Genomic DNA, 144,179 nt, shown 5'->3' with positions numbered 1-144,179 from the left:
CTGTTATTCACTAGAGACTTTTGCTTAAATTAAGAAATTATGATATTAGCATAAAAATTATGATATCAGCATTTACCTTGACTCTGCCAAAACATTTGATACTGTTGCTCCCAAAAGACTTTTGCTTAAATTAAGAAATTATCAGTAATTGTCTTATAATAATTATTAAAATTATTAATTATTAAAATAATTAATTGTAAAACTGTAATCGTCTTGTCGCAAATCATTCCTAGAAAATAGTAATTAACCAAATAGAGTCCTATTGGAAAGATGTTTTTTGTGGTACTCAACAAGGTTCTGTATTAGATCCACTTTTTTTTGTCATCTATATTAATGACTTACCAAAAAACCTAACTAACACATCTAAATTATTTGTTGATGAGACTGAAAATATCAATTAAATATACAACAACAACTCTATACCAGCTCTTCAAAATGATCTAATTAAGACATTTAAGTGGTTAAAAAAATGGCTTTTTTAGTTTAACTGTAAAAAGTGACATGCTATGCATATTGGGAAAAATAATCCAAAACACAATTACGTCATACCCAATTCTAATAATGACAGTTTAATAACTTGAAAGTTTATATGTGAAAAAGATCTAGGTAATAATATCTAGGTATTAATATCTTGGTATTAATATCTCGGTATTAATATCTCGCCAATCTTAAGTGGAAACAAAACGCAATTAGCTCAGCGTCTAAAGCAAATCGAGCACTTGATATGATAAACCTTTAGTTATATAGATAAACAGATGTGTAAAGATCTTTATACTACCTTGCCTTAAAGAAGATACATCTATATTTGAACGAGAACAGAGATGAGCAACTAAGCTGATCCCTCCTCTTAAAAACGTGACTTATGAGGAAAGATTCGTAAGTTTAAATTTAATATATCTTTCAATTCGGCATTTAAAAGGTGACTTAATAAAATTTCTTAATCATCGGGTAGTGTAAATGTTACAAGGATACGGTTTCTTAGAGCGTAAATATATACAAAAAAATCAGATTCAGACACGTGTACACAACTTTAGATACCAAGCTGAATTTACTATAAGTGCTTCTAGACAAAATTATCTCTTTAATCGAGTTGCAACCGCATGGAATAAATTACCGGTGAAAATAGTAAACTCTCACAGCTTAAATCAGTTTAAAAACAAACTTGACAAACACCTACAAAAGATTAACTATAAATAAGGCAACTTATTTTTTCGGATCGCTGTTTTAATGTATAGATTGCACTAGCTGTTTTAATACAGTCACAGCTTTACTACAAAACAAATATATTCTTAATTTATCATTATAGTGTTTACATTTGACATAAAGAAATGTTGCATGCAATAACACATAAAAGTTGTTAACAAGACTGTATAAAATACTAAATGTAACTTTACAAGTAACATTACTTTTATGATTTTTTTTTAAAACAACATTTACTGTTACGTAAAAAATTTAATTAAACAGTAAATAATGTGCTGCAACGCTTCATTCAAAATTGCAACATGACACATATAGCCTTAGTAACTCTGCACTACAACAAGGGCTGTCGTAAAGAGATTTTAAAGAAGTTAGTGGGGCTGTAAAAAAAGGGGTTTTGCCAACTATAGGAATTTTTTTTTTTTGCAGAGTAAATCTTAAAACACGCCCTGACTAGAACATTGTTTTCTTCTATGAATATAGTTTGATAGTCTTTTTTTTTTCCAGTTATTTTTAGTTTTGTTGTGTAACCTTGTAAAAACTTTATCCAAATTTGTTTAGTTTTGACATTTTGACACTGAAATTCTTGTGACAATTTTGCATCTTTGCTATATTTTTCTAAATTACCTAAACTTGCCCTGACATAATCTAACTGATACACAATCTCGTTTACAATTACAAATTATAAATATCTTAAAGTGGTCACTTGTTTTCCTTCAATGCAGCGAACACTTTTAGTTATACATCTTTTTAGCTCTTTCTATGCAATGTATTTTGTGAACTTTTAAAACGTACACTATCAGAAGTTATATCATACTGTATATATCGTACTTGTTTAATCTTTAAAGATGCAATCCCTGTTGTTAGTGGAGTTCTCAAACTTTGCCGAGTTTGGGCTACTTTTGATGCCTTTTTAGTTTTCTGGAACTCTAACAATTATCAATATATTAATCTTGTTACTACATTTTGTGTTAACATAATTTTTTTTTTCTTTTACTTCAATTTCAGCATTGTTGGTACACTCAACCTTTGGTAAACTCAATTCTTGCATAACACTTTTTTTTTACCTTGCACAACACTTGATTCTAGAACCACTTCTTCAGATACTTTTAGTTTAGACTTTTTTATTGTTTTATTACATATTCTCTATACCTATTTTTTTTTTCTGCCTTACTTGCCTAAACGCACACACTAAAACTAAATAAAACGTTTTCATAACTTTAATAAAGCGAAATCAGTCAGATTTGGCCTTCAAGTTGACATTTTTATTTTTAGAAGATTTTCTGGAGTTGTTCAATTTTCTGGAAACAATGCAGAAAGATGGCATCATATTGTTGGAATAGCTTATTCTAGCCTTTATGTTTCTGCATTTTTAGATGGACAGTTTATGGGAAACCAAACAAGTATTTTGTTATCCTTTTAATTGCATTGTTTTTTAATCAAATTTTCAAATTCTAAATGCAATTATTATATATATATATATATATATATATATATATATATATATATATATATATATATATATATATATATATATATATATATATATATATATATATACAATTAAACACAACAAAGAAGAAAAACTTTTCTAAATTTAGTATCAAGTTTTTCTGGCGTTATACGAAGATATGGAAATTACAACCTTTTTACTAACTTTCTTCGGAAGATCTGTTTTGATTGAAAGGATAAGGCAGTTGTTAAGACGATCCTGTCCCATGGTAGTTCTTAGAGTGTTCTTGACGAGAGCTAACTTGCTAAAAGGTCTCTATTCTTCAGCCATAGATACTGGCAAAGTAAGAAAGATATGAAGACAGATGCATGTCTCGGGGAAATTTCCTTCAAATCCCTTTGCATAAATGCTATTCAGAAGATCTAAGGGCCAATCATTTGTCAGTAGATGGCCTCAAACAGACAAAAAGTGTCGGAACTTATCAATAAATTCGTCTTCACTAAGATCATTTGGATACAGAAGTATGAGTTCTTTAACTTCTAAACTCTAACTTTTGAAGATCTTTAGATTGTTTAGACCCATTTTATATATATATATATATAAATTTATATATATATATATATAAATTTATATATATATATATATATAAATTTATATATATATATATATAAATTTATATATATATATATATATATATATATATATATATATATATATATATATATATATATATATATATATATATATATATATATATATATATATATATATATATAGGCGTGCGATTTCAAGTCTTTATATGACAACGCAAATAATATTTTATTTTGACGACTTAACCACGGTTTTAACAAATGCTCTGAAAAAATTGGTTTTTAATTATGATGAAAATAAATAACACGTTTATCTTTATTAACGTTTTTATATTAGCAAAACAAAGTAGCCAATGATTTTGATTAAAGTATCATTGAAAGTTGTATAAATTTTTATTTTTATTATTTAATTATATAAGATTTTTTATAAGTAAATTAAAAAAAGTAAAAATTATATAAAAAAACTAAATTTTATAAGCGACGACTTTAAACAGCGATCTCTTCAAAAAAACTTTATATAACAATCATTAAAGTTAATTAACTCAAAAAGTTAAGTATTTTGTTGAGAAGAAAAAAAGACAAACTATTTGAAAGTCGTTTAAATTAAATAATCTTGATCTTTACTTATCGATGGCTCCGCGCAAATTCAGACTATCTGCAATCTCTGCTGAAATTAAAATTGCTTTATCTGCTATCTCCGTATAAAACAAAATTGGTTTATCTGCGATCTCCGCGTAAAACAAAATTGGACTATCTGCATTTTTGCCAGATACATTTTTGGACTATCTGCGTTTTTTGGGTGCATAAATTGTAGATTGTGTTTTTTTAAATATTTGAAGTTTTTTGTAAAATTGTTCAAATGTTTAAATAATAGCGATTATTTAAACATTTATTAATAGCGATTATTCATACACAAACCGTTGATCATAACTTGATTTAGTTTGTGAGTAATCAAGTAATTTTAATTAAGATAAATAGACTGAGAATAACTTATGTTGTTAATAATGACATAGCATATGCAACAAAACATTGTTGCATACTAAATAAAATCATAATATATACTTTATTAATTTTATTTATGTTTTTGTCATTTACCAAGATGGTATTTGTTTGAATTTTTTTATGTTAGCTTGTAGTTGTTACTAATAACTTTAGATCAAATAAAATTCTTGTATATTTATAACAATATATCATTTATAGAAAGTTAAGTGGACTCATCCTGCGTATGAAGTCCACTTAACTTTCTATAAATGTTATATTCTTATAAATGTATTTTCTAAAATTGAATTAAATTGCAGGTGCTTTTAGGAATTTAATGTAGTAATAAACATCATCAGGAGGTTCACTACTACTGGAAATTCCAGAAAATTTAATCCTGGAAAATTCTTCATGATTATACAAATATCTAAAGAAGTTTCTTGAAAAGTCTTCAAAAATGCTATAGATTCTTATAGAGTTGTTAACAAGGCCAAAAGTTACAAGGCCAAAGACAAGGCCACATGTTACAAGGCCAGGGCCAAGAGTAAGAGTTTCAAGCCCAAGGCCTATGCAAACATTTTTAAGACCAAAGACTTGAATTTTTGCCTTACATTAAAGCCAATTATTAACAAAACTGTAGGTTGCATGTGCTGTGACAATAAAACCACATGTTGTGAAATTATATCAAGGTTATGTGCAGAATTCAAATAAGTCAATAAAAAAAAATATACTTGTAGATATACATGAAAGCCGAAAACAAAAATGCATAAAAAAATTGAAAAAACAAAAAACAAAATATTGACCATTTGCAAAAGTATTAGAAGGAATTTCAAGTCCGCCTCCGCCTATTTAGACTATTCAGGTAACTTCCATATTTATAATAATAATTGGTAGTGTCATCATAAATTTTTATTTCGCTTTTTTGCACATAGCCAGCTATGTAATTTATAGCCACTAATGTTGATTTAATTAATGAGCTTTCAAGATCATGTATATTATCCAGCAGTTCTTTTTGACCATCGATACCATCGATGACCATAAATACGATCAACAGGAATGTCAAGTTGTAAATCAATTTATTATGTTGAATATTAATTTTTTCACTTACAGATTTAGCGTTTATAAAGTAAGTACCTCCAGATCCCTGTCGAAGCTTAGAAAAAGCTTTTTCAAGTGTATCTGTTAAAAACCAACCTGATAAGACATATTTTGATCCAATACTCAACAAAGTTTCTGCGATATCAATGAAGCCATAACATGCATGCGCTGTTGCATTGCTAGTATCTAGCGTAAGCTGTTTTACAAGCTTATCTATAGGTTTCATAAAATTTGACAGTTCAGCAATATCTCCTTGCAGTTGTAACTGTTGATTACCAACTGAGTGGATTTCTCCACATAATTGTGCTTTGACATTAACAATATTCCAAAAAAATTAATTTTTTCAATAAATGCAGCAATACCTTCAAATGCTTTATTTTCAATCTCTGGATGCGTTCTTCATGCAGCTACTGTTTTTTCGCAAAAAAACAGACAAATAAAACTTTATAGATTGTCTCTCTATTGGTTTTGGATAAACTGATTTAACTGTAAGTTTAGATTAGTTTACTATTGCACTATTGCACTCAGATTTATATAAAGTTTCTAAACCACTCCATTTAGCCAAAGTCAGTTCTTTATTGTTCAAAAATTGAAGCTCTCCAGTTTTTTCTGTCAACCAATTGTTTCGTATAGATTTTAAGATGTTAACAACATCTTAAAGTCTATACGAAACATTTATTGTATGATTATGTACATTAAATATATACATGGTTAACAACATCAGGTATATATTTAATGTACATAATCATACAATAAATATATACATGATATTGTTAACCATGTTTTACTATCAACTGTTTTGAACATTTCAAAAAACCTTTGATTTACACGGTTACTATCAGTAATTATTGCCTGTGTCTAAATTCTGGACCTCCAAAAAGACATTTAATCATAAATAATAAAATTTTTTTAGCTAACTTTTCAGGGTAGTTTACTGCTTGACCAAACAAAGCAAATTTTTGGTGAAGTAATAAAGCTTTGACATAAACCTCATAATTAGAAGTTCTTTTCAATAAATCTAAATTCATAAAATACTTTTTACGAAATTTAGTTCCTCCAATAAGCTTATTTTTGAAATCACTCATGTTAAAGTGCATATACTTGGCAACTTGTAGTCAAAATACAAACGATCATATAAACTTCATCGCATTGCAAAATACTTATATGCTCTACATAAAATATCTGGAGTATATAATACTTCACCAGCATTAACTTTTCTCATAGCATTAAGGTGCTCGAATAGAATATTTGACTGATCCGAACTTTCTTTATTTTTTAAAAATCTCACTCCTTGAAATAAAGCTGATTTTGTTTTTATTAACTTTAATTTGTTTACAGTTAAAGATGAAATATTACAAGTTGTGCCATTATGGTAAGCTACAAATGAATAATCGAAAATTTCTAAAATAATTAATTGGAACACCAAGTTTGTATATTTTTGATTGTATGTATAAACTTTTATTAAGCTGGAAAACAATAACATCGTTATCACTTGACAAAGATTGAATATTGTCAAATATAAGTTCATCCTCTTTTAGAAAATCATTTAACTCATCTTGTAAAATGTTTCGAAAATCGCTTGAAGTAACAGTTTTTCTAACTTTACTTGCTGGTGTAGGTAAACAACTAGGCAGAATATTTTTAAAAACAGATGGTTGGTTTAAAGGACGTTGCTTCTCATATTTGCATTCAAAAGGTACATCATCTGGCCAATGCATTCGACATAACTGCTGTATAGTCAGAAACAATAAAACCAGTTCTTGGGATAGCATCACTCCATCTTTTAATTTATAAATTCATATTTTTGTTGTAGTTGAGTGATAGACTTGCAAAGAGGTACACAGCATTTTAAAGGTATTTTAATTATTAAAATATCTTATCGTTAGTTTGACAATATTATTACCTTACAATCTTAATGTCTTTAACCTAACAAAGTTAACGTCCTGAAAGATGAAAATGTAATACAGCATTAGAAATCGGCCTTAAGTTAAACAACTTTGTTGCGTGATATCAAGGCCTGTTATTATAAAAGGCAGTGTATATATATATATATATATATATATATATATATATATATATATATATATATATATATATATATATATATATATATATCTATACTTATTAAAAGTTATCTATACTTATTAAACTTATCTATACTTATTAAAAGTTGCTGATATTTTCTAAAGAAATGACCGTAATTCAAAAGTGATATACTGTGCTGTGCAAAAGTCATTATAACAGCGTCGAAAACAAGCTTACAGTGCATTTAAAACGCCATAGGGTCCTGCCATCTGGCGAATACTTCATAACTATTTATTTAAATGGTTGCTTCAGCAGCTGACTTTGTTTTCAAACACATTTTGTGTTATTTTATTAATATTTATCCATTTTTATCGGGTTTTCTCGTGGCGATCGGTGAATTTTCAATTTTTGGCGATTTAGCAGGTATGTTAAAATTTATTTCTAAACTATTGTTTAGTTTAGTAATTGTAATTTAATGACATTTTATGCAGTTTTATAGTATTTTACTTATGGATTTATGTGGAAAGCATGAGATTTTGGGTTTTTTTAGCCCATAAAATTGTTTTTTAATTTCATGTAACAAAATTGGAATTTTTGGTCAATAAAATTTAAAAATTGTCATATTCTGTAAAAATAACAATTGTAATAACATGATTTATTATGTATTTTATATTTATACTATTGCACTTTTAATACTTATTACTTCTTTTTATTATTTTATATTATTTAAAAATTTTGTTTACATTTTTCAAACATGACTCCGTATAGAAAGTTGACGATGGAACAGAGATGTGAGGTGTTGGCGAAGGCTAAGGAGGGATATTCGTATCGGAAGGTGGCACAAATAATGAAAATCCACTACCTGACTGTATTTGGAATTGTGAGAAGCATGCCGCAACCAACTCCGTACGCGATCTTACCAGGGACGGCCGGCCAAAGAAGACCACGGTCAGAGAGGATCGGATGTTAGTTCGTATGAGTATGAAAAATCGTCGAATGACATCATCGGACATCAGGAAACAGTCGGCAGTGGACATATCTACAAGCACAGTCAGAAGGAGACTCCTGAAGGCCGGTCTACAAGGTTGTGTAGCGGCCAAGAAACCTCTTTTGACTGTTGCCCACAAGAAAGCTCGATTGGATTTTGCGCAACGACATAAGGACTGGGGTGTTGAGGAGTGGAAAAGGGTGTTGTGGAGCGATGAAAGCTCATTCCAGATGTTTTGTGGTGCTAAAAGGGCTTATGTAAGAAGGAAAGCCGGGGAAAAGTTCATCCCACAGTGCATTGTTCCAACAGTTAAGCACGGGGGAGGTTCCATAATGGTTTGGGGTTGCATGTCCTGGGCAGGGGTTGGCCAGTTGTACAGGTGTGAGGATACCATGAATCAACACCAGTATGTCAGGGTCCTCGAGAACTGTATGCTGCCATCAGCCAATTTGCTTTTTGACAATGGAGAAGAGTTCCTGTTCCAACAGGACAATGCTCCTTGCCATAAAGCAAGGCTTGTGACGGCATATCTGGAGGATCATGATATACGGGTACTGAACTGGCCAGCCCAGAGTCCAGACCTCAACCCCATAGAGCACCTGTGGAAAATAATGTTTAAACACTTGCAAGGAGCAAACCCTAGCAATAAGGATGCACTTTGGGCCCATTTACAGAACATATGGAATGATATTTCACCAGCTACTGTTCAGAACTTGATTAGCTCTATGCCCCGTAGGATCAAGTTTGTCATCAAATCAAGGGGTGGGCAGACAAAGTATTAATAAACTGTGTAATTTTAAATTGTATGAACAGTTGCAATAAAAAAATAATCCAAATCAATTGTTTTCAGTCGTTTTTATTTGTAACGCTACAAGAAAATAGAAAAAAACCTTAAAAATATTACTGTTACAATGACTTTTGCACAGAATTGTATTTCGTGTTACAGCAAATTTAACATATCAAATGCAAAAGTTATGCTTGCAATACTTACTGACATACAACAAAACTCCTAATTATTTTAGAATAATTTAGTAAAAACTTTACTAAATAACTAATTTTGTGACAAATAGAAACAGAAATACTTTGCGAAAAGTATATAATAGATTGTATAATTAGGATTTTCAGTTTTGGAAAAACAGGGTAGGATAGGAAAATGTAACTGTTCAACTTGTGGATTTACATAGAAATACAAATTAAGAGTAAAAGTTACTTTGCAAGTAATGCTCATGTTTAACTATCAGAAAACTTTCGATATATGTAGAAAACTTTCAATATATATATATATATATATATATATATATATATATATATATATATATATATATATATATATATATATATATATATAATAATAATATCGGGTAAACTAATTCATTAAAGGCAACGTTTTTTTTATCAAAATCTATTTTGAGATTGCATTTTTTGTTTTTTTTTAAACATCTTTGCTTCCAACAAGGCTGCAAGCAACCACTAATTAAAGTTGGAAGTTACTGGATGAGAAAAGATGAAGATTGTAGAGTAAGATAATGATTGACGGACGACTTAAAGGATTGCAAATTATATGAATCAGGAAAGCAAGATGAAGGAAGCGAATTCCAAAGAGCTGATGTTCGAGGAAAAAAACTAGATGAATAAGCCTTTATGGAGCACTTAGGAACAGTCACAGAAAAAAGATGAGACTTAATTGAACGACGAGTAATACGAGAATGAATTTAAGTAGATGGCACAAGAGACGCTAGCTCTTTAGAGCAGTACCCATTATAGTATTTGTGGAAAAGAGAAAGAGAAGCAACATTACAACGATGTGATAAAGGTTGGAGGTTGGCTGCAAGAGCAGGTCCAACTATGTTTACAATGCGTTTTTGCACCTTGTCTAAAAGAGAAAGGGCATCGTTAGAAGATCCGCCCCAGTTATGGCAACAGTATTCCATACAAGGCCGGATTTGAGATTTATAGAGTTAGAGAATAGAATCTGAAGTAAGAAAGTGTCTAGCTAGATAAAGAGATGCAACCTTAGCAGATGCTAATTTTTCAACTGATTTTATATATGGTTTCCAAGAAAGATTGGAAGTAAGAGTTAATCCTAGAGGATGAAGAGTAGATGACTCATCAAGTACATCACCGTTTATAAATAAAGGAAGATCTAAATTATTGCGATAACGATTGGTTGAAAAAAATTGAGTTTTATCTGTATTGAAGTTCACCAACCACTGTGAGCCCCATGCTGTAGCAGAAGTGAGATCCTTTTCAAGCTCAAATACCCCCTTCCAAGCAATCAGAGAGTGTTGGTTTCTTATCACAACAAGAGTAAATGGTAGTATCATCAGCAAACAATGCTACCTTAGTTGCGAGAATATCTGGAAGATTGTTAATGTAAATTAAAAAGAGTATAGGGCCAAGGATAGAACCTTGAGGAACCCCTGAAGTTACAGAATAAGAAGAAGAGTGCTGTCCATCCAGGACAACTTTTATACTACGATCGGAAAGGAAGGATTCAATAATCGTAAAGATGTTGCCAGATACACCATAAGAAGAAGGCTTATGGAGAAGACCAGCATGCCAAACTTTATCAAAAGCTTCTGAAATGTCAAGAGCGATGGCCTTGACCTCTCCACCTTTATCTAATGCACGATAAAACCTATCGGTTATTACTGTTAGCAAATCAGCTGTAGAAAGAGGATCGAAATCCATATTGATGGTCAGAAAGTAAGTTATTAGATTCAAGATGAGAAACTAAGTGTTTGTTAATTAAAGATTCGAAAACATTGCTTATGATAGGAAGAATACTAATGGGACAGTAGTTAGACAAATCAGATCATTCTTTAGAATTTTTGAAGATAGAGATAACAGATGCCGCTTTCCAGCAGGCTGGAAAACAAATCTCTGATGATGTGAGAAAACAAAGTCTGAACCATGCAAGAGAGGTGGAATTAAAGATTTGCACTTATTATTAATACTATTAAAGATTCTTCAGAAGTCACGAGAGCCTAACTTTTGAGATGAGATACGAGGTTTCATGACCTGAGAATTGACGTTAGACAAGACCATTTTACAATGGTTTCTAGCAGTAATTAACAGACATCTGTTTTCTGGAGAATTGTTTTGCTGATAGATATGGAAGTAACGGTTTCGATTGGCAATCGCAGCAGCACAGTGTGAGGAAAACCATGGAGGAGAGTGTGGTTTAACCTGGGATTGTTGAGAGGGAATAAAAGATTCCATGCCAGCCTGAATCCATGAAGTTATGTAAAAAGCACATTCGTCGACAGGAAGAGGAAAGATTTCTACCCAAGGGCCATCACTAAGAAAATCATGGAAAGAATCCCAGTCAGCTTTAAGGTAGTTGTAAGAGGTATGATAATAGGGGGATTCAGGTAATGAAGAAGAATGAGATATTAGTTTTAGAGAGATCAAACTGTGATCAGAAGCACCTAAAGGTGAATGTGGAGAAACTGAGCACTGACTAGGATCAGAAACAAGACAGAAGTTGAGTAGAGAAGGTAAATGATTCAGGTTGTCTGGAAAGCGAGTTGAAAAGTTGACTATTTTAAGTTAAGTTAGGGATTAAGAAAGGCAAAAGTTGTGGGCTTTGATGCCTGCAGAATCACTGACACTAGAGCCAAGCCATTCAGAGTGGTGAGCATTTAAGTCACCAACAATAACAATATTAGCTGATGGATAAAAAGAGAGGGTTTGGTCAATATGATCAGAAATAACATCAAAAAGAATGCAGTCTTGAGATGAAGGAGAGCGATATATAGGGCAAAGAGAAAGGCGATAGAGTGAAGTGGTGCTAAACAAAAGCACACAAAAGAATAGTCTGTGGCTTCAAACCTAGTTTCATAACAAATGGGTGAATTCTTACGAATGTAAATGCCCAGGCCAAGCATGTGACTATTGTACTCAATGTACTGTTGTAATAATGATTTTTATAGTTACAACAGTATATTGAGAATTTAAAAAACGTGGTGCAACATTTTGAGCCCCAATCTCAAATTTCAAGTAACTTAAGTATGAATTCTTTCTAAGCAAACGTCGAAATATTTTGTCAATAGCATTATTAAAAATGCATTGTATTGAAGTAAATGTAGGAAGTACTGTATCAAAAGTTATAAATATTCTTGCATCTCTACTATAACACACACACACACACAAACACACTCACTTCGTACATACGCATTACCAATAATCAAACCCTTTTCCTCCGCACATAAATTTTTTAAAACATTGAAAACAAAAACAGCATTTAGGAAAAAGAAAAAATTTTTTTAGAATTTTTTTTTTGAGATAAAGAATAAAAGTCAAATCGCGTTCGTACTTTAAAGAAGTTTGAGAACGACTGAAATATATAAATTTAACAACTGGAATAAAATTTATTTATTACCAGAATTATTATTAGAGCAGAAAGTTCAAATAAGACGCTAAACTTAATTAAACTTTGTATAAAAGAATATATTGACCCCACAGCTATATAACCTTAATCTAGGTGTATTGTACCTGAATGTTTCAGCCTTAGATGTCCAGTCATCAACTAGGTAGAATCTTTTGGTGTCTTTTCGACAGTAATGAGACTCCAATTTTTCTAAAGAATCAACAAAACTCATACAATTAAAAACTTATCAAGTAGACAGAACTCGGTTAAAATATGTTGTCTTGTCTCGTCATTAATGCCACAACACTGCTGATTTTTTTTGAAATCACATAGTACTTTCACATCTTTAAGTAAGTTCTTTGGCATTTTTTTGAGTTTTCTTTGGCATTTTTTTGAGTTTTTTTGGAACCCCATTAACTAGTTTAGTACCAGTATATTCTTTACCTTGCTCGCGCAGTCTTTTGTTTACATTCACAAAAGTGCTTTTTTTTTAACTTTTTTTTAATGCGTTGTTAAGATCATGCCTAATATTTAACGCATTACTTGATTTGTCAAAAATATTGGGTAGTTCAAAGTTATTTTGGAGTTCAACTGTTAAAAATGCTCTTTTTCTTTCCGTTAAACCATCATCATTAACTATTTGAGCCATACTGCAATCAAAGTAAGTTATTTAAATAATGTTATATGACATTAAATTTATGAAACCCAGATGCATTTAATACCTTGGTGGACTGTTTCTCCTTACTCTCCTTATTTTCTGTCAAATTTAATTGAACACAAGTTTTTCTCCATAAGCAGTGCTGTGTATAGTGGTTAAGAGCCTGCCCCCTTTTCTCTAAAAGGCCTAAATTTTTTATGTTTTTTAAATGTTTAAAAAAAAAGTCTTTAACATTATAAAACAACCCATAAATTTTCAAGTGGGTCCCTAAATTCGTTAGGACCCCCTGATTTGGGTGAGGGACAGTCTAGCCCCTCACCCACGTATGCTTAACTTGCACATTAACTGAATATCAGGCTTTTTATTACTTATACAGTATATCCAATATAATAAATCATCACATTTTTAATAAACAATATTAAATACTTGAATTTAAATTATAGTAACATTTAGGTAATTATTAACTTTAGAAATTATAATTTAACATACAGATGCAACTTATCTAAATCATCTATAACTTTGTTGACCTAACATATTTTCAAGATCTAACATGTTTTATTTGATGATAGCAATAATACACTTGAATTAATTAAATTTTGAAGCAAAACAAACCAACTTCTTATTTTCACATTTAACCAAAACAACATATTTTGTATTTGTTATGACTGACTGCTATATACTATATAGTGTAAAAAGATAAAAATATTTTGAAGCCGAAACAGTCTTTTTAAGGATGATTTTAAGAATCATTTAAAGTTTTAATTGTCAAAAAATAGACGTGCTAAAGACGTCTTACAAAAACTCAAAGTGGTTTACAGTTTTTCTGAAGATGTCTTTAAGACATATATATGACGGCTTTGACTAGCGCCAAAAAAAGTGATGTAAAAAAATACTTGGACCTGTGCTAACAAATGCATGGTTAAACTAATAAGCAATTATTGCGTCGTTAATAATTTCAAAATCATTTATAATTAGTTTTTTTGTTAAACGACAAATACTCATATCTTTTTTACCTATAACCTCTTTTATTATGTTCCAAGTTTTTAGTATATCATTTTTGTATTTTAGCAATTGGCTACTATAGTAAAACTTAATAACTTTAAAAAAGGATGAAATTTTAGGAAACCTAACTAAACCAATTTACTATTTATGTATCAATATCAAAATTGCAACAGAGATTTAGAAACTACTGGAATATCAGCAAGCTAAAGAGCTTTTTCCTAGTAAGAAGTTTGATTACTACCAATTAAAACCAATTCTTCAGAACCTGTTGTTTAGAAAAAAATGCAACGTTGATTGTTATTGTTTTCTTATTTGAAATATACTAGTAACAACTTTTATCATTAGATCTACCATTTGTAGTGAAATCGCATTTTTTCAAGTCGCAAAATTTCATGCAGTGAAAGCTTGATTACTACCAATTAAAACCAATTCTTCAGAACATGTTGTTTAGAAAAAAATGCGACATTGCAGGAAAACTTATCTATATACTTCAATAACTATATTTAACTATATAGTTATATATGTCTATATAATATAGATAACACAGTAACGGTACTTGTTATTTTTTCTGTTTAAAATAGGCAAATTTGAAAAACACCAAACAATGTTTCACGTATTCGAATAAGCCTCGTAAAACTGAAACGCTTTCTTAATCCAGTAGCATTCTTATTTGAACATATACAGTTGGTTTTGTTATCAGCTACACATTGATCAATTCATGATGTGTATACACTTACTAATTAAGTTCATAATTTAGATTAAAGTGTAGATTCAGTCTGTTCTTTTTTTAGCAGCTAAAATGATGTTCTAAAAGTATTGTAAATTTTTCATTTGCATCAAATGTGGCACGTTAAACTTTGTGTTAAAACTTAAACAGATTTATATAACAGGAATGATGAAAAATAATGAAATTATTGTTTTCTTATTTGAAATATACTAGTAACAACTTTTATCATTAGATCTCCCATTTGTAGTGAAATCGCATTTTTCAAGTCACAAAATTTCACGCAATGAAAATTTTGAACATCTGGAAAATGCAGATAGTTCAAAAATAAAGCTGGCAGAAAATGCAGATAGTCTAATTTTGTTTTATGTGGAGATTGCAGATAACTCAATTTTATTATAGGCCGAGATAGCAGATAGACCGGTCTATCAGCTATTTCTGCTTTATGTTTTTATGATCTTATGTTTTTATATTATTAAAACACATTTAAAGTAAAAAATCATTGCTAACAATTTTTTACAAAAATATTAATGAATAATAGTATTTTTTTATATTTATATAAGTATGTATTTTTTATTATAAATGTCTTTGAATAAAATAAAAAATTATATCAAATTTTTAAATAAACAAATTAATTATTTTTTCTTTTGTTTACGTTACTGCAAAGCGTTGCTATGAATCTTTTTTTTCAACTTTATTATATGCGCATTTGTTAAACATATTACCACTCGTGGTCAAGTTTTCAAAATCATATATATATATATATATATATATATATATATATATATATATATATATATATGTATATGCAGTATTGGACAAAACATTTGCAACCAACATCGAACAATGCTAAAAGGTGTTCCTAATTTTACATGTCTTAAAAACGAAACGAATTATACTAGCACACCAAACAGTTCAGGAGTCTGGAGTCATAGCATGCCATGACATGAGCAATCAGCTGATAGGTGACAGCACACAGGCAGAATTTCGTTGACAAGTGCCATTTTGCAGCGGACAAAACAAGTGCAACTTTTTTGGTTTGTTTCATTTTCTTAAGTTTGGTCCGTGTCAACGTCACGGAAGTTTTTTAATAATCAAAGGAAGTATCCAGAAGTTTCCAGAAGTTTCCAAAAGGGTTTCACAGGTTCATTTTACTATATAAGAGACATGTAAATCGACATGTAATTCAGTCAATATATGGAAGTCAATCAGTCAGTATTATCAAGACAGTTTATCAAAGTGAGTTTTATCAAAGTGTTTTATCAAAGAACATCAATACAAGAAGTGAAATACAACAAGTGTTTCATTACATTAATACAGTCTACATCCAACCAAGACGTTGTGTTCCACCGGCCTTATTGTATCATCACAAGGTAAATGTAACACGGTAAGCCTTGAGAAGCGTGATTATTTATTTTTATTATTTTTATGACTTCAAGTGCAAAAATGGCTCCCGACAGTCTTGAATTGGAATTAAGAAAGAAAATTATTGGCGATTACGTAAGTGGAATTTCACAAAAAAGTATTTGTGATAAATATCGCGTGAAAAAATGGACCGTATTAAGACTATGTTCCAAATATCGTTCTATGGAGAAGTTGGCAGCAGATAACAAAGGTGGAAGACCGCGCTCCACCACTTCTAGAGAGGATTCTATGATCGTCAGATCCGTCAAGAAGGATCCTTGGATATCATCAGTCGAGATACAAAAGGAATTAGAGCTGTCTGTATCGGACCGAACAATCAGACGACGTGCTGTTGAAGCCGGTTGTTTTCTCGGCGCCCTGCAAAGAAACCGCTGATTTCACTAAAAAACCAGAAGAAAAGACTCCTGTTTGTTACATCTCATATTGACTGGAATGTGCAGAAATGGCGAACTGTCCTGTTCAGTGATGAATGGAAGTTCAATATCATTGGGAGCGATGACATTTGCCGTGTACGTCGACCGGCCGAAAAACGTCTCGATTTACGTTACTGCCATAAGACCGTGAAGCATCGTGGAGGCAATGTAATGGTCTGGGGGTGTTTTTCTGCCAACGGTCTTGGTCCAATACATCGAAACGATGGAATAATGGACCGTTTCATGTATAAAAATATCCTGAAAGATGTTATGTTACCTCATGCTGAATGGAATATGCCAATAAAATGGGTTTTTCAGCAAGACAACGATCCAAAACACACTGCAAAAGTAGTCAATCAGTGGTTTCAAGACAACTACCTATCAGTGATGGATTGGCCGCCTCAATCTCTGGATCTCAACCCTATCGAGAACCTGTTGGAGATCGTCAACCGCAGAATTAATCGTGAAGGTGTTCGTAATAAGGATCAACTGTTTGAACAAGGCCTGGGCAGCGATTCCACAAAGTTTCATTGATCACCTGATCGAATCTATGCCTCGAAAATGCAAGGCTGTGATCGACATACATACATATATATAGATATATATATATATATATATATATATATATATATATATATATATATATATATATATGTATGTATGTATATATATATATATATATATATATATATATATATATATATATGTATGTATATATATATATATATATATATATATATATATGTATGTATATATATATATATATATATATATATATATATATATATATATATATATATATATATATATATATATATATATATGTATGTATGTATATATATATATATATATATATATATATATATATATATATATATATATATATATATATATTTATATATATATATGCATATATACAGTGTCCTCATGTCTAAAACACATCTCTTTCCAGATGGAAACTTTATATTTCTGCAAGACCATAATCCAAAGCATACAGCGAAAAAAAAAAGATATGTACAACAGGTTGGAATACCTACCTTTGAGTGGCCTGATATTAATCCAATTAAGAATCTTTGGTCTATATTAGAATCTAGATATTATACTATATTAGGCATATGAGATGAATTATTTTTGACACTTTTAAATGGTTGGAATTCGCTGGAAGTTAGCTTGTTGACAAAATTAGTTGAAATCATGTCCCACAGATGCTAAGTTATCAATGCAAAACGTTATGTGACCAGGTATTTAAAATAATTATACAGTAGAATCCCGTTAATTCGAAGCCTGGATAAATCTGACTTTTACTAAGTCAAACAAACTTTAAATTCCCCTTGAATTCTTTCTGCATACCAAAAGCTTCACTTAACTCGATATTCGCCAAGTCGGACAAAATATATATACCCATTCAAAGTCCGAGTTAACAGGATTCTAGTGTAATATTTAAAGACTGATTTAATCGGCTGTGGATGCTGCTTTTTCAACTTGTGCTCTGACTTTCAGGTTGTTTGAGATGAGAATTCCAAGGTCACTTTCAATAGCTGTAGTTGCAATTGTGTGGCGCATGCCATCGGCGGTTTTCATGGAGTACTCATGTGATAAACGTTTCTTTTGGACAACCAGCATGCATCACCTTACATATATCTATGTTAAAGTGCATGAGCCAAGTATTTGACCATGTAACCGCGTTATCAATGTCTGCCTGAAGCGTTGTGATGTCTGATGCTGACTTTATGATCCCAATAGTTTCGCTGTCATCACCGTATAGTAATATCTTCAGAACGGTACTTTCAGGAAGATTGTTTATAAACAAAATGAAAAGTAGAGGCCCTAAGACAGAATCTGAAGGAAATCCACTTGTGACGTTCTTCCACTCAGAAATTGTTCTCCAAGGACAACATGTTGCTTACGATCTTTTAGTCACATTTCGATCCAAAGTAGCAGTTTGTTGTGAATGCTGTATGCTTTCAGTTTATGTAGAAGACATTTGCGCAAGACTTTATCGAATGCCTTAGCAAAATCAGTGTAAATAATACTGTAACCTTGGTGTATAGCTTCGGTAAGTATATCATGAGCTTCGAGGAGTTAGTCAGACATCCCTTTTTACGAAGAAAACGGTGTTGATGCTTGGAGATTAGATTGTTTTCCACACAATGCGCCATAATATGTTTGTGAACTATTCTTTCCATTACTTTGCACGGTATTAAAGTGAGGAAGAATGGTCAATAATTGTGAGTTTTAAGTTTGCTCCCTTTCTTAAAGATGGGAGTAATGTTAGATTTTTTCCAAAGGTCGTGGATGGATTTCGTCTGCACCAATTGATTTAGTCTCTTCAAGGTTGCTGAGATGATTTTGAACGTCTGCAATTGTGAATCAATTTTCATTAATTTTACATGTTGCTTGAGTACGATCGTGAATTGTTGGCATACTGCCATCAGGTTCAGTTTCAAAGACAGACTGAAAATAGTTATTGAGGGTGGAGCAAATTATGTTTATATCTGTTGTAATAGTGCCATTGTCATCTTCGATTGAACGAAGAGAACCTTTGACTTCATGTTTACTTCTGACATAAGCATGCAAATTTTTTGAGAAAGATTTTGAATCTTTGATGAGCTTCTCCTCGTGGTCCGTTGCTGTCTTATTTATGGCCTTCTTTACTAACTTGCAAGCAAGTTTATGTTTTGCTCGAAGTTACTCATGTGTTTTGCGACCAGCTGCAATATATTACCCCAGAGTTTCTCTTTTCTTCGGATAGTTTCAATTACTTCTGGCGTAATCCACAACGGTTGATTTTTATAGAACGGTAAAGTTGTTGTTGGAATGAATTTAATGACTGCTTCGTTGTAGTTTTTAACTAGAATCTGGTAAATTTCACGCACAGAATTGAATCTGGTAGTGTCTGAGATTATTAGGTCAAGAGATTTGTCTGATTATTTGTCTGAGATTATTAGGTCAAGTGTGCTACTAAAAGGGACATTCCTATGCTGGCGATATGTTGGAAATGTAACCAGCTGAGTAAGATGGCGCTCATTGAGACATTCTTGAAATTTTAGATCGGTTGGATGCTTGTGGGCTACATAGGCAATGGTTGCTACAGCACTTCCTTTTTCAATGGATTTGTGAAATGTTTCTTTAAGATTAAAATCTCCATAAAGAAGCATTGATGAGCAACCTAGTTTTTGAAGAACAGTTTTTGTTGTTTTCTTGTACCAAATTATGATACAAAGTCTCTTGTTCGTTTGAGAGTGATCAATATTGAGTAAATTGTTTACAAAATAGATCAGTATTAATATATAAAGAGTTTGATTATTTGAAAAAATACAACTTTGTGATGGAACTTAAAGTTTCATGCCCTTCAGCAATCATCAGCCATATTTTATTCTTTAAATTAAGAAAAAACCGTTAAAAAATACAAAATACAGAAATTGACAGAAAAAACATAACAAAGCAATGGAATGAGTTCTGACGTCAAAACAAACAAACAATATTTAACTAATTAGAAAATTGTTCAATCACCTGTAAAATAGGGCGAGAAGAAATTTGTTTCAATGCCTGCACTTGGATAGAATTTCCCTTTTTTTTGTTTAGCAGATTTTTATTTTTCGAAAATAGAATTTCATATTTTTCGTTTGTGCATAGTTTGCAGGACTTCGTGGTTGGGTTGTAAGCATTGCATTGCCTAATTATTTTCTATTTAACAACTGGGTTTAAGTTGGCATCTTTTAATTTCCAATATTCTTTTGATAATTCGGTGTCGTTTCTTTATTTTAGAATGTTAAATGATTTTATATGGTTGACATATCTAATTTTGAATAATGTTTCACTTATACCGATGTAGGATTTGTTGACAGGAGTGTTAGTAGGATTATTGGAACTAATATTGGCTTGGTATATAATGTTTTTTGTTAGGCATTGGTTTGATAAAGGGCAGGTATTTTTATTAAGGCAATTGCTGTTGGTTTTAGGTGGAATTTTTTTGTTGTTCATAATTTGTTGATTGTGTGCCTTTAAAAAAGACTTCATAATCGGCATACAGCTATAGCTTATTTTTATCGTGTTTCTGTTAAAAGTCTGTGATTTATTGGGAAGTGTTTGTTGATCAAGGTAAAAAAGCTTTTTCCTTTATCAGTGCTAACATTTTTGCTGAATAGAGGGTTGAACCATATGATTTTGCGTTTACGGTTTTTGGTATGAGGTAAATTTAAATTAGGGTGGTATGAAAGTTTGTGATTAAAACCGGATCTTAGTAGCGCGTCATTGTACATAGGAGTAGATCTTTGGAAAATTTCTTCACTTGACGAATTTGCAGACAATCTTAACTCAATTGAATGCAGCTGCTTTAAAATATTAGGCGGGTGATTTGAATCAGCATGAATATAATTTAAAGAATTTCCGGGCTTAAAATATGGTTGGAAAATATGGTCATTGAGATTTAATGTGACGTCAAGGTAATTTATAATTTTCATATTGCACTGTATTGATATAGTGAGTTCGTTTTTTATATATATTTTAACAAAAAGTTTTTTGATTTTTTCCATTTTGGGGCCACTCATTTTTTAAAAAATTGCTAAACCATCATCGCGATATAATCCGAAATCATTTTAAAATTATATTTTAAAATGATTTCGGTTTATATTTTGTTTCAAATTGCACATTATAAAAATGTGCAATTTGAAACAAAAGATAAATTCCCACATGTTTGCAAACTTCAGCACCGTCAAATGCTCCCATTGAAACATCGAATAAACCACTTGATTTTTTAATCCAAACTTGATCATCATTAAATAATAATGCTTTTCTTGCGTGATAGATCAATGCTTTATTTTTAGGGTCAATGTTTAGATGCTGCTCGGCAAAATGAATGGCGTTATTAAGTAGTTTTTCTGTTAAGGGTAAAAATCAACAATATCAAAAATATGGAATTTATAAAGGCGTTTATCACTGATGCAATTAAACCAGTTTGTGGTATCTTGGGTTTTTTTCCACTGATTGAGATGAAGTTTCTTTGCAAGTTCAGAGTTTATATTGGAAAGTATAACTTTACTAATTCTTCCGATTTCATTTTTGCCAGGGTTTAATAAACGGACAGTTAGATTATTTGTAAAGTTTTCTTTATGATCTTTTAATTTTATAAAACAATTTGAAGAAGTATTAATGTCGATTTTATTATAAAGTCGTGATTTTTTAATATCCGTTTTCCCTTTATTTATTTGATTTTTTATTTTTGTATTTGATTTTCTGTATGTTGAGGTGATAGCATTTGTAAGCAAATGGGTATAATTTTCTTTAGATATATTATATAAGTTGGATGTTTTATCGGAAAAAGTATATGTAAGTTTACTATTGCGTATGGTAGATATGTCATCTTTTAACTTGTTTTGAAAATTATTGTATACTTTACGAAGTTTAATGTTTTTTATAAGATCTATCAGGTCGTTTTCAAATGCAGACATGTTATAAAAATTATTTTCCTTACTTTTTTGATCTTTATTAAGAAAGAAGAAAGCTTTCCATCTCATTCTTTTAATTAATGCTTCGGTTTTATCAAGTAATTGTATTTTGTAGTTCTTTATTGATGGAATCGGAATGTTCTTGATTGAATAATTCAAGTTAGTTTTTTTCATTGTGTAGACGACTTGAGAAGAGTGCTCGATGTATGGAGCTAATTGATTAGTTAATAAGCTAATAGAACAAGAGACTTAGTACAAGTACATAACTTGGTACAAGAAAACAACATCAATTAGCTCATATATATATATATATATATATATATACATATATATATATATATATATATATATATATATATATATATATATATATATATATATATATATATATGTATATATATATATATATGTGTGTGTATATATATATGTATGTATATATATATATATATATATATATATATATATATATATATATATATATATATATCATATATGATAATATATATACATATAGATTATATATATATTTATTATATATATATATATATATATATATATATATATATATATATATATAAATGTATATATATATATATATATATATATATGTATATATATATACATGTATATATAAATATATATATATATATATATATATATATATATATATATATATATATATATATATATAGATTATATATGTTATTATTAATATATTTATAATATATATATATATATATATATATATATATATATATATATATATATATATATATATATATGTATATATATATATTTATAAATATAATATATGCTTGTCTTTATATATAACATATAAATATATATTTTTTTATAATATAAGTTGGTAAATGGGTAGCATATTGTAAATTTGGGTCTTATTATTTGACTGACCTTATTTACTAATATGATTCAATTTCTAATTTGTATTATTTCATAGTGGACACTGTTTCACTAACTACTTGGTCTAAATCAACTGGTTCATACTTTCAAGGTGGAGAAAATCCTGCCTATGGGCGTTTCTGGGTTGATAACTTTAAAATGTGGGCTACACCATTAACTGCTAGTCAAATTCAACAAAACTATATTGATGGTATCTTTTTTTTTCTTTATTCTTTCAAGTCCTTAAGTACGTTTGCTTGTAGTTCATACAAAAGCTTTGAAAGTTGAAACTCCAGTGATTTCATGTGAAACAGGTTCTTCATAGAAGAAGGTCTTTGTAGCGTACGAAAGCGTGGGGGGTGGGGAGTGTTCAATAAAAAATTTTTTAGCCACTAATTAAAAAAATTCCTTAGTAATGTTTGTTTTTCTAATTTATCGCAATTAATAAGTATTTCTTAATAACTAAATGTTTTTGAAAAAAACAACTTTTTTTTTTAAACCATCTCATCGTTGTTCATAACTTTTTATGTATTTTATGTTTTTTTATGTAGTTACTGAGGTGCTTCCAGAAGTCCGTACGGTCAAAGGTCAAATGTCGCTAATTGGTCAAACCTCGGACCTCTGGGTTTTCAATTAAGTAATAGAGGGGAGGGGGTATGATCAATTTTGTAAGTAGGTATGCCCTAAATTGAAAATATTTCTTAATTTATACAATTTTTTCTAAATTAAAATTTTTTTGAACTCATAAAATAAGAGGGTGGGGGAGGGGGTGGGTAATAAAAGTACGTATGGCAACAGTGATTTTTAGGGGGATGGGGGCTCAAAAGTACACGTGGCAACAGGGAAGGAGGGAGTTTCAACTTTCCAATTTTTTTTTTATTAACTGCTCTATTATAGTATTTGCAATCAAAACAGTTTTTACATTTTTATCTTTGAAATATCCTAGCAATTTTTTGTAAGTTTTTTAAGTAAACCAAAATATCTCAGATTTCAATTTGAGTGTCTTTGAATCTCTAAAGTTGTTGAGGCAAAATAAATATACAACAAGAAATTAATCTTAAGTTTGATTGTAAAATATGAAAGATAGAGGAAAAGAGGGTTATTCAAGTACATTTATGTTTTATGTTTCATAAAACTATTCAATGAAAAGTTTTATAAATAAAAATATATATTATCATTATGTAAACATATAAAATACATAAAATTTTATAGTAAAACAACGCCAAAAATTGTAGTTAAAGATACTTTTATCATCCAAATGTTTTCTTGAGTTTCACCACCCATGGTTTGAGCAAAAATTTATCATCTTATATTAGTAAGGAGAGTTTTTATTATCATGTGAAAAGGGAGATGGTGATGGAAGATGCAAAGTTTAATCTGGCTATTAACAGAATTTTTTTATCAATAAACACTCATCCTATATTAATAAGAAAGTTCTATATTATTAAGAAAAATAATATGGAACTAACACTTAATATTTGAGCATTTCTGTTAGTGACCCGTGATGTTAGTGACGTCCTTAACTTATACTAAGGAGGTATAATTGACTGGACGGAGAACGAAGTTAAAGTACGTCATTTACCAAGGAACAGTCTTAGTAGTAACATAATTTTCTATTAAACACTACGTAATTATCATAATTTAAAGTTATCCTATCACATTCCACTTTTATCAAAAATTATCTAATAGTATTGTTTCAAAACGTCATAAACAGTTGAAGCATTGCAAGTAAAAGATGGAAGTTTAAAAAATGCCATCTTTTACTTGCAACGAAAAAATTCTATCTTTTACAAATAAACAATATTTAAAGTTAGTGTATTGTTGTTTTTTTATGTTGTGCTTTTTGAACGACTGATATTACATTTTTAGATTAGTATTGAATTAATTAATGTCTAGATAATAATTGGAAGTATTTTTGCCAGATTTATAAAAAGATAATTTATATTTTTATATTTAGAATATAACAATTTGCTTTTAAATCTACCAAAAATACTACAACACAAAATAAAATCCTGGTGAGATAATTAGTTCCTTACCAAAAAAACCTTCTTTATGAACGTTAAAAGTCTATAGCTAAACGGGGACGCAAAAGATTTCAACCAAGTAGTGGAGATTGTCAAAACTTTTATATTTATACCTAATATCGAGATATTCAAAAAGCAATTACTTTACGTAGATCATGATTTTTGTTATGATTACTACTTAATAGTTCGAACAGCTGTTGAAAACTTATCCAATTTTTAATAGAGCAATCCATTTTGGTTGCAGCTTACAAAGGTTCAAATAATTATACAACAAAGACTGTATTACATTTTTAAACAACGGCTTCGTTCTCCCTCCATTCTATTATACCTCCTTACTCATATCAAATCAATTAATAATTTTGTAAGTACATGATATATTTAACCAACTCGTAAGAACTTCGCAAATAACTTGTAATTAAAAAATTGGTTATTAAAAAGAAAATATATTTACATAGATATTTTTTTGTTGTTTAGAAAGTACTGATTAAGCCAATTTATTGAAAAATGTGAGATGTTTAAATTTTGTTCTTTGACGAGGAAAATCAAAAAGAATAGAATTGTGGGACTTCTAATTTTTATAATTTTTTCATCTTATTGATTTTACTGTTCACTGATAAAAGTTTTCTAATTAATGAATAAAATATTTAGGGCCGGCGCTAGTAGGTGTCTAATGCCTTAGAACTTTCGCCGACTTAAAAAAAGGTTCTCAAACTCCCTAATTTTTAGATTAGAGATAAATAGTCCCCTTTTACTGAATGAATTCATCTATAAAAAAGTTCTAATTTACCGACTTATTCCACCAACCGCCCCCACCCCCACCTTTTTAGCGCCGGCATTAAAAGTATTTAATTTAAATGTTTCTTAGTATTTTTTGAATGTCAGAATTGAAAAATGTTATATATGTAAGATTTTTGTAAGATGTATTTTATTGCATTTCATATACCAAGTTTTAAAAATATTTAGCGCACAAATATTTATATTGTTATAATAAATACTTCGTGATAATAAGAGTTTATGTTTTCTGTATTAAATAGTAACGCAATTTTGACTGACGGATTTTAAGCAGCAGTAGATAATTATGCAACCGAGAAAGTTTGTTATATACTTTTGTTTAATGATAATAATTATATTATTAAATTATATTGTGATCTTACGTAGTTATAAACAATGAGTTTGTTGTGATATTGTAAATAAATATCTATAAATAAAAAATATATATATATAATTATTACATATAATTGTAATAAATTGCTATCATTTTAATAGATAATTATATATTGAAATGGGGTGTTCATGTTTCTTATTTAATATGTACCTTTATTGTTGCTTATATAATTTTAATAGATATTTTTTAATAAAAAAGTGTCAAAAATGTTTCCGTTTATTATTACCCTTATTCGGTGCTTTGTGCAATGCTGCGATGCTGAAACTTGGTACTAAAAGAGTTTAAAACCTGCTAAATCCAAAAACTTTTGTTTTGTATCTCTCGAAAAAAATGTTTTGTATCGCTCAAAACGTTTTAGTTTTGTATCTCTCGATTCATAAAATGTACTTAATAAAGACAATAAAAAAAGACTCCTATCCACCACTTTTTCTCATAGGAAACAGGCATAATCACCTGGTACTAAGTTTACAATTGTTACATGGATGTCATGAATGAAAGCCTTTTCAAAGTCATGAATGAAAGACTTAAGTGACATTAAAGACAGCCTAAATTTCAAGAAAATAACATCTCGGAAAAATATCACAAATAAAGAAATACTATGACAAAGAAGTCAATTCAAAAAATCCATAGATCTAGAAAATCGATCGAAAAGAAACAACTTAAGATCAGATGAACTACAAGAAACACTAGGCGAAAGTTGGGAAGACTGCGAAAAAGCTGTTGAATAAATTTTCAAAACAAAACTGAAAATACAATGCGAAGTGGTGGTTGAACGAGCTCATTGTATTGGACAATTCGAAGACAACAAACCAAGAACATTAGTCTTAAAACTTTTATATTTCCAAGACAAAAACGAAATTCTCAATGCTGTAAAGTATCTTAAAGGAACTGGCCTATACATAAATGAAGACTTCGCTCAAGAAACAATATATCATCGAAGAATGCTATGGGAAGAAGTTAAAAAACTAAGAAGCGAAGGAAATACGCCATTTTAAAATACGATAAAATATTTACACGAGATTTTAAAAATTTTTTCAAATGGATAACTTTAATTCTCGATATTTTGAAACAGAAACTTTTTAAAACTGAACTTGAAGCTTATAAAAATAATTTTACGGTAATTCACATAAATATAAGAAGCATAAATCAAAATTTTGCCAAACTTAGACATTTCCTAATTGATTGCAATTATTTGTTCAGTATGATTTGCCTAACAGAAACTTGGTGTTCTGATGAATCAATCCAAAATAACTCTAACTTTCAAATTCCCAATTATAAGTTATCTTCTTAAAGGAAAGCATACAAAAAAGGAGGAGGGATCGCAACTCAGTAAGCACAGATTGTTTTTAAAACACTTAAAAAACGTTAATATCCGTTTTAATAAGTTTTTTAAATGTTTTAAAAACTGATGTTCGGAATGATCAAGTGATAAAAGTGATAAAATATCACTCCATTTCTAATCCCGATAGTAAGGTCTTTACAATAGAGATCATCAGCTCCAAGTTTTAAAATATTATAGTCTCTACCTGTTATAGACCACCTGAAGATGATATTAAAAAATGTTTTGATTATCTGGAAGAAATTTTTCTCAAAATCAATAAAGAGCAAAAAAAGTTGTTCTGTATCGGGGACTTGAACATAGATTGTTTAAAATACAAAGAGTATCATTACTAAATTATTTTTTGATAACATGTTTCAACATTGTATTTTACCAATTATTAATAAATTCACATGGGTAACCTCAAATTCTATTTCTGCTATAGATAACATACTAACAAACTCATTTCTAGATACCTCCTTAAAAGCAGAAATAATAAAAATTGATATAACAGATCATTTTCCAATTTACTTTACAATAAAACATGATTCAAAAACAAATAATAACTTGAAAAAAAAAATTATAAATGAAAAATAAATAAAAACTCAATGTTTTAATTATTATTATTAAAAATAAATAAAAACTCAATGTTTTATTCAATGTTTTAAAAACACACTACCGGCAATAGATTGGGTTAAAGTGTATTAAGAATGTAACTTTGGGAACACAAACTCTGCATATAATACTTTCACAGATACTTTTCTAAAACACTATAATAATCATTTTCCAATCAAAGAAAAAGAAATCAAAGTAAAACATTTGATTAATGGAGAAAATTTTGGTCCAGATTAGAGCTTTAAAAAAACCGAAAAATTTCAAAAAACCGGTTTTCGGTTTTTTCAAATTGTAAAATCGGATAACCGGTTTTACACTGGTTTTTTATTATGAATGATGAGGTGCACGATTTTGAAATTGTTATTTAACAATCTCAAATTAAAATAATTAAACAACAATAATAAAAAGTTTAGCAACAAACGAAATAAAACAACGAACGAAAATATCTAAAAGTTAATGTTAGATAAAGTTAGTGGTACTTGTCTTTTCTGGATTGTTTTGATTATTATAAGTATTTCAAAATTTAAAAATTGTTGAAAGATTCTGTCAGTATGTAATCTAAAAATAACTGGTAAAAAAAAATGAAATAAATAAAATACCAAGGAGGTATAATAGATTAGAGGAAGAACGGCAATTTTTAAAGCCTGTTTACACTGAAAGTTTTTGTTTTTATCTTGAAGATTTTTCTAATGCTAATTTACGTGCAGTTCGAGCTACATAGTTTGCTACGTGCAATATATCAGAAACTTTTTTTACTGACCAGTCAGTCAGGAGCAAGCGTTGTTAATTGTATTTTTTTTAGATGTTGCTATAGACTGTGCAATTTAATTAATTAACAATATGTAATATTAATTCTATATTTGTTTTTCTCACACACTTTGTAAATATCTTTACTCAATATATATACATTTGCAAATACCCCCGAGGGTATAATAAACATTATAAACGTTATATACAATGTAATAAATGACACACCCACAACGTTCCTTCTGTCGCAATACAACAATAGTTTATATATAATACAGTTATTTACACTAATTACAACACCCCTTGATCTCTAGATCACAAAGTCCGCATACTTATTCGGAAACCTCCGCACTCGCGTCGATCTTCGGAGATTTAGGTTATCCGCGATGGGTTCTTCCGATTCTCTGATAGACAAGTCAGCTACAATGGGAGCAGGACGGACGTCCGACATGTGTCTCGGCAATCCATTGATTTCTACCGAAACTCCTCGTCCTTCATCTGAGACTCTTCCTCTGTTCCATTCGCTCGTGCATTTTGAGTCAGGTGGTTTTACAAATACTTTTTGTCCTTGTGTATAGTTGTGGAGAACTTCCGCGTTAGTTTTGGCAGAAATTGTGTGTGGTTTCCACTCGTAGGAAAATATAGCTTTGTAGGGGAGCGATGTTTCCTCGCCATTTTTTCTGGGAGCTATGTTATACCAATATACCATTTTAAACGGGTCTTTGCCACTTCTGGCTGCCATGCGCTTGATTGTGCGATGATGACGTTCAACAATTCCATTTCCAGATGGCCTGTAAGCGCAACGAAACAAGATGGACACTCCCCAATCTGCGCATAATTCACCAACGAGTTTTGAGCGAAAAGTCTTGCTGTTGTCAAGTAGAACTTGCCACGGAGGTCCTCTTTCTCGGAATATTTCTTCTAAATGGAAGCACACTGTTGTTTCTTTCTCGTTCTGTAGCCTTCTCCAAATTGCAAACTTGCTCCTTTTTCCACAGTCAATAATAGACAAGTAAATCTCTGATTTGTAGTGGGTTATGTCAATAGCCAAACGATGCCAGCTCTTTCCAACTTCAAGATTTCCTTCTTCCCATCTAATCGGCGCAGGATCCACCGATAAACATCTTTCGCAACTTTTCACGACTGATTCAACGTCTTTTCTGCAAACTTTCTCCTTCGGATATGTTTGTTTCATCAAATAAAGTGTTCGATTGACTCCAAAGTGATGAAGATTATGAAACGACTTCACATCAGGCGGTACAACGTTTGCTGTCATTGCAGAATGGTTTGCATGCAGCCAGTTCTGTGGTACTCTCGTAAGAGCATCGGCTTTGTTTTCTGCTGACTTTACCAGGAAAAGTTTTAATTTTATATTGCACTCCTTCACAAGGTCTTCAATTAATGACAACCGGCGACGGACAAGTGGTTCTCCAAGACCGTGTACTCGAACGGGTTTGTCACCGATAATTAAGGATCTCAACCAACCGACAACAGTAGCCGAATCACACTTTATGTTAATACATTCGAATCCCCATTTTGTTGCTAGATTAATTCCTTTTATCACGGCTTCTAACTCTGCAAGATTAATGTGAGCCGTATCATCTTGTTTCCTCAGCCACGAACAGTCTTCTACTATTTCCCCAGCCACTTCCAAAACTATGCCAACAGCTAAACTGCTTGCATCGCACCACACTGTTGCTTCAGAAATGTTTTTGACGTTCCATGACCCATGAACGGGATCTTCTTTTGTAAGTCTTTCATTCAAACTGCTTACTAATTTAACAACTCGTTCGTTCACCAAAGAGTCCCATCCACAACTACTCGAAACTCTTTTTAGATAGCTGCACGAAGGGCAAAGCCAATTTGCTATTGGAAAATGTCCGGTCAGCTGTCCGCACCAAGAAAAGATTTACCGACGTGTCATTTTTCCTTCCGGAACTTTGGGTATGTTGTCACGTTTCCAACGGACTTGGTTGCATTGTTTGTACACTCGCAATCCAAGCACACGACCACCGACAAGTTTTTCTGGCAACTTAGAATCCAAGCCATATTTTTTCAAGAGTTCTTGAACTCTGCAACTTGACACTATGTTATTATTGACAATGATATCATCAATAAATGAATCCGTCCCAGACTCGACAAATTTATCTAAGGATAATACCTTTTTTAAGATTTTAGTCATAATTATGGGCGCCACATTTAAACCAAAACCCAATCTTGTTAGACAGTAACGCTGCCCTTCATATTCCACAACTTGATATTTCCATAATGCTTCGTCGACACGAATTTGCAGGTACGCTTTCTTTAAGTCGATTATCTCAAGATTTTCTCCCAACTTTCTCCAGTTGCGAAGTTTGGTACTGCAAACATCGCCATCTGCAGTATGACTGGATACAAATTGATTCAACTCCCGGTAGTCCATCACCGGACGTATTTTTAACTTATTTCGTTGAGTTACTGCCATCAATGGAATGATGCCATTACATCTCCCTTCAAATGGTTTCAGCCATCCCTGTGCTATCCATTCACTTATTTCCATTGCGTACTCACTTTTAACGTCCTCAGAGATATGATAGTTTGGAATTTTGTTAGTTAACGTTGGTGGTTCCATCAGCCATTTCCAAGACACGCTCCAACTGCCATTTTTGAATTCTGCTACGAAGTCTTTATCAATCAGCTTTAGAATAGTAGACGAGGATACTTCACTCGTTTTTTCTTGAGAAACAGCAGTAGCACCGATAGTTAGTTGTTCCACATTGAAGTTTATGGTTTCGCCGTCCCTCCCGACTTGGACACCTCCAAGCAGTCGTATTGCGTCCATACCAAGTAGCATTTGATATTCGGGAACAATGTCTGCCACCAGGCATTCTAAATCGATGGTGGTATCATTTATAGAAAGATTAACAACAATCTGGTGTTTTATTTCAATTGAGTTTCCATTCATCATAACAACCTTTTCTTTTGCGAGTTTGACATTTTTTTCGTTTATAATTTCCCGACTTAAAATGGATTTGGAGCATCCAGTATCCAACAATGCTTTTATTTTTCTTCCATTAACATATACGCAGAGAGTTGGCGGTTTTAAATTTTGTGGGAAGCCGCTCGCACAAAAACGGGTGGCTTCCCTTCCACGTTTTTTGAGTTTGTACACTTTTTATAGCAGTACAGGGCCAGGTGATTGTCCATTCCACACACAAAGCACCTCTTCTTGTCAATTTCTTCGCTACAATTTCGACTGATATGTCCATCCTCACCGCAACGGTAGCAAGTTACGGTCTTTCTTCCGCGTCCTTGAGGAACCTGCCTTGGACTGATGGCAACAGGATTCACGCAACTAACAAAACATGATTCTTTACGACGTAAAATTACCAAACTTCTTGATTTTTCAGCGATCTGGTACAGCGACATTGTTGATATTGAGCATGCGGTTTGCAGCTGTTTTCTTGCTTCGTCAGGTAACCCGAGAATGAATGCGCACCTTATCCACTCTTCGCTTACGTGAGTTGATATTAGCTTGCTCAGCCTCGTTAATTCTGCGAGATATACGTCAACAGACTCGTTCTCTTTAAGACGGCGATTTACGAATTCTTCGTATGCTGTTAGCGGAGAAGCAGAGAAGGCAGTAGTCAGTGCATTTTTCACTTCTTTGTAGTCTTCTTTTATTTCATCACTAAGACCTTGATAAACGGCAAACGCTCCGCCAGAGAGAAATAAGGGGAGCACCACATGCAACTCGTCAACTTTTTGAAGTTTTGCAACCAGTTCCAATTTCTGTATCCATTCTGAAAACTCACCCGAACCATCGTATTGCGACACCAAATCTGCAAACTTTATCACTATACTCATTGCCGAAATAGCTTGTAATATTAATTCTATATTTGTTTTTCTCACACACTTTGTAAATATCTTTACTCAATATATATACATTTGCAAATACCCCCGAGGGTATAATAAACATTATAAACGTTATATACAATGTAATAAATGACACACCCACAACGTTCCTTCTGTCGCAATACAACAATAGTTTATATATAATACAGTTATTTACACTAATTACACAATAGCATCATGTTTTCAAACAAGTTTGCTTTTTCCATATACTCATTTCCGAAACTTGGCTGTTCTTCAAAACCTTCTTCTGATATATTAAGGGAAGATCTTGGGATAGTATGCGAACATTTTTTGAAACCAAAATTGCTGTACTCAGAAACCTGAAACCGAGAAAAGTCAACCAACCGCTAACAAAGACCTTCTTATCGGTGCTATTCTGAAGGAAGTATTAAAAACGCTCAATAGAAAGTTATCTAAAATAGAATTCTTTTTCAAAAATCCGTATATCACTTGCTAAAAGTTGAAACTAGCACCTCTCACCAACCTAGGGTGTGAATCAGAACTCATAAAAACTTGAAAACCGAGTCATAATATGTAGTGGCTCCACAACCGTCAATACGTTACCCAGAAAAAGTGTAGTGATGACAAATGGTCAACTGAGAGATTCATCTTTTACCGAGCTCGCATGCGAGGACAAGAGAAAGAAATCGAAAATGGGCGAGAAAGTCTGGTGAAACAGGCCAAAAAACTAGATAAGGACTTTATAACAACCTTCAGGCCGCCCGAAGCCATTCTATTATACAAACTGAGGCTTATTAAAAATTGTAATTATAGCGGCCATTTTGAAAAATGGCCGCGATCAGACATCAAACAATATAGTGCAGCAATATTCTTGGTGGATTCGTGTTCAGCATAGAATTTGAACACAGAAAATGCTCGTTCAGTAAGACTAACTCCGAAAAAGTCCTCATGTACCCTCACCTTATATTATATTTCCAATATAATATGTATAATTATATAACATTTATAATTTAATAAATCAAATACAAAATCAAATATTTATTTTGTGATTAACGAAAACTTATTCTAGTACGGTTAGCTAGAAGGTTAACAAGGTTAGTTACACGACTAACTATATTTAAGTGGGTTTAATTATGTTTAAGTTAAGGTCAGCGTTTTCTGGAGAAATATAATTAACTTATTATTATGTACATAGTTCTCAAAATTGAAAAAACTTTTATAAAGTACTTTTAACACTTTTTATATTTTTCAATTTATTTGCGTCATTTTCTTATCTTCTTCTTCGGACAACTCTTGGGGTCAAAACAATTTCAAATTTGCGTGCTCAAGGAAAAAGGTTGTAACAGCTTTGCAAAACGAAGAAAAAACGATTGCAAAACATCTCAATTTTTAAACTGTTAAGATGTTTTGCATAAATCGATGAAATTTTCTAATATTTGCCATAAAAATAGTTATTGAATAATTGTTATTGTTATAAAATAATGCCTTCTGGATCATGTAATATTTAAAATATCCAATTCATCAGTAGATTAAATTTAAATCATATAAAATCTAAAACATGTACTCAATGTAGCACGTGAAAGACATTTTTGGGAAAGTTAACTATATTCAGGTAAGGGAGAGTGTGAAAGAGCCAGGTTTTAAAAGAGTTGACCGGTGACTCCGGTCAACTCTTCCGGTGACCAAAAACTCGGTTTTGTCAGCATTAATATAACCTTGAGTTAAACATTTTTTACCGAAACTTTTATCTAATATTATTTGTGGAAAAGAAGGGCGTCGTAGTACTCTATGTAGCACGTAAAAGACATTTTTGGAAAAGTTAACCATATTTAAGTAAGGGAGAGTGTGTATGAAAGAGCCATGTTTTGAAAGAGCCGATGCCATTATATCTAACCTACTGGCACCCGACCATAATTGTATTTTAAATATATATATATATATATAAATATATATATATATATATATATATAAATATATATATATATATATATATATATATATATATATATATATATATATATATATATATTATATATATATATATATATATACATATATATATAGATATATATATATATATATATATATATATATATATATATATATATATATATATATATATATATATATTTTGAGAACTATGTACATAATAATAAGTTAATTATATTTCTCCAGAAAACGCTGACCTTAACTTAAACATAATTAAACCCACTTAAATATAGTTAGTCGTGTAACTAACCTTGTTAACCTTCTAGCTAACCGTACTAGAATAAGTTTTCGTTAATCACAAAATAAATATTTGATTTTGTATTTGATTTATTAAATTATAAATGTTATATAATTATACATATTATATTGGAAATATAATATAAGGTGAGGGTACATGAGGACTTTTTCGGAGTTAGTCTTACTGAACGAGCATTTTCTGTGTTCAAATTCTATGCTGAACACGAATCCACCAAGAATATTGCTGCACTATATTGTTTGATGTCTGATCGCGGCCATTTTTCAAAATGGCCGCTATAATTACAATTTTTAATAAGCCTCAGTTTGTATAATAGAATGGCTTCGGGCGGCCTGAAGGTTGTTATAAAGTCCTTATCTAGTTTTTTGGCCTGTTTCACCAGACTTTCTCGCCCATTTTCGATTTCTTTCTCTTGTCCTCGCATGCGAGCTCGGTAAAAGATGAATCTCTCAGTTGACCATTTGTCATCACTACACTTTTTCTGGGTAACGTATTGACGGTTGTGGAGCCACTACATATTATGACTCGGTTTTCAAGTTTTTATGAGTTCTGATTCACACCCTAGGTTGGTGAGAGGTGCTAGTTTCAACTTTTAGCAAGTGATATACGGATTTTTGAAAAAGAATTCTATTTTAGATAACTTTCTATTGAGCGTTTTTAATACTTCCTTCAGAATAGCACCGATAAGAAGGTCTTTGTTAGCGGTTGGTTGACTTTTCTCGGTTTCAGGTTTCTGAGTACAGCAATTTTGGTTTCAAAAAATGTTCGCATACTATCCCAAGATCTTCCCTTAATATATCAGAAGAAGGTTTTGAAGAACAGCCAAGTTTCGGAAATGAGTATATGGAAAAAGCAAACTTGTTTGAAAACATGATGCTATTGTGTAATTAGTGTAAATAACTGTATTATATATAAACTATTGTTGTATTGCGACAGAAGGAACGTTGTGGGTGTGTCATTTATTACATTGTATATAACGTTTATAATGTTTATTATACCCTCGGGGGTATTTGCAAATGTATATATATTGAGTAAAGATATTTACAAAGTGTGTGAGAAAAACAAATATAGAATTAATATTACAAGCTATTTCGGCAATGAGTATAGTGATAAAGTTTGCAGATTTGGTGTCGCAATACGATGGTTCGGGTGAGTTTTCAGAATGGATACAGAAATTGGAACTGGTTGCAAAACTTCAAAAAGTTGACGAGTTGCATGTGGTGCTCCCCTTATTTCTCTCTGGCGGAGCGTTTGCCGTTTATCAAGGTCTTAGTGATGAAATAAAAGAAGACTACAAAGAAGTGAAAAATGCACTGACTACTGCCTTCTCTGCTTCTCCGCTAACAGCATACGAAGAATTCGTAAATCGCCGTCTTAAAGAGAACGAGTCTGTTGACGTATATCTCGCAGAATTAACGAGGCTGAGCAAGCTAATATCAACTCACGTAAGCGAAGAGTGGATAAGGTGCGCATTCATTCTCGGGTTACCTGACGAAGCAAGAAAACAGCTGCAAACCGCATGCTCAATATCAACAATGTCGCTGTACCAGATCGCTGAAAAATCAAGAAGTTTGGTAATTTTACGTCGTAAAGAATCATGTTTTGTTAGTTGCGTGAATCCTGTTGCCATCAGTCCAAGGCAGGTTCCTCAAGGACGCGGAAGAAAGACCGTAACTTGCTACCGTTGCGGTGAGGATGGACATATCAGTCGAAATTGTAGCGAAGAAATTGACAAGAAGAGGTGCTTTGTGTGTGGAATGGACAATCACCTGGCCCTGTACTGCTATAAAAAGTGTACAAACTCAAAAAACGTGGAAGGGAAGCCACCCGTTTTTGTGCGAGCGGCTTCCCACAAAATTTAAAACCGCCAACTCTCTGCGTATATGTTAATGGAAGAAAAATAAAAGCATTGTTGGATACTGGATGCTCCAAATCCATTTTAAGTCGGGAAATTATAAACGAAAAAAATGTCAAACTCGCAAAAGAAAAGGTTGTTATGATGAATGGAAACTCAATTGAAATAAAACACCAGATTGTTGTTAATCTTTCTATAAATGATACCACCATCGATTTAGAATGCCTGGTGGCAGACATTGTTCCCGAATATCAAATGCTACTTGGTATGGACGCAATACGACTGCTTGGAGGTGTCCAAGTCGGGAGGGACGGCGAAACCATAAACTTCAATGTGGAACAACTAACTATCGGTGCTACTGCTGTTTCTCAAGAAAAAACGAGTGAAGTATCCTCGTCTACTATTCTAAAGCTGATTGATAAAGACTTCGTAGCAGAATTCAAAAATGGCAGTTGGAGCGTGTCTTGGAAATGGCTGATGGAACCACCAACGTTAACTAACAAAATTCCAAACTATCATATCTCTGAGGACGTTAAAAGTGAGTACGCAATGGAAATAAGTGAATGGATAGCACAGGGATGGCTGAAACCATTTGAAGGGAGATGTAATGGCATCATTCCATTGATGGCAGTAACTCAACGAAATAAGTTAAAAATACGTCCGGTGATGGACTACCGGGAGTTGAATCAATTTGTATCCAGTCATACTGCAGATGGCGATGTTTGCAGTACCAAACTTCGCAACTGGAGAAAGTTGGGAGAAAATCTTGAGATAATCGACTTAAAGAAAGCGTACCTGCAAATTCGTGTCGACGAAGCATTATGGAAATATCAAGTTGTGGAATATGAAGGGCAGCGTTACTGTCTAACAAGATTGGGTTTTGGTTTAAATGTGGCGCCCATAATTATGACTAAAATCTTAAAAAAGGTATTATCCTTAGATAAATTTGTCGAGTCTGGGACGGATTCATTTATTGATGATATCATTGTCAATAATAACATAGTGTCAAGTTGCAGAGTTCAAGAACTCTTGAAAAAATATGGCTTGGATTCTAAGTTGCCAGAAAAACTTGTCGGTGGTCGTGTGCTTGGATTGCGAGTGTACAAACAATGCAACCAAGTCCGTTGGAAACGTGACAACATACCCAAAGTTCCGGAAGGAAAAATGACACGTCGGTAAATCTTTTCTTGGTGCGGACAGCTGACCGGACATTTTCCAATAGCAAATTGGCTTTGCCCTTCGTGCAGCTATCTAAAAAGAGTTTCGAGTAGTTGTGGATGGGACTCTTTGGTGAACGAACGAGTTGTTAAATTAGTAAGCAGTTTGAATGAAAGACTTACAAAAGAAGATCCCGTTCATGGGTCATGGAACGTCAAAAACATTTCTGAAGCAACAGTGTGGTGCGATGCAAGCAGTTTAGCTGTTGGCATAGTTTTGGAAGTGGCTGGGGAAATAGTAGAAGACTGTTCGTGGCTGAGGAAACAAGATGATACGGCTCACATTAATCTTGCAGAGTTAGAAGCCGTGATAAAAGGAATTAATCTAGCAACAAAATGGGGATTCGAATGTATTAACATAAAGTGTGATTCGGCTACTGTTGTCGGTTGGTTGAGATCCTTAATTATCGGTGACAAACCCGTTCGAGTACACGGTCTTGGAGAACCACTTGTCCGTCGCCGGTTGTCATTAATTGAAGACCTTGTGAAGGAGTGCAATATAAAATTAAAACTTTTCCTGGTAAAGTCAGCAGAAAACAAAGCCGATGCTCTTACGAGAGTACCACAGAACTGGCTGCATGCAAACCATTCTGCAATGACAGCAAACGTTGTACCGCCTGATGTGAAGTCGTTTCATAATCTTCATCACTTTGGAGTCAATCGAACACTTTATTTGATGAAACAAACATATCCGAAGGAGAAAGTTTGCAGAAAAGACGTTGAATCAGTCGTGAAAAGTTGCGAAAGATGTTTATCGGTGGATCCTGCGCCGATTAGATGGGAAGAAGGAAATCTTGAAGTTGGAAAGAGCTGGCATCGTTTGGCTATTGACATAACCCACTACAAATCAGAGATTTACTTGTCTATTATTGACTGTGGAAAAAGGAGCAAGTTTGCAATTTGGAGAAGGCTACAGAACGAGAAAGAAACAACAGTGTGCTTCCATTTAGAAGAAATATTCCGAGAAAGAGGACCTCCGTGGCAAGTTCTACTTGACAACAGCAAGACTTTTCGCTCAAAACTCGTTGGTGAATTATGCGCAGATTGGGGAGTGTCCATCTTGTTTCGTTGCGCTTACAGGCCATCTGGAAATGGAATTGTTGAACGTCATCATCGCACAATCAAGCGCATGGCAGCCAGAAGTGGCAAAGACCCGTTTAAAATGGTATATTGGTATAACATAGCTCCCAGAAAAAATGGCGAGGAAACATCGCTCCCCTACAAAGCTATATTTTCCTACGAGTGGAAACCACACACAATTTCTGCCAAAACTAACGCGGAAGTTCTCCACAACTATACACAAGGACAAAAAGTATTTGTAAAACCACCTGACTCAAAATGCACGAGCGAATGGAACAGAGGAAGAGTCTCAGATGAAGGACGAGGAGTTTCGGTAGAAATCAATGGATTGCCGAGACACATGTCGGACGTCCGTCCTGCTCCCATTGTAGCTGACTTGTCTATCAGAGAATCGGAAGAACCCATCGCGGATAACCTAAATCTCCGAAGATCGACGCGAGTGCGGAGGTTTCCGAATAAGTATGCGGACTTTGTGATCTAGAGATCAAGGGGTGTTGTAATTAGTGTAAATAACTGTATTATATATAAACTATTGTTGTATTGCGACAGAAGGAACGTTGTGGGTGTGTCATTTATTACATTGTATATAACGTTTATAATGTTTATTATACCCTCGGGGGTATTTGCAAATGTATATATATTGAGTAAAGATATTTACAAAGTGTGTGAGAAAAACAAATATAGAATTAATATTACATATTGTTAATTAATTAAATTGCACAGTCTATAGCAACATCTAAAAAAAATACAATTAACAACGCTTGCTCCTGACTGACTGGTCAGTAAAAAAAGTTTCTGATATATTGCACGTAGCAAACTATGTAGCTCGAACTGCACGTAAATTAGCATTAGAAAAATCTTCAAGATAAAAACAAAAACTTTCAGTGTAAACAGGCTTTAAAAATTGCCGTTCTTCCTCTAATCTATTATACCTCCTTGGTATTTTATTTATTTCATTTTTTTTTACCAGTTATTTTTAGATTACATACTGACAGAATCTTTCAACAATTTTTAAATTTTGAAATACTTATAATAATCAAAACAATCCAGAAAAGACAAGTACCACTAACTTTATCTAACATTAACTTTTAGATATTTTCGTTCGTTGTTTTATTTCGTTTGTTGCTAAACTTTTTATTATTGTTGTTTAATTATTTTAATTTGAGATTGTTAAATAACAATTTCAAAATCGTGCACCTCATCATTCATAATAAAAAACCAGTGTAAAACCGGTTATCCGATTTTACAATTTGAAAAAACCGAAAACCGGTTTTTTGAAATTTTTCGGTTTTTTTAAAGCTCTAATCTGGACCAAAATTTTCTCCATTAATCAAATGTTTTACTTTGATTTCTTTTTCTTTGATTGGAAAATGATTATTATAGTGTTTTAGAAAAGTATCTGTGAAAGTATTATATGCAGAGTTTGTGTTCCCAAAGTTACATTCTTAATACACTTTAACCCAATCTATTGCCGGTAGTGTGTTTTTAAAACATTGAATAAAACATTGAGTTTTTATTTATTTTTAATAATAATAATTAAAACATTGAGTTTTTATTTATTTTTCATTTATAATTTTTTTTTTCAAGTTATTATTTGTTTTTGAATCATGTTTTATTGTAAAGTAAATTGGAAAATGATCTGTTATATCAATTTTTATTATTTCTGCTTTTAAGGAGGTATCTAGAAATGAGTTTGTTAGTATGTTATCTATAGCAGAAATAGAATTTGAGGTTACCCATGTGAATTTATTAATAATTGGTAAAATACAATGTTGAAACATGTTATCAAAAAATAATTTAGTAATGATACTCTTTGTATTTTAAACAATCTATGTTCAAGTCCCCGATACAGAACAACTTTTTTTGCTCTTTATTGATTTTGAGAAAAATTTCTTCCAGATAATCAAAACATTTTTTAATATCATCTTCAGGTGGTCTATAACAGGTAGAGACTATAATATTTTAAAACTTGGAGCTGATGATCTCTATTGTAAAGACCTTACTATCGGGATTAGAAATGGAGTGATATTTTATCACTTTTATCACTTGATCATTCCGAACATCAGTTTTTAAAACATTTAAAAAACTTATTAAAACGGATATTAACGTTTTTTAAGTGTTTTAAAAACAATCTGTGCTTACTGAGTTGCGATCCCTCCTCCTTTTTTGTATGCTTTCCTTTAAGAAGATAACTTATAATTGGGAATTTGAAAGTTAGAGTTATTTTGGATTGATTCATCAGAACACCAAGTTTCTGTTAGGCAAATCATACTGAACAAATAATTGCAATCAATTAGGAAATGTCTAAGTTTGGCAAAATTTTGATTTATGCTTCTTATATTTATGTGAATTACCGTAAAATTATTTTTATAAGCTTCAAGTTCAGTTTTAAAAAGTTTCTGTTTCAAAATATCGAGAATTAAAGTTATCCATTTGAAAAAATTTTTAAAATCTCGTGTAAATATTTTATCGTATTTTAAAATGGCGTATTTCCTTCGCTTCTTAGTTTTTTAACTTCTTCCCATAGCATTCTTCGATGATATATTGTTTCTTGAGCGAAGTCTTCATTTATGTATAGGCCAGTTCCTTTAAGATACTTTACAGCATTGAGAATTTCGTTTTTGTCTTGGAAATATAAAAGTTTTAAGACTAATGTTCTTGGTTTGTTGTCTTCGAATTGTCCAATACAATGAGCTCGTTCAACCACCACTTCGCATTGTATTTTCAGTTTTGTTTTGAAAATTTATTCAACAGCTTTTTCGCAGTCTTCCCAACTTTCGCCTAGTGTTTCTTGTAGTTCATCTGATCTTAAGTTGTTTCTTTTCGATCGATTTTCTAGATCTATGGATTTTTTGAATTGACTTCTTTGTCATAGTATTTCTTTATTTGTGATATTTTTCCGAGATGTTATTTTCTTGAAATTTAGGCTGTCTTTAATGTCACTTAAGTCTTTCATTCATGACTTTGAAAAGGCTTTCATTCATGACATCCATGTAACAATTGTAAACTTAGTACCAGGTGATTATGCCTGTTTCCTATGAGAAAAAGTGGTGGATAGGAGTCTTTTTTTATTGTCTTTATTAAGTACATTTTATGAATCGAGAGATACAAAACTAAAACGTTTTGAGCGATACAAAACATTTTTTTCGAGAGATACAAAACAAAAGTTTTTGGATTTAGCAGGTTTTAAACTCTTTTAGTACCAAGTTTCAGCATCGCAGCATTGCACAAAGCACCGAATAAGGGTAATAATAAACGGAAACATTTTTGACACTTTTTTATTAAAAAATATCTATTAAAATTATATAAGCAACAATAAAGGTACATATTAAATAAGAAACATGAACACCCCATTTCAATATATAATTATCTATTAAAATGATAGCAATTTATTACAATTATATGTAATAATTATATATATATATTTTTTATTTATAGATATTTATTTACAATATCACAACAAACTCATTGTTTATAACTACGTAAGATCACAATATAATTTAATAATATAATTATTATCATTAAACAAAAGTATATAACAAACTTTCTCGGTTGCATAATTATCTACTGCTGCTTAAAATCCGTCAGTCAAAATTGCGTTACTATTTAATACAGAAAACATAAACTCTTATTATCACGAAGTATTTATTATAACAATATAAATATTTGTGCGCTAAATATTTTTAAAACTTGGTATATGAAATGCAATAAAATACATCTTACAAAAATCTTACATATATAACATTTTTCAATTCTGACATTCAAAAAATACTAAGAAACATTTAAATTAAATACTTTTAATGCCGGCGCTAAAAAGGTGGGGGTGGGGGCGGTTGGTGGAATAAGTCGGTAAATTAGAACTTTTTTATAGATGAATTCATTCAGTAAAAGGGGACTATTTATCTCTAATCTAAAAATTAGGGAGTTTGAGAACCTTTTTTTAAGTCGGCGAAAGTTCTAAGGCATTAGACACCTACTAGCGCCGGCCCTAAATATTTTATTCATTAATTAGAAAACTTTTATCAGTGAACAGTAAAATCAATAAGATGAAAAAATTATAAAAATTAGAAGTCCCACAATTCTATTCTTTTTGATTTTCCTCGTCAAAGAACAAAATTTAAACATCTCACATTTTTCAATAAATTGGCTTAATCAGTACTTTCTAAACAACAAAAAAATATCTATGTAAATATATTTTCTTTTTAATAACCAATTTTTTAATTACAAGTTATTTGCGAAGTTCTTACGAGTTGGTTAAATATATCATGTACTTACAAAATTATTAATTGATTTGATATGAGTAAGGAGGTATAATAGAATGGAGGGAGAACGAAGCCGTTGTTTAAAAATGTAATACAGTCTTTGTTGTATAATTATTTGAACCTTTGTAAGCTGCAACCAAAATGGATTGCTCTATTAAAAATTGGATAAGTTTTCAACAGCTGTTCGAACTATTAAGTAGTAATCATAACAAAAATCATGATCTACGTAAAGTAATTGCTTTTTGAATATCTCGATATTAGGTATAAATATAAAAGTTTTGACAATCTCCACTACTTGGTTGAAATCTTTTGCGTCCCCGTTTAGCTATAGACTTTTAACGTTCATAAAGAAGGTTTTTTTGGTAAGGAACTAATTATCTCACCAGGATTTTATTTTGTGTTGTAGTATTTTTGGTAGATTTAAAAGCAAATTGTTATATTCTAAATATAAAAATATAAATTATCTTTTTATAAATCTGGCAAAAATACTTCCAATTATTATCTAGACATTAATTAATTCAATACTAATCTAAAAATGTAATATCAGTCGTTCAAAAAGCACAACATAAAAAAACAACAATACACTAACTTTAAATATTGTTTATTTGTAAAAGATAGAATTTTTTCGTTGCAAGTAAAAGATGGCATTTTTTAAACTTCCATCTTTTACTTGCAATGCTTCAACTGTTTATGACGTTTTGAAACAATACTATTAGATAATTTTTGATAAAAGTGGAATGTGATAGGATAACTTTAAATTATGATAATTACGTAGTGTTTAATAGAAAATTATGTTACTACTAAGACTGTTCCTTGGTAAATGACGTACTTTAACTTCGTTCTCCGTCCAGTCAATTATACCTCCTTAGTATAAGTTAAGGACGTCACTAACATCACGGGTCACTAACAGAAATGCTCAAATATTAAGTGTTAGTTCCATATTATTTTTCTTAATAATATAGAACTTTCTTATTAATATAGGATGAGTGTTTATTGATAAAAAAATTCTGTTAATAGCCAGATTAAACTTTGCATCTTCCATCACCATCTCCCTTTTCACATGATAATAAAAACTCTCCTTACTAATATAAGATGATAAATTTTTGCTCAAACCATGGGTGGTGAAACCTTATTGATCCATTTTGACATTATTGATCCATTTTGTTTTAATCATGCAGTTTATCTTGGTGTATGCAACACGTTATAAAAGAAAAATAAAGATACAAACGTATTAGCTCAAAGGAAACAGTGATTTAGAAGAAGATGAACATGAAATTTACGAGGATAATTTTAGTTTTGAATCAGTAAACTATGAGATTAATGTTAATTACCCTGAAATTTTGATGAATGCACGAAAAGTAGCGAAATTCATAAAAATTTTATCAGTTCGTAATTAAATTCTTCAGAAGATAGTTACTGAGGATTTCGGTAAAGAAATCGAACTGCATCTTAATGCTCGTCATTGTTGGGATTTACTTTTTTCAATGACTACACCTTTGTTAAAAACTCAAAAATGTTTATTCCAGATATTTACTAAATTAAATGCTCTTGATGTAATTAACAAGCTAGATTTTGAGTCGCTTACATGATGTTTTAGAGCCAGCAAAACTAGAAGTGGAATTCCTTAGCAGAGAAGATGCAATGTTATTGACAGAAGATACTGTTCTTGAATTCATGCTTGCAAAACTATTTGCTACGAATACAGAAATTGCATTTTTATTGCATTCAAATTTAAAAAATTGCATCGATGAAAGAATTAACGGAAATGTTATGCAATTGTTAAGGTGCTAAAAAGATACCTCAGTTGTCCCATTAAAAAATACTTTAAATTTTGCTGGAAAATTAGCATTTAGGCTTTTTGGATTTACTTTTAATGATGAGGAACCACTACTAGCTGAAGCAACATGTATAACATCAGAAAGTTCACCTGTTTCTTTAAAAGGATGAATTAAACGCACTTCTCAAGAAAGATAGCATCACACACTTGCCTAAATCTACAAATCAATTCAAATGGCTCAAACAAAAGTTTTTGTTGAACCGAAATATGGGTAAAAGACCAAAAAAAAATTTACAATGCAGTACTCTCTATAAAGCCCACCTCAACAGATGTTGAACACATTTTTTAGAGCCGCACTAGTTTCTGCACAAAAGTAAGATCACGATTATCTGATAAATCGTTAAAATCTTTAGTTTTCTTAAAATTTATTTACAATAAAAAAAAGTCATTGTAAGTTTTATTTTGAAATATAAAGATAATATTAGAACACTTTGTTTAAATAACCTTTTTAATAAATAATGCAAGATAAACTTACATAAGTTTTATTATTTAACAAGTAAAACCGAAAACTACGGTTAATCACGATTTTTTTCAAAAGTAAAACCGAAACCACAGTTTTTTATAAATGCGGTTTTTGGAAACCCTATCTGAGCATGTATTAAAAAACAAAGATCCACACAACTTGAAACTACTAACAGTGTTTATCATGAGAGTTTATTCTGTTATGTGATTTAAAAAAAAAAAATTAATGAAAAACAATAAGCTTAAATAACCAAAGTAGTAAACAAACTACCATAGTAATTAAACATACTAAAATACTAAAAAATTATTAAACAAACCATAATAATATGTAATTTAAATCTTTTTAAGAAATAAAAAAAGTTACACATTATCAACAAAAGAAACACAAATTTATTGAATTAAATTTTATTAAATTTCCAACACAAAAAGAAAAAAGAAAATACTTTATATTTAAGTATAATAAAGTTTAAAAAGCATAAAACTAAGAAATACATTCTCTTGATATTATCTATATCATTAAATAATAAAATTTATTAACGCTTTGTTTATATTTAAAACAAAGCAACTGAATTTTTGTGCAAGATAATAATTAAAATGGGAAATTGCCATTTGTCACTTAAAAGTAAAACTCACCTCACCAGATCTTGTCACTTAAAAGTCTCGCCTCACAAGGTCTTGGTTTTTAGGACTACCATATAATGTTTTTGTTACCAATCACATTTAAAAGAGTTTAAAAAAAAAAAAAAATGTTCATATACAAGCTCAACAAAACAACTGCTAAAAAAGCTTAACAAAATATTTCACAATTAAGCATTAAATTTGTTGAGTAATGTGAAAAAATAAATTTACTTTATGAAAGAAGTTTAAAAAAAAAAACTTGAGACACTTATTAAAAGAGTTTTATGTGCTAAGCACAAAAACCTAAAAGGGACCAAATCCAGTATTGTTTATTCGGGAAAAAAAACACAGATTTATTGTTTTATTTATCTGCATGCAAATATAAACTATCTATAGCTTGTGTAATAACAGGTATAGCAAAAATTATTTCTCAAGTTTGAAATTTAAATAAGTTATTGGCCATCTTAACCTTTTTTGAGTAAACTATTTGCATACTTAATTCTTGAATGCAATAATATTCTACTATTTAATGAAAACAATTAATTAGATGTGAAGTTGAAGGCTGCAGAAAAAAACATATTTTGTGCATTTGTGATAAAGAAAAAAGGTATTTAGGAGTTTATTTTTAAGATTATAACAAAGTCTATTTTTAAAGTACATTAATTACGGCAAATACCATAAGTCTTTTTAATCATCAGTTAATGAAAGTATTTAAAAGACCAAAGAGCTAAAAAACGAATTTCCAATTAAATAAAATAATTTTTAAAATAATAAAATAATTTTTAATTAATAATAAACAATTTTTAATTAATATTAAAAAACTTTTAATAAAAAATAATTTTTAATAAAATTAAAGAGAAAACATAAACAAAACACTGAAGCTTATGTTTAAAGAATTATTTAATTTTAGAGGTTTTGTTATATCTGTAATTTGAATGTTGAGGTTTTGTTATATCTGTAATTTGAATGTTGAGGTTTCACCTGTAATTTTATTTTTATACAATTTATTTTTTTGCTTTTTGTTTTTCGCTTATTTATAATAAACTTATTGAAAAAAAGAGTATTGGCAAAAAATTGGTAAAAATGCACTTTTTTAGTTTTAGTTAATAAATGTAATTTTTTTTGCATTAAAATTGAATAAGTTTTTATATGATATAATTGTAATTTTCGAAATTTTCATATAATTTTACTTCTTTAAGACCCAGCATAATACACTTTTGAAAAACTTTATTTTTTGATAATATCAAGGACAAAAAAAATGTTCTAGAGTCTTGGGCACTGTGTCATAAATTAACTCACAAATCATTATTTATACAACTAAAAAAATATGCAATCATTTGAATATTTATTATTTTTAAATTTAAAATTGAACCCTTTTAAAATTCTAGGGTTCACTTTTAGGGTATTTTTTTTTTTAGAAAACCATTACCCTTTTCCTGCTAGAAAATATTATATCTGTTTTTCTAATATTAACTTTAGCAAACCAAAATAAGATGTGCATCCAATGCTATCATTAGGTGTGCATCTAATGCTACGTTACTGGCCTCTTGGTAATTTTTTTACAAAAAGGAATAATGTGGACCTTACATGATGTGGATCTTTAACTCTATTAAGTAATTGTATGAGTCTTTTAATCTAGTAAAAGAATACCATTTTTTTTAAATGTAATTTAATTCACCTTCCCAAGGACAAGAAGGCCATTACAGATGAGGAGGCTAATTGTGGTTACAACTCTTTCTCAACTTTATAACTCTGAAATACGAACCTTGATGAACTAGGTCGCTGCACAGAGAAACAATTTAAGTGTGGTACTACCAGGGAGTGGTGGGAATTGAACTCAGAACTTCTTGCATATGAAGTGAGGGTTCTATCACTAAACCACCTTAACCCTATCAAACTTTCCTCCTTGATAGCCATGTTTGAGAATTTATTTTCAGACAGCCAACGATTAAAGTTTGGCCAAAGAATAAAAACAGTATTTACCTCTCTTTTACAGTCTTTTCAATTTTACAATATAAACATGCATAAATTCCACCATGGCCAGATAAGCACATAATCATGTTAGCCAATTTTAAATCCCACGCAAAATAAAAACTCAATGTATTTAGCTGGAGAATGAAAAATTTGTTTTATATATTCATGTTTCAGAAACATCTTTAGCTTTCCAGCAGCCCTGTTTAGAGTAGAAATCAGTTTTCTAGATCCTCTCTTTAAAAGGTCAAGATTTATTTGAAGTTGCTTAAATGTTTCATAAAAGATTTACTGGATTTCTTCTCTATTTCCTTTGTTTTCAGGTCAACTAAATCTTATCGTCAGAGGTTGCTCACATGTGGCTGAAAATAATGACCCCTAAATATATTTTTTATTCAATAAATTTTTAAATCCAGTGTTATTTTTTTATATAGAACACATTAGAGGAACATTAAGGGAAACTCGCAGATATTTTTCAAAAATTTTATTTTTTTGGACACCCTATTTTGTAGATTGAAAAATATGTATCTAACGTAATTTATATCTTGCTTTTATTGGATAACTGTCATTAGTTCCTTGAAATTAATACTTTAAACATTAAAAATGTTCACAGCTAATTTTAAAGAGCAACATGCTTTATTCAACTATAGTTTAAAGTTTATACATTTGCACAACAATCTCCAATTTTGTCAGTGTTTAAATATTGTCCAAAATCAGATTCTTTTTTTATTCTACTTTTTAACTGCTTTACACATAAAATCCTAAGCACTAATATAAATCTGATGGACCCATGTCATTTTTTGTTTTTAAAAAAATTTCTGGAACTGCTCTAATGCATATTTGCAACATAAAAGTACAAAACTGTGCAACACCTCAAATAACTTAAACTACTAAAAAAAAGTAACAACCTTTACTTGATCTTTCTTAAGGTTCTTAACGATGTTCTCTGGTGGATGATTTCAGGCCTTGTTAAGAAGCGTTACACAGCTCGCATTTTGCCTGCGAAAAGGCGATTTGCCTACGCGCTCAGCAGTTTTGAGCTTCACAAAAACTTTTATCTTTTAGAATTTAAATTATCTTTTGACGCCGTTAACATGACAGTTATTTCAGAAGAAATAGAGTCGTAAGTTTTTAACCGCATTTAAGCATTTAACCGCAATTGTAAACTAATAGATTTTTTGTTAAAGAAACAGTTTGCTTAATATTTTTTTGTTAATGTTCCTAAAAATTAGTTAAAAGAAATAAAGTGTTTTAAGTTTTATCTTTAGGAATTAAATATATAAATTCCTTTTAAATATAAAAATTATTTTTTGTCATAATAGTTTAAAAAATGCACGATTCATTTTGATGTAAATATTTTGTTATTAAGATATTTTGTTTATTGTTAATTCAATAACGTAAAGTTTTAATGACGTTCGTTTAATTAAGGAAAATAAATTATGATCACGAATATGTTATCGGTAACTGATAAATAACAAAAAAAGTCTTTATTGTTTAAAAACATTAAATAACATAACAAAAACATAAAAAGATTTCACAAAATAAATAAGAAAAAATTTATTAACAGTTAATAAAATAACCAAAAACCAACAGTAAAACATAAGAAAAAAAACAAATATTATTTTACGTTTTATAAAAAAAAAATTTTTTCAAAATAAAATTTAGTTCATATTTGAACTAAATTTTTGAACAAAGTTTTCAATGTGAATAGGAACTAAGATTTTATTTGTAGCTTTTGATATAGTGAGAAAAAAAAAACTGTGTGATTTTTAACGCGTTAATAAAATAACTTTTATTACAATGCGGTACTTGAAGAGACGCTAGTGACGCTAATAACTTCTAACAATGCAAAATTTATTTTCTGAGTTGAGTTACTTAGAAATGTGTTATGCGTTTTCGTTATGCAGCAAAATTTCATAACAAGGCCTGTGATTTAAAGCTTCCTTAAAATACATGATTTAAAAAAATTAAAAAATTTTTTAGTATTAAAAATTTTAAAGAGTTTTTAATACCTTTTCTTTTTTCTCTTTAATTTTAAACATTTGTACATCCCCTTTCTGCTGAGCATCATCAAGCTCTGTCAGAGAGCCTAAAAACATACAAATTATATTTATATATATATATATATATATATATATATATATATATATATATATATAGATATATATACACACACATATACACATTCATATATATATATATATATATATATATATATATATATATATATATATATATATATATATATATATATATACACACACATATACACATTCATATATATATATATATATATACATATATATATATATATATATATATATATATATATATATATATATATATATATATATATATATATATATATATATATATATATATATATATATATATATAAAAGTGTTTCAAAAAAAGGTTGTCTGAAAAAAAAAGAGCCCTAGTCTATCAATACCATTATTTAGTAGTAAAGATTTTTTTTTTAATTTTTGAAAATTCAATGGGGTAAAAAGGGCAATTTTTAGGGCATTTCGTACCATTTTCAAAACTGTAGAGTCTAAAAATTAAAATCTTAATATTTTTTTTATATTTATGTTTGTTTAGACTTATTTAATCAAAATAAAAAAGGGTCTATTTTTAAAAACTAATTTCAACTTATAAAATCATTTTAAAAAACCCTAAAAACCATAAATGACACACTGTACAATTTTTTTACATTTTTATAAATTAAGTTTTTCAGTAAATAAAATGTTTTCTTGAAATATAATTTGTATTAAATTTTTTTCTTTGGATTATATATTTAAAAAAATTACTAAAATGCTAATGAAATTTTTTTTTTTAATGTATTAGATAGGATAAAATATTTTTAGTTAAAAAGTTAATTAAAAAAATTCCTGCAAAAAAAATTGCAACTGCTAAAGAGATAATTCAATATTATCTCTACAAATAGTGAAGTAAAAATGAAGGTCTTAGTAGGTTGTCTTAGCATAAGTTCTGCTTTTAAACCTAATTGTCCAGTTGATCAGTCTGACTGCTGCATATTATACAAACTTATGATACCTTAAATGCGTGGTGGATTTAAAGTGTTTATAATACAAAAGATTAGGTAATTTTTTTAATGAGTTCTAAATCATTTCAATTCATAAACTTTTATACTATTTAATAATATTTTTACAGGATAAAAATTGAGAAATTGCAGAAGGAGTGGATGAAATTAAAAGGTCAAAGATACAGAACAAGTTTTACTGAAGTGAAGAAAAAAAAACATTTAAATAGTAAATTAAAAAAGTATTTTGGATTGGAGAACATTTTCATGTTATGCTTGAGGAAATATTAAAAGATAAAATGAGAAAAATGAAAGACAGGGAAGAAGATACTGCTTTCTTAAAAGACCAGCTTGGTGAAAGAAAAAGAAGACTTAAAGATAAAATATACGAGTGTTCTGTATTAAATGAAGCATATCAAAGTTAAATAAAAATCTATCAGCAGAGTTGACTTATATTATCTAAATTCTGCTAGTTACACCAGTGACAAATTAGGTGAGGAAACAGATACTGACTTTAAGCAATTTTGTGCAAATTTTGTGTCCCACCCAAATTTAAAAGTTGAGCACTTTTTTATGTTTTTTGGCAAGTATTGTTTATTTTGAAGAAAAATAATAACTATAAGAAAAACAGAAACGGCAGAAAAAACAGATTACAAAAAAGTTGCTAAAGCAATTAAGGTAGTTTCTTACGTTTTTTTGTAAATAACAATTTTTTAAGAAAGAATAGAGAGAACCATAAATTTACTGGGATCGCATTATTTTAATTTAAAACAATTTTTCCTATCAATTTAAAAACTTTTCTAGTTTTATATATTTTATATATTTTTATATAATTAAGTAAAAACTGTTTTAACTATTAATTACAGAAAATATTGCTTAATAATAATGCTTCATTCCCTGTCCAGGCTCACTCTTTTACATAATTTCCATAAAAAAAAAGCTGATTATAATTGAAAAATTAATATGGTACTTAATTAAAAATAAATCGAAAATTTAATGCACTTTTATGAGTTTTAAGAATATTTAAAAAATATTTTGTACTTATGTGCTTTGCTAAATATTTATGGATTTTAGCGTTTTTTGAAACAATTTTTATAAGTTTAAAATTTTTTATCAGAATAGAGCCCATTTTATTTTGATTAAATAAGTCTTTACAAACATAAATGTTAAAAAAAAATAAAAAATAAAAAATACTAATTTTTATACTTCCTACAAACTGTTTTAAAAATGGTAAAAAATGCCCTGAAAATTGCCACTTTTACCCCCTTAGAATTTTTAAAAATTAAAAAAAATTTTTTAGTACTAAACCATGGTCTGGGCAGATGACAGGACCTTTCTTTAAACACCCTAATATAAATATATATATATATACACACACACACACACACACACTCTGATATCATGCCAAAAAAGGGAACTGCCGAAAACTTCACTACACACATCAACTGATATAATGAGAAAATGCAAAGGAGTTGCAACTACTTCGACTGAAGATTTGGGTAGGAGCAGGGAAAAATTTTTCTTAAAAAAACGTATGGATTTAGGCAGACAAAAGAAGTAAGGAATATCATATATATTTACGCTTTAGTATAAATATACCTGTAACCCTTTTTTCTAGAAAATGGTATGTATTGTGTATATATGTGTGTCCACACTTATATGTATAAACACATATATAAAACTACTTTTTTGATTGCTTTTTGAAATCCTAATTTAATTAATTAACTTTAACTTCAGCCTATTACTAATTTAAGTTAACTTAACTTTTTTTCATGCTATTCTGAGTCAGCATGCCCCTTACATAAGCAAACTTTTAACTTATTGAAAACAATTTTAATGACTTATACTCATAGAACAAACCTTTGTTCTATGAGTATAGGGCAAAAAAGCATATGTGCATTTTTACCAAATGCTTTTTCCAGAAACTAATTTGTTATTAAATTGCCTAAAATAGGGCAAAATGTTGTATGTTCAACTGACCTGCATTGAAAGATATATCAATATATTAAATGTATTTGATTATTTATTATATACAAAAATATATTAACATTTAAATTAAAAATATATTAACATTATTTTTTCACAAATTAGAATCTACATAAATTGGGTATTCTAAAAAAATCACAACAGTGATATTTCAGAATATCTAAACAATTTTGAAATTAAAAACATTAAAAATACATTACTAAAAACTTAAATAAATGACATATGCTATTTTGCCTTAGGGGTCGCCCATAAATTACATTATGTTCCAATGGGGAGGGAGGATGACCTCTTATGCCCATTTTTTCCTAATCTTTTCTGTCATCAACTGTAATGGGCATAATCTAACACCCTGTATATCAACTACCACTCTCATAAAAAATGGCCTAATATAGTTATAACCAGAAGCTGTAATATCGATATATAACAACATAAACATACTAAGTAAAGCTAGAAAAACAACCAACTATATCGTCGCCCAAACTAAATAAATGCTGCAAGTATTTGCTCAGGTTGCTCAAAACTTATTTGTATAGCACGTTGAAAAACTCAACGAATAGAAAAAGGATCAGTAAACAACCTTGAAAAATAAAGAGAAACTTATTACTATGGTTTTCATATAAACTTAATTTGTTTATAGAAACATCATACAAATACAAAAATATATATATTTAAAAATAAATACGGTTTTGTAAATAAAATAAATTTTGTAAATACAAACATATAATGATATTTTTGTTTTGTAAAATATAAATAATTTTTTAGATATTTAAAATGCTTAGAAAAAGTTTTATAAAATAATAATTTGTTCTACATGCTCTAAACAATGTTTTGGGTCATTCCATGTAAATTGACACACTGGACCTTTAATGGATTATCTCCAAATTTCCTGAAACTTTTTGATTTTATACAAATATTAAAAAAAAACATAGATATGTATGTACATGTTTTAAAAACTTTGAGTCAATAAATAATACAGTCCTTAAGAAAACACTGTTTAAATAGTGGATCAAATTCACCTTTTCAAGGAAAAAAAATTTTATCATGGTTTTTAACAACTTTTGATCATGTTAGTTTTATACCTCAACTTTTTTTACATAGGAAATATGTTATTTAGATTTTTACAAAAAACAAAAAACTTAAAATCTAAAATTCAATTTTTTTCCACAATGGCCAGCTAAATATATTTTTTCAAAAAAAAATATAATAAATTATGATCTAGAAAAAGAAAGGATTTTCTACCTTAAAATGCCAACAATACATTGTTAATTTAAAATGCCAACAATACATCAACAATAGTAAACAATGAATTGAATGCAAATTAATCAGCATGTGGAAAAAAGGAATTATTTCATTTACTAAAAGGCGCCTAATTGTCACCTCTGGATGGAATTTTTTATAGAAAGTGATCTTTTCTTGTCTTTTATGAATATGGTTGAATGCAGCTATAAAAATTGAACATTTTTTATCCAAGAAAATGGGTATTATCTAGTTTAATATTTCCTACACTGAATATCATTATAAATTAACAATTTGTTCTTAAAAAGAGTGCAGTAGATCAAAGCATATATCAGGAAGAAACATTCTTGAAATAAATATGCAGTTGCTGCATTTAGAGAGAATAAGATTAGATTGGTCAACGTTTTAGGGCAATAAAAACACCTGAAAACAATGAAAGCAGCTACCAACAAACGAGCATCAAGCAATTGCAATCCTGAAATTCCCTACGAATTTATGTTGTTTGTAAAAAAAGTATTTACATAAATAATTTGTAAATATTCGAGGTACTTAAATTTTTTTAATAGCTTAGTTACTATTGTTATCAATTTTGTTCTGCTCTGTAATTCTGCAAAATAAACTTTTTCAAACTGAAAAATTTTTTTTAACTCTTATAAGGTAGACTCTTAAAATTAAAAATTAAATAAGCTTAAAATTAAAAATTTAATAAGCCTAGAATAAAAAACTAAATAATAGTATAACATTTGTGGATTTATGCATAACATGTAGACAATTATGGTTAAATTTGTTAATAGCTTACAGGGCTCGAATTAAGCATATCGCAATCACAAATCGAGATACGCTTTATGCTTTTCAGACCTTCGCAATTAGTTTTTCTTAAAAATAGATGTTTGTACAATTTTTTTTTTTTTGCTAATTTTTTTTCTTTTATAATTTAGCATTTTTTTTGGCCATTCTTAAAAGTAATATTTCTGTCTAATTTTTTTATTAAGGGTTATAAAGTATGTCAAGCTAAATTTTTCTTTTGAATAGAAAAATCTTTGCTCTCCTGCGCAGAGATTCCTTCAACATAAAGCATTTTTGAATTTAAAATTACTTTAAATCTCTGCGTGGAAGCCAATATTATTTTAAAGTTATATTTAGTTTGATTTCCTGAATGGATAAAGTACATCACAGTAGATTTACCTTTAAACTAAATGTAAAGTTATTGCAGTAACTTACAGTTACTAAACTATTAAATTTACTTAATATACTCAAAGACTTGCAAAAGTTAGCCATATAAATGTTTCTATTTATATCTTATATCTTGTTAACACATAATATAAGCTTTTAACTAAAAGTTATTTTAACGAGAAATCTCAAATAGAATATGAAAACGTTATATCATTTTTTTAATATTTTATTTAAAGCGATATCAAGATCAAACATTTTCTATAAATATGCAAGTTGCTTTTAGAAATTTTATTTAAAAAGAAATCTATTTGAACAAAAGAATTTTACTCTTCTAAAATTCTCTTATTCAAATAATTTTGCAATTGAAATTTAAAATAAATTAAAAAAATTGGAAAAAATTAAAAGAATTTTAACGCTCAATAATAAATTTAATTCAGCAAGAATAGTTGCTTAAAATTAAACGTATATCTAGCTTAATGATGTGCAAAATTCGAAACTTCGATTGCGAATTCGAAACTGACTTTCAGTTTTGTTTCGAATTGGAGTTTTTTTTTAGTTTCGATAATTCGAATTTTCGAAGTATAGTATCTTTGTTTCGAAGCAAACCCAAAGTTAATCGAATTTTATCGTTTAAAAGTGAAAGAAAAAAGTTATACAGTTCCACAATGGCGGATAGTAACGATGGTAATTGTCGAAGTATTGTCTGGGAATTTTTTAGTAGACAAAAAATGAATGGCAATAGAATTATAGGCATTTGCAAGTTACCTGTTCAGTGTCCAACTGGAGCAACAACAGGTCTTTATGCTCACTTATGTGCTGCTCATCCGAAAACGCATAAAGAGTGTGTAGCGAGAAATGAAGAGAATTGTAAAAGAAAACTTGCAGAACAAGAACTGAAAAATGAAAATAAGAAGCAAAGTAAAGTTGATGACCTTTTTAATAAGAAAGCACATTGGTCATCAAGTCATCCAAATGCCATCGCTATGACGAATTCGGTTGGTCGCATGCTTGCTCTAGACATGTTGCCATACGACTTTGTAGAAGGCAGAGGATTCAAAGAACTGATGAAATTAATGGAACCACAATATCTGGTGCCAAGCAGAACTACGTTTTCAAGATCAGTTGTACCTGAGTTATATTGTAGTGTGAAACAGAAAACCGCTAATGAAATATATCGAGATTTTGAAGATATTTCTTCATATTCATTCACGACTGACCTGTGGACTTCGAGGGAGCAAGATCCATTTATTTATTTCTGTCTGTCATATGTAAGCCCTGAATTTGAGCTAAGACATTTTCATTAGAAAACAAGCTGTTTCCAGGAGAACATACCGACGAATGCATTCTTGAATCTTTAGACAAGACTATTGATAATTAGGAGCTTCCTCGGACTGTTCCAATTTATGCGTTGCGTGATAATGGCAGTAATATGAAAAGCGCCATGAATATCTCAAAACCATTTTATGATCTTTCTTGTTTTGATCACACTTTACAATTAACCATCAATGATGCCGTGAGTGAAATTGATGGAATGCAGACTGTCCTTTCTAAAAGCTGTCGTATTGTGTCACATTATCACCATAGCTGCCAGGCTACACAGAATTTGCACAGTGAGCAGAAGCGACTAGGAAAGGTAGAACAAGAACTGACAATCAATGTTGCTGCTAGGTTGAACTCGGATTACTTTATGCTGAAGAGATTATACGAAGAAAAAGATGCTATATCTGCAGAGCTAGCAATAAGTGAAAAAATTGATAGCTTGACTAATGCAGACTGGAAGCTTGCTGAAGGCTGTCACACAATTCTTGCTCCATTTGAACAAGCAAGTAGAGAATTATGTGGCAAGAACTACCCAACGTTGTCTATGAAAATTCCGGCTTTGCATGGCTTAAATCAGCAATTGCAGCGATTTATCAATGATCCTTCACATAAGGGTTGTAGTGTACTTATTGCTCAAAAATTAAAGTTAAAACTAGACCGACGATTTCCGCAAATCATATCAGCTTTGCCTGATGCAGCATGTACATTTCTTGATCCACGCTACAAATCCATCTTCTTCTCTAAACAACAGCAAGCTACTGTTGTAGACAGTCTTCATCAGTACTCTAAGGATTTCCGATCTTGTGGCGGTACTGGTGTTGGTGGAGGCTGGCATTGTGCCTTGAGCGATCATGACACGAACTTAATTCAAGGTACAATTCAATTACGTTTTATGTTACGTGATTAACACAGATTAAGACTTGATGGTAATGGTAATGGCTTGCAGTTCAGATTTAACTTTCAGATTTACTGCATTGTGGTTTAATTTAATTACAGATGAATAATAAAACAATAATGCATAGGTTTTCATTTCTGTTTGCTATTTTAGTTTTACATCTATTTATGTTATATAATACTTTGTAGGAACATCTGCTAGTGCTGGTGCTCCCGCTCCTGCTTTATGTAATTTACTCTCTGAGCATGTGGCTGAACTAACTTTTATTCACGAAAATTTGTAGTATAGCACATAGCAGTAGCATACCGAAGCCAGACTGCCCTGCCAGCCACAGTCAGTACAGTACACTGTAGATTAAGGTCTCGGACTTTCTGGAACAATTGCCTATGCATGTACTACTACTTTACATAACTTTATAGCATTTGCATTCATTATAGCATTGTACTTTTACTTGTATTGTATTATCTGTTAAACTTTAACTGTAAATATAATACTAGTCCTAGTCTTTATTCTATGCACTGCATTGCAAGTACTTGACTTGATTTTTTTTAACTTGAATTATTACACATTGTAGTTGTATTGTATGATACTAGTCTCATTTGATTTCATTCACTTTTAGTTGACTCTAGAGTCTAGTCTGTGTTGCTTAGTATTTTGTTTACATTATAAAACTACAATATGATTGGTTATTAAATATAAAATGTATGTTTCATTTCTGTTCTGTGTTCTGTCACACACTATAAATTATTACTATTTAAATACCAAATTTCAATATCAGTGCAGCATACTTTCGAATCAAATTCGAACGAAAGTGGCTTAGTTTCGTTTCGAATCGTTTCGAACTTAAAATCTTAGTTTCGCACATCACTAATCTAGCTACAGTAACAATATCAGATTTAGAACATAATGCAAGTGTGGTAGAAAGTTTTATTTAAATCGTAAATGTTTTTAATAGTTAATTATATTTTGTTTCTTAAAAATAGTTTTGAAAGTAGAAAAATTCTATTGCAAACATTTAACCAGTGATTGCAAAAGTTAAAATAAAAATTAAATTATAAAAAATTTAAATTAAAATTAATAAATTATTTTACTTCTGTTCTAAGAAATTTTTTTCTGAAAAAATAATTTAAGCATATTTTTAGACTTAAGGAAATATAATTTAATTTATTGAACCAAATTATTTTGTTTCATTTTTTATTGCAAAACAATTTGAATAAAAAAAAATTGAATGAAAACATCAACTTAAAAACCATTTGAATCAAAAAATTGAATGAAAATATCAACTTAAAAACCATTTGAATCAAAAAATTGAATGAAAACATCAACTTAAAAACCATTTGAATAAAAAACTTAATAATACTTAAACTTTTAATAGTACGCTAGATCAAGAAACAATAAATTATAAAAAACATGGTATCTAATGTAAAGTTTTATGATGATAATGTTTTAATTTATAAATTAAAACAATTTTTATTTACTTTTACTGTTTTATTTTAAACACAATTTATGTTATTAAGGTTATAAATTGTATAAAACAACAATAAAAAAGCGTCACAAAGTTATTTTACATTAACACAAGCTCTTTATATTGTTAATACAACTTTGCAGCTTTTTTATTGTTGTTTTATAGCTTTTTACAATAACAATTAAATACTCTTCAAAAATAACATGTTTTATCGTAAGCATGAAGGTATTAAATAGTTTACTATGACTAATTACAGTGGTTAAAATACTGTAACATTTGCGTTTTTAATCTTACTTTTTTACTTTTACTTTTTTAAGTATTATGTTAAGTAAAAACAAAAAAGTAATATCTTACTATATATATTACTAAAAGTAATATCTTAATAGTATTAAATACGTTACTTGCTTATTACATTATAACTGCAACTTAAACCTTAAATTATAACTTAAGCTGTAAATTTTAACAGTAACTTATGCTATTTTAAGCTCTGCCAAATGAGAAAACTATAATATAATACTTAAATATGGGAGATAATATGTTAAAATAACAATTCGAACTTATGTACAAAAGATATAATTTTATACTCCCCCCTTAACGCAAAGCAGCGCTAGGGTTGAGGGCAGAATAAATACTTTTTTTCACTATCGCTACTATTGTTAGTTATTCTGTTGTTATTAATTATTAGTAATTCAATTGTTATCATTACTATCATGAAGGCTGAACTGATATGAGTGGACTTACCTGTGAAATGGTCAAAGCTCAATTAAAGTCAATGATAGAATAATTAGTGACTTCTTCATTTAAATGTCAAAAACGCTTGGTAGAGTTGCTAGAAAGATTAAACGTTTCTAATCATGCTATACTAAGAGCATCAGTTGAGCCTGACATGCTGAATTTAAATGAAGAACCTTAAATGGTACCTGAGTCTATAAGTAATCCTTAAAGAAATGAATAGAAACTTGATTGCTAAAGAAGAACCAATGCAGCCGGTTAAACATGAGACATTGTTATTAAAAATTTAAAAAGAAATGACATTATTTGAAATTTACACATGAGGCTCTTATTTAGAAAGAGCTTATTCATGAATGGTGTCATGACTTTAATTTTGAAGGAAAAATACATTGACACTGAAGTTTTTATCTAAAAAATGTTAACTGTGAGAAATGTGGGAACTAAAAAAAGGTTAATTTAGATTTATGTAACAACTGGAAAGAAACTCTGTTTGTTCAATAAATCATGTTGGTAGTGCAGAAGATATGGAAGTTGTTTGAATAAAAAGAATTTTTGTTTAATCTGCTTAATCTAATATTTTTAAAACTGTAGTTGCTTCTGCTTTTATTCAGTAATTATCCAGGTTATATTTTGAAATCCTAAAAATGTGTTTTCCTAAAAATATTTCGAAAAAATTTTTAAAAAATATCCCAAAAAAAATACAGCAATATAAATGCATTTTATGTAACTAAGTATATCTTATTTTTTGAAAAAAAATTCATTATTTTTACCCGTGTACAAAGAATGTGCTAATAGAAACATTTGTATGCGTAATGTCTAAATACATTATTTTTTTGAATAAGTAAATAGCATAGTGATATGGATGTTAAGGTTAGGGTTATTAGTTAACTATTATTAATAATTTTAGTTAAAGATGTTCTTTTGAGAAGTTGATTCACCAATTACGTTAATAGGGTTGTTAAGCAACTGAAGACTGGGTTGTGCATAAAGACATTTTACCGTCTCACCAACTCACAAGTCCTTTGACTTTGTTTTGAAAAAGTTACCTGCAGTAATACTGAAATCTTATTTATGTAGCAAAAAATATCAATACCTCAGCAATTTTCTTATTTTGTGATGAAAACAAAAATTAATCATTGCTTTATCAATAGTTAATTGATAAAGCAATAAACAGCATTTGCCTGTGTTTCAGATGCTCTGATATAACAGTAACTGTGACTACCTAGTTTGTTATCTTTTTAAATATAAACAACAAGAGTGAAAAGTTGCCAGGTTGTTGTCCCATTAACTTTACACCAATTTATAATAATATAGATATGTTTATTCACCATGAGTAAATCAACAACTTTGATTTTTAGCAATTTTTAATCTAGATTTTAAGATCAAGATCTTTAAAATCAATTTGAATTTTAATCAGACAACATATACATTAGCTTCATCTATCTAATTAATTGTTTTTTTTTTAATAATTTTTGCCAATTTTGTTTTGTTGTTGAGTTTTTTAAAATCTTAAAACTAATGTGCATTGGTATTTAATGAGTGTTCAATTTTCAGGGAAATTTTTTTTACCTAAAAAATATAATTATATGAGAAAAATATAATTAAAAATTTTTTTTATTATTTTTTAAAAAAAATCCTGGAAGAGAGTCTTCGCACATACTTATTTACATACAACAAGGTTTACGATTCAATAAAGTTATTTATTTTGTGCTTATTATTTTTATAATATCACTAATAAAAATATTTTAAATATGGATACTTTAAGTGTTTTCACTAAGTATAGAAAATCTTGATTATATCTTTTGGATTTTCATAACTAAATGGTTAAAATGTTGATACCAAATCCATACCAATTAGAACCTATTAATAATAACTGACAAATCATATCAGCTTTGAATTTTGATGTTTAATAAATTAAATCGTTTGAATGTTGGCAATCAACAATGGCGCAAATATGGATACTATGCCAAATGTGAAAACTATGCCACTTAAGAAAGACTTTGTTGCGTTAAAAATAAATATCTCCAAGTAACATTTAAAAGAATATTATCTAACGTATGCGGTATTAAAAAATTTTAAATGAAATTTTAAATTTTTAAATGCTTTTCATTTAACAATTTCAATTTTAAAAACTGACCGGATAATACACTTTTTTGCAATCTTCAGCAATAGTTATTCAAATTTTAAAATAAAAGAAGCAAATATACTCAAAATTCTGATTTAGCCATGCAAAATATATTTAATAGAATTTGTTTTGTGAAATATGTAAGGTTCACAAAATCAATTTCATTAAATATGCACGACTAAATAAGAATACTAAAAATATTTGTACCCAATGAAAAGTTTAGTAAATAAATACTGTTAATTAAATTTTACAGTTGAATAATACAAAATTATTTTTTAAACAGAATCTTAATAAGGTTAATAATCATTTAATAACAATAAATATAACACAAAACTAATTTATAGCAATAGAAACCTTAAAATATAGGAAATATTTATTCATATTTTTAATGTGAGTCTGACAAAAAATATGAAATAACTTAAGAAATTTTTTAGTCGTTTATGATTAATAAAATTTTTTTTTTTCTTTTAAATATTAAGTAACAAATTCTTTCAAAACCTTTAATAGGAAAAAAAAAGTCTATAATTTGAAGAAAAAAATAATTTCTAAATTTCTTATCAAAATTCTACAATGATGTCATATACTAAACTAAAACTCTTCAGAATTAAAAACACTTAAATAAATTATAATGTCAGTAGATATTATAAAATAACATTAAAAAACTAGTTTTCATAATTTTTGATGTGAATGTTCAAGACTTAAGTTGCAGAATTTAGGCAATTTTAGGGTATATTAAATTAATTTATAAACCCTATTTAAATAAACGTAAAATATTTTTCTTGTAATTGCATGAATGCCTGCTAAAATCTAAACCCTCAGTCGATATAGTACAATCCACTGCACCTATCCCTATTTAAGTTGATGTATGATGCTCTCTATGTGCTCTCTCTCTGTCCATTTATTCCGATGCACTTATTCTAGAAACTTATAAAAATAAAAATAAATAATAAACATATCTATAAATAAACAGCAATAATAATTAAAAACAAAACTACTTCAAAATGAAATTTTTTTCCAAAAAAAATTTGAAAAAGTACCCTGAGGAAGATGACTAAGAACTATGTCAGTCGAATCTACCAATCCAAGCCATGTAACATCCACGCTGCTTTGTTTCTTAAGTGATAAATTAAATTATTTAAACCATGACTGCCTGCAAATAATATTTCCATTATATATGTGCCTACAAATAATGAACTTCTTTTCAAACAAATGAAAAATTCTTATTCAGGGCCTATTCTAGGAAAAAAATTTGGGTGGCGGTACCCCCTCGCTCCAGCAAACTTAAGTAGAAAATCAGCATTTTTTTCGCGAAAACAATATTTGCTGTAAAAAAAAAGTCCTCAAATTTTAATAGGGGCTATTCCTGTTAATTACTCCAATGACTTGGAAAAAAAATTTCATATAACATTTTTCTGGAAAACATTTTCCAGGTTTTTAAAATATGACCTGGATAATCTCTGAATGTTAAAATAGTGTAGTTAACTGCAAATCTTGTGCTCACCACAGCCATCATAACTGAATTTAACTTGCAGCATCACCATGCTGTTTTCAAATGAAAATGATCATTGAATATTTATATTCAAAGTTTCAAGTCAACCTTAAAGATTTGATAAAGTTCGCAAACACTTTAACAGAGAGCTTTGAGAAAAAAAAGAGAAGTTGTTTTCAATTGAGTGATAAAATAAAAAAGTTGCTTGGATTGAAACAACAATTACATAACTATTATGGTAACATATGTAACAACAAAAAGAATACTTATACATTTTTTCGGACTTGTTTTGTTCTTTTTAACTATCATTTTATTAACTGGTTGTGATATAGTTAAAGGTCTAGGGTTGCATTTACAATTGCTAACAAAACAAGATAAGTTGTTAAAATTATGGTGAATTGCTTATTCGTTTTTAAGTGATATTTTACCTTTGTTAAAATCTTTTTAATTTTGAAAAACAAAGTATAAAACAATTAATTTACTATAGCAAGTATGCTTTGTTATTAATGCTATCAACTAAGTAGTAAAAATATTTTGGTTATTTGTGATGGCAATCAAACAAATCATGCTTTAAAAAATGTTAAAATAGAATGTATTTTAAAATTTATTTTCTTCATATTGTCCTATATAATGCAAAAGTAAAGTTATGAGATTTTAGTTTTCCATAAAGTACATATGCAGTTTTGTGGAAGGGGATTACTCAAAAATGTATGAATGTGTACAAAAGGTAATGTTAAAAACAGCAATTATGTACACAGTTTGATCTTTTATTATAAAAATTAATTATTTTTGTTTAACTAAAGCATCAAACTTAACAAGTTTAAAAAAATAAATATTATGTAACATGTTATAAAAATAAATAAATATTATGTAACATCTTCTAAAAGTTAATTTGACACTTCTATGTTATGTAACATAGAAGTATCAAATTAACTTTTAGAAGTGTCAAATTAACTAAAGTTTTTTTGTTTTTAATGTTTTGAAAATTAATGCATTGGGGAAGGAGGGGGAGGGGGCTTGTTGAAAGCATACATGTGTGTACAACGGGGAAGAGGGTCTTAAAGTGGTTTTACTGCGGTTAAACACTTAAAGTGGTTTTACTGGATTTACATTTTATGGATTCCCCAAAGCCCCCTCTGCCTAATCTGTTTATAACTGTAAATTTTTTGTATTAACCTAAATACTTAATTAATGTTAGATTACTGTATTTAATTATAAATTAGTAATTACTCAGATATTTATCTAATAATATTACTAAATTATTATTTGAGTTTGAACATTTTAAGTGGTTTTTTTAATTTTATAGGCGTCTTGGGATGAACCCACTGAAACTCTTGTCCTTCGTCATGGTGCTGAACCAACATACTTACAGAGCTTAACTTTGCAGTTGTCAGAAAAAGTAATTTTCAGGATCTAGAATTTTGAATTTTGAAAATTTTTTCTCACTTCAGAAAAATTCTTTGTATGACAAATATAGAAATTTAAAACATTAAAAGATGTTTTTGAGTAATATGCATTTTGTTTTCTTTTCTTGCTAAAACCAGTTGATTCTTTATTAGGTACACCAAAACATTTGGACTATAAGTCAACAGTTAAATTTGACCTGCAGATTCTAAGAAAACTATGATAATGTATATATAAAGTATGTTATGAGATCCGCTCATAAAAACTGCTACATTCTTCATGAACTGTGGCTAATTGAAAAAGCTTAGAATCCTAGTACAACATTGATTTTCGGGTTTAGTTTTCTAGTTAGCAGTAATTGATCGAACTGTTTTCTTGCATTTATATTGTCTTTGAGGATGTAATGTATTTTAAATGAGGATTTAATGTATTTTAAAAAGGTCAATGCACTGACGTAACATTAATTAAGCCTCCGCTTATGCAAATAATAGGAATGAAACAAGTTGTTGGCAAACTGTTAAGCAACTGCCATGGATCTTTGAGAACTGCTTTGCCAATAGTTAAAGTGAATTTGTTTCATAATTTTTAAGGTAAAGGAGTAATTTTTGTACAACTTTGATTTTCTTCATCAGTCCTATCAAGTAATTCACTGACCTCAAAGTCACTCAGTTTTTTATCTTTGGTTAACCTTTTCCTAAAATCTTTGCTTAGTCTTGCTTCTTGGTCTTTTAATAATTTTAAAATAGATAAGTGGTCATGTTATATTTTCTGCTTTTCTGATCTTGATAAAATATCAAATCCATTTTGATTTTTGTGATATCAGTAGTGCTTCATATGCATTTAACAATAAAATGTCACAAAGTTGTTCAATTTCTTCACAAAAGTTTTTTTTTTTTTTTCTTTTTTAGCTTTAATATTTGGACTTAATTACTCAGCTTCTTTTTTTTTTTTTCCAATATTCTTGTAAGCAATGAAACCTAACATTATCTGAACGAATTATTAGCATTTTTTTACAAACTTCCTTAAGTTCACCTAGAACAAGCTTAAAATTTTCTCTTGCTGATGTAAAATTGACTTTTTTTTTTTAAAAAAAAAAAAAATCAGAGTATCTTACTAACAAATGACTTTTTTTGGTATTTAATAGCAGTTTGATAAACTTCAATCACTTATAAAACACATGGTTATTTTAACAAATTTAAAGTCACTTTTGGATACTTTCTGTAACAGTTAGAAATGCTGGTAAAATGTCATACATATGATATATATTGCTTTAAAGAAATCAATGCATCAATTAAAAAACTGTTGTTTTTTTTATTTGTTGTTTAAAGTCAAATTTAGTCTTTAGCTGTAGATAGCCTATTAAAAAACATTATAATTGAAAACGCTTTTTAATAACTAAAAGAACGATATGTTTTATTGATTTGCTTTATTTGGATGGTGTTTAACACAAGTGAACCAACCTTAAAATAGTTTAGAGGAAAATAGTAAAATTTTTGCCGAGTAAATTCCCAATAAATAAGTTGGTTTCTTAGTCACAGAATGACGCACAGTGAGTCAGAAAGGTGAAAAAACGGCAAAAATTATATAACTATCATATATAATTATGTGATACATCAATATTATTGTATTTTGGGTCAAAAAATTTAAATTTTCTATTAGAAATAATTTTTACGCGTACCTATGACGCGTAAGGCGCGGGCATACGCGTGTAACTGTCTTTTACGCGCGTAAAATATAACCTAAATAAAAAAATTGAATTCCTTGATCCAAAATACCATATAAAAGAATACCACATATTTTTTAATCTAAATATTTCTTGTGCCTAAGGCTCGTACTACTTACGCGTATACGCGTTAGAGACTTTTACGCGCACAATGACTGACTTAATTTAAAAAAATTAAATTCCTCAAACCAAAACATTTATTAATTAAAAAGAAAAACTGGTTCGAAAAATATTTTAATAGTATATAATATTAAAATATATTAAAAACAAAATAAATATTTATCTTATCTAATTTTTCTTTGAAGAAAACAAAAAAAGAAAACCTAATACTAATAAAAAGGCTTTATATCATTATTACAGCATTAACAAAGATAAAACTTCAGGGGTAAGTGTTTTTCCATTTTCAATCTTGTATTTTTTAAAACAAGTGTTTGATATTACAGGATCACTTCTAACCAACAAGTATTGGTACTGGTTTCAAATAACATTCTTTCTAGATATCTTGGCTGTATGGTTTAATCTAGCTTTGCGAATTTCTTTATTTAGAGCCTCTTGTGACTCTTCAGAAAAGTAACCAATTGGCAGTTCTAATGCCTCAGATATCTGCACACCATGTTTCAAGAGTTTATGAACAGTTGGGGGAATCACATACCAGCAACAGTTTTTGAGTATAAGAGCTGTAGTTTCATAGCAATACTGGCCAAAACTTTTAGAGTTCAACTCATAACAGGAGCATACTGCTATTAGGATTATCCTCAATCTAATAATTACATCTACTGCCACTCCCGTTATATCAGTGAAAGTTTCAGCATTTTCAAATGCTCTTCTGGCAGTGTTTCCATCGTTAGTGTTGCCAAAACTCTGTTTGGGCATATCAACTATAAGACTTAGCTCTTCTCTAAACCTCAGTTGAATGTTCGTTTTTTTACTTTTTACTAATGCTTTTTCAGCAGGGGGTTGGGCAAAGTATTTTTTAATGTCTAATTTATATCCTAAATGTAAAATATATTCAAAACATCTGAGCCAGCAATGCAGAGTAGAAAGACCCAAAGATGAAGCTTTTTCATTGATTGGTTTAGATCTGATCAATGCTGGGTTATTAAGTTCACTGGGCTTAGCTCCGCAAACATTACATGATTGCGAGGACAAAGTGTTAGTGAGGGCATTAACCACTTTACCATCAAACATGGTTAAATCTAGTTTGAACTTAAATGTGATAGTCGTATCCGGTTTGCCTTTCTCTACTTCTAACTTTACTTCAAACTTGACTAGTCTATTTATTTCTGCTTTTAAAAGTTCATATTCATTTCTTATCAATTCTTCCGTTTCTTTTTGATATTGGAGATGGAGGGGTCTACAGTAATGTGTACTAGAGGGCTTTTTATTTAACCATACATTTTTGTTCATGATGATTAATTTAAGTGGAACAACAGCTGTCTGGAAAAGACTTTTTCAAAAGCTGTCTGGAAAAAACTGTTCATTAACTTGGGCTTCACCAATATTTGTATCAGTGTATTTTTGTTTATAGACACTTTGACTGGAGGCACCATCAAAACAACCTTTAAAATGAAGTAGACCTTTAAACCTCCCCCCAATTTCAGCAAAAACTCTCATAGAGTCTTGGCATTCCGTAAAAGTTAATATCCTTGTCAGAGTATGATTAAACATACCCTGTAGAGAAGTTGAAGCAGATGTTTCTGTCACAATTAAACCCTCAGGATAACATTTGTGTCTCTCATTCTTAATTTCATGAAGTGAAGGATAAATATCTGCATTATGTATTATCGATGAATTTCTAATAATTTGATACTGTTCATCAGAAAGGTCACACTGAATTTTTAAGCTCATGGCATCTTCGGTTTTCATTTTTATCGGAAAATTTATCTTTTTGATTTTATCTTTTTCAGAGTTTGTAGCATTTTTCACAAGATCAACGAAGTCTTTTTTGCTAGGATCTCTAGTGGCTTTTTTTTATTGAAGTTAATGCCAATGCTTCAGCAGGATGTTCAGCCAATTTGGCAACCTTAAACAAGATAATATTTAATATTTAAACTTGTAAACTATTTTTTTAACTGGGTTGAATTTAATTTATTTAGTAATATCTTAGATCTTCTGCTTCTATCACCTAAATCTTCCCAGTTCTTGCACTTTCTACCTGAACCTGATGCAACATTTTTTTTGTTAACAGTAATATCTTTGTTCAACCTAGTTCGCTCGTGTTCTAAAAGTTTAGAGAAGGTTCTTGCATACTTCCGCAACTTTGATCGGAATTTACATTTAAATATTATTAGAGTTTTCTTTAGATTTATCATTTCAGGTTTTTCAACACTTTCATAGTATAGACCCTCCAGTCTTCAAAACTCACGTAGAAGAGCCTCGAGTAAGTTATCATGATTAATTCTTAACTCTTGAGTTATAGGAACTAAATGTATTCTTTTCATGTTGAATGTAAGCAATGAACTATTTTAAGTTATTTTATACACAAGTTTTAATTTTAAAATATGTACTATGCCATCAAACGTTGCATATATTGGTTTTTGAGGTTTGATAATTAGCACCATCTGCATGAGCATGAGTTTTTTTACTAATAGGAACTAAATGTATAATTTGTATAATGAATGAAAGCAATGAACTAATATTCGCTACTTTATACGGCAAGTTTTAATTAAAAACGAAAAAAAAAACACAAAAAAACCGAAGTATTTGAAAGGTCTTATTTTAATTGGGGCAGGTTTGGGCAAATGATTTTTATTTTTTCTGCTTTCATAAATACCTATTAATGGGAAAATATTAAAACTACCATGGAATCTAGTGGATTCGTTTAGTTTTTAAACGAAACTCATAATTAAACTAATTTAAAAAAATCAATTTATGACACATTTTTGAGATCTCAGTAATGAAAAACTAAAAACAAAATTTATTGTCAAAAATGTTGTTAGTAGTTGGCAAACATCTTAAACATATGACTTCAAATTAAATTTTGAACTGTTTTTACCCATGTCAATCTTAAAAGAGTGACACAATAGCTAGATTTTTTTGAACGAACAATAGCTAGATTTTTTTGAAAATTGTTCACAAAAAAGTTAATTATTGACTTTTAGTGGTATTTAGTAACATTATAATTAAATTAATTAATTTCCAGCAATACTTTTTTTATGGGGGTTTTTTTGCCGTTTTTTGTGGATTTTGACTCACTGTGTGACGCTCACTTATGATTTTTACAAAGTATGTAGTTTTAGTTCCATTAGAACATAAACTGAATTTTAGAGCAAATGTAATGCCGGTTCCCTTGTATTCAACACCATTTATAAATGTTTGAAAAATTATACCAAAAATAACTTTTTAATTTTTTTTTTGTTATTAATGCTTCTAAAATATATAGTGTGTTTTAGTTCCATTAGAATATAAACTAAAATTTAGAGCAAAGTTGACGCTGGTTCCCTTGTATTTAACACCATTCATGTATAAAGGTTTGAAAAAATATAACTTTTTAAATTTTTGTTATTAATGCTTCTTAATTGTTAATGCTATTTGATGCTTATTTTGTCATTAGTTGAATACGTTAGTAGAACACCATGAAAGAATACTCGATTTTAAGTATGGACCTATCTTCAATAAAGATGTACGAAAACCAGATAGTCGCAAACCAAGAAATGATAGTAAGTTGAGCTCTGCGCAGCCTTATGCATCTGAAATGTATCCTCGGAAAGTGGCACAGAAAAGTTTTTAAATTAATAAACAAATATGTTTGTGCTTAAAAAGAAATATTTTGAAAAAAAACATAAATGACTTATATTTATTTAGAGTGATATAAGTATTTTAAAATCTTTTTCCTGATCCCTTTTCTATTCACAAGAAATACTTGTTTATTAAATGGCCAAGCTAAGTTATTATTTATATTATTAATTTGTGATAATATGTTATATATTTTTATATATGACAAAAACTTAAACATTTAACTTAAGATTCTCAGGAGTTTTATGAATAGTATGTAAGTTATAGAATTATATTCTTTTTTGTTTAGCGTTATTTAAGTAGGTTTGTAGTGATGTTTTGTTGACTATTAAAATTGATAAACCCTGCTTCTTCGTATATCGTTGAAGTCAAAGGTTTTGAGTATGTGACGTCACTTTGTAGCAAAAAAACAAACTAGAAATTTATTTCATATAAATAGATTTTATTTATACTTTTTTTAGAAAAATTACCTCAATTAAAAAAGTATGATATATTTTTATTAGATATATTTTAATAAATACTAAATACATCAATTGCTAAGTTATTTCTTTAAAACTTTTTTAAATTACCATTGTAATGAGTACAAACTCTGACTTGTGAAATGATATATTTGCACCAGTTTTATTTCTTTCTGTGCAGTTGTATGCATCGTAGTTAAAATTATAAAATAAATGCAAAAGCAAATGTGAACTGCGCAAAAAAAATTTTAGCTTCACTTTTTGATTAGCGTTATGTAGTTAGCTACATAACGTCTAGTTTTTAACGGTATAAAGTTGAATTGTTGTCAACGTTACTGGTTACAGGTTTCACTTATCGCCGATATTTTGAACTGCTTTTATTTTAAAGCAAAACGTTAAAGCCCGTGCTATATTCGCGATAGCTGTGGAGTTGATTCAAAATTTTTACTAAAGCAAAAGATGATTGAAATAAATAACTTTTAAAAAACTTAAAATGATTGAACTAAATGACTTAAAAAGCGAAATAAGAGAAAAATCAAGGCATTTTTTATTATTATGTTCTATAAAACTTAAAATTTTTTTGGTGTTTAAACTATTGTTAAATTATTCATTAGAAATTAAGAAATTGTCTTCTACTTTAGTAGAAAATTAGGTAATTTATTCTTTTACTTTAATTATAATCATTGTTTATTTTAGATCGCTCTAGTAATCAACGACGAAGTGTTCAAATTTAATTTTTACAATTCTTTGTATTCTTTATCTATAGTATCTAGTTATATCAAGAAATCTTGTTTAGTTTTATATTAAGTTATTTACTTAATTTGTTGGTTAAAACAAAATTTTAAACATCAAGTAATCCATTTATTATATATAATTTTAACTCTTTATATAGTACTTTCATTTATTTTGGCTGTAATAATTATATTTCATGAGAAACTACTACTTTTCTGAAATCAGCTGTATACAAAAATAACAATTCCGTTTTAATGAAAAGCCATTCTATAGCATATGCACAATTGATTATTCCGATAAGATGTGATATGCTCGTTACAAAAACAAGTTTTACGTTTGTTTCTAAACAAAAAATGGTTAAGAAACGAATTTTTTTTTTTAATCTTTTAAATCTTAAGAACAGTACACAGTTGATTACCACAAACAAATTTTTTTATGCTAACGAGAAACCTGTAAATATAGGAATCTCTCAAAGATCTTTCCTTAGCTGCTTTTTCAGTATTCATCATCTTTTTTAGTATACATTAATGAACTTAACGCTGGTATTGATGTTTCTACCTTATGAAACTAATCTGCTAATGACTAAATATTCTATTGACAACAGCATACAAAAACGAAGAAGGCTATACTTTTTGTTGTTTTTTACTACTGTTGTTGTTGAAAGTGGTAGACTACTAATAAAATAAGAATTGTATTTTAGACATTAAATTGATTAAAATTTGCTTTTAAATGATAAAATTCAACAATTTGACAAATTCGGTTCCGTATACCCCTAATACCGCCATTTTGTTGCGGTGCCAAAAATATTTATGCTATTAGGCCGGATGAATAAAAAAGAAATTGCTTTTACTCAGTAATTGGTCAGCTTTACGTGATTAAAAGCCTTAGAATTTAAGCCCAAATTTTTATTCTCGTTTAAGCTGAACAATTACTCTAAAAACGCTAATGCTTTTTTTATTCACCCGGCCTATTAATTTGAAATTTTCTTTATTTACTATTTAATTAAGAACCAAAACCATATTTTGTTACAGTATATAAACATTTTTTTATATAAGAAAAACACTTATAGATTAAATTGGATTATCATGTCATTAAAGTAGTAGGGGATATCTATTACAACAAAAAGAACAATTCCTAAATTCTTAATGGAAATCGGTTAAGAAAATTTAGAGATATTCACAGCAAAGTCATAAAATTTTAGAGAACTTAGAAAAACGTGTTTAGACAAAATTAATTAAAATTCTTCAAATAAAAATTAAAAAAACTCACCTAAAAGGCCTATTGACAAATATTATGTTATAATAAAAAAGTTATGGAGTAAAAGTAAAGCGAATTATAATAAAAATTGTTTCAAAAGATTCTTTACATTAACAGACAGAATAATACTTTCAAAATTAAACTTTATTTAAAAAATAAAATTGTCTCAATTTCGATTTGTAATATAGGCTAACCAATAGCGGCAGAGTATGGGTTTTCCCTCTAAAAATACTCTGCCGCTATTGGTTACAATGTAAAGTTCAAGTCAAACTTGACTCAAGTTCGCTTCTTGCATTCCACCCTTAGTTTCAATGAAAAACTCCTATCAGTTTTACGTAAACAATTGGTCTGGTAAATAAATATCAAGCACATACAAACTAAAATTATTATGCACCATAACAAATTAACTACTGTGATCAAAAAGTAAGGTGAATTTTTTTATAAAATGAAAAATCTTTATTTATTCTTCCAAATCTGTATCGTCCCCCTCAAAATAATCCCCCTCCCCCGCCCCAATGCACTTTTGCCAACGTTTTTTCCAGTCTTCGAAGCATGCCGAAAAGTCCTCGGTAGGGATAGCCTTCAATGCGCGTGCCGATTCACGTTGGATCTCTTGGACTCAAAATCACTATAATTAATAAAAAGTTATTTTTTAAAGTTGCTCTTGGTCTTGCAGAAAAAACTGTTATCGATTTGATAACTTTTATAAATGTTATGAAAAATCACTCAGATTTGCAGAAATCTGAACTAAAAAATGAAGCAATTTTTTTACCTTGTATTTGTATGATGTAAGTTGAGTGGCATTTTTAGTAATACGTTCGTCCTCTTTTGGTCAGATTCAAAACTTTTTAGCCTATTTTCTTCTTTAGACAAACAAATTTCTTACATAATAGTTAAAAATTTAATTTACAGTTTAAATAGGCAAATATTTGATAAGGTTTGTTTTATTTCTGAACCGGAGAGTCAACCAAGAAGAAACTGGTGGTTTTTTTCATACTTAGTTTTGTGTTATTTTTTTAAATTAATATTTTTATATTATTGTTGCAAATAGTGTAAAGCTTGTGTTCTAAAAAATCATTGTAAGGCATTATGAGATATTTGGACAAACATTGCGCAGAAACAATAGAATTTCTTAGAAACGCAAATGGTTGTGGAATTGATATTTGGACAAAAAACAATTTGGTATCATAAAAATGAACAAAATAAACAAAAAAATAAGTTAAAGTAAATTCTTCTTAAACAAATTTAGTTTTTACTAAGAAAAAATAGATTCTAAAAGACAATGCGGTAATGTTTTCATATGTGTTATACTTATATTATTTACTTAATCTTAATTATAAAAATATTTTTTACTTGATCTTTACAACCCACATTTGCATTATCATAATAATACGAGGAGAAAAAAATGTTTATAAATATAAAAAAAAGGGTGCCGAATATATATATATATATATATATATATATATATATATATATATATATATATATATATATATATATATATATATATGTATTTATATATATATATATATATATATATATATATATATATATATATATATATATATATATATATATATATATATATATATATATATATATATATATATATTTTCACATATAGATATTTCTTCACACTATAATTTTTAAACATGACCCTTTACAAACTAAACTATATATATGTATATGAATTAGTTTACTTTGCTTTAGTGTGTTGAACCTGATAATGATTATGGATATGCTAACACTGAATTCAATAAATTTGATCAAAAGGTGGATTAAGAATTTGTGAATTCAAAAATTTTTATTGAAGGTGATACAATACAATGGACTCAAAACGATTTCCCCGGAGTGGTCTCTTGAGCTTTGGGAACAGCCAGAAGTCACACGGTGCTAAGTCGGGCGAATACGGTGGTTGTGGAGCAACATGGGTAGAGTTTTTGGCGAAAAACTCACGAAGAACCAGTGCTGTGTGCGAAGGCGCTTATCGTGGTGCAAAATCCAAGAGTTATTGGCCCATAATTCCGGTCTCTTTTTGCGAATAGCTTCACGCAAACGTCGCATAACGCTTAAATAATATTCCTTGTTGACAGTTTGGCCAGTTGGAAGGAATTCATAGTGCACGACACCACAATAATCAAAGAAAACAGTCAACATGACCTTGATTTTAGAGCGACTTTGACGTGGTTGCTTCGGTCTCGGCTCGCCTTTTTCACGGTATTCACTCGATTGGTCGGTTGTTTCAGGGTCGTATGCGTAGACCCAAGTCTCATCGCCAGTAATAATTTGTTTGTAGACGTCTTGATAGTCAGAAAGCATTGCTTCACACGTTTTAACGCGACGCTCTTTTTCAAAGAAATTGAGAAATTTCGGCACCAAACGTGATTTGAGTCTTCTGAGGCCCAAACGATCCTTCAAAATCGCTTGCACCGACCCAAATGATATTCCAACCATGTCAACAAGGTCTTGAATGGTTAACTGACGATTTTCAAGCACCAATTCTTTGATTTTGTTGATGTGGCGATCATCAATCTAAGTCGATGGTCGTCTGGAGCGTTCCAAGTCATCGACACGTTCTCGGCCTTCTTTGAAGTCTTTGTACCACTTGTAAACATTTTTTTGAGACATAGTCTTTTCACCGAAGGCCTTTTGCAACATTCGATACGTTTCAGCAGCAGAAATATCATTCCGCAAACAAAATTTAATAGCACTTCTTTGCTCAACAAAATTAGACATCGTGAAAATCGCCGAATGCACTTTTGGTACTTCAGAAACAAGCGTAAACAAAAAAAAAATAATTATGAGTTTGACATTTGGCGCAAATGTTAATGACATTCCTACCAACTTAAAAATAAAAAAGATTGGACGATTCGAATAAGGCGGGAAGTTTAAATCAAAAATTCACCTTACTTTTTGATCACAGTAGTATGTTCATTATAATTTTTTTTTAAACGTATTTTCAGAACTTCAGCTTCGGTATTCATGCTAGTTTCTGGTGTGTAACTGTAATAACGCAGTTACATAGCCGAATACTAACATTACACAGCTAAACACTAACAATTGAGGAACCCATCTGCATAACGCGCTAAGTCACAAAAATAAAAATTTTGAGTTGGTTCTATTTCCAGATTCTATGTACTAAAATCTATCATATATATAGATTTTAAACTAATTAAAAAAATTTTTTGTTTTAAAAGTAGACAGAAAATTTTAATTTCTGTTAATGCGCAACTATGAGTAATTAAGTTTTGTGTCGTTTTCTCAAAATCAATTATTTCGGATAGCGGAGCGTTTTGCAAATCAGAAATTATAACAAATTGGCTCTTCAATTATAGTTATAATTTTTTAAAAAACTATATATGCTCATTAATAAACATAAAAAGCTCATTGCTGCTGGTTTGCTTAAATTTTTTGTAGAATAAAACTTCTGGTCATAAGCAGAACCATGGCCTACTTAAATACACGGCCTTCTATTCTGCTTAAATCGAAAAAAAATAGAAGGCCAGTTGAAAAAACGAATATTCCCTTATATGGACTAACTTTCTCAAAATATTTTAAATATTGCGCTATCAATGTTAAGTAAGTATATCTGGAACAGGATAAAAATTTTCGCGTTAGATAATTGACATCTCTACTAAACTTCAACAACTTAGTATTGTTATTTGTGGCTACTTTTTAATTGTTAATAATAATCATGGTTAATAAATGCTGTGTTGTCGGTTGTACCTCCAATTATAATGGTGGTGAAGTAATACCAGTCTTTGGTTTTCCAAAAGATGATGACTTGAGAAAGTTATGGGTTAGATTTGTAAATAGAAATTGTTGAACTGTTACTAAATCATCTGTGATCTGCTTTAAACATTTTGATGAAAGTTTAGTATACAAAGGAGCATCAGAAAAACGATTTTGTTTGTTGTATAATTTGAAGCCTGTTCCTACAATATACCCGACCAGCATTGCAACAGCTTCACTTCCAGCTATGTTTATACCAAGAAAATCACCAACTAAAAGAATTTTTCAAGAAGATGAACATCAGAAGTTTTTATCAAATGATATTATTGAAGATCTTAATTCTCTTACAGTTGCTGATTCACCAACAGGATATTCATTTTCCTAATTCGATGATTGTGTCGTGTTCCATAAAATTATTCAAAATGAACTACACATACCTGAAGTTGCTGAATGTATTCGTATTGACAAAAATCTTCATGTCAAACTTTTTTACAAAAAGCTTCCAGTTTCTTAGCCACCTTGGCTCAGAGTAACCAGTCAATGTATGTTAAAAAGAAAGAGTATGCTGGAAAACTTTGATTCACATTTTAGCATCGAAGAAGAAAAGTTGTCTTCCATTCTTGAAGAACATAAAAGTCACCAAATAAAAAAAAATCAAATTTATTCTTCAAATATGCTTCAATTTGTCTTGATGTTGCATTACACATCATTGCAAACTTATCATTTACTGCTGAAGGAATTCCCTCTTACATCTATATCACTGTTAGGCAAGTTTAAAACAGGTGAAATTAATTCTATGAAAGTTTTGAAATTGTTACATGAAAATGGAAGCTTATCAAATGATCTTATAATAATTTTTGATGAAATGTATTTGCAAAAATGTGCAGAATATTCTGGTGGAGATGTAATTGGGATTAGTGAAGAAAATGAATGTTATAGAAGCATTGTTTCTTTCATGGTAGTTGGTTTAAAAGAAAATACCTCTTGTGTCATTAAAGCAATTCCAATTATAAAATTAAACAGTGATTGGTTGAAAACTGAAATTCTCAGCTTGATTCAATCTTTAATAAAATATAGTTTTAATGTTCAAGGTGTTGTTTGTGACAATCATGCTTCAAATGTTTCTTCTTTTACAAAATTGCTTGATGCATATGGTAAAAAACCAGATGATTTGTTTATTAATGTACAATCACAAAAAATTTACCTATTCTTTGACATAGTGCATCTGATTAAAAACATTTGAAACAACTTACTAAATAAAAAAAAGTTTATTTTTCCAGAATTTCATTTTTAAGCTTTTAAAGATGAAATTCACGTTCAACCAGGAGAAATATCGTGGAAAATATTTCATGATTTATTAGAAAATGACAGCCTGTTGGATGCAAGTTTAAAAAAAGCACCAAAAATAAATAGCAAAGTTTTCCATCCTGGAAACTACAAGCAAAATGTCACTGTTGCTTTAGGTATCTTCCATGAAACTACAGCAGCAGCAATAAAATCATATTTTCCCAACCATTTAGATATTGCATCTTTCCTAAAACTTTTTAATAAATGGTGGACAATTACAAGTTCGAAAAATCAGTTTTCTAATAACTGTCTTGGAAATGCTGCTATTATTAATGATAAAAACCTGAGTTTTTTCGAGCTTCCGCTGAATGGTTAAATAAATAGAAAAACACCAAAATTCCAAATTTTGAGAAATATACATTATCTCCTCAAACATCATCAGCACTACAAAGAACTTTATTATGTCAAGCTTCTTTAATAGAAGATCTATTGGAAGATAATTATAAATTTATATTGACTGCTCATTTTCAAAGTGATCTGTTAGAAAGAAGATTTGGACAATACCACCAAATGAGTGGTGGCAGGTTTCTTGTCAGTTTGAAAGATGTTATCTATAGTGAGAAGATAATCCAAATAAAAAGTCTAATAAAGGAAGGAATTAAAATATTTGAAAATGATATTAATGATGTTCAAGATACACAACATGCTAGATCCTTGATGGATCAGATGAAAGAAAGAGATTATGATTGTGTGATTTTATCAGATGGTTCACGTGAAGTTGCTACTTATATTGCTGGTTTTATTGCCAAAAAACTGATTAAGAAGTTAAAAATATGTTGCAAGTTGCTTTGTAGTCAACATTGTCAACAGGAGTCGAATGACTATAGTTATTTAAATAAATTGTCCAGAGGTGGGCTAACAACTCCATCACTAGCCCTTTTAGAATATGTCTGTGATAGTTTTGCTATGTTAGATCATGTATTTGATGTTATTTATCGATCTCAAATGCAACACCGTAAAGCAGCAAAGTTAGTTCTTGGCAATGGAGAAAGTTACCAACCATTTTTATGTTTAAATCACCAAAATTGTGGAAAGGAAATTATACACACTATTATTTCAAATATTTATTTTAATAACATCAGAAAGAGAGTCAGTGATTCCATTGTTTCAGATAACATTAATGCCTTTAAAAAAAGACAGAGAAAAAAATAAGAATCTTTTGTTTTATATTTTTAAACAGTTTGTGTAAAAATTTTTAAAATACTTTTAAAGCTTACTTTCGAGAATTTGTGTATTCTTATTTCTTGATAATCTTCTTATTAATCATTTAAGTAATATATAATTATGAAGGTTAATAAATGTTGTGTTTTTTACAATAAAAACATTTATTAATCATGATTACTATTTATTACTAAAAAGAAACCTAAAAAAAAGCCTAAAATTTTACAAAGTTTAGTTAAGTATAGTAAATACTTCGATTAAGTCAACGCAAAATTTTTTATCCTGTGCCAGATTTACTTACTTGAAATTTATAGCTCAATAATTAAAATATTTTGAGAAAGATCGTCCATCCGACAAAATATGCGTTTTTTTAACTGGCCTTCTATTTTTTTCCGGTTTAAGCAGAATAGAAGGCCGTGTATTTAAGTAGGCCATGAGCAGAACTATTATTTTCATTTACAAAGTCATTGTTTACAACTTTTACAGAAGATTAACAGCTGGTACTGAATGTACGCATGTTCATTTTTTATTTTATTTTTTGCTATGCTACATTCAAATTCTAGTTCATGCAAATTAGTTACACTTTCTTCAGCTGCAATGTTTGATTTTGGTTTCGTCTTAAGCTTTTGTGAGTCTCTTCATAGAGTTTCTTAATATATATTATTTCTATTGTCTTTTTTTCCAATTACTGCAAGTATTATTTAATCAAAGTGATAAGATAAATGTAGAATGGTACAGAAAACAGCAACTATAAGTAGAAGCTTGTCTAGCGACGGAATAAGAATTTTATTTTTATGTAGCGTTGCTACATAAAAATAAAAAAGTTGCTCATCCCGCTTTGTTACAAAATGATTTTTAATGATGTCAGCTTTTTTTTTCCTCGAAATTCGTATTTAACTCGAAATTCATATTTAATTATATTACTTTAAAAATTTATAATTGAAAAAATGTTTTTGTTGTTGTTGTTGTTGTTGTTGTTGCTTTTTAATAGTGTCCTAACACACTTAACTAATTAATTTTAACTAACTAAATTAAAAATTAAAGATAATTTTTGGCTTGTTGACGCTAAAACTAGCGGATTTGACGTTTTACCATCAACGCCTGCATAATTTTATCGTTGATTTCTTGCTGCTTGTTTCCTTATTTTTCTTGAAGCCATCAATGCTTTTAGCTTCTTACAATGTTTTTTGCGATTGCCTAAAATAGTTCAATAGGGTGTAATTCTGGGCAACTTAATGAATTTATGTCCTTGGCCACAAAATTGGTTCCATTGTGTTGTTACCATAAAATTGTAAATTGTCTTTTGAATAATAAAAAGTTTCTTGACAATTTTTTTGTCTGTGAGATTTTATAAAAGAAAAATCTTTTTCAAACACTCCTTTAATTATATTTTATATTTACAGCTCCCGCAGTGGAAAAAGGTTCCTCAATAATCTTTTCGTTGATGTTTAGACTTATGTTGATGGAATATTTATGTTGATGACTTTTAGTTTTTGCAGGTAAAATAAATCTCTAGTTTTCCAGTTTTAATGATTTTAGTGTGAAGTTTGTTACAGTTCATGAAAGACTTAACAGTTTGACTACAATGAGCCCCACCATAAACAAACCAACAAAGGAAAAGCTCACTAACAATTTTAAATTTTTCATTTCCATTTTTTGGTAATTTAAATTCAAATAATAAACGTTCTCAGAATTAAATCCCCATTACCTTAGTGGTTCTCGGTGACATCACATATGCAAAAAATTTTGGCATTAACGGATTTACGTAGAAGCCATATGAATTTTAATGGTCCTTTAATAATTCTTTAGCAATGAGTTTATCAAAGTTTTTTATCAATATATTGTAACAGGTTTAACTTAAAATTTAACAGCTTTAATGAATCAAAACATGTATGTATTCGAAATTTTATTAATTTAAATCTTAGCATAAATCTTTTACAAACAAGTAAAGAAAAAGAGAAATTATTTAAATTTTATTTTTAGCGGTCTCGGTGTGACCTCATTCGAGTTTGCGAGTTTTATTATTATAACATTACCTTATTTTGTTTTTATATACTTGTATAAAGATTCTAACAATAATAAAAAAATAAAAGAAAGTCGGATATGAAATATCTTTTTGTTAAATAAAAATATAATTTTCTAATTTTCTTGATTTAAAACTTGTTTTGTTAAAATTTTGACACATAAGATTTTCTCGAAATTTTTCACTTTCTGTTTTTATTGTAAGTCACATCATTAGGAGCAAGTTTAAATTTGCTCACAAGCTTTCGTACCCAATAAAATAAAATCTCTTCAAGTTTTTTTCAACTTCTACAGTTAACTCGTTTTCATTTATAACATAGCTTGGGCAAGTAATCAGTCGTCTTCATTAAAAAATTTATTGGTAATGTTTAAACTTCACAATAACATGCTTTCGTCATATTTTCAGCCACATTTCTGCTTAATTAATCACAGATGCTTAACCAGACATTCTATTAACAATTTTTACATTCCGTCAACAACAGTCAAAAAATGGAACTACTTAATTACTTGTCATGGTCCTCGTCTGTGGAACTCGATCCTGAATAATGATATAAAATCTATAACCACAATTAAAGCTTTTAAAAAAACTGTGAAACAACATTTCTTACATCTAGCCAATAAAAACATTTTTTTGTATTTTTAATTCGTTTTGTTATGTATTTATTTATCTTGTTAGATATTTACTAATATGTATGTGTATGTTTAACTCTTAAATATGTAAAAACTAATTTTATACTCAAATATTTTATAAAATTAAACGTCTTAGTAAAGTAAACTATTTCGCTACCTAAGGAGCAAGGTGATGAGATGTATTGTCTTCTGCTTGCTCCAGTCAGAATTTAAAGAATATATATATTTTTTTACAAGTACATTATAAAATTATTTGTTTATTGACAAAATAATATACAAATACAAAAAAAAACTTTTTTTTTTCTCAGACCATTTTAATTTGCTTTATCATAACAATTTAAAAATATTCTTCATAAATTGATAAAGCTGTTCAAGACATTTAATTTTTGAAACTTTCAGTGATACCGAGTTTCAATGAATGAGAAAATCCCGGGAAAAATATCTAAAAACAAAATACTAACTAATAATGAAAAAAAAACGAGTTAGCGATGAAACCTAAAACACTGTGATACAAATATAAATGTTCTTTGTCACATCACGCTCTACCTATCCCCCTTTCGTTCTTATTCTAGAACAAACTTTCCGTCGGCAAAGTTTGTCTCAGTACATATTTTCCAGTAGGAGAAAAATATGGAGGGAATAATTGTCACAGGACACTGGCAAGAGATATAATAATTCTAAACTTATATATTTTATGTTATTGATTGTTAAAATATATTTTGTTTTATGAAGAATTTTTTACTCATAGAAAATTTAAAAATATGAGTATTTTTTATGCGTTTAAGCTATAAATCTTCCTGTGATCTCTGTTAAAATCACGAGACTTTTAATCGAATTAAATAAATAAACATTTTTTAAAATGAATTTCTCACTGAGAAGAAAGTTATGCTGTCTCCATATAAAACTCAATAAACTCAACAAGCAGTGAAACTAATGTTAATGAATAATTTTTTGTTTGTACCCTGTGGACACAAAAACGTTTTGCAAAAATTTCTTTATGGTCCCGTAAAAACGTTTTTATTGGTTTTTTAAACGTCCATATGAAACAGAGACCGGACGTTTTTTTAAAAACGTTTTGTGAACGTTTTTTAACGGTCCTACAAAAACGTTTTTTAATGGTTTTTTGAACGTCTATATGAAGCGGTGACGTTTTTTAAAAAGCCTTTTTTTTTTGATTTTTATTAAGTCTAAATGAAACGTTATATCGTTTTTAACGTTGTTCCTAAAAACCTTTTTTTACGTAAAAGTTATTTAAGTAAATAACTTATGTTCAGGCGCGGATCCACCTGTACGCTAATGAAGCTGAAGTTTCAGGGCCCCGGCAAAAAGAGGGCCCCGAACACTTTCAATTTTATATCAAATATAATTCTAGAAAATTAAAAAAAAATTAAAGAAATTGAAAATAAGAAGAAAAAAAATGTTTTTTTTATTTATTTTCTGTTGTACTAGATTTTTTTTATTCCCTTCGTGCGATTTGACACGGAAATTTTTAGAGAGTTATTAAAATTATGGATTTCTTTAAGCGCGAAAATATCACCAAAGAGAGATTTTGGTTAGTTTAGTTTGTTATGGAAATGGATAAAAAAAGATTTTTCTTAGATAAAGAAAGCATTTTAATGTTTAGTTACCCAAGTATTTAAATGTTTACATTTATATTTTGAAATAATAAATTTTTTTAATAGTTAGTTAAAATATTTAAGCAAGAAAATATCCCCGAAGAGAACTTAGATTTTAAAGAAATAAAAAAAGCCTTTCTTAGAAAGAAAGCCTTTTTTAATATGTAGTTACATGTTTGTAATATATATATTTTTTAATTATATAATAAGATATTTTTCGGAGAGAATGTTTTTTTTTACTTTCTTTTTTGTAACTTTGTTGTGTTGTGCTAGATTTGTTCTATACAGTAAGTATCACAAGCTGTCTTTATTTCCACACACTGTTTTAGAATATATTTATTCTGGACTATAACGCTAATTTTTTAAATGTAATTTTCATTTAGTTAGTTGTATTTTATTTACTTTTATTTATTTACAACAAATTAAGTAAGAATTTGTTTGTAAATTTAAGTAATTTAGGGTTTTTGTTGCAAGTTTTGATCAGTTTTATTTCATTTTCATTAAAATTTTTATATTTATAATTAAAGTATACTAGCTTTGATTGTTTAAAAATACAGTTAACTTTTACTTCATAAACTGGGTTGATATCAACCAACATCATGATGTTGGTTGTTATTGTGAGCTTATTTTGTTGAATGTTATTATGTAGAGATTTTTGTTGTGATATATTTTCATCTTGCTGTGATGCAGATTATACTCAGCACGTTCAAGTTACACTTTGATTATACTTAGCACAAGCAAGTTACATTTTGATTAAATTTAACACTTCGATTAAATTTATCTCAAATTGCTGTTTTCCTCAATCATTCCTTATGTTATGTTAATATTTATTAAGTATTCTTGAATATATAATTTAAATTGTAGAAAAAAAAAATTAAATTATGACTGGCAGAAAGGAAGCCAGAAACGAAAATTACAAGAAAAAAATGAAGCAGCAAAATGTCCAAAAATTCCTTTTTGATTGAAGCTAGAGTATCTGCGTAAGTTTCTAACAATAAAAGTACTTTAAACGAAGACAACGATGTAGCTGAAGAAAAATCTGATAAGAATGATGGTGATATTAGTGACATTATTGCCACAGAAACGAATTTCGAAAATGAAAATTTTGATAACTATAGTGATTTAGCATCTTGGCCAGATTTAGTTTGCACAGAATTTATTAACAACTGCTTAACTAAAGAAACTTCCTTTTTCCATAACTGTGATAGTAATAATTTATATTTAGAATCGGCAAGGATGTACAAAGATTAAAAAAGATACTTTTCTAATAAGTATTTTAAAATGACTTTAAAAAATGGACAGACCGTTATCATATCAAGGTTATGCTATTCTAAATTAAAAGGTTACGTGTATTGTTTAGTTTGTAAGATGTTTTCTAATGTTTCTTCTTTGCTGGCAACTTCTGGATTTTCTGACTGGATGAACATTTTGAGAGCATTAGAAAGTCATGATGAAACTGTAGATCATGAAATAATATGCTTATTTTGCTTACCAGAAAAAATAACATAAACGTAATCGATAAGAACTTAGAAAGTCAAATCAGAAAGTCCATTGAATATTATTATAATGTATTAATCAGAGTAGTTGCTATAATTAAATTTTTAAGTGAGAGAGCAATGAGTCTAAGAGGACACGATGAAATGTGGGTGTGGGGTTCACCGCGAAATGGAAACTTCACGGGACTTATTGAACTAATTTCAGAATTTGATCCGTTTTTACGCGAACATCTTACAAAATGTCAATCTGAAAAAAGAAACATTTCATATTTATCGAAAACTGTGTATGAGGAATTAATAGAAATAATGGGAAAACGAGTCCCAAAAGAAATAGTAGCTCAAATTAATAATAGTGATATGTCACCCGTCAACCAATTGGCTGTAACTGTAAGATATGTTTATAATGGACAGCCATATGAAAAATTTTTAACTTTTATACCTATTACAAATCATACAGCTCAGTCATTATTTAATACAATCAAAAAATTTCGTGAACAGTCTTACGATAACGCAGCAAATATGAGCGAATAATATAGCGGACTACAAGGACGTTTGACAAGGACGATAAACAAGTATGCTGATTTTGTACCTTGTGCAGCACATTCTCTAAATTTGGTAGGGGTAGAAGCAGTTAGTATAGTAACACCAATTATTGATTATTTTAGGTTTTTGCAACGATTATACGTATTTTTTTCTGCATCGCCACACAGGTGGGACTTTTTAAAGAAATATGCTAATTTACAATTTTCTTTAAAAAGTTTAAGTATTACAAGATGGTCAATGCATCATGATTCAGTTAAAGCATTAAAAAATGGCTACAGTGATATTTTGAAAACTCTTAATTATATTCATGAAGAAATCGAAGAAAAGCTTGATTGTAAAAGAGAGGCAAATATTTTATTTAAGAAATTAATAAAGCTTGAAAAAGCAATTTTGACAATAATTTGGGAGGAGGTTCTTGAACGTTTTAATAAAGTCAGCCGAATTTTACAAACCCCCGGGCTCGATGTTTCTGAAGGCTATAAATTAATTTTCTTATTAGAATTATTTGTAAAAGAATTGCGAAAAAATTCACAAGAAAAAATGAACGAGTTTGAAAAAAAAGCTAAAAATTTGAGTGAAGAAATTAGAGGAAAATATAATGATTTAAACAAGCGGCGAAAGACACACATTTTTAATGGCAAGGACAAGTTTCGGGTAGAGGTGTACAATGTCCTTTTTGATTCTTTAGCAAACGAATTATCAAAAAGAGGAAGAGTATACAAAGAAACAAATAAGAAATTTCTTTTGAATATAGGAAAAAAAGATCATTCTCATATAGACATGGAAAGCATTAATTATGTCATTTCATTCTACAATAATGGCGTAGATGCTGGACTAATAAATGAATGTACACAATTTAGGGAATATCTTCAAATTACAAATAAAGAAAAACAAACAAAATGTTCCAGTATGCTTAAATTAATATACGAGAGAAACTTGATAGATGTTTTTCCAAATTTATATACTGCATTAAAGATATTTCTAACTTTACTAATAACCAGTTGTGGGGCCGAAAGAGCATTTTCAAAATTAACGTTTATTAAAATAAAAATATCGCACCACAACGCTGGAAGTCAGACTTAATTATCTTTCAATTTTGTCAATTGAAAATGACTTAACAAAATCAGTATCTTATGATGAAGTAATAAGAGAATTTGCAAATAAAAAATGCCGCAAACAAAAAATTTAAATTTTATTAAGTTTATTGTAATTTTTATGAGTTAAAATGAATTTATAGTTTTTCCAAAGTTTATTTGTGTTTCATTACGTTTTACTTATATTTTGGTAATAAGCTTTTTGGGCCCAAAAATTCACTTAGTTTCAGGCCCCACAAATGGTTAATCCGCGTCTGCTTATGTTATACAGAAAAAAAACCCTTTTTACAAATGAAAACTTAGGTCTAACAGCCTAGATCAGATAAATAACTAAAATTTTAAACATTTTTCGCTTAATTACAATTTAAGCATACAAAAACACAATAAAAATAATTTTTATGTTATTCTATTAGAGCTCTCTTCAAACGATCGCTTATCAACTTATCGACCAAATTGCATTTTGCTGTATGTGACACAAATGTTCCTAAAAAGAAAAATGCCACATAAATCTTTCATACATTGCATGTAAAAAAGTGCAACAAAATGTAAGCAATAATAAGAAAAAAGAAATGTAAAATTTCACACAGCATATAAAAGAAACAATATAAACGACATGCACACCACATTTATTTAAAAATTACTCATAATTACTTTACACAATAAAATTTTTTTTAAATGATTTATTTCCATAAATTCCAGCTTTCTTAAACAATGCTACATCACATTTTGACATAATTTTATCAAAATATTATTAGCAAAAGCTGAAAAAATCATAGAATATATTTAGTTTGATCGCATATTACTTTATTTAGGAAATTTTTATACATAAATGTAAGCAAGAATATAAATAAAATAAAAAATAAAAAAATATAATAAAAAATAAAACTTTACTTTATTATTAAAAATAATATTTATTTAAAATATTATTTAAAATTATTTCATTTTCATCAAACCTTGTTATATCATTTATTTTATCATAAAAAAAATGAATCTTCAAAAGGAGTTTTTTCCCCAGGATATTCACTGCAGATAAAGAATTTTTGATTTCAGACTTTAGGCATGGTAGTTTCATAAAAACATTGAATACCTATTATATAAAAAAAAATTAGAACAGAGTAAAATATTAATTAAAAACTGTTGTGGAAAACTGAAAATTGAAAATACCATAACATCTTTTAAAAAATGAAAAGACAGCATTTATAAATATACGTGTTCCACTAATAGGTTTAAAACTTGATGGCAGTTCATCATAACTATAAACTGCAGCGATGCTTCTCTGGAAGTCTTTTTTAAATTGTTGAAAAAATGTTTTGTGTATTATTTATTAACTTGTTAAAAACACATACACATTTTTAAACTAAAATTTAAAATAAAAACATTTGAACTAACATTTAGAAAATTTTTGCACTGTAATATCAGGACTTGCTTCTCTAATGTGCAAATAATTGTGATATATTGCACTTATCGTTCTAAAATTGGTATTAAAAAACAAATACAAAAGATTGCACACTCCAATCTTTTAAATAGACTTACTTTGAAGTTTTTAGTTAAGAATATTAAATATAACACCAATTTTGAAAAATTATTTAAAAGCTTGCATATATAAGCTAAATTTAAAGAAACAACCTGGTTCTTGAAGTTTAGAACTTGAAGACTCTGAATCACTTTATCTCTTTAGCTTTTTCGTCAAGATTTAGGTTTGTCAATATTTATGATTTCCATTATGAAGTTAATGTTTTTGTATTTTTTTACTTAACGTACAGTCGCTTACTTAATTGTTATTATAATCGATCATTGTTACCACTGAATAAAGTCTTCCAGTTAAGCTAAAAAAAATCATTGCTCAATATTATGTATACAAAGTTATTTCTACTAGAAGTTTTACTTGTATAAATAATGTAGAGCAATTGCTAGCTGGAGTAGAAATAATAGAAATAGCTTTATAAATTTATTAAAAGATTTACTTATGAAATGATTCTAACCTAAACTTACTTTGTTTTAGGTTTTGATCATTTCATTGTAACTATGCTCGCATCTTTGTTACTCATAATTGAGAATGGTAGTTTAATTTTTTTTAGTATACATAAAAAATAATTTTACATACATAAACAAAAAAAAATAAAATAAACAAAATACATATAAAATAAATCTATATACATATATATATATATATATATATATATATATATATATATATATATATATATATATATATATATATATATATATATATATATATATATATATATATATATATATATATATATATATATATATATATATTATATATACACATATATGGGCATTTCCAAAAAATCACGCACGGAAACTCGTATATGTTTTGTCTATTATTTTCATGATAATAAAACTCGCGATCTTCAATTTGCTCTCATCTAATTCTAACCTATATAAATATTTTGTAAACAAAAAACGTTATACATTAGTAACGTTAGCAAAGAATAAATTAAGTTTGAAACGGAATCACGCACAGAACAGAAAAACTCAAATTTTAGTTACTAGATAAATAAACTTCAATTCCTCAAAAAATATAAGTTTTAGCGTTATGTATATTTTTTTAAATGATGTTTTAAACATTAGTAAAACTTTCCAGAAAGTTACAGGGTTACGCTATGTATCATAGAGTCAAAACAATCGTTTAAATACAGTTCATGAATGATCACGCACGGAAGTCACGCACGGAAGTTGCGAATTGGTTAATTTCATGAAGATATTTTTAAGAAAATAATTTGCTTGTGAGTATAAGTGAAATATTATACTTCTGCGACTCATATTTACTATATTTTCAATGAGAAATGGCTGTTATCAATTATTTCTAGCTAAAGTTTAGCGTTTTGAAAATTGTTGTTTATTTTCAAACAGTAGCAATATTATTTCGCAAAAAAAAAAAAAGTGATCAAAGTATATATATTTAATTTATTTAGGTAGCCTAAAATATGATAAAAATGTATTTGTTATAAAAGTTTTTTAAGAAAATCATAATAGTTTGCATTCTGCTTTAAGTCTCGGCTTTTAATTGCTGAAACAAAGAAAAATAAAAATTACGCGCAGAAATGGAAATCCCCATATATATTTATATACACACAAACATTGTTGTATTTATGTATGATCTTAGTAAGAGTTATCATAGAACTTATAAATTTATATTTTTCTTTTAAAAAGATTATTTACAGTCGTATAAGTTTGTAGAGAAACTTGAAAATACCATAGTCATAATACAACCTGTACCGTAGTCATAAAATACAATCTGTTATTTGACTATGAAAATACTCCATATTTAAGTAAAGTTACACATGCGCAGGGCGCCGTTTTTAGCTTAGAAAAAACGTTTTTTGAACGTATTACTTAAACAATCGTTATTCAAGCGACCATTAAACATTTACTAAACGTTTGCAAAACGTACTTGTGTCCACTGGGTAGCGCATTTTTTTTATTTCAAAACCAACGCTAATCAAATACTATTTATTTTTCAAAATGAAAACATTTTTACTGCTCATTTGCTCATTTATTACTTTAGATTTATTATTATAATTGATTAGGTATAGTTAGATATATACTTTCATCATTGTTTATAGCCGTACCACCGCTGTACCCGATGTACATCGCTGTACCCGAGGGCTAATAAATATCCAAAAAAGTTATAATAATAGCTAACCATGAGTGAGACTAGATTTTTTCAAACCGAGACGAGACCGAGACGAGAAGTTAGTACTTCTCGTGAGACCGAGAACGAGACGAGACGAGAAACTTAACAATTTTTGAAAACAAATTTATTAAAATCCAAGTAAAAAAAAAAATGAAAACATGGTTTTGACAAATAGACACAAATGACATTTGTCAAATGTAAACAACTTTTTCAAATATTAATTCAGAATTTTTTTGCCAAACTTTTCCAACAAGACAATGTTTTATCTGATTAAGATGATTTGTTCTACTTATTTTGGGTGTAAGTTGTGTCTGGATGATCGGACAACATTTCCACATGAGCTAAAAAATCTCTCTGATTTAGTTGAATTTGCTGGAATTTAGTTGAACTAGCAAAAATTTGTCTAGCTAATGAAGAGAGTTCTGGCAATATATTTGAATGCAATTTCCACCAATCAAGAATCGGAAAGTCTTTTTTGGCATCAGGGAGATATTCATACTGGCACATTTCGCTCAAAATAGGATTCAGTTCATATGTTGGCTCTTGTGTTTCAAGTCTGACGTTTAACTTGCGCTTCAGTTTTGATTTAGGGGACAAATCTGCTGAAAGGACTCTGGCAACAGGTTGGCACTCAACATTATCCTTAACCTGTGAGGCTAACCATTTTTTTGTTGTTTGAAATTTTTGAAGAGCTTTAAGTGAAGTCCCTTTAAAGCAGAATTTAAGTAGTTTGCTGCAGCACTCAATAAGTTTCCAGTGTGACTAAGAGGAAATCCTTTCTCAATCCAGCTTTTCAAGTTTTTTGCATAGTAGACACCGTAGCCATTTTTTCCATCCGTCTCAATAAATTGATCAATTTTGTCATAGATTAAATGAAGAGAATCGGCGACAGTGTTAATTGTTGGATTAGACTCAGCCGACCACGTTTCTGTAGCTTCTTTAAGTGGTGCCAAAATTTCTACTGCTCCCTCAATTGATTTCCACTGTGATGCACTGATGGTCTTTGAAGAAAAAGTATCTTCATTTGCACATAAGCTGATTGCACTCTTTAGATGTAGGACAGAAGCCATGCAATCCAGTTCACTATTCCATCTTGTGTCAACAGATTGGCGTAACTGTCTAAAATTGATTCCTTGAGCGTCTGATTCTGATTCAAGCAACTCAGCTGCAACTGTTGACTGGTGAGTTAAAGAAGCCAAATCTTTGCATGTTTGCAACGCATCATCCATTCCAGCATCCATTTCAAATGAGTCTCGAACTGCACATTGCAAAATATGATTGTTGCACAAGTGTTGGTCAAGGCGCTTTGACAATTTGACTGCAAGTTTCACGCAGTACATTGGCAAATCAGCAGGTAAATTTAGTTCTTCTAAAAAAGAATCCAGCTTTCCTTCAATTAAGATACCTGTGTGTCTGCCTGGGAACTGTTGGACATGGGGTGTCCAGTGATGTAGTCTCCAATTTTCGTCAATAGCATGAAAAGTCCAAGAGATGTAGCTGTCCGGAGCTCTAGAAGTCCAAAGGTCAGAAGTAAATGCAGCACTTTTTAGATTTGGCGTAATCTCCGTTATTATGCTCTTCAATCCAGCTTGAACTTTTCTTGACCGAATTGAAAGCTTTCTTGAATATGTTGTTCTGTGATGAAGGCTCAGTTTAGGGTTTGCAATGTCAAACAATTTCTTGAAACCTCTTCCTTCGACTGCTAAAAAGGATGCCAGATCAGTGCAAAAGTAATCCAAACTAAGTCAAACTGCTTTTGAATGGAATTGTCATATTTGGACTTTGTTTCAAGCATTTCGACCATGGTTCGTTGTTTCTTCGTAGGAGGAGGAAGAGGAGAGTCGTCAGTTTTTTCAGAATACTCAACGTAATCTTGGTCGTGTTTTTTTTTCGAGGTGACATTTTTGATCGTTGAAATGAGGCAAGAATATTTCTTTTCAATATGAACAATATGTGTCAAGTTGAATTCTACTGGTAAACTAATGAAATTAAGTCGAAAGTGCACCAATTTATACAAAAACTTTTTGTATTTAAAATCTAATTAAAAATATTTAATATCTAATTAAAATTTTTTAATTAGATTTAAAAAAAAATCTAATTAAAAAATCTTTTTAAAATCTAATTTGTTTTTGTCAAAAACAAATTAAATTTTTAATTAGATTTATTAAAATCACGGATTCAAAATTTTAATTAATTAAAAAAACAAATTATTAAGCATTTTGTAAATTATAATAATTTTTTAATTTGGAAAACAATATAATATTTAAGTCTCGTTTTACTTCTCGCGAGAATTTTATATTTCTCGTTTCTCACGAGAAGTCCTATTTCTCACGAGAAACGAGAACGAGACGAGATCTCGCTCATGGTTAATAATAGCCAAAAACAACGAAATATATTTAGGTCTTTGTTTCAATGCAAATTATATTATTTCTAATTAAATAAAAAATTACTTTGCTCTAACACAGCATTGAAAAAAAAAACATTGAATGTACAGCAACATATACCAGAATAATAAAAAGATTCCATAAAATAAGTAAATCGTAACGAAGAGATAAATAAACTTTAATCTAATAAATTCCAACTAATTTAAATTTTAGATATTACAAAATTGTAATAAAAAAACTTCATAAAAAAGTTGCTTGATGTTACACAGATAACCTTAAACTCTTAAGGTGGTAGACCACAAAGAAGACACTTTTTACAAAATATTTAAAAAAGAGTTTAAAATCCATAATGGCGCTTAGACTTGAAAGTTAATACTTATATAGAACTTAGAACTTAAAACTTAATTTAGACTTTTAAGTCTAAATCAGGCCGAAAGCTTTACTTTTATTTTAGAATAATTTCTTTAATCAAGAAATTATGTTTTGAAATATGGTCAAATTTGAAAAACTCGACTTGCATAAAATACAAAAATAAGTACTGTTTTTTCAAAAATCCTTGAGCGTATCATGTATAATAAGCTATTTGCATTTTTGAATCAAAACAATTTTCTCTATTGTAACCAATATGGTTTTCGATCAAACTACTTTACGGAGCATGCACTTATACAATTAGTTAAGGTTATCAGCGGAGTATCTTCTTATAATAAATTCACTTTAGGTATATTCTAAGACTTGTCAAAAGCATTTAATACCGTTAACCATCAGATTTTCTTTAAAACAAAAATAATATGGAGTATGCCATAAATACCATAAATGGTTTACCAGTTACTAGGGTGACTCTTAAAACAACATTTTTTTAAAAAAACCTGTTCCTGCCCCTTTACTTTGTTCTATATAATACTAAAACACTAGGTTTAACATTTTTTGGAACAAAAAATTATTTTGGAGTAGCTCAAGACCCTTAAAAATTTGACTGGTCCCTAATATTTTGTAAATAGAAGTTCTTCTAAAGTATGTCAACCTGGTACTAAAAAGAAGCAAAATTATACAAAAACTTCAAAAATAATAATCAATTTACGTAAATTACTTAACTGATCATATCTAAATCTGAAACTTAACAGTTTATATCTAAATGACGGTTTTTAGACAAAAAATCATTAAAATATTATGTGGTGTTCCACAAGGCTCCATCTTAGGTCCTATGCTGTTATTAATCTATGTCAACGATCTTCATAGAATATCAAATACTATGTCTACTTTCATGTTTGCAGACGACACCACTTTATTTTATTCTCACAATAACATTATCTCTCTATTTCGAGTAGTAAACAAAGAACTAGAAGAAATGTCAAACTGGCTTATCGCTAACAGCTTTATGGCATCTTAAACACTGAAAAAATAAGTTTATTATCAAAACTCATTCTAAAAGAAAGTTTCAATATTTTCCTACAACCTTAAGGATGCACAGTGGGTCAAAAGTGACATTTTCTAGCCAAAACCTCTAGAACCAAAATTTTTTTATTTTTTTTAATTAGAAACAGTTTATTATATTGAAAAACATAATTTGTGGAAAAAATAACATTTGTTTTTTAAAAACTTCAAATTTTATTACATAATTACGCAAATTATTAAAAAACTCATTTATTTTCCATTTATAAAAAATTCCGTTTTTACCCAACAAAATTAACAACAAGGATATTATTTAAATTTATGTTTTACGCAGAGTATTCTATCGTTGGCTCTTGCAATAGTTCAAGTACACCAGATGGTAGACTTTTTTTTTTGTTATGTATCTTCTTTCTTAATGTGCAAATTAAAGGATCAGATGCACATAAAAGGCAATGAAAACGGTCTATATTGTTTTTTTTCCGATCGCATTTTCTTGTAAAACTTTCACGAAAAATCTCAAAAACCTTTTTGGTAGCCTCTTGAGCCTCTTCAGAAAACATACCTAATGGAAGAGTAAATAGTTCGATGACTTCATAGCCATGAATTAAAATCTTATGAAGTGTTTGGGTCATAAGATACCAAGGGTACAGGAATACATAGAGCGAAGCAGTTTCCCAACAGAATGTTTTAAATTTGGATGAGTTAATTTCATAACCACTTGATATTGTGGCCAGAATAATATGAAGCCTTTTCACAAGATCTACATCGATGTTCATTATACTACCTGAGACATCGTATTGCTGAAAAAATCGCCTAGCTGTGTTGCCATCGTTTGATGTACCTGCCCCACCTATTCTCGGTTGGTCTATGACAAGACTATCCTTGTTCGTAATTCAGCAAAGACTTGAAGCTTTCTCAGTTTAACAATATTTTTTTCGTCTTGATTTCTAGCCTGCCACTTCATAATCGGCATCTTATAAGAGATATGGGGCATACATTCTAAAAACCTTATCCAAGCATGCAAAGTTGAAACGCCATGTTTAATATTGCCTTCTAAAGTTTTTTTTTGAACAACTAAAGATAAATTGTTCATTTCGATTGGAGATGCACCACACTCTGAACAGCATTGGTATGAGTTGGTTGTTGTGGAAATAATAGTTTGAATTTTTCCATCTGTCATTGTTAAATTTACAATATGTTGTATTTCCACTTCCTTTGTTGTACCGTCCTCCAATAAAACAGGTACAACAGATAGTGTTATCTCTTTAATAGAAGCCATAATTGACTCATATTCTGCAAGAATTACTTCATTTGATTCTTTTCTATATTTAAATCTCAGAGGTCTGCAGTAATTAGTTGACGATGGTTTCGGATTTCTCCAAACAACCTGTTTTTTGTCATCTTTGAAACAATATAGTTCTAGAGGAACCAAGCAAGTTATGAAAAGTGATTCATCTGTATAAAGTTCACTAGAAACATCTGACAGTTGTTTATAAACAGATTGTCCTGTTGCACCATCAAAACCAGCTTGGTATATTATAAATAGTTTAGTACAATCTTTAAGCACAGGTGAATTTAACACAACGCTATAAGCTGAACATATTCTTGACGAGGTATGAAAAAAAAGAGCTTGTAATGGAACCTCTGCAGAGTAGTCACTGACCTGAATGTTTTCAGGGTAGCATTTATTTTTAGCCTCTTTTACAATATGATAGGATGGGTATAGAGAGTTGAATGGAAGAGCATTTTTTCTTAAATGCTGATAAGTTTCTTCGGATAAATTAGCATCTAAGACTAGCGCTAATGATTGTTCTGAAATAAGTGATTCTGTCGATAATTCTTTGTTGTATATTTTTTAAACCACTTTTGCTTCTATAAACCTTTCATCTCGTTTCAAACTTTTACTTGCTTCATATAAAAGTTCGTTTAAATTATATTTACTCAAAAGCTCTTTAATTATGCGATCTTTAGTTCTCACAGACGCATCTTCAAACAAAATCGAAGGGCGTCCACCTTAAAGTATAATATTATTTTATCAATTATTAAATCGTCGTAATAATATTACAAATAAATTATACACATTATAATAAATTTACACACAGTTAAAGTAAACATACCACAGGTTTTTGCTTCGATTTTTTTTTTTTAACATTTAAATATAGTTTGGTTTAACCAAACTTTATTTCTTTTTTCAAATACTACACTTGTTCTATTCGATTTTTTCCGCTTTTTTTTAGCTTGGTTAATGAATTTCGAAATAATTGACAAGTTATCATTAGATTCTTCAAAATTGCTTTGGCAAACAAGACTCAAAATCTTTGCATGTAAATCATCATTTTGTAGTAAATTATTTTCCATTATATAATTCATAAGACATCTCCTATCCATTTTTAAGAGATTGTCTGTTCAATAAAATACTTTTAATTTGAAAGAAAGTAATTTAAAATGTTTTTAATAAAGTAATTTTTTTTCGAGCAGTAACTTTGAATCTCAGTTCCTTTCCTTTATTTCTCATTGGTTGTTATCGTGTTTTTTATCGATTACATATAATTTTATTGTTTTCGGAAATTATAAAATAAATAATAAATATTATGTCCCAAACTTGTACTACGTAGAAGTATATAATTCATATTTTATCACAGTCTCTGAGTTTTTATTACTTTAAAACGGTGGCATAAAAAATTAGGAATAATGGTTTCAATGCGATCTAAATGTTCATTGAGCAAATACGAGGAAGTTACTGGAAAGCAATTAAAAAATACAAAAATATTTAATTTTAAACTTATGTCTTTAATAAAAATTATTATAAAGTCAAACTACAGTTTTTAAATTTCAAATCTTCTTTAATTTTTTGTTATCGATCAAAAACGCATTAACAAGAAACGTGGACGTAGATAATTGAATTTAAAAGTGTATTCGTTTAGGCAGCTATAGGTAGCCAATTTTTATACCACAAGATCAATGTCATATTGGTATTCAATTATATATCATTTTAGGCGGTTGATACAGGTTGATCCAATGGTTTTAAATGATATTTTTGAAAAAACTTATAACTCAAAATTATTGATGTTTGCATTGTTGAAAATATTTATATAAAATGGAAAAAGTATTTTTTTTTATGTGATTTAAATATTAACATAATACTATATAAGTCATTTATAAGTTAAAAAATAAACTTAAACTTCTTTAAAATAAGAAATCAAAGTTTTCAAAAGATGTAAAAAAATAAAGTTTTCACACTTTTTTGTCGTTATTGATAAAAAGTACTTAAGGAAATATTTAAACAACAAATATGGTGTTTTATTGAAAAATTATTTTTTAATAAAATATAATTTCTGGCTTATTAATATATTGAGCAAAATTTGCCTTTTTCAAAATTTCAAAATTTAAAAACTTTTTTGTATGGTTTTGCCGGCTTCTGACCCACTGTGGGATGTAGCAATAATTAATAAAATTAAAACACCGAGTAGTTTGTTTGTGAAAGAGCGTTCAACTTTAATGTTATTTATATTGAGCATTTGTAAGGCGCTCAACTTTTATGTCATTTATATATAGCTATATATAAATATTTTATATAACTTTTGTCATTTATAAATCAATGCTATATATAAATGACATAAAAGTTGAGCGCTCTTTCGCAAACAAACTATTTGGGGAAAAAATATTGTAATACTTTAATATATTTGTCATAAAATCTCGAGAAATATTGATATTTTGTATAAAACCCGTCAAATCTTTAGACAAATTTACACCAACTAAGCTATATCTTGCATTCATGAAGACTTACTTATCTTATGGCAATATTGTTTGGGGTAGTACAAAGAAATCTAAATTCGAATGTCTGCTAAAGCAACAGAATCATGCAGCAAGAATTATTTATTTTTAATGCAAAACCTCTTCTTAAAAGCACGAGAGCTCCTAATATTTATGAAATAAACATACTCAAAGTCACGCAATTTATGTTCCAACATCAGTTCAAAAAAGGTTTTTAAAAATGCTTTTCCTAAAACATCAAAAAAATACTACACTCGATCTACAGGAAGATTTTTTAAACCTTTCTGTATATCAAACACACAAGATTCAATATATGCCCCTATATAAGATGAAATGTATTCATATTTAATAGTTTTAAATATTTTATATGATAGGAAATCAGCTTGAATTGAAAATGGTTGCTGACAAAAATAAAGATAAATAAAATTAAAAAAAAGTACAAAAAATAAATAAATTGAACATTTTTAATTTTTTTTAGTTTTAACAGTGAAGACAAAATACAAAAACAAATTAGATTGCAATTATTTTTTTCTTGTTTTTTTTTGGTATTATATTTTTATATAATAAACAATAGTGTTTGTAGTTGGTATGGCACTGTTAGGATAAAAAATATTTTCAATTTAGATTTTTAATACACTTTAAAGTGTAAATTCTGCTTTATACATACACGAAAAGAAAGATGATAAAATTTTGAATAAAACACATTTAAAGACGGTATTTTGATTAATACATATTTTATTCAAAAAAAAAATGGATTTTTCTTGTTCTTCCACGTTAAAGCAGTTATATGTTAGACTTTGATAATGTAAACAAACAAAACAAAAAAAAAAGGAATATTTTTGACAATTTAGTAATATTGATTTTTTTATATGATATTTAGTAAACCAAAGTATTAATAACTAATAACTTAGGGTAGAGCAAGGCTATTTGAGAAATTTTTACTAAATCTAACAGATCTCATTAAGGGAGCATCGGATTTACATTTTCTTTTCAATATTTGAAAGATAATTTAACCTCCTAAAAATATGTTAAGAAAAAAAAAGTTTAGTTTTTGATTTTTTTGAGAAGATATTGCCAAAAGTTTGCGGAGCTTCTCAACCTGCCCTGGCGGTATAAGTTGAGCAATAGTATAGGGTAAGTTGAGCAATCAATAAATAATTTATGCATGGTCAGAAACTTGAGTGAATTGTCAATAAAACTTTCACTAGCAGTAAGCGTGTGTATAATTTATAAACATTTTATTTTATACACTTTAATGACGTAAAGGGAAGAGAAAAAATCGAGTAGTCAGAAAGTTAAAAAATATAAAAATATTATTTTATACATTTTGAACTTTGAAGCCCAATTTAAAAATTATTAATTTTTAAAATATTTATAAATAATGTACCGCTAAATTATCTCTTACTAAAGTTCTTTTTTTGAGTTCGATAGTTTAGTTTTATTTATTTTTTGCAAAGCTGCTCAACTTACCTCTACTAGACAAGATAATAAATTAGTTAGGTTTTAAAGAGAACAGTAAGACTTAGAAAAAAACCGCTAGTTTTAATCGGAAGCCCGATAAATTGGTAAAATATCAAATATGAAGTGATGGGAGATAAAAAAATTTATAAACATTCAAGAAATAATAGGAAAAATTTTTTTTTTTACTTTTTTGGTCCAAAATAGAAAAAGGACCTTCATCCATTCAATGTTTTGTTATGTGATGCATAGTTTTTGAGATATCTTAATTGCCCTTATGCTCAACTAGCCCTGCTCTACTCTACTTTAAATCTTTTAACTTATTTTAGGATCTATTGTTGCATCATTTGGATCTACTGTTGCATCATTTAGTTTGGACAAGTTATTTTGCTCATTTTTCTCTAAATTATAAACTTTTATTTTTATCTGAATGTTCAGGTGCTCCAAGAAGACCCAATGGTCTTGTCCTCGAGTACAACGAAAGAGCATTTAAATAGGAAGATCATAACTTCTTTTTTACTATTGTCACACAAATGTTCAGAACTAGAGTTGAACCCTCTCAATTTTGAAGCAAGCGCTCTATCCAATTCGCTCTAACCACTAAATTTTGTTTTATAAAATTCATAAAATTGTTACTATTCTACAAACTATCAGTTGAATATGATGCTCTTCATCATCATCTTTTTTTCTATATCCATAAACTTTTTCTTGATGGCTCTCAAAAACTTTCTTCTGCTGATACCTACTGTGTAAAACATTTAAACCATATGATCGATTCTAGTTACATAAAAACTCTATTTATAAAAACAAATTCAATAAACTTCATATACGCTTCATTATTCAACTGCAGATCATACAATGGTTTTTACATTACGTTAACAGCATCCTTAATAGGAGCAAAGGTGTATACTTTAAATGAATATTATTTGTAAATACATTGTTATTATCCAGATCCCCTTGTAAGAGAGGGGGTGACATTCAGTTTTTTTATTCCACCATCTAAGAAGGAAGATAGAGAGAGAGAGAGAGAGAAAGAGAGAGAGAGAGAGAGAGAGAGAGAGAGAGAGAGAGAGAGAGAGAGAGAGAGAGAGAGAGAGAGAGAGAGAGAAAGAGAGAGTGAGTGAGAGAGAGGTGGTTTGCGGCAATTTTTTGGTTTATTTAATTTGGTGGATCCAGACCATTTAGCAAAGTAGAGGGACAATTTTTATGTTTAATGATTTCTGAGGCTAGCCCATAAATCATAACACTTTTTTAAGAATATTAGTCTTAAACTGTTTGAATATACGTAAATATGAAACTAAGCCATATCTTGATTTCCATCTTTCATTTCAATTTTAAAATCCTACCTAATTACTTCCATTTTTAAACAATATGCTGAGTTAAATATATAAATTTACAAAAAACAATTCTTTCCTATATGTCTAAGAGGAGACGATTGCCCTTATAGCCCTCTTTCCCCAATGAATCCGCCCTTGAGCACCATGAAACATTATAATTCTGTATGCATCGTAATAGTTGTGAAAACCACTTTAATATGATAAAACAGTTTCTTTTGGAGTTTTGACAAAAAAAATATCATTTGATATCATTTGGCCTAAGAGGGATCGATTTTTGTGTTTTTGATGGCAAAGTAATTTATTAGTTTTTAATGTTGCTAAATTTTAAGGTATATCATTCAATATGTCTATCGGTATGTAACATTCTGTAAACTACAATCCATAAGCTCTTTCCTTCATTAAACAAAACTATTGAAATAATAAGTTAATACTAAAAATAAAGCCATTGTTTTCTATTAGCGTGTGTGGGGTATCTTAATACAGCATTTTTGGGGGGCCCTAAAACTGTAGAATAGTACTCCATTGTGTGATAAACAATTCTAAAAATTATTTCTTTTAATATTTACAGCCATTTTATGAGATTTTTGTAATTATAATACTAGAAGATACAACCAATTGTTTTGTCAATCCTTGATCTCGATATTACCTTTACTTGTCCTGGAAAAATATCTGTTCCATGTTTACCACACCCCATATTTGATAGATAATGAATTTTCTCAAAAAATCACAAAAACATCCTCAAAATATTGAACAGAATGATTTTCTTTTAATATTATACAAAAATTTAGTTGTTTTAAAAAAAAAAAAACTGATAGACACGTAAGTTATATTTTGAAACCAACATCTTTTGGCGCGTGACGTCACGTTTGGGTAAAAGAAAACGCGATAGAAACGAAATAAAGCTTTAAGAAAACGTTAAATGTAAAATGTTGTAGTAAACATTTTTCAAAATAATATTAAATTTATTATTTCATTATTTGTATCAACTTTTAATGCATTCTTAGATTTCTTAGAATAGAAAACGTAACAGTTAATACAATTCTATGTTTTATTATACATTACATTAATATACAAAATAACTTCTTATTGATTCGAAAATAAAATTTGCTTTGTTAATTCACTTCGTTTATGTTTATTATGTCGTAAATCGTTGATCGAGTCAGCTTTGTGGTGCAATCGTATCTTTAAATATTTAGCAACAATAATTTTGACTAAAGATATTATATGATTACCATAAGGATCTTCATCAAACATACGATCATGCAAACAGCTAAAAACAGATTTGTGCATATTACGCAAACATTTGATCACTAATATTTCTATTATGTTCCTTTTATTTAAACTATCTGTTTGCTCTAATATTCTGAATTCTGTTTCAGCCAACTTGCATAAATAAATAACATCAGGTGATGCGTTTATAAGGCCAGTCTTTGGATTTAAGGTATACTATTTCAGAGTCACAAGTGTAGAAGTATTTTCATCCGAAGTTAAGGCACAAATACAAGGATTACATTTTACAACTTGTTTAACTTGCCGAACTACAAACCCAGCAATATAGCTTACAACATTAACAACGTAAAAAGATGGCGTTTTAAATTCTGGAAGCTTATAATAAGCATGATCATTTAACTGAGACTGACATTCAAAAACATCAATATCACCCCTTAAATTAGCATCTAAACATTGTATTCCTGATGGTATAATTTGAGACTTTCGGTTAGTACTTACAGTTAAAATTGATATTGGTGTTTGATCTAAGCAACTTGCATTTTGAGAACCAATCACTTCACAATGAATCAAAAGACGTTTATACGCACTTTCAAATTGGCGAGCTGTTGGGTTGCTATTATGACCACCGCAACTACAAATAGCACTAAAAAAAACTTCAAGATGGTCTTGGGACAATTTATATGCTAAAACATATTTCAATATCGGTTCATTGCTATTAACATTTTCTTCATAAATTGATTTCAAAGAATTCAGACTAATTATCATGCCTAGAAAACCCATTTTACTTCCTGTTATATACATAAATTGTCTATCTGGTTTTTCTCTAAGGCTTTTCAGATATTCAATTATTTGGTCAATGCATAAAAATATTTTTTCTTTGTTCCAATTTTGTATGCCACACTTCAAATTTTTTGCTAGTAAATTCCGACTAGTTAAAATATCAAATGCATCATTAATGTTAGTAACAAAAGTTTCAGTTGCTTCACTATTCTTAAAACTTAAAGAGTGGTTTGTTTGTCTTAAGTACTTTAATGCTTTTGCCACACTTGAACATAAAGTCTGAGCCGCAATTTTCACTTTCATTTTTTCCCGTACCCAGTCAATGTGTCGGTTTCTAATTTTTGTAGCAAGGTGCAGAAATTTACTATTCTGCATATGTACTAATTTCTGCAAGTATGACCACTCTATAGGATTTCCATTAGTATCATAAATTGCTGGTCGACTTGCTAGTGCATTTTGTATGAGCTTTAACATGTGTGGAGGATCACAAATGTGTATTGGATGATTTGATATAGGATGAGGAAACCAAGTCTTCATATTTTCAATAGAAATATTGGATCCTAAAAAATTTGCCATACTAATATTTGAAGCCGTTCCATCAAATGTGAGCGATATAACATCTGCACCACTTTCATAAATAAACTGTAGACAACGTTTAACAATATTAGCTTCTTCACAACCACATAAACCATCAAATTAAAAATATGCAACAGGAAGTTTCCAATGCCCATTTACAGTTTACCATAAAAACTAAAGCTTCTTTTGCTTCAGTTCATGGATACTTTAGCAGAATAAAAATTTAATGTTAAAGCAAAAGTTCGTAATTCTGGAGGTAATGCTTTTTAACTTTTCCTTGTAAAATTCGACAAAATAACTGTTTTGTAGACTCAGGCATAGTTCCCTGTAATTAAATAGATTAAATAAATTGATATATTATTAGTTACAATATTATGTCTATATTTGATAACCTAATCAAGTAAAATGGGGCATTATTGATTGGGATATTAAGATGATAGCATAGTAAAAAGCCAAACAGATAAAAATGGTAAATGATACACAACAACCCAAACACACACATTTTAAAAATAGTTAAAACTAAAAGAAGATCCATACACCAAATTATTATTAGCATTACAATCATAACTACAATTATTACTGTTATGACAAATATAATAATTAACTCATCACTATTCCTACAGTAATTGTAATGAACTAATTTTTATCCTAACTGTTATCTAATGATTAATGAAGTAAATTTTTAATCATAAAAACTTACTAAATTAAATCATATTTCAACAGTAGGTTGACTAAAACAAAATAATCTAAAAGGTATAACTTAAATAAGTAATAAATATTTAAAACAATTAAATAAAAAAATAAAAAAGTCACAAATATAAATACGTTTAACAACTACTCATAATAAAAATTTATATCATACCATTAGTGTAGTTAATATTTCTTCAGAAATCATCTTTTTGATTTAAGATGACGCAAGAATGAATGTAAGTCTTTAATCCTTTTTATTAGATGACGCTTGGATTGCTGAGGCATTTTAATTGTCTTTTATTATTTATTTTTTAATTGTCTTTTATTTTTTTAGCAACAAGTTTACTTATAGTTAGTTATAAAAACTTTTTACTGTTTTCTGGTGTTACCATATCAATTTCATCAAAATCACGAATATACCATTTACCATTGGTTTTAGGATTGATTTGACAACTTTCAACACTAATGTTCCTAAAAATATAAAGGTGTTATATGTCACAAAAAGTAAACTCAAACATTTAAATCAATATATGTCATTGTAAAATTAATTTTTAAGTATGCTATTGTAAAGTAATTACATTTGACTTACTGTATTGAATCATTGGTGATATTATTGTTAACATCAATGATATAATTGTCAATGTTATTGTTCCTAAAAATATATAGGTATTGTTTCAAAAAGTAAACTTAAAAATTTCATATGCCATTGCAAAAGGATTTAGTTACATTAGACTTATTGTATTGAATTACTGTTGATATATATATATATATATATATATATATATATATATATATATATATATATATATATATATATATATATATATATATATTTATATATATATATATATTTATATATATATATATATAATATATATATATCAGGGATGCGGAGTCCCAAGGACTCCGGAGTCCTTTTTGGAACTCCGCATCCCTGATATATATATATATATATATATATATATATATATATATATATATATATATATATATATATATATATATATATATATATATATATATATATATATATATATATATATATATAGTAAAAAATAGTAAAATTATGTAGTAAGATAATAAAATGCATGTCCAATTATCAAAAAATAATGGCAACATATTCACATTAGGAAAACATCAACTCAATGAAAACATCACTGGAAACATCAACTCAATGAAAACATCAACTACAATGTCAGCAACTAGCTGGAACTTTTCCATATAATAATCAACAGCTTCAGAATCATTTTCTTTTCTAGTCCAGTAAGAAATAGTAATAGCCTTTCTATGTTTTTTTTTAGTTTTTCTATTCTGCTATTGACAATAGCAGAATAGAAAAACTTTCTTGCACAATAGTATTGTGCAAGACTGTCATTGCTGTATCGGAATCATATCATTCATAATTATTATTGATATAGTATGTATTAAATATATATTATATTATAGTATATATTTAATATATACTATAATATAGTATATATTAAGCATATAATATACTATAAATATAATATACTATAAACAGTATATTAAATTTAATATACTATAAATATATTATATATGTCAATTTATTTTTAGACAAATATAAGTATATTACTAATATATGATATATTCTAAATACATAAAAAAGCTATATATTATATTATTATATGATATAAAGCTTTTTAAAAATGTAATAAATTATTACAATAATACATGTTTTTTGCTCAGTCCAATCATATTATTTAATAATATGATTGGTCTGAGCAAAAAACATGTATTATTGATTTAATATATAATAAATGTTATTTTTACATTGATACTTTATAAATGTAATATTAGTACTTATATCACAAAATCATTGTATAGAAAAATCACATAAATTTTTTGATAATTATTATTATTGGCTTATAAAAACAAATATTTAATATCCTTCAGTATCTAGAAGTACAACGCACTTTTTGATACCAATAAATAACACTTTAACTTTCGTCAATATTATAAAAAAATACTTTTTAAAAAAGTTCAACTGTTCTACTTTAAAAAAAACTTCTAATTAACATAAAATTCAAAAAAAATATGCTACAAAACACCATCCTACCATACTGCCTAAACGCCAAATTCTAAAAACGTGGAACAGTTTTTTAGCACAAAAATCGGTTCCGTAAAACGCGGGATTTGACATACCTAATATATATAATATATATATATATATATATATATATATATATATATATATATATATATATATATATATATATATATATATATATATATATATATATATAAATATATATACATATATATATATATATATATATATATATATATATATATATATATATACATACATATATATATATATATATATATATATATATATATATATATATATATATATATATATATATATATATATATATATATATATATATATATATATATATATATATATATATATATATATATATATATATATATATATATATATATATATATATATATATATATATATATATATATATATATATATATATATATATATATATATATATATATATATATATATATATATATATATATATATATATATATATATATATATATATATATATATATATATATATATATATATATATATATATATATATATATATATATATATATATATATATATATATATATATATATATATATATATATGGATACCTTACTTTGCTAGTATTTTTATTACTTTTAATTTTTTACTAAGGCTTTTAGTAACTTAATTACAAACAAGAATTAGTAGTCGACGCGGCACATATACTATTATATCAATAAACTTTTAAGTACAAAATATTTGTTATAAGAATAGTTTAGATATAATTTTATTAAACTTAGACATTCGTAATTTTTTCCAAACAAAAAAAAATTGCTGAGTTTAAAGACGTTGATTTTAGGCATGCTGTTTAACGATTTGTTTACTTGTATATAAAAAAGTGGAAATCTGCAAACTGTCAAAACTTTTAAATACTTTAAATACAGATAAAGCAAGTAAATAATCACCAGACGAAACGCTGGCTTTAATAATTGATGCCAGTCTGACAAAAGCTTCCAATCAATTAATTAGAAGTGGAGCCTTCGAGAAAGAATATAACATCTGCCCGCTTACAACGATGGTCGGTATAATTAAGGCAATTTAAAAATTATTCGAATTCTTTTATATCGAATTAGCATGATTTTGTCAGCGCATTATGTATTGCGCATGCGCATTACGTCCAAACAAGAGCTTTAGAGCTATAATTTCTTTTGCATCAAGTCTTTATAATGTTTAAAAAAACTTTTCTCTTTTTTTATATAATTTTCAAAACTTTTTATTAATCTGAAGAACACCATTTTTAAGTCTTTAAATCGATAACTTAATTTTAGTTAAAGACAATAATTTAATTTTAGTTAAAGGTTTTTAAAAAAGTGCATTAATCTACTATAGATCCTTGCTCTAATCTGTTCTCGTTTATTTTATCTTAATATAGTTGTCAAAACTCAACTTTTCTATTAATTTTCATAAAAAATTTATAAACAAGTTTTATCATAATCTGACATGAACAGAGATTTTAACATGAAGAATCACTACTTATTACTTGTCCGGCCCCATTGGATTTGACTGGGTTTAACAACAGCAACGAAAAAGTGCCTATTTGGAGAATTTAAAAGTTGACACCCACAGCCTATTGTAGACCATAAGATTTGCATACATCCAACGAATATGTGATCAAAGAAGATCAGTACATTAAAAGTGAGATAGAAAGCTTGGGTATGATTTTATTAGAGGTTTGTGATTATTCTATTAAAGTAAATTGTATTATTAAACTAACAATGACTGATTGGAAGGTTCAAACGATATTATCTGGAAAAAATAACTCATACCAATGCTATTGAGTGAGTGCTGTCTCTACAATAAATATGAATAGTTTTGATATCCTTAATAGAGATTATATTAACAAAGAGCTTTGACATGGTCTTTCCAGTCTCTAATCATGGATTCAATTTTTTGAGATGATTTTGCACATTGCATATAAAAAAGAAAGAAGAACGTGGCAAACAAGATCCACAAAACATAAAGAAAAGGAATCTGTTGCTAAACAAAAGATTCAGACTGATTTTATGAACAAAATGGGACTTGTAGTTTATTTCCCTAAAAGTGGTGGTTCTGGAACAAGAAACGATGGCAATACTTCCAGGCGCGCTTTTGCAGCATATGAACAAACAACTGAAATTCTGGGTATTAATTAAAACTTTATATTCAGATTTTGCATTATCTTGGTAACAGTATTTTTAGGATATGAAATAGACTGTTTAAAATTCAAGGATTATTGTTTTGACGCTGTTAGACTATATGTATCCTTTTATTCATGGTATTACATTGCTCAATCTGTGCACAAAGTATTGATACATGGACATGACATAATTAAAAGCCTTACTTTACCCATCGTACTTATGTCAGAGGAAGCTCAAGTGGCTTGAAATAAAGGCTTCAAATCTTATCGCGAAAATTTCAGCCGAAAAACATCCAGAAGAACAATAAATACTAATCTGATCAATATACTTCTAGTTTCCAGTGTTCCCGCTATTTCATCACTGTGTAAATCAACATGACACTAAACAAATCATAAAACATTTTTTTAATATGTTTTACAATTACTTAAATAATCTTCAAACCATAACATTGGTTTATATATTTTTAATGTAATTTAAAATTGACAATGTTTTTTTACAATGTTTTTTTGCACTATTTTTTGTTTTTATTATTGTTGAAACATTATTTACTGAAGTACTTAAATGTTATTCAACATAGGTAGGTTGAAAATCCGATAAAATTTGTTCAAAATTTATATACCCCTTTGTAACTAAGGAAAGTATCTGTTTACTAAACAATATAAGTATCCATAGCAACTAAATAAAAAAAAATTTCACTTTTATAAGAAGCGTGATCTCATATTGGTATTCATGCCAAATTTAGTAAATGTAGCATTCGTAAAATATCTGAAAATAACAAAAATAGGTTAATGGTAAGCAAAATAAAGGTAACCATAGTAACGAAATAAAAAAGATCACTTTCATAAAAAGCGCAGAAATCGTATTACTCATGCTAAATTTAGTAAATAAAGCTCTAATATTAAATTAGTTATGAATTTTCTCTAGTAAAAGTGAATTCTGGCTCATTGTGTGTAGTGAAGACGTGTTTAGTTAAAAAACGTTTTAGAATTTGATATTAACATAGATTACTTTTAGAAACTAGAATAGTTAAACTTTATTACTGTTAGGTTTATTATGTAACAAGATGGCTTAATAATTGAGTTTTTCGATGTCTAAAACTTTTTTGTACTTTAGGCATAAAATTAATGTTGAAGATAAGCTCTTTTTTTTTCTATACTATTCTTTTTTTATAATTTTTTATCTACCAAATTTCATTGAAAAAATTTTTTGTAGCGCGGTGACTATTTTTTGTCGCACTTTTGGTATCTCATTTAGTATTTTATTTTGCCCGAAATGGTCGCGAGAGACAGAAGGGTAGTTAAACATTGTTTATATTTGATTTAGATTAAATACAATTTTCACTACAAAATGGAAAATAAGAATAGAGATAAAGGTTATCAATATTGTTTCCTATTTATTAAAATTTTAAAATGAAATTGTTTACCTTACTTCAACACAAAGTTATCAAATAAATTTAATGTTTCCTTATTTTAAAGTTGAATTTTAAAAAATGTAACTTACATATTAGTAATATTATTACATATTTTATCTTACATTGCACAGTGGGCCAGAACTCACTTTTACAGGACAAAATTTATAACTAATTTAATATTAGGGCTATATTGACTAAAATTAGGATAAAGTAATAGAAATTTTTTTTTTCAATTTTAATTTAAGTGCCCCAAGAAGTCCTTATGGTCTTATCACAGAACACCGTGGATGAGCATTTATTTGGAAGTTCACGCCTCCTTGCCCAGAGATGTGGGGTTGAACCACGGATCCTTTGTTTCTGAATCAAGTGCGCTACCACTGGGCCACGGCTGCTCCTATGATAAATGATGCCTGCGCTTCTTATGAAGGTGTTATTTTTTAATTCTTTGCTATAGAAACCAAACTTCGGATAGCAAAAATCTAGTTTTGGTATTTGCAGATATTTTACGAGTGCTATGTTCAACAAACTTTACATAAGTAACAATATGAGGTCGAGCTTTTAAAAAAAGTAATATATTTTTTATTTAATTGCTATGGATACCTAATTTTGCTTCGCAACAACTAATTTTTATTAGTTGCATATGTTTTATATGTGCTATATGTACACTATTTTGCACGTGTTTTTTTATGTTATCCTCGCTTTGAACCTCGCTCGTGGAAAGCAAAACTTATTTAAGTTTAATATGATTAACTAGTGTTATTACACGTGCTGTTACACGTTGCTAGATAAACTTGTTTTCCTGTAAAAAAAAAATAATATTCTAGCTAAATTAATTAGTTTTTTCTAATTAGCAGATTTTACGAACATCTACAGAATTTTATAAATTTGTATGGATATATTGTTCCCATGCATTCACAATCACGAAAAACTTTGACAATGCATGCTACAAGTAGTGCAAGCTTAGCAAGCAATAACTCATAAGAATTCGAAGCTGATAATGTTGCAACTTTTCTTTTCTTTGTTTTTAATGCTGATTCTTTAAATGATAATGTAGGTCTGCCGAGTTGTTTATTTTTGCTATCCTTCATAATGTGGTATTGAAATCATTTTCAAGCCGAACTGAGTTCTTCGTAATAAACTTTGCACCAGTTAGTTTACTTTGAATCCATCTCTTACCATTATCAAAATAAATAAGCGAAATTTACTCTCAAATTTTTTGCCTTGAAACTCCAAATCTTATTCTTTAATAAAGTTGTATACAAGTACACTGTCTTCTTTTTTATGTATTGACAGACTGCTGATTCGAATAAATTAGTGAATCTTGTTTTTTGTGACACTCATTAAGCTTTAATAAAAACAGCATTTCAACATCTAAAATAAGTAATCACAACCAAATCACAAAAAAAAAATATATTATTAAATTCACTTAATTTTACAAGCCCTTAATTAATAAGAACAAAATTTCAATTAGGATATATATATATATATATATATATATATATATATATATATATATATATATATCTTATTGTTTAGTAATAGGTTTAGTTTGAGAAGGACTATATTATATGTTTTCCGCGTTTTTTTTAAATTTTGTGCCAATAAAAATTTTTAAGCACAAACACAGATTTTTTGTTAGTTAAAAGAGTTCAAACGTAAAAGAAAACCAAAGTGGCGCCTTGTGGCAGCCAATGGCAGATTTATGAAATTATTAAAGCAAACATAAATAAACTTTAAAATATCTGAGTATAAAAGCAAGATGTAACTTTTCGACAAAAACACTTTTTACTTTGACTCGGATAAAGCCACTATTTTTCTTAAAAGATTTAAATTATGCTTTTCTAATCAATTCTCAGTGTTTCATCTAAATATTCGTAGCATTACCAAAAACTTTGAAGAACTCAAAATCCTACTACTTAATCTAAACTTTAACTTTAGCTTAATTTGTTAAACGGAAAGCTGGATTTTAGATTTTTATCAAAACTCTAATTTTATTTTGCCCAATTACAAAGCCATTAACTTTGAACGTAAATCTTTGAAAACAGATGGAGGTATATGTGCTTGAAGAATTTACTTATAAAATTAGATATGACTTGTCGTTTTCTGAGCCAGTTTTCGAATCTTTCACTTTAGAAATTTATAACAAACCATCAAAAAATATTATCGTAACAAATTCATACCGACCACCAAATGGAAGTTTAAACAACTTTAAAAATCACTTAAATGACTATTTTGAAATCGCATGCAAAAAAAAGAAAGATAGCTCGTTTTTATTTGTTGGAGATTTTAACGTGGACTATCTCAAATATAGTGAAAATATTAAAATACAACAATTTTACAATCGCTTTAATGAGTTTGGAATGGTGCCTATAATAAAGAAACCAACAAGAATCACACAAAACTGTTATTCTGCAATCGACAATATTTTTACAAACACTCTTTTCCATTCCATATTTAAATCAGGCATTATTCGAAGTGACATAAGTGACCATTTTCCAGTCTTTGCAATTTTCAAAAAACCAAAAAATATATTAAAGAAAAATTCATTCTTAAAAAAAAGAATTTTTACCACCCAAGCAAAAAATATGTTTAAACTAGAGTTGTCTTCTATAAATTGGAACTTTGTATATCTCGAGACATGCGCTAAAAAAAGCTACAACCTATTTCTAAATAAATTTCTTAATTTGTACGACAAGCATTTTCCTAACAAAACTAACCGAATTAAAACTAAAAGACTTCTCAACCCTTGGTTCTCAAAAAACCTTTTAAAGTGTTCGAAGCGAAAACAAAAGCTATATATACGTTTTATTAAATCAAAGAAAGATCGCGACAAGCATAATTATTTAAACCACAAACGTCTATATAAAAGAACCAAAAAAATAGCCGACTACATATTTCAAAAACAAGCTATTGAGCCTAAAAGGTAACGGGAAAAAAACATGGGATGCAATTAAAGAGGTTCTCGGTAAACAAAAAATTCACAATAAAGTCTTACCAAGCGTGATTACCGTTGACGACACTCAGATCTCTGATGGTAAATCAGTAGCAACAAAATTTAATGAATTTTTCGTAAACATAGGTCCAAACTTAGCCAGTAAAATTAAACACACTCCTGTTCATTTCTCAAACTATCTATCGAAGTCTGATAAAAACTTAGAATTTAAAATATTTAACTTGAGGATTCGATGAAAAAACTAAATACTAATAAAGCAACATTATGATTTTATTTCAGCAAGCATTATCAAAGATTGCTATGGATTTATTAAAGATGTTTTATTAGATGTTTTTAACAAATCGCTCAATACAGGTGTTTTTCCAGAGAAAATTAAAATTGCAATTATTACACCCATTTTTAAAACAGGAGATGAAAGTCTGGTTTCAAATTATCGACCTATTTCAGTGGGGGCGACTGAATAAGTGCGAATTTTATATCTGCGAATCTGCATAAGTGCGACTGGCATAAGTGCGAACTGGCATAAGTGCGAACTGGCACAAGCACGAACTGGCATAAGTGCGAATCACTTGCAAAAACTGGCATAAGTGCGAACTAGCACAAGCGCGAACTGACATAAGTGCGCCAAAAGAATTTGCAAACATTGGCATAAGTGCGAACTGGCATAAGTGCGAACTGGCATAAGTGCGAACTGGCATAAGTGCGAAACAATTGCAAAAACTGGAACAAGCGCGAACTGGCATAAGTGCGCCGAAAGAATTTGCAAACATTGGCATAAGTGCGAACTGGCATAAGTGCGAACTGGCATAAGTGCGAACCAATTGCAAAAACTGGCATAAGTGCGAACTGGCACAAGCGCGAATTAGCATAAGTGCGCCGAAAGAATTTGCAAACATTGGCATAAGTGCGAATTGGCATAAGTAGCGAATTGGCAAGTTCGCACTTATGCCAATTCGCACTTATGCCAATTCGCACTTATGCCAATTCGCACTTATGCCAATGCTTGCAAATTCTTTCGGCGCACTTATGCCAGTTCGCGCTTGTGCCAGTTCGCACTTATGCCAGTTCGCACTTATGCCAATGTTTGCAAATTCTTTTGGCGCACTTATGCCAGTTCGCGCTTGTGCCAGTTCGCACTTATGCCAGTCTTTGCAACTGCTTCGCACTTATGCCAGTTCGCACTTATGAAATTCGCACTTATTCAGCCTCCTCTTTCAGTGTTACCAGTTTTTTCTAAAATCCTCGAGCGTATCATGTATAATAGGCTATTTTCCTTTTTGGACGAAAACAATCTTCTTTATTGTAACCAATATGGTTTTCGATCAAATTACTCTACGGAGCATGCACTTATGCAACTATCAGTGTTATCTTGTGTTATCAGTTATCAGTGGAGCATCTTCTCATAACAATTTCACTTTAGGTATATTTCTAGATTTGTCAAAAGCGTTCGATACCGTTAACCATCAAACTTTACTAGATAAAATAAAATATTATGGAATATGCCATACATACCATAAATGGTTTACCATTTAATTAACTGATAGAAAACAGTTTATATCTCTAAATGACGGTTTTCAGACAAACAAACTGAAAATATTATGTGGGGTTCCACAGGGCTCCATCTTAGGTCCTCTACTATTTCTAATATACGTCAACGATCTATATAAAGCATCAAATACTATGTCTACTATCATGTTTGCAGATGACACCACTTTATTTCATTCTCACAACAACATTATTTCTCTATTTCAAGTTGCAAACAAAGGACTAGAACAAATATCAATCTGGCTTAACGCGAACAGCCTATCTTTAAACACTGTTAAAACTAAGTTTTCCTTATTCCATTCTAAACGAAAGTTTCAATATATTCCTAAATCCTAACCAATGCTATATATAAATAACATGGAAATTGAGCGCTCTTTTACAAATAAATTACTTGGTGTCTTAATAGATGAAAACTTATCATATGCCTAATATGTTATATTTTACCAATTATTTTAAAAGTTGTTAGACTAAATTACCAATTTTAGTCAAACAACTTTTAAAATGCAGATAATTTATAGAGTTATAATATAATATTTTGAAAAGCGCAATATTTTATGTAAATGTTATTTATTTCCATCGCTTTTTTAAACTACATTTTTCTCTTTACAATTTTTTTTTTCTAATTTACATTCGCGTCAAGTTCAACCACATCATTAGTATATTCATTAAAACTTTAAGTGTGTATAAACGTGCATATAATTTTAAGTGTGTATAAACGTGTATAAACGGTTTTACGTGCTTTGTCTCTTCAATAACAATCGAAATATGCAACTACTTGTTATTTAATCATGCTTTTGTTAAAAAAGTCTTGTTAAAAGTTCATTACATATGATTCAATTTCATCTGGTCCTCTTGACGCAATTGCTTCATGTCACATAATTATTGTAGTTTCATCTCTCCCAAGATCATGAATTCCAAGGTTATATACTTAAAGCTGTTTACAGTAGTAAGCCAAATTTGTAGAAATACAAAGGCAAAGTAGTGTTTTCTCCAAATCAAAAATGAAAGCAAGTGTCTCTGCAGGTGATTCGTTTTTTGCATTTCTCAGACTCATTCTTGCACTCTCCGCCTGTTTAAGATAAAGTTCATGAGCAGTCTTAAATTTTGTCAACAATTTTGTGTTCCCCATTCGCTATCTGCATATCAATTTTGAATTTATCACAAATTTTGCATGTAATTCTTCGGAATGTGAAAAGATAAATTAAAATTTTCATCAAAACATTGTCTGTAAACCCATTCCTTAATGAGATCAATGTGCCGTTCCTTGCAAAATTCTAAATATAAATTATACATAATTTTTACATTCAAATTGGAAGACATCGAATATTTCCTCTCATTTTCAGCTCTATAGCGAGTTCTTGTATAATGACTGACGTAAGCTGGGAAGGAAGCTATGCGCTCCAGAGCAGAAGTTTTGTGAATATTTCTATGATGATCGTGATTCCCGCCTATGATCAAATTTTGGTACTCGACCAAAATTGGATTTGGGGGGGGGGGGGGGTAATTCTGTCAAGTCGACCATTACTGATTTGCAACAATTGCAAGAACAATGATTTGCATACTATAATATCTCCATTTTTAGAATGCGTTGTGAAGGTACGTGTTGTTGATTTTAGTTTCTTATTGTCTGTTTTAGAAGGTCTTCCATCTCTATGGCGTACCACTTCTTTCCTCTGAACAAAACTTGCAATAAAACTATTTTGCGCATTTACATTTCCTAAAGCCCAAAATGAAGAGTAAGCTGCCTTTTCTTCAATATCCAGTTTAATAATACAATCATTTTGACATTTATGTGGAGAGAATTTAGGAAGATATTTTCCTTCAACATGCTTTCCTCGTTATATTTGTTTACCTGGAATTTAATAAATTTCAAATTAATCATTTAATATAAACAGACTGCATCTATATTTGCTTATTTTTACTATGGTTTCATTAAAAAAAGAAAATACACCAATTTGTGTTAAGTTATATCTTGTAGGGGAGAGTGGGGTATTGGCGAACACCTAAGCGGGAATGCGAATTAAAGACACCAGTTATACAAAATTGATCATATTTATTGCTTATCAATTAGTTTAACTACTCAGTCACAAACCCTCAAAAGGAATTTTTAAAAATCTTATTATAAAATAAAAATTTATGCCAGAAATAAAACCATTGGTGTTCGGAATTACCCTGCCTACGTGGGGTAATTCCGAACACATTGGGGGGCAATCACAAGCACTGTTGTGTAATAGCAAATAAAAAGCTAATTGTAATAACTAAGTCTAAAAACTATATTATGCAACAAAAACAAAAAAAAGGAGTGACTTTATTTCCATAGAAGCTACAACAGAGTGTTACTCAAGAAAAAAGTTGCATAAAATTATCAGAAAAATTTAAAATCAAATTATAGTGAACAACATCCGCAGCTTCATTACACTACTGCACGTCTGGAACTGAGCATAGGATCCCTTCTCAGCAGGTAAAAAAAAATTGTCGAATTTATTTTTTTACAATGCTGTTTTGACCATGTTCGGAGTTACCCCGCGTTCGCCATTACCCCACTCTCCCCTATACTTACTTTTATCACTTCCAGTGTCACCGAAATCAGTCAAGTAAACTTCATGATCAGCCATTTCAATCAGCTTAATTCAGGCCCAAAATTAAAATTTTTTTTTTAATTTTCAAAAAAAAAAAAAAATTTATAGCATCACAGAAATGTCAATAAAATAATAAGCAACATAACAAGCAAGGTTTGAGATTCAATGTATATTGAACTATATTAATTTTGGACTTTTTAAAACTTTTATTTCTAAATAAATAAATTTGAAAATACTATTAAACAGTTTTATGATAAAGTATAACTCTTTTAGCGAAAAAAATAGTTTGGTCTCATCCTTCTTTCTAAAAGATAAAATATAAGCTCAATAAAAACAAAACTGCTAAAAAGATAAATAAAGCTAAAAGAAAAGCTAAAACAAGCAAAATATAAACGATTTAAATAATTAGAAGGGGCGACCCTTTCTACCTTTTATCTAATAAAAATGTTATATATAGTTTGCTAAACTATTTTCTATACTTTCTTTTTTTTAAAATATGAATTTAAAACTGCTATTATAATTTATCTAATATTTCTAAACTATAGTTTATTTATTTATTATTATTTATTATCTGTTTGTTATTATTTATTAGAAAAAAGAATAGTTAAATTCCAAAAAGTAAAAGGTTTTTACTTACTTGGTAGATTTTTCTCGAATGACCGCGTGCGTTTTGACAACGCGCTCTTTCAAGTTAACAAAAGCCTAGTAACTAATTAAAACTACTTTAAAAACGAAAGTGAAACGACACTATTAAACATTAAATAAGAGTATTAATATTTAGATAACGTTACCTTGTTTTGTTTTTATATATTTGTGAAAAGATTATAATAATAACAAAAAAAATAAACACGGCCGACGACACGGGTTTCGAAGTGGAGGGGCACAATCGTCTATTTCTAAAAAAAGTCCTCTATATCTAGAAATCTAGAATTTTCTCTAAAAAAAAAGAAAAAAGAAAAAAAAAAAAAAACGACGACGAGGGGAGGCTCCCGGTGTCGTCGGCTCTGATAAAAGAAAGTCAGATATGGAAAATGTTTTTGTTAAATAAAAATATCATTTTCTAATTTTCTTGATTTGAAGCTTGTTTTGTTAACATTTTTGAAATATGAGATATTCTCGAAATCTTTCAGTTTCTGTGTTTGTTGTAAGTCACATCATCCGGACAAAGTTTAAATTTGTTCACCAGCTATTTTATCGAATAAAATAAAATCTCTTCAAGTTTGTTTCAACTTCTACAGTTAACTCATTTTCCCATCGTTTTATTCGCAGACAACAAACCTTCACAAATTGATAAATCTATTCTTTTTTACAAGACATTTAATTCTCGAAATTTTTAGCATTCCAGAGTTTCAATAAATGAGAAAATCCCGGAAAAATATCTCAAAAAAAAAACTAATTATTAATGAAAAAAAAAACAAAAAACAATGCAGCAAAACAATAATTATAATTTTTTTTAATATACAGTTTTAGTAAAATTTCATAGGGGAATATTTATCATGGGAGACAAAAAAATAATGTTCCCGTAGAATCAATTCTATACAAACTTTCGTTCGGTAAAGTTTGTCTCAGGACAAACTTTACCGAAAGAAAGTTTGTATATTTTTTTCCGGTAGGAGAAAAATATGGAAGGAACAATCGTCACATGACACTGACAAGATACAGTAATTCTAAAGTTATATACATTTATGTTAATGATTTTTAAAATATATTTATGTTTTATAGCAAATCTTTTACTCATAAAAAATTAAAAATGTGAGTATTATATATTACTTAATTTTTTATGCGTTTCAGCCATAATCGCTTGTGATCTCGGTTAAAACCACAAGGCTTTGAATCGAATTAAATAAATATACATTTTTTTCAATGATATTCTCACTGAGAAGAAAGTTATGCAGTCTCCATATAAAACTCAATAAACTCAACAAGCAGTGAAACTAATGTTAACAAATAATTTTTGTTCCTAGCGCGTTTTTTATTTCAAAACCAACGTTAATCAAATACAGTTGTTTTTTCAAAATGAAAACATTTTTACTGCTCATTTGGTATGATTTATTACTTTAGATTTATAATTATAATTGATTTGTTATTGTTAGATATATACTTTCATCATTGTTTATAGCCGTATTATTACAGACATACCCTCGCTCTATCCGTAATTTTGACAGGGGGCTGACAAATATCCAAAAAAGTTCTAATAAAAGTAAAAAAATGTTGACGAAAAATGTAATATACTTTATTTTCTCGTATTTCATTTTAAAGCTCGTAGTTCAATGCAAATTAAATTTTTTCTGATTAAGTAAAAAATTACCTTGTTTTGAAAAAACAGCATTGAAAAAAATAAGCCAATTAAAAACATCTTATGACATAATAATAAAAATATTTCATATAACTAGTAAATCATAACAAAAAGATTATCAAACATTTAATATAATACGTTCCATCTAATTTAAATTTTAGGCTTTACAAAATTGTAATAAAAAATATTCATAAAAAAGTTGGTTGATAACCTTAAATCCTTAAGGTAGTAGACCACAAAGAAGACAAGTTTTATAAAATTTTCTAAAAATGTGTTTAAAATCCTAAAACGCACTAAAACAGTGTAAAAATACGCTTAATTATTGTATTTTTAAAATACGTCATCTGAATTTAGACTTCACTTTAGACTTAAAAATTGAATTTAATACTTCTTTAGAACTTAAAATTTAAAAGTTAATTTATATTTAGGAGCCATGAATCAATGTTTGAATAACTGTTGATGACATACTCGATTTAACAAATAGATTTTTAAATAATTCTTTTATATTTAAAGATATGATTGTTTTTTTTAAATAATTTAAAACTCATATCATTTACTAGCAATTTGAAGAAGTTAAAGCAAAAAATAATGAGTTTAATGGAAGTAACCTATCTGTCAAATGAATTTTAATGTTGCTAGCAATTTAATGTTGTTAGGAATATGTTCTGTTCTGGAATGTTCAGACTAAAAGATTCAATCAGAAGAAATCATGTTTTGAAATCTTGACAAAATATGAAAAACTTAACTTGCATAAAATCAAAAATGTGTACAAAGTAAAACAAAATTTTTATTTTTTAGTTTCTTTAAAAATGAAGTAGAACAATTAACTCATAAAAGCATTCTTGACAAAATACAAAAATAAAATTGGAATTTTTTTTTTTTTTTTTTTTGTAAATTTTTTTATATAATAAAATAGCTGCATTTGAAGTTGCTATGGCGTTGCTATGATAAACAATATTGGCAATTTAGATTTTTAATACATTTCTAAGTGTAAAATCTGCTTTATACATACACACAAAAAAAAAACATTTAGTGCTTTTAAGTGTTTTAAAAGTGAAAATTTATCTTTATCATAAACTATTCGAGCAGCATGCTTTTGATTTCGATCAAGTTTGACTAATTTGGATGTAAGAGTACTCATCTATGCAATCTTAGCGTATATAGAATAGCTTTGTATAGTATACCGATATTTTTTGATTTCTTGTTATATTTATATTATTATGTCTTGTTATATTTATTATTTACATATTACTCTGCGTTTTCCATGAAGTGTTCTCATCTATAAGTATACCAAAAAACTTTGTTGCTTGGGTTCTCTCGATTTCGTGATTTTTTATTTTCAGCAAAAGTAATGTGAACAGCAACTTTTTTTTGGTTGGAATGAAAAAGAATGTATTCAGTTTTTTTTGTGTTTAATGATAATATATTAGATTTAAACCAATTTAGTGGCGGATCCAGCATTTTTGATCTTTGAGATGGCTAACTTCCAGACATGGAGCTAACTCCAGACATTTATATGTTTATACTTATATCAAATAATGAGGGTTTGCAAAACTTTGCTATGGTTGGAGGCTGGGAACAAAAAAGCCCAAAAATTTTTGCAACACCTGCCCCAAACGTGAGAGCAATAAGTTGGTGAAATATTATTTGTACTATTCTCAACTAGACTTATATTCATCGATAATTTTTAAGTTTCAAAGTATTATCTCTCAGCATTCAAAAAATATGACCATGTAAAAATTACAACCCCCTCAAATTGAGGGGGTTTTAAACTTTATATGGTCATAACTTTTGAACGCTTAGAGATAATACTATGAAACTTAAAAATTATCGATGAATATAAGTCTAATTAAGAAAAGTACAAAAAATATTTTATCAACTTGTTGCTATCACGTTTGGGGCAGGTGTTGCAAAAATTTTGGGGCTTTTTTGTTCCCAGCCTCCAATCATCGCAATTTTTTGCAAACTTTCATTATTTGACATAAGTATAAACATATAAATGTTTGGAGATAGCTCCATGTCTGGAAGTTAGCTATCTCAAAGATCAAAAAATGCTGGATCCACCACTGTGTTTAGTTTTTCAAGTTCAATGTTTGTAGTTTCAAGAAGTTCTGAAATAGATTTGGACGTATAAAATAAATTAGTATCATCTGCAAACATTAGGAAATCCACTTTACTTGAGGCTTTTGGGTGGTCATTAATGTATATTGTAAACAAAAGTGGCGTAAAAATGAAACCTTGGGAGACACCGCATTTTATTTTAAGCAGCTTTGAACAGTTTTTTTCTTAAGCAATTACGCATTGTTTCTGTTTAACAAGAAACCTTTGAAAGACACTTTTAACCCATACTTTTCCATCTTTTTATATAGGATTGTATAATCTTATTCCATCTTTTTATATAGGATTGTATAATCTTATTCCATCTTTTTATATAGGATTGTATAATCCCATTCCATCTTTTTATATAGGATTGTATAATCCCATTCTATCTTTTTATATAGGTTTGTATAATCTACAGTGTTGAACGCATTAGTTAAATCAACAAAGATTCCGAGTACAAATTTGTAAATACATATCACTAATAATCTATCTAGTTCACTTTATCATCAGGAATTAAATAAAGCGTTTTAGTAAATTCAATAAGGATTTCACCCAAGTCTACTGTTTTTTCTTTTAAATTCACGAGTTTTTAAAATATATTCTTAATCTTCTCATTTTTAAATTAAAGCAAAAAAACGCAATGTAAATATTTGATTACACACACGTCCGAAAACCAGTACTTTTTCAAAAAAATGAAGGGGCAGACGTTGTATTTATCAAAACTATGCATTACTCAATTTAAAATATCTCTTTAAGGAGCAAGAAAATGCAGCAAATCTTCATTTTGAATAAAGGTTAATAGTTAGTTTAAACCAAAATCGAACTTGAAAAAGCGTGGAACTTTTAATTGGATAGCACATAAGTTCATAATTGTGCATATGAAATTACATATTTTAATTGTAGGTATGTTACATGAAATTTTTAAATTCATCAAATTCTAGGTTGTTATATATCATTAAAAAGAGCTTCATTTCAATATTCCAAAAGTGAAAAAATTTTCAAAATCGAACCACCCTACATTGTAGGGCCTACAAAAAAGTAATGACGTTTTAAGTACCGATTTTTTGATATTAGGATTTGTTGAAGAAACTGTGGTCAAAATAAAGTTTTTATAAACTAAAACTATTATGACTTAATCAATTCTTATCCAAAAGTTTATATCTTGGTCTCAAAAAATAGATACAAGAGTTATCTACAAATTTATAAAGGTCTCTAGATTACAGGCGCATCCGGGGGCAAGAGGGGGGCACAAAACCACCATTTATACCGGCAATAAAGACTAACTATATTATATACATAAAAGTGTTTTTTAATGAAAACGTAAATTTTTATATACAATATGTTTTGTAATTAACTATCAGACCACAGTCAAATATAGAAGTTTCATCATTGTCTTTATGTGGATGTAAGGGTGATGGTTTTAAACACCCTATTATCAAAAATGACTATTTTTTTTTTTTATAAATATTTATCTTTATAATTAAAAAGAAATCTAGTATCAAATCAAAATTTATATTTTACTACTTTACAACATCACTAGCAGCGCACCCTTTGTTTCAAGTGGTGTAGATGGGAAAGGGTGTGTGTCATCACCCCTCCCCCACCCTCCTCTTTTACAAACTGAAAAAAAAATTAAAAACAAAAAATGTTTTATAATATTATTTTAATTAGTTTACATCTTGACTTTTAGTTAATGATTAAGATATTAAATTCCTTTAATGAAACTATTATTCATTGTTAACAATAGACACAACGTGAAAAAAAATTGCAACTTCCACTACTCGCTTTATATTTTTGCAAGTTCCACTACTCGCTGTAATTTTTTTTTTGCAAGTTCCACTACTCGCAGTAAATTTTTTTTGCAAGTTCCACTACTTGCTGTATATTTTTTTAAAGTTCCACTACTCGCTGTACATTTTTTTTGCAAGTTCCTCTACTCTCTGTAATTTTTTTTTGCAAGTTCCACTGCTTGCTGCACATTATATATATATATATATATATATATATATATATATATATATATATATATATATATATATATATATATATAATATATATATATATATATATATATATATATATATATATATATATATATATATATATATATAGAGTCAAAAAATGGTAAAATTGTGTAGTAAGATAATAAAATGCATGTCCAATTATCAAAAAATAGTGGGCAACATTCACGCCGTGTCTATTGTTAACAATGATTAATATATAGTTTCATTAAAGGAATTTAATATCTTAATCATTAACTAAAAGCCACGATGTAAACTAATTAAAATAATATTATAAAACATTTTTGGTTTTTAAAACTTTTTTTCAGGTCAGAGGGGGAACCATCTATAACTAAACTAAGCATTATGTGATATATTTTGAATTTTGGTAAAAGATATTTTTATATTAAAGTTTATTATTTTAATTACATTTAAATATTCACATTAGGAAAACATCAACTCACAGGATACAATGTCAGCAACTAGCTGGAACTTTTTCATATAATAATCAACAGCTTTAGAATCATTATCTTTTCTAGTCCAGTAAGAAATAGTAATAGCCTTTCTGTGTTTTTTTTAAGTTTTTCTATTCTGCTATTGTGCAAGACTGTCATTGCTGTATCAGAATCATATCATTTATAACTATTATTGATATAGTATGTATTAAGCATATATTATATTATAGTATATATTTAATATATAGTATAATATAGTATATATTATAGTATATATTAAATATATAATATATTATAAATATAATATACTATAAATAGTATATTAAATTTAATATACTATAAATATATTATGTCTATATATTTTTAGACAAATATTAGTATATTACTAATATATGATATATTCTAAATACATAAAAAAGCATATTATATTATTATATGATATAAAGCTTTTAAAAAATGTAATATGATTTGATTGAGCAAAAAACATGTATTATTGAATTTATAATATAAAACCAATTTTAATCTTATTAACTGCATATTAAAAAAAAGTTAAACAAAAATTGGTTAAAGAACTATTTAAAATTGCAAATTAACTGTTTTAATTGAAAAATTGTTAATTAATAGCAAATTATAAAAGAAATGAAAATATATAATGAAATTTTTTTTTTTTAATACAATCATGAAGAAATGAATCAAATAAACTTTTCAAGTTTAAATAAATGAAACCAAAGTCATAACTGAATAATAGATAAGCATTGTAACTTTTTTTGAGCATTTTAACAGTGCCTTCTGTCATATTTCTGTAGTAATATTAACTTTTATTAAGTTAAAAAAACTATGTGCTAATAATAAAGTTAATTATACTTCTTTATTAATTTTAAGAGCTTTATCTACAGTTGAACTGTAATTAAAAATATTAGAGTTTTATAATTGAACTGTCTCAATACTTAGCATAAAAACTTATAAGAAGTGAAACTAGCTAAATCATTTATTTGAATCATACTTAATATGATTCAAATAAATTACCATTCATTGAATGGTAATTTATTTGAATCATATTAAGTATGATTCAAATAAATGATTTGGACTTTAGAATGATTCAACAAAAAGTAGTGGTAATATCATTTATTAAAATGATTTTACCACTACTTTGATTGCCATAAGAGGATTATTGAGGAGAACGTTTGATTAACACAAAAATTTTTATTTTTTCATTTTTATTCATTTTTCTTTTTAGTTAAATCTGAACAAATTATTATAATTGTAAAAGCAGATTGAAGTTCCTCTTCATCTGCCCCTCCCCCTCCCCATGTCTACATGTTTACTTGCCGCTAGGGAATTGCGCAAAAAGATAAAATATACAAACGTCTTCATTAATCCAGATATGACACTCGCCGAAAGGCAAATCGATTCTCAACTTAGAAAAGAAAGAAATAAGAAAAACCAAATTCTCCTTGAAAATGAACCAAACTCACCCTTTCGATGGTGCATTAGGCGCAACGAAGTCATCAAACTTAATTTCAGTAAACAAAAAATATAAAAAAACTATAAAAAATTGGATTAATTTTCAAACCATTAAAAAAGTTACTGAAATTAAATCCGTCAAAGCTATATACACAAACATCGACTCCTTCCTAAATAAACGCCACGAGCTCAAACAAATTGTAAACAATCTGAAACCCGAAATTATTTTTTTAACAGAAACTCTGCCTAAAAATAAAAAAATTGAAGTTAATGATCTGGAGTTTGCTATTGAAAATTACTTACTACATACAAATTACAAGAATAGTTCTTGCCGAAGAGGTTTAGCAATATTTATACATAACAAACTAAAGTCATCCCTAATAAACCTAGATATATTTCCATCTGAATCGCTCAGTTGTGAAATTGCAACGAAAACTTCTAAGTTATTGTTAAGTTTATATTACAGATCACCAAATAGTAACGATGAAAACACTAACTGCATAAATCAACACATTGCCAAACTTTCAAACAAATATCCAAACATTCTTATTATAGGAGATTTTAACTACCCAGATATCATCTGGCAAAATCCAAAACAGCCTATTACAAATTCCTCTAAATCAATTAAATTTACTGAAAATATTCGTGATTCTTTTTTAACCCAACATATTTCAAATGCAACACACATCAGACAAAATCAAAATCCTTCTACAATTGACCTCTTATTTACTTCTGATGAAAACATTATCTCCTTTTTAACTCATCTAGCACCCATTGGCAAAAGTCATCATCAACTACTCTACTTTACTGTATCGATTGAATCTATTATAAATTTACCACAATACCATACAAAGCATTTATACACAAAAGGGAACTATGACAAAATTAATGAAGACCTTGCAAATATTAAACTCTGTCCAACATCCAACTCAGACCAACTATGGAGTATCTTTTTCAATAAACTTAAAACTATTATCAACAATAATATCCCAAAATCTAACTTTAATAATAAAAAACGCTCAAAGTGGATTGACTTTCAAATAATCAACGAACTTAAATTTAATCGAGAGAAATATCGTCAATATATATTGAACAGAAATGAAGAAACATATAATGAGTACCGCATTTCACGAAACAAAGCAAAAACTGCGTGCAGAAAAGCAATTATTGAATTTGAAAAAAAACTGGCGAGAGACATAGACCAAAATCCAAAAGCATTTTACTCGTATGTCAAATCAAAAGGAAAAAACAAAGAAACATTCCCTGACATCCAATACAATAATATTGTTGCAACTACTGATCTAGATAAAGCTCATCTATTCAATATTTGTTTTGCTGATACTTTTTCAAACAAAAAAATAACAGCAACACCACCATTTAACCTAACATATAAAAATGTAAATCCACTAACAAACAATATTGATCTAAGTCCGGAAAATATCGAAACATACCTCAAAAGTCTAAACTTATCTAAATCACCAGGCCCTGATGCATTACACCCAATAATATTTAAGAAAACTTGCTTTCAAATGTCTAAACATCTATCTACTATTTTTAACAAAGTACTTGAGAGTGGATCAATACCCCAAATATGGAAAGACGCAACAATTACACCCATATTCAAAAAAGGAGACAGATCAAAAGCACTTAATTATAGACCTATCAGTATAACTTGTACTTTAATAAAAATCTTTGAAAAAATTATAAAAAATCATATTATGACACACCTGATTAAAAATAACTTATTAAGTCCACACCAATATGGATTTCGTCCAGATCATTCCTGCTTAACTAACCTTTTAACTGTAATTAATTATTGAACGTCATCACTTGATAATAATATTCCCATCGACAACATTTATCTTGATTTTGAAAAAGCCTTTGACAAAGTTCCACATAAATTTCTTATTTCGAAACTTAAAGCTTATGGTATAAATGGATCAATACTATATTGGATTAAAAACTTTTTGAAAAACCGTAGACAAAGAGTTGTTGTTAATGGAAATTATTCAAACTGGGTACCCGTTAAAAGTGGAGTTCCCCAAGGCTCCGTCCTTTCAGCTTTACTTTTTATTATATATGTCAACGATATCCCTGAAGTAATCAAATCAAAAGCTGCTCTTTTTGCTGACGATACCAAAATCTTCCGTTCTATTGAAAATACTCAATCTGCCCAAGAATTACAAAATGACATCGACGCTCTTGTTACATGGTCTCAAAAATGGGGAATGAAATTTAACATTGATAAATGTTCTGTAATGCACTTAGGAAACAACAACAAATCCCATACTTATAATATGCATGATCCAGAAAAAAATATAAGAGTAAACATTAAAACCACAAATTGCGAACGAGATTTAGGTGTTCACATAGATTCGAACTTATTATTTTCCAAACACACAACTATTCAAGTCAACAAAGCCACACAAATAATAGGAATAATAAAAAGAACATTTACATCATATCCAGACTTATTATCCTTCAAAAAACTATTTTCAGCACTAGTCCGCCCTCAACTAGAATACTGTGGATCAATCTGTAACCCTGGACTTCTCAAAGACAAACGGCAACTAGAAAATGTGTTAAGAAGAGCTTCAAAACGAATCAATGGATTACAGGATCTACCGTATGAACAAAGATTGTTGGCATTAAATATGACAACTGTAAAATACAGGCTACTTCGTGCAGACCTAATCAACGTCTACAAATGGTGCAAAAACAACAATAGTGACAGAAGTCTTTTTGAAATAGATAGTAAATTTATTACTCGTGGTCATATATATAAACTAAAAAAACAATCTTCGCGATTAAATTTACGTATGAATTTTTTTTCTCTAAGAATAATAAATAAGTGTAACTCTCTTCCTAATCACATTGTATCAGCGTTATCTTTAAAAACGTTTAAACTGCTTCTAGACAATCATCTAAAAAATGAATGGCTTCTCTATGACTAATCCACATTTTATTTTCTATTAGTTATACAAACTCTGTAATTGTCAAGTATTATATAATTAGGTTGACAGGCAGTTTATGCCTACACAATTTATTGTAAAACCTTAATTTAAAAAAAAAAAAAAAAAAAATGTCTCAAAATAAAAGCGGAAAATAAAAATTTAAGTACCAAAAGTGCTGCACAAAATAGAGTATGTGCTGCATGAAATAAATCAATGAAATTTGACAGGTGCAAAGAAATTGTGTAAACTTAACATTGAGAATAGTATTGCAAAAAAAACAAGCATTTCCTCAACATTTACTGAATGCACAAAGTATAACTAAGTTTTTGTCATTTAAAAATCTACTTCAAAAAGTTTTTATTGTAATCAAAAGGTACAAATTTATAAAGTTTAATTACTCTAGTTTTTAAAAAATATCTATACTAATATATAACTCTAAATAAAAAACCTCAAAATATGTTTCTCCCTCGATAGCGAAAAGCAAACTTCAAAAAACATGGCACAGAATTTTAGCACAAATATCGGTTCCGTAAAACGCGTAATTCTACGTACCTATTAATTGTAAATCATAAAAAAGGAATTGTTTTATAAATACAAAAAAAATATATATATATATTTTTATTTACTAGGGGCAAAGTAGTTTAACACAATCATTATTAGAGATTTAAAAATTGATTACAAATAAGGTTAAATTAACGGTAAAGATACCATTCATTTAAAAAATTTTATGGTCATATGTTTTTTATTTTCACATATTTTATGTTAAAATACATTTTGATATTTGATGAGAATTTTTTAATGTTGATTTTTTAGTAAAAAGTAGTTTACTTTAATATTTTAAGTCTAAAATTGATAAAACTTATGCCAACGTTATGCCGTTTTTGACCTTATTTGCCTCACTGTGTGCAGTAACTGCACTCAGTGAGGCAAATATAAAGGTCCTGATAATTTTATCACGATAAAGGTCCTGTGCATTTTGCACAGGACCTTTATCGTGTTTTTGATGCATTAAGTACTCGTTTGCTTTTCAAGTTTTTTTGTGTTTTTAAAAGACATTGTTGTTTAGTTAAATATTTTTAATGTTTAAAATACTTTAATGTATATTTCCATTCATATATATTTTATTATATTATAGTATTGTAATTTTTCACTGTCTTACCTAAAGGACATTAGTTATACAAAAAATAACATTTCGGTTAATGATCCAAATTTTTTCTATGAAAACATTGTCTCAAATGTAAGTAATTTTTTATGTCTTTGATGCAAGTACTGAAATCACTAACTTAATACAAAGTACTTCTGAAAGTGAATCTGAAGAAAGTAATAAAGAAAACTTACAAGAAAAGGCATCAAAAATTATAATGTTTGGAAACAAACCATGGCAAAAAAAGAAAAGCTGAAGGAAAGACATACATAGGGTTTGAGAATAGTAAAAAAAACTGAATCAATAAATAAACTTTCAGCTAACATTGTTGCCAAAGACAATGTACCAGCCTTAGACAAGTATGAAAGTTCTGCCAAGTCTGTTTTTAGAAAAGTTCCACTTAGTAAAAATTTATACATTGTAACTAATTCTTTGTTTCGTCGTTCTAAAATCCTTGTTTTTAAAGAGTTTTAAAACTTATTTCCCGATCGTGTACAGTTTTGTTGCGTTTGAGTAAAAAAACTGTTTATTGTTATTTCAAATCTTGTTAAATATTAACGGTAGAAAACTTTTATCTGCCGGGTGCAAAACGAAGTAACTCCCCAAGTTTATTTTTTTAATTTTTTTTTGTATTGTTATAAGTATTGATGATCCAAAAACAAAATCTACTATAAACAAAAACCAAAATACAAACCTTGACAAACAAGGCCACTGTGCAGAGAAACAAGTTGAGCGCGGTACTACCAGGGGCGTGGTGGGAATCGAACTTAGAACCTCTCGCTTATGAAGCGAACGCTCTATCACTAAACTTCTGCATATAATATCCGTACATTTTAAACTAAACATACATATAGACATTCATACTAAACTACACAGAGCTTGTGGAAAAAGTTTTAAGAATTTGAAAATTTCGAAGTTAAATTATTAAAACGGTTTTTGCACTCAGGTCTTCAATAGAATTCAACTTATATATTTAAAACACAAAATGCTTTATCGTAATTGCGGTTAAGTTAAAGTTATTAATCTGCTAAATAAAAGAAACATTTTTGTAACTACGAAATTGAATTAGCATTTTCTCTTATCTTGTTTTATTTTTTGCAGTTTTATCGGTGCTGTCAGAAGTGGTACAAATGATTTTTGCCCTTGTTTGACTCAAGCATGTTTAAGTAAGTACATTTAAATACAACTTATTTTAATTAATTTTTTTTATGCTATAATTACCTATTTATTATATAATCTCCCTATTTTTATTTGTTATATAATCTACTAATTTGTCAGTCAATGCAGCAGCACTTCTTGCAGGTTCTAACTATTTGTCAGTTGAAGTATGCACACTAGGGTGAAGTAAGTTTCATAGCCAAAAAATTAATAATAAAAAAAAAACATTCATGAGATGCAAATGATGTTCTATTAGTTACCACAAAAAAAAAATGTTTTAGACAAGTTCTTGAGGTTTCTTTTTGGACACAAAAGTTTTAATGGGTCTTAGTATTTGTGAAAAATTTGTAGTGATTTTTAAATATTATTTGTTTTCATTCAAAATTAAAGCTATAAAAAATGTAATATTTTTTTGGTAAAAATAAAGCAATTGTTTTCTATTAGCAAGTATGGGGTAACTTGATACAGCATAGTGTGTCATAAATTATTCTAAAGATCATTTTTTATTTTATTATTTACAGTCAATTTTTAAGAGATTTATGTAAATATAATACTAGGAGATCCAATTTTTGATACAATGCTATTATTTATTGACGCTTAAGAATGACATTGAAAATGATATACTATCTGGATCTCTGAAATGGGATTTGATTCATTGGATGTATTATTTAGGTTATAATTATTCATTTGTTTGTCTTTCAAGTAAAAATCTCCCTTTTTTAAAGTTTTATACTTTTTATTTACTTTTTTAATGATGGTCATAGTTTGTATCAAGATACCCGATGTTTGGGGTACCTTGATACAAATTTCTAATTTTACTCTTAATAGTCTCAAAACCTGTTACATTTTGGTAATTAATAAATTTGATTTTGCTTAAATTTATTTTACAAATTAAACCAATCGCCTAAAAAAAAATCGCAAAAACTAAAAGTGTTCCCCACCATGATGCCTCATTGTCCCCTATAAAACATAAAAAAATAAACACACTCTGCGTTTAGGAAAAATAAAGATTCAAGTCGATTAAGTTTTTTGTTTTACTATAACCTAAAAAACATTTTATTTGCAATTAGTTTAATGGTTTTGACTTTTAGATAACAGGGGAGTGTTGGCCGAAGTTGAATGTAATTAAAAGTGATGTAATTTGTTGTGAAAAGAATTTTTCATCTTTCGTACTCTCAAAGCCAACAATTTATAAAACTATATATATATATATATATATATATAGTATATATATCAAGCCAACAATATATATATATATATATATATACATCGGTTGTGGTGTAGTGGTAAAGCGCTCGCTTCATAAGCGAGAGGTTCCGAGTTCAATCCCCACCACGTCCCTGGTAGTACCGCGCTCAACTTGTTTCTCCGCGCAGCGGCCTTGTTCGTCAAGTTTCGTGTTTCAGAGTTATAGAGTTGAGAGAGGGTTATAACCACAATTAGGTAGCCTCCTCGTCTGTAGTGGCCTTCAGGGCCTTGGGGAGGTGAACAAACAAAAATATATATATATATATATATATATATATATATATATATATATATATATATATATATATATATATACACCAAGCTGAAATGGTATTCATCAAACTTTTTAAAAACTTATTCAGCTCAATTTAAGCAAGAAAAGTTACATTAGCTATAAGCTGCTTTAACTTTGGCATAACGTTAAAATCACTAAATATTAGAAAATGTGGTATATTATTTTCGCAAAAAAAAATGCACATTTTCCGCTAAGTTATTATTAGTGTTGTTATGACTATTAGATAATTCGACAGTCGAATAAATCGACTAATATATATTTTCTATAGTCGACTTAAATAGATTTATATAATTTTGAAATCATTGGGGTCTAGGAATAGATTGTCCTGTTGTCAGAGCAGCTCTTCTCTTGTTTTGCTCCATTATTATTTAAATGATATTATATCAAAGAATAGAAATCAAATATACTTTATTATTTTTATTACTGTTTATTTCAAAAAAATAAACTATTCCCATACTTTGACTAAATCAAATTTAAAATTCAATTAGTTTCGACTTTCGACTTGTTGACTTTTCAAATTAGTTGAAGTCGATAACAACACTAGTTATTATGTAGTTTTTAAGCATTTAACAGTTTTTTGTTAAACCTTTTAAACATTTTTTAAACCTTTTAAACAGTTTTTTGTTAAACACTCATTAACAAATAAATATAAAATTACAACTCTGCAAGTAGAAATCTTATGGTTTGTTAGCCAAAGTAAATCTGTAGGTTAATCTATATGGTTTGTTACAAAATAAATATATAGGTTATAATCTTTTTTACAGTTCCTTTTTATCAGATTTACTTTATTTTTACAGATGTCATAAAAGATTTTGAAGACACTTGATTGCTCATTCTGCACACTAATTTGTTCTGGGAATTTCTAGTGTCAATGGTTCCTGATTCCAAAACTTTTTTACTAAGTTTAACAATTTTTTGTAACTGCTCAAGGTGCTACATAGCTTCCGATAATCATCTGCATTGTACATTAAAATAGGTTTTTAAATCATCTTGAAATTAAACTTAACATATATTCAATCCACCAACGTAAATATGTTGCACAATTGCAGCTGCTGTTCAAAATGTTCATTGTTGTTTTAGTGTAATTAGGCATAAACACTTAATGCTGCACTAAATAAAAGTTTGCAGACTGCACCTTCTGGTAACACAATGTTCAGTTTAAGAAAAACATTTTTACCAGTGAATAGCCATTAAGGTCATCAAATGACGAATTGGTGCTAATAATGCAATAAAGTGTCAACTGACAATCTAAATCGAAAGAAATTTTCTTCAAATTTAGACATGGCTGTTTCATTTGCTGAATTTGTACTTATGTTTTCACTGTTTATGGCTAGCTGCTGGGAATTCTAAACCAATTCTTTTTTGTTTGTTGTTTTTGATAATTCATTGCGTTGTGTGTTTAAGTTTTTGTGTATTCTATATGCAGCCTTGCATTTTGATGAATCTATATATATATATATACTACTGTGATCAAAAAGTAAGGTGAATTTTTTTATAAAATGAAAAATCTTTATTTACTCTTTCAAATCTGTATCGTCCCCCTCATAATAATCCCCCCCGGTCCCAATGCATTTTTGCCAATGTTTTTTCCAGTCTTCGAAGCATGCCGAAAAGTCCTCGGTAGGGATAGCCTTCAATGCGCGTGCCGATTCACTTCAATGGACTTAAAACGATTTCCCCGGAGTGGTCTCTTGAGCTTTGGGAACAGCCAGAAGTCACACGATGCTAAGTCGGGCGAATACATTGGTTGTGGAGCAACATGGGTAGAGTTTTTGGCGAAAAACTCACGAAGAACCAGTGCTGTGTGCGAAGGCGCATTATCGTGGTGCAAAATCCAAGAGTTATTGGCCCATAATTCCGGTCTCTTTTTGCGAATAGCTTCACGCAAACGTCGCATAACGCTTAAATAATATTCCTTGTTGACAGTTTGGCCAGTTGGAAGGAATTCGTAGTGCACGACACCACAATAATCAAAGAAAACAGTCAACATGACCTTGATTTTTGAGCGACTTTGACGTGGTTGCTTTGGTCTCGGCTCGCCTTTTTCACGGTATTCACTCGATTGGTCGGTTGTTTCAGGGTCGTATGCGTAGACCCAAGTCTCATCGCCAGTAATAATTTGTTTGTAGACGTCTTGATAGTCAGAAAGCATTGCTTCACACGTTTTAACGCGACGCTCTTTTTCAAAGAAATTGAGAAATTTCGGCACCAAACGTGATTTGAGTCTTCTGAGGCTCAAATGATCCTTCAAAATCGCTTGCACCGACCCAAATGATATTCCAACCATGTCAACAAGGTCTCGAATGGTTAACCGATGATTTGTAAGCACCAATTCTTTGATTTTGTTGATGTGGCGATCATCAATCGAAGTCGATGGTCCTCCGGAGCGTTCCAAGTCATCAACACGTTCTCGGCCTTCTTTGAAGTCTTTGTACCACTTGTAAACATTTTTTTGAGACATCGTCTCTTTACCGAAGGCTTTTTGCAACATTCGATACGTTTCAGCAGCAGAAATATCATTCCGCAAACAAAATTTAATAGCACTTCTTTGCTCAACAAAATTAGACATCGTGAAAATCGCCGAATGCACTTTTGGTACTTCAGAAACAAGCGTAAACAAAAAAAAATAATTATGAGTTTGACATGTAATTTGGCGCAAATGTTAATGACATTCCTACCAACTTAAAAACAAAAAAGATTGGACGATTCGAATAAGGCGGGAAGTTTAAATTAAAAATTCACCTTACTTTTTGATCACAGTAGTATAATATATGTTACTGTTACCCGCGGTACCAGGAATTAGCTAAATGCTAATGTTTATAATATAATTTAATATTGCAACTCTGAGTTTCATGTGTTATCATAATCATCAGGCAAGTAGTAAAAGTTTAATTTTGCTACAATTTGTTTAGTGGACATTACGGTTTATATTTGTATTTTAGATTGTTACGGGACGGAAATTGATTAGTAGTTAGGTTAATAATATTATTAATTTGTTTTTGGTTGGCTAATAATTGTGAAATAGTTATATGTTTAATGTTGTTTAAAATATTTTTTATGTGTTAATGTGTATTATTTGTGTATTAAAAAATAAGAAAATAAAAATAAGAAAATAAGAATTAAAATTGATATAAAAATATACATAATATTATGAAATATATTACAAAAGCTGTGTATGTGAGTAATTTATTAGTTAACTTAGAGATATATGGAGCAGATTAGTATAGTTATTTTTATTTATAGTTGTTAGTCAGGTTTGTAGCGAGCTTTGTAATTTTTTAATAAGAATTTATTTACTGCTGCGTACTGCGGGTAACAGTAACATATATATTATATAGCTCTAGTTTATCTATTGAGCACTCTTTCAAGTATACAATATTATACATGATATTATCTTTATTCATATATATACACTTACGTATATTACTATATTTTCTTTATTCATATATATACACTTACGTATATATATATATATATATATATATATATATATATATATATATATATATATAATATATATATATATATATATATATATATATATACACACTATATCACATAAATATGCTATAGTATATATATATATATATATTCATATATATATATATATATATATATATATATATATATATATATATATATATATATATATATATATATATATATATATATATATATATATATATATATATATATATAGATATATAGTTTTTTATGAAATTGCTATATATTATTACAAAACAGTTATAATTATATGGTTTTTAAATAATTATAGCATTTGCAAGCATTCCATATTATCCATTTTCACCATCTTGGAGTTTTTTATTTGAAGAAAATCCAAGTATATATAACTCTGGTGTTGAAGGATCGCTGGTTTTAAACCCTAGTGCTGCAAAAATTATGTTAATGCCAGAGAGAAGAGGATCTGTTCTATTTTGTAATGCTGTTGCTAATTGCTTAACTAGTAGTCCTTATGCATTGCCTGATTCTGATTGTGTAAGGTAAACTTTTAATTTAAATTTTATTTTTTCTGTTAGTTTAGTTTTGTTTTTTCATGATGAAAGATGACAATGTTGATGGCGATAATGATGAAAATGATGGTGGTGATGATGATGATACTTTATTTAATTTTTTTTATAGTGATTTAACTAAATGCACAAGTGGCGGTTTTACATTTTCATTGTGGGTGAAAATAGGAGTAAATGAAAAATCAAGATTGACAAAAAATGCTGCTACCAACACAACCACTTTTATTAATTTTCCAGTTGGTTTACATTTAATTTGAAATTTCTTTTGTTTAAAGAATGTTACATAAAAGTTTAATTTGCAATTTTTTTTTGTTTAAATCAACTGTTGCATTATTAACTAATTTTTATTGTATAGTTCTTGTTTGAGCTGCTTATAATTCATGTTCATCCACACTCCGACATATCTTTCCAATATTCTATAAATATTAAAATAATACTTTATGACATTATTAGAATGTTATTACTAAAAAAATTGCAGCCATCATAGAAATTTCAGATTTTTAAAAAATGCTCAGTGCGTTTTCCATGGAATGTTCTTACGGTGATGCATGCCTGCTGGGTAGTTTAAGTAAATTAATTATATGCATAGATAAATTCTTAACATAAGTGCATTTTTAAAGCAAGTAGTTGTCAAAACAGGTTTACATCCATTTACTTTTTTTAGTTAAACAAAACTCAACTTTCAATTATAAAGTGAAAGTTTTTTACAAAAAGTTGCAATTGATTTTTTTAACATTTTGAAAACTGTATAAAAATATACAACTACTACTTTCACATTTTGTAAATTTATTTTATTGAGAGAAATTAAACTGAAAACTATTTTATTAAATTGACTTTTAATTACTTAAACTACTTCTAATTTTTCTACATTTAACGGTGGCGTTGCATTTAGAAGTGGCAATTTTTTATTAATTTTTTGAAGTAAAACGTGCAAAATCACTTATAATAAAACTTTAGCACAACTTCACATCTCTGTAACATACCCATTTGCATTTGGTCAGCAAAATACTTTTTTTGAACATTCAAGCAGAGTTTAAAAAAACGTCTTTTTTGAACCAAATTTAAGTATGTTCATGCTAAGATCAAGCTAAATGAAAGTAGAATTTTTACAGGCTATGCCGCTTGTCCAGACTTTTAGTTGAAGATCAGCATTTAGCTCAAAATTTTAAAAGAATGTTAGACACAAAGTTATCATGTTTTTTTACAGTACAGAAATTGGTTCTATTTTGGTTCGTTTTTGATTTTGTTTTTGTTCGTTTGTGATCTCAGCAAAGTTTTGCTTCTTTAATGGATTGATTATCTTTCTTTTGGTGTTAGTGTATATAGCATCATCAAAAAAATGCCATGACAACTACCTCTCTGCTTAGATAATACAAATGACTAACAAATGCCTTAATTGTAGCATTTCTTAAGCTCTTAATAATATTTCACTTATTTGCTAATTTCAAAAATTGATGATCATGACTGTAGCGGCCGGCAGACATACAAGTTTTTGTATCTCAAGTCTTTTTGTTTGATAGCTGTTAGTTCGGATTGCTTTTTAAATATCAAGGTTGTTACAAAGCTAAACAACTTGGCTATCCATCTGACATTGTTTTAAAAGCTGTAACTTTAACAAAGCGTGGTGGGGTATCAACCAGTAACAGTATTGTTAGATGAAACAGTTCATCATAATTGTAAGGAACTTGATGACTGCATAAAAAAATGTTCTTTGAAAACCATATTATTCTTTAGAATAACAAATTTTGTAAGGATATCATGAAAATATCATGTTAATAGTGTCTACATGACAGGCATAAAAAAGTTTTTGCCAAACTTGGCCTCCATCCCACTGTAAACTACTCTTTGTAATACAGGATTTGAAGCTGTTGTGTCAAAATTGTTATCAGTTTACTTTTTATCCTCTATTATTGCGCCAATAATTATTCTACAGAGTGCTAAATTGTCTTAAAGAAATGAGTAGTAATAAAATAGTATAAACACTTATCTAGTTTTTTCTTCAACATCAGAAAGCTTCTTGAATGGAGAAACAACTTTTTGAAGAAAAAAATTAGATCAGTATTTTTACGATTATATATACATATATATATATATATATATATATATATATATATATATATATATATATATATATATATATATATATATACAACCCTTAGATGTTGTCCGAAAGTTTTTTCGATATTTTGTTGACAAAAAGTAAAAATTAAAATGCAAGACCGGAATTTTTTTTTTTTAATAATGATAGACTGCCTGCCCTAACCAAACCCTCAGTCGATGTAGCAGCACTCCCTTGCGGGTCAGGCTATTTGTCAGTCGATGTAGCAGCACTCCCTTGCGAGTCAGGCTATTTGTCAGTCGATGTAGCAGCACTCCCTTGCGAGTCAGGCTATTTGTCAGTCGATGTAGCAGCACTCCCTTGCGAGTCAGGCTATAAGATAGTCGATGTAGCAACACTCCGCGCATGATTTTCAGTAAAAAAAATAAAAATAAAAACATTTTATTAAAAAAAATAAAAATAAAAACATTTTATTAAAAAAAATAAAATAAAAACATTGTTTATATTGTTAAAAACATTCACAATGTTTTTAAAACATTCTGGTCAATTAAATTTGCGTTTTTGTGGTTTTTTTAAAAAACGATTAATTTGTAATTAAATTAATGGTTTTTACTTTCGTCCAACACGGAAATGTTGGACGAAAGTTAAAAGTAATTAAAAGTGACGTATATGTTGGCGTAAGAATCACTTTTTTCCTTCCGCTCTTCCCAAAGCCAACAAACTATAGATCTATATATATATATATATATATATATATATATATATATATATAATATATATATATATATACATATACATATACATATACATATACATATATACATATATATATATATATATATATATATATATATATATATATATATATATATATAATATATATATATATATATATATATATATATATATGTTTCGTAGTTTTGCATTACATCTTCAAAAGCTTACTTTCACAATAAGAAGCTATGGAATAAATATTTAAAAAAATAGACTTTACGGAGAAATATTAAGGGACAAAAAATACACATAATAAACCAATAAAATAATTGTAAAATGAATCAGTTAATAACCAATCAATATGGTTAAAATAAAATAAACTTTTATTTTCAATAAATAGATAAGTTTAGATCATTATGAAAAGATTGTTTGTTAAGTGAGGGATTTACACATTTAATTTGGAACGCTTCTTTTACTTTTAATTTATGTTTAGTTGAAGCAGTATCTAAAATCTCAAATGAATTACAATTAAGGGATGTAATTAAATGTTTATATATATGGGGTTTTTCCATCAGTTCCAAGGTGCTCATTAATTCTAGTTGTTAAATGTTTGAAATTTTCTCCAATATAACTTGCATTACAGCCTGTGCAAGAAACTTTATAAACAATATGAGATTTAAGCAGCATAGGAAGTCTTTTAAACAAAACTTATTTTTTATTTTATCAGTAGTAAATATTAGTTTTATTAGAACAATCTTTGCAAGATTTTTTTGATTTTTAAACAATTTTTTTTATTTTTATCTTAGTTTTATTAGAATAAGTTCCAATGAATGAATGAATGAATTGAAGTATCTTATTTTTGAAATTTAAAATAAGGTAGAAACAGATGTAAAAGACAGTAAAGTCTTCTGTTTTTTAATATTTATTCCAGAGAGAGTAGGGTAAAAACTTTTTTTGAAAAGCTCTCCTATTACACCCCCAGATTTTTTCTATATAATAAAGTTACACTGGATTTGAAATTTTATATATATGAAATATTTTTGAGGGATCTCAACTGACCCATGAGCATTTAATGGGTCCCTAATGTTATTTGTTGTTTTTTCAAAAGTATGTCATCCTGGTACACAAAGAAACAAAATTTTATAAAAATTTCAAAAATATTTATTATTTATATAAATATAACATTTCTATTCTAGATTTTATTGCATAAAAATGTTTTTCAACAATTTTAAAAAAAGGTGAGTGTATTAATGTTTTTTTTTTATAATTTTTTTTTAATAAATTTTTATGAAATATAGTTGCTATTTTTAAAGTTTTTATAAAATTTCACTTCTTTTGAGTACCAGAATGACATGCTTTTGAAAAAAGTCTTGTAAGATAATATTAGGGACTCATTAAATATTCAAGGGTCAGTTGGGACCCCTAAAAATATTTTTTGTTTAAAAATTTTTCAAATCCAGTGTTACTTTATTATGTAGAACAAATCTAAGGGTAAAGCTATTTTGTATGATAATATTAGAGACCCATCAAATTCAAAGGTCAGTTGGAACGCCTAAGAATATTTTTTAGTCAAAAATCTTTATACCATCTTTTTCAGGAAATAAAAGAGCACCTTTTATGGTCTGTTTGATTTGTGCAGCTAAAACTTTATATTTTTTCGTCCAACCTTAATATATATATATATATATATATATATATATATATATATATATATATATATATATATATATATATATATATATATATATATATATATATATATATATATATATATATATATATATATATATGCATACTTATATGAAGACCACACGGGTAAAAGAACAGATGTCCACTTGAAAATTTTAAGTTTTATATATTTTTATGATATCTTAGTACTAAGCTATTTTAATTTAAAAATTCATTACAAAAAAGTTATGTTTTAAGGTTCTATGGTCATTTAAAAAAAAGGGCAACTTTGAAACAACAACTGTTGTCCAATGTTTACCTGGTAAAAAACACAGTTGTCGCAGTTATTTATAATTAAACCAATGATAATAAAAGCATAAGTCACATGACTAACTTTTATCCTAAAGAAAAATACGTCGGATGAAGTAAACAACACAGAAAAACATTAATAAATATATATATATATATATATATATATATATATATATATATATATATACATATATCAGGCCTTGTTACGAGATTTCGCTGCGTAGCGAAAACGCGTAACGATTTTCTAAGTAACTTAACTCAGCAAATATATTTTGCATCGTTAGAAGTTATATTGCGTCACTAGCGTCTTTTCAAGTACCGCATTGTAATTAAAGTTATTTTATTAACGCGTTAAAAATCATACAAACAGTTTGTTTTTTTCTCACTATAACAAAAGTTTCAAATAAAATCTAAGTTCTTATTTAAAAAATCATTTTTATTATTTTTTTCAAATATGAACTAAATTTCATTTTGAAAAAAAATTTTTTTTTCATGAAACGTAAAATAATGTTTGTTTATTTTCTTATGATTTTACAGTTGGTTTTTGGTTATTTTATTAACTGTTAATAAATTTTGCCTTATTTAATTTGTGAACTCTTTTTAATGTTTTTAAACAATAAAGAGTTTTTTTTTGTTATTTATCAGTTACCGATAACATATTCGTGATCATAATTTATTTTCATAAATTAAACGAACGTCTTTAAAACTTTACGTTATTGAATTAACCATAAACAAAATATCTTATTAATAAAATACTTACATCAAAATAAATCGTGCATTTTTTAAACTATTATGACTAAAAATAATTTTTATATTTAAAAGGAATTTATATATTTAATTCCTTAAGATAAAACTTATAACACTTTATTTTTTTTAAGTAATTTTTAACAACAACAAAAAAAATTATGAAACAAACTGTTTCTTTAACAAAAAATTACTTTACAATTGCGGTTAAACGCTTTTACTAACGACTTTATTTCTTCTGAATAAACATTACGTTACGTCACCTTAACGCAATCAAAAGATAATTTAAATATTCTAAAAGATATAAGTTTTTGCGTAGCGCAAAACTGCTGAACGCGAAGGCAAATCGCCTTTTCGCAAGCAAAATGCAAGCTGCGTAACGCTTCTTAACAAGGCCTGATATATATATATATATATATATATATATATATATATATATATATACATATATATATATATATATATAAATATATATATATATATAAATATATATATACATATCTTTATATATATACATATATATATATATATATATATTTATATATATATATATATATATATATATATATATATATATATATATATATGTATATATATACATATATCTAATATTTTTTAGTTGTCTATAATTTGGTGCCCATTTTGCAATGGAGATGTCCTCCATTGTCTCCTCTTTCATCATCTGTAAGAGCATCTCACAATAAAGGAGAGCATTCATCATACAATTCAAGAGCTGATTGTTGTGTGGAATAAGGCAAGAATCCTAACACAAAGAATTGATTCTGGTGAAAGAAAACTTTGGAAATTGTACGATTCCTATCAGCTTCTAAAAAAGAATCAAGCTACAGACCTAGAAAGCTGTAGAATTAAAGTACAGATGTTCAAGGACACACTTTATGAGCTTTTTGACTTGGCAACTAAAACCGCAATAGAGACAATAACCATTGCTGAAGATAGGCAATTTCTTGCAATGCAGCAAGAAGATGTTACCAGCTGTTACCAGAATTCCAGAATACCAGAATTCAAAAGCACTGATGTTCGAGGAAAAAAACTAGACGAATAAGAGTTTTTGGAGCATTTAGGAACAGTCACAGAAAAAGGATGAGACTTAATTGAATGATGAGTAACACGAGAATGAATTTCAGAAGATAGCACAAGAAATGCTAGCTCTTTAGAGCAGTGCCTATTATAGTATTAGTAGAAAAGAGAAAGAGAAGCAACATTACGACGATATGATAATGGTTGGAGGTTGGCTGCAAGAGCAGGTCCAACTATGTTTACAATACGTTTTTGCACCTTGTCTAAAAGAGAAAGGGCATCATTAGAAGATCCGCCCCAGATATGACAACAGAATTCCATACAAGGCCGGATTTGAGATTTATAGAGATAGAGAATAGAATCCAAAGTAAGAAAGTGGCAAGCTCGATAAAGAGATGCAACCTTAGCAGATGCTAATTTTGCAACTGATTTGATATATGGTTTCCAAGAAATATCGGAAGTAAGAGTTAATCCTAGAAGATGAAGAGTAGATGACTCATCAAATAGGTCACCATTCATAAATATAGGAAGATCTAAATTTATTGCTATAACGATTGACTAAAAAAAATTGAGTTTTATCTGTATTGAAGTTCACCAGCCACTGTGAGCCCCATACTGTAGCAGAATTGAGACCTTTTTCAAGCTCAAATACCCCCTCCAAGCAATCAGAGAGTGTTAGTTTCTTATCACAACAAGAGTAAATGGTAGTATCATCAGCAAACAGTGCCACCTTAGATGTGAGAATATCTGGAAGGTCGTTAATGTAAATTAAAAAGAGTATAGGGCTAAGGATAGAACCTTGAGGAAGTTACAGAATAAGAAGAAGAGTGCTGTCCATCGAGGACAACTTTTATACTACGATTGGAAAGGAAGGATTCAATAATTGTAAAGATGTTGCCAGATACACCATAATTAAAAAGCTTATGGAGAAGACCAGCATGTCAAACTTTATCAAAAGCTTCTGAAATGTCAAGAGCGATGGCCTTAACCTCTCCACCTTTATCTAATGCACAATAATACCTATCGGTTATTACTGTTAACAAATCAACTGTAGAACGAGAAGATCAAAATCCATATTGATGGTCAGAAAGTAAGATATTAGATTCAAGATGAGAAACTAAGTGTTTGTTAATTAAAGATTCAAGAACCTTACTTATGATAGGAAGAAGACTAATGGGACGGTAGTTAGACAAATCAGATTGCTCTCCAGAATCTTTGAAGATAGGGATATCAGATGCCGCTTTCCAGCAAGCTGGAAAACAAGACTATGATAAGCACTTGTTGAATAGTTTTGAGAGTATAGACAACAGCTCTGGAGAACACTTCTGCAAGACAATAACAGGTATGTTGTCTTGGCCACAAGCTCTAGACAGGAAATCACTTTAGATACAGAAGCTGGAGTGATATGAATGTCAAGCAATGGATCAACCTGTATGTTGGCAATATCAGGTAGAAGGCAACTAGTGGAATCAAGAGATGATATTGATGAAAAGTTTTTAGCAAACAAATCAGCTTTGCCTTTAGGTGAGGTGACAAAGTCTGAA

General features: G+C 28.7%; 5 protein-coding genes and 2 long non-coding RNA genes across 10 annotated transcripts in view; 5 read left to right on the top strand and 2 right to left on the bottom strand.

Moving 5' to 3' along the window:
- LOC136085772 (uncharacterized) overlaps nt 1-26,021 on the top strand; it is a 57,539-nt gene extending 31,518 nt beyond the window's left edge. Inside the window, exons 6-8 of one of the 3 annotated variants that reach the window (XR_010641164.1) lie at nt 2,473-2,600; nt 2,799-3,171; nt 23,329-23,457. Coding sequence is in view for 2 of the 3 variants with exons in the window: in XM_065807205.1 (XP_065663277.1) it covers nt 2,473-2,600; nt 23,329-23,481; nt 25,228-25,289 (343 nt within the window). In the remaining variant the exon portion in view is untranslated. Of the gene's footprint in view, nt 1-2,472; nt 2,601-2,798; nt 3,172-23,328; nt 23,482-25,227; nt 25,704-25,768 lie in introns of those variants that run through there. The other 2 variants (XM_065807206.1, XM_065807205.1) reach the window with 2 other exon arrangements.
- A 3,428-nt stretch (nt 26,022-29,449) lies between these two features.
- Nucleotides 29,450-32,985, bottom strand: LOC136086108 (uncharacterized). The gene is made up of 3 exons (XM_065808379.1): nt 32,342-32,985; nt 31,053-32,264; nt 29,450-30,980 (listed from the first exon to the last, which is right to left on the bottom strand). The coding sequence occupies exons 1-3, from the start codon at nt 32,983-32,985 to the stop codon at nt 29,450-29,452; spliced, it is 3,387 nt and encodes a 1,128-aa protein (XP_065664451.1).
- A 3,351-nt stretch (nt 32,986-36,336) lies between these two features.
- On the top strand, nt 36,337-39,872 carry LOC136086107 (uncharacterized). Its single transcript, XM_065808378.1, has 3 exons — nt 36,337-36,980; nt 37,058-38,269; nt 38,342-39,872. Exons 1-3 carry the CDS (start codon nt 36,337-36,339, stop codon nt 39,870-39,872), a joined length of 3,387 nt encoding a protein of 1,128 aa, XP_065664450.1.
- A 2,800-nt stretch (nt 39,873-42,672) lies between these two features.
- On the bottom strand, nt 42,673-73,430 carry LOC136085774 (uncharacterized). The gene is made up of 3 exons (XR_010641166.1): nt 73,327-73,430; nt 50,554-50,630; nt 42,673-43,553 (listed from the first exon to the last, which is right to left on the bottom strand). It is a non-coding gene; the product is annotated as an uncharacterized LOC136085774 (long non-coding RNA).
- On the top strand, nt 70,547-72,111 carry LOC136085773 (uncharacterized). Its single transcript, XR_010641165.1, has 2 exons — nt 70,547-70,791; nt 72,022-72,111. It is a non-coding gene; the product is annotated as an uncharacterized LOC136085773 (long non-coding RNA).
- Nucleotides 73,431-86,098: 12,668 nt separating the features above from the next.
- LOC136086106 (uncharacterized) lies at nt 86,099-86,944 on the top strand. The gene has a single exon (XM_065808376.1). It carries the CDS (start codon nt 86,099-86,101, stop codon nt 86,942-86,944), a length of 846 nt encoding a protein of 281 aa, XP_065664448.1.
- Nucleotides 86,945-118,842: 31,898 nt separating this feature from the next.
- Nucleotides 118,843-144,179, top strand: part of LOC136085771 (uncharacterized) — a 48,550-nt gene continuing 23,213 nt past the window's right edge. The window contains exons 1-4 of one of the 2 annotated variants that reach the window (XM_065807204.1): nt 118,843-119,000; nt 130,473-130,537; nt 135,848-136,073; nt 136,213-136,336. In XM_065807204.1, the coding sequence (XP_065663276.1) occupies nt 118,975-119,000; nt 130,473-130,537; nt 135,848-136,073; nt 136,213-136,336 (441 nt within the window). In that variant the 5' untranslated portion in view covers nt 118,843-118,974. Of the gene's footprint in view, nt 119,001-129,409; nt 129,465-130,472; nt 130,538-135,847; nt 136,074-136,212; nt 136,337-144,179 lie in introns of those variants that run through there. The other variant, XM_065807203.1, reaches the window with a different exon arrangement.

This window comes from Hydra vulgaris, chromosome 10, assembly GCF_038396675.1.
Source record: "Hydra vulgaris chromosome 10, alternate assembly HydraT2T_AEP".
Taxonomy (NCBI): domain Eukaryota; kingdom Metazoa; phylum Cnidaria; class Hydrozoa; order Anthoathecata; family Hydridae; genus Hydra; species Hydra vulgaris.
This window is presented reverse-complemented; position numbering and strand designations above follow the sequence as displayed.

What these genes read in the sequence shown, in the direction of transcription:
- LOC136086108 (XM_065808379.1), bottom strand. Translation starts at nt 32,985, where the DNA reads ATGAGTATAGTGATAAAGTTTGCAGATTTGGTGTCGCAATACGATGGT. An exon ending in GAAGAAATTGACAAGAAGAG is followed by an intron (nt 32,265 to 32,341) that starts GTGCTTTGTGTG and finishes AAAACGTGGAAG; the next exon opens with GGAAGCCACCCGTTTTTGTG. An exon ending in GAAGGAAAAATGACACGTCG is followed by an intron (nt 30,981 to 31,052) that starts GTAAATCTTTTC and finishes CCCTTCGTGCAG; the next exon opens with CTATCTAAAAAGAGTTTCGA.
- LOC136086106 (XM_065808376.1), top strand. Translation starts at nt 86,099, where the DNA reads ATGCATCATGATTCAGTTAAAGCATTAAAAAATGGCTACAGTGATATT.
- LOC136086107 (XM_065808378.1), top strand. Translation starts at nt 36,337, where the DNA reads ATGAGTATAGTGATAAAGTTTGCAGATTTGGTGTCGCAATACGATGGT. An exon ending in GAAGAAATTGACAAGAAGAG is followed by an intron (nt 36,981 to 37,057) that starts GTGCTTTGTGTG and finishes AAAACGTGGAAG; the next exon opens with GGAAGCCACCCGTTTTTGTG. An exon ending in GAAGGAAAAATGACACGTCG is followed by an intron (nt 38,270 to 38,341) that starts GTAAATCTTTTC and finishes CCCTTCGTGCAG; the next exon opens with CTATCTAAAAAGAGTTTCGA.